Source organism: Leptosomus discolor, chromosome 2, assembly GCF_034619465.1.
Source record: "Leptosomus discolor isolate bLepDis1 chromosome 2, bLepDis1.hap2, whole genome shotgun sequence".
Classification (NCBI taxonomy): domain Eukaryota; kingdom Metazoa; phylum Chordata; class Aves; order Leptosomiformes; family Leptosomidae; genus Leptosomus; species Leptosomus discolor.
In genome coordinates this window covers 77,223,371-77,361,173 of record NC_141392.1, presented here as the reverse complement: position 1 = coordinate 77,361,173, position 137,803 = coordinate 77,223,371, and the positions used below count along the sequence as shown (strand labels likewise).

Genomic DNA, 137,803 nt, shown 5'->3' with positions numbered 1-137,803 from the left:
TTCCACATTGCCCCATCAGAGAGGAGGAAGCAGGGGAACACCTCTCCCCACCCCAACACCTGGGCGAGCACTGTAGGAAGGGTGAAGTCTTGTCCCCTCCAGGCAGCACAGGTTCTGTAGTCACTTCAGAGGATCCAGAGGAGCACCCCGTGCACAGCAGTTTGACCCTGTGGAAGGCCAGGGGTGGAGAGAAACACATGTCCTAGACCAACATCGGTGACCTGTAGGATGTTTCTAACAGCACGTGCTTTTCGCTGCACTTGCCCTGCATCGTGTGTTTGTGTACATGCTGTATGATTAGCTACACAGCTTACCTTGCTGACAACTATAGCAGATAGTGGAGGGAGCTACAATGCATTTCCTCCCAAGCTGAGTGTTTTTGATGAACTGCAAAAATCCGTTCTTAATAAAAATAAATGCCTGCAATAAATGCAGCTTTTAACCTGCGCTCCAGCAACTGCAAGGGCTGAAGGTAAAAATACCACATTAAACTTTATATCGGTAATTCCAGAGAATGATCGTTTAAACTTGGCTTACACCAGGTCTCGTGCAAACCCATGCCTGGACTGGCACAGGCATTATGCATAGGGAAGGAACAAGCTATTTACACCTTAAGCCAAAGGAAGGTGCAAAAGTGCGGTCAAGTAGAAAATGCCTGTTTCACAGCAGCTGAAGGAGAATGCTTTTCATTCCCAGTACAGTCACTGGTCCCAGCTGCAGAAGAACTCTGACCCAGGAGTCCCTGCCGGCACTTGCAGCTCTGCCTCCAACTATTGAATCCTGCAGAGCTTTGTGTCTCCCAGATCTACACACCCAATAGCCGTATGTGGAAAAGATAAATTTCCTGTAATCTTGTCTGTCTCTCCTTCAGCTGTTGTTCAGGAAAGCACACTCTGCAGGGGAATATCACTTTATTAAAGGGTGGGAGGGGATACTTTTCAGCCAGTAACAGGACTGGTTTCCTCTCCTTCTCTGTGCACAGCAGGGCAGCCCTTTGGCTGTGACCATTCGGAGGTGATGGCCTGTGGAGTGGTGAGCAAAGTGAGAAGCATTGCCTGATCTGGAAGCGAATCTTTATACCTGCATGCTCCTCTTGGGTAGTATTCAGGGACATGAGGCGTTACATATCTCTTCATGATGAATACCAAAGCAGCACCACATAGTACATGAAAGATGAGTGCCTAGTGAAGCAGATAGTAGACACTTTTGCTAATAAAAGCATTGAACCAGTATTTTCTGCATGTCTGGATGTGATTGCCTAATGACATTGCATGGAGAGCACCCATCCCACCATTGCTCAAAGAAAGGTCAGGATAATTTTCAGTCATGGCATGAAGTTCTTCTACAGCAATTTGCAAAGCTCTTCTCTTGCCTGTTGCCTTGGGGATTGAAGTGAGAAAAAGCTGCTTCTCTGAGGGACTCTCTTGCCCATTTTGACCCCAGGAAGAGAATTTCTACATAAAACTCTTGAGACTGTCCAGACAATGGGATCTGAATAGAAAGGCCCATTTTCCCAAACAAATCATTAAAGAAACAAACACCACAGATATGTGTGCTAGCTGTGGGAACCAAGACTGGGGTTGACCCCATCTAATTTCAAACCCCAGTTTATCCGTCACCTCAGTATAGGTGCCTCCACTCATTTCAGGTGTGATCTCTCTTACACCCTGTGTCACATCTGCCAAAATGTCTTGGGCACCTCAGGTCATCTCAGGTGGCAATAGATTACTATTTTTGGCAACCAGACTTAGCTACAGGGAGTAATTCAACAACAGGTTAAGACACCTAAATGCCTACATTCAGACCCTTATACAGAGGAGGTCTCTGTCTGACCTCCCATGGTATCAGTGGAGCTCTAGCCAATCTGGTTGCAGGTGTACAGTCATTCAGTTGGACAGATATAGATGTAGTTTGTGGTGGGCTCAGTGGCTCTAGGGTCCACTGACCAGGTGCAATTTGATGATCATGGGAGCTTTGTCTCTTCTTTGTAGACACCTGTATTTAGGTGTCTTAATCGGAATTAATCCCATTTCTAAAAGTTGGGTTTGACTTGTCTATTTTATACCCGAGATCTGGGTGAGTTAATCATGTCCTATGCATACATGTTCCTTCTGTTTATAAAATGAGCCCAGGAAAACAAGCTCATATCTAGATATGTAAAACGTCCAGGTGAATACCACTCTTGGTCACTCATTCCTACCTGCAATGGCCAGTTCTGACTTATCTTGTGTTCAGGATATTTCTGGTTAATAGTACATTATATTGCAGAAGAAAGTATTGCCTTTTTGGAAGTGGAAATTCAAGCTTCACAGGTAAGAAAGACTTGAGATTCCTGGACTTGTTCCAGCCTCCCTGCGAGGTCCTGAGTGAGGAACTTCCTACCCTTTCAGTGCCTCACTTCTCCCACATGTCCCATAGCATCCCCTCCAGGAGGCAGGAAGACAACCAGACACATGAAGTGACTTGCTCGGGACAAAGCCAGCTGATGGCAGGGTCCAGGCTTCTCACACTCCCATCACCCATATCCCAACCGCTGCCACATGTCCGTTCTCAAGGAAAAGTGGGCAAAATATTTCTGTACTTCTCATTTGGGCAAAATGATGTGTTTCCCCACTTTGTTCCTAGACAAGCTGAATTTTGTCAGCTATCTTGTAGTTTAAACATTCTTGTAAGCAGTTTAGAAAAGGCTGGAGAAAATACGAACACCTTTCCATCTGCTTGGAGCCACTTCCTAGGAGACTGATCCTTAGGCATTTAAAAGAAGTATTTGTGAGTTTTCCCTACATGGAGTAGTGCTACAGCAAAGCCTGTAAGCAGATACAAGGCGGAATGAATGTGGTTTCATTCTCGGCTGTAAAAACATGGCTTTCTAATGTGCTGTAATCTTCTGTTAGAACTGGTAGCCATGTATTGTTACCTCCCTGCAGCACAGCAGAGATTTAACTCTCCTTGATAGAACTGAAAGAAGTAGCAGCATCCAAAACAACATGTACCAGCATCCATCCCTGCATAGACTCTGTCTACCTTGCCTTGGAGCCATCGTGTCAGTCAGAGAGACTATGGGAGATGGCAGCATCAGGGAGGGCAAGATGAGCAAGTTTTCCTTCAGTGCCATCATTTTGTGCCTAAGACATGCGTGGCAAAAAGACGGCGCATTTTTTTAATCTACATTCCTGCAGAGTAAGAGCTCATGTATTCACAAACTTGTGCTCTCCTTCACTCCTCGTATGACTTTTGGACTTGTTGACGCATTTCAAACAGGCGCGATGGGGCACAAGAGCAAGGGGTGCAAAGGTTTGCAGACGTAGTGGAAATGTGTAAAAGACAGCAATGTGAGAACCCAATTGTGCTCCCTGAGTTTTGGCTGCCTGTCTTATGAGACAGCGAGAGCAGAAGACAGAATGTAAAAGCTCTGATGCTGGGAAAAGCTCTTATCAGACCTGACATGCTCTCAGACACCAGCATCAGGCAGTTACAGGACACAAATCTATAGAAAACCAAGCATCCTTCTCTCCTCTGCTCAGGAAACTACCTGGCGATGCTCTTCTAATTGTTCTGTGTTTGAGTTTGTCCCGTGCTTCACAGGTACTGAAGGAGCTGCAGTAGCCAGTCTGGACATGGCTGGCACACTGCTGCTTGGCTATTGGCATCTCAGGAAACAGGACATTTCTCTCTGCAGCTGATTTCAGCCCTTTTTACCTACATGCTTCCAGCGGCAAAATGTGCTGAAGGTTACACTGCAGTAGCAATTGCATGGCACTTTGTTAAGTGATTCGCTGGAGGATCCAAATCAAACTGAGTTCAAACCAGAAAACATCTTTTGACTCTGGTAAACATATGAGAGTGCAACAGAAACACAGCAATGTTTCTGCCACGGGTGCTTTGCTGGCTGCTCCAGGCTTGTATGTGGCAGAGCCCCCTCAGAAGGGGTTCCACAGCAGACTTGCTCTTCAGCTGCTGAGAGCAGGTCCTGCAGAGCCACGATCGGCATTCTCAGTTGCTGCATTGGAGTGGGAAAGGACGAGGCATCACACAAGCAGTGTCTGGTGCTGTACCCTGCCCTCTTCTCCCTGGCACCATCTGGGTGCCTTAATGAAAAGGCAGGGAGCTGGTAGGAAAAAGCACGGGATTCTTCAAAATCCAGACAAAAAGAATTGACGGTGTCTGCTCGTTTCCTCACTACTGAGAGCAAAAGAAAGGAAAAATGGTTCCTGGTGTCATCTTACAGCCTGATTTATTTTTTTTTAAGTGAAATTCAGCAGCACTGACAGTGCTGTCCTTGAGGAGGTGTTCTTTTGAAGGATAGCACCCTGGTGACAGCAGGTAGAGCAGTAGCTGCATGCCCCTTCTCACTCAGGTTTGCTTAATGAGCCAGAAGAACTTAAAAACCCTGGCGAGAATGGGACCCCCAGGAACAGCCGAGGCCAGCCTCGCCTCCTAATCTTACCTTTCTTCATTTGGCCTGATGGTTTTGTTGCAGATGAGTAGCCTGTGGCGGGGAATTGTGGAAATGAAACTTTACGGAGGGCGAGTGAGCATGGGCAGAGCACCAAAGGAAAGATGTGAAAAATGGATGTGACAGGGCCATATGAGTGGCAAGGGTTGCTCTGCTGAGGTGGCCAAGCCAAATGTGCACAAGAAAGGGAAAAAACAAAGGCAATTTCTTCCTTTTCTCTCTCTCCTGTGTGGAGCTAGTAGCACCACTTCTAATATTGTAGAGAAACAAGAAGAAAAACAGTGCGTGGACTCGGTCTCCTACCTTGTGAGATGCAGGAGAGGGTGGAGTTCCTTTTGCAGGTCTTTGCCTCAAACTGTCGTTTACCATTTGCAAGACAAGGTCCCAGCAAAACAACTTGAGTCCCTCCCTCGACTACCCCGAGGCATCGTTCCCCAGCATCTGGGCATGCAGAAGTGCCATTTTGGTTTGCTAAAAAGAGCCTCTTACAATCCCGTGTCCTGAAATCCTGAGGATGGTAAAATGTAGTGAACTGCTGGTGGAGCAGTCCAGGAGCCATGCAAAATTCCCTCTGCAAGCTCAGGGAGACAGGATGGAGAGCTGAGGCTGAGGTCTGAGTATTGTAAGTTTGGTATTTATTATACAAGTAGTTACTCCCGCAGACTCACAGTCTCTGTTTGCCAAGCCTTCCCATCAGCCTATCTCCACTTCATCTCCTCACCTTCCTCACCTCACCTGAATGTCCTCCCCTTGGCACTGACAGGTTGCAAAGTTTCTGAAGGAGGTAGGTCCTCTCCCCTGTTGCCTTACTTAGGCTGATGGGACGCTGCATCCTGCGCCAGCATCCCTCTGGATGTAGGGAGGTGTAATGGAGGGCTGCAGACTTTCCAGGCTGTAATCAGCTGAAGATACATCCCATGGGCCCTCCGCATGCTTCACCACTGTCCTGCCTCTGGCCATCTTCAGTCCAGAACCAAGTGACTTTTCCAGTGACCAGGATTGTAATGCAGAGCACATCTCTCTTTTCTCCCTAAACTACCAGACATGATTTCCAGCACCAAGATCCTCCAGCCTAAGTTTCCCCAGCTCAAACCCCAAATGCTGGAGATGCAAAGATGCCCAGGATGCCTGTTATTATTCAATTAGATGACACTGGAAAAAATATATGAATGTTTGTGGCCCATAGAACTGAGGCAGTGATTCTGAACCAGCAATTAAATTTAAATTGGGCTTTGTATATTATCAGGTCCTGTTTCACATATTCAGCCAAGCAGTTGCTAGTTGAGACAGCCTTGTTTCTGATCACACACTTTGCCAGTGTAATTTACAGGTTGCTTTCCAGAAGTCCCCTCCTGCCATTAGCTTTGTTACCAGGGAACTTGCGCGGTTAACAAGCTAACCCTCCTTGAACTACAGGCGCACAAAGAGATACCTTATTTCTCTACAACCTTCAGACCAGCAAAGAAAGCACCAACTTCTCTTCTGAATGCAGTTACTTTCTTTCTCATCTTCTGTGTCTTGTGCAGAAGCCAGATGCTTTCATCACGAATAAGCCACAGATCCTTTCTGCTCTCTGTTAAATTTTCAGGGGCAAAGATTTGGAACAAATGAATGTGAAATGAGCAACATTTATATTATGGCCGTTTCAGTTCTCCAGCTGAGTATGTAATTGGCTGATACTCATATTTTTTCCCTCTTGCTTGTCTGGCAGTACTCTGGCCTCTTCTTCTATAACTGCTTGCCTTTTCCCCCACCCCTGTTTTCTATAGTTTTTACATTTGCAGGACATCTTCAACCAGTATCTGCCATAAATGGATGAGTCTCACAAAGCTGCCAGCTCACTTCAAAGAAGAATCCAAATATCTAGATATTTGCTAGAACTGCTTCCAGTGTTTTCTTGAACCAGCCATGCATTGCCCTTCCTGCAAGAAAAAAAGAATTTTACTTTTTTACGTAGCAGGAAGAAGGAGCAGATACCCAGCTCACAGATGTATTCAAGGCAGATGGTGGGAGACGGGCAGGGAGAAGAGGCGATGTCCCCATACATCTCATTTTTCTAGATCTATGTGCCCTCTCACTACACAGAAACCCTCTTGGGTGCATTTAGCACAGGACAAGTTGAAGAGGGATTTTGCACACCTTTCTGTGGAGGTGATTGCCGAGGGGAATGAATAGCAATAGACAGCAGAGAGAAAGTCTCACCAACAAGCAAATGTGCAAGGATTCAGGATGCTTATCCTAATTTTACTGGTGCACACTGCAATGAGAGCTGGCTGGGAATTTTTGGAAAAAGCAATGTCCAAAAATTCTTCTTTTTCAGGAGAACATTTTGCAGTAAAAAGCAAGGTGCAATAAAACTTTTGATGGAAACCAGCAAAAGAGGCTGTGTCAGAGTGGAAGAACTGGGAAGCAGCAAAAGAGGCAGACTCACCCTAGCCCAGCTCACCACCTGCCTGGGAACTCCCCAGATGGCCCCTCAATGGAAGACTCTTACCCAACGTGAGGTCCTAACCTCTCATCATCTGCTTTCACAACTATCCCATGTTGTGTGTGTTCATCACAAGGCAACTCCATCCCAACCTCATGTGCTGGATATGAGGGCACTGGCTTGATGACTTTCTCCCACGCACATTGAAATGTCTGTGATTTAAATCCAGTGCAGGATGAAAAAGAGCTTTCCACTCCCGAAACACTGGCAGGGAAGCAATCTGCTTCCTCCCGGACCCAGCCTTTCCCCAACACCTGCTGACTCAGGCTGATACCTGAAACCATTTGGAATCAGCAGAGAGTCACTAACACAGAAACCGGGGTCAAGCTGAAAAACTCCCTGTCTTCTCCAGATCCAGTGGACCTCCAATTTAATAAGAAATATGAGCAAACTTTATATTAGAAAAGAGAAAATTGTCATGATGAGCAGCTTGAGGTGGTCTGGATGGTTTTTGCTGGAATTTATTGCCTCCTGTGCTACTCTAGGCGTTTCATTACAGCTTACATAGTATCATACTCAATTACTTTGCCAAGTAAATACATTTTAAACACAGAAACAGCCCTTGTCCTGGGTACATCCCTACCTTTCTTGAGCCCACAATATAGAATAAAACTTCTGTTTCTTTCCTTGCCAAATTGTGTCTAGTGCATAAAATCACCAGGGCTAATGTGCACATTTTGGAAAAAGAGGTGGGAAACCTCCCCTTCCCCTTTGAAATGTGCTGTTCAGGCAGACGAAGCACTGAAGAAGCAGTCCGCTACTTCTCTTATCCCATACAAATGATATTCCCACAGCGTGCTGGGGAACCCAGGGGGGCAGGGCAGCCATGTCTGGTCCCCCTGCTCGCATGTCACCCCGTGCTCTGCATCCCTTTCTGTCACGGGTAATAGCCAGCCACTGACTCTGGCATGATTTCTGTCCAACACCAACACATTTGACTGGATCGTGCATACCAGCTGATACACCTACCACCAATATCTGTCCCAGGAAATAAATTAACCCCCTAAATCTGAAGAAGTTGTATTACAAAAGTCAGTAGGGAAATATCTTTTCTTAGACAGAGGGCAGGAATTTCACACACTTCTCACAAAGTTATTCTTATTCCTTAGGGACCTGCTGCACTTTTATATTACATTTTGAGAAATAATACTTATAAAAGATTCATCGTTTTCTGGCATAAACTGGAGCAGCTCTTACGTTTCTGCCTTTAGAGATTTGAGGGACCACAGCTTCTGAAGATGCTCAAACCTTCCACTTCCACACACAGGAAATATGTTTATATTCAAACCACATTTTAACATTGTAATTGGACAGCATAAACTAAAAGATATTAATTTAATCATTAAGTTCAGGAAAAAGGAAAGCATGTGCATCACTTGTTAGATTCTGCTGTGTTACCCAGGACTGCTTGGGAACTAGACAGTCACCCCACTGCTACCGCTTCCCACTCCAGAAGGAAAACTCTGGTGCCTAAGTGACCACTAGGCAGGCTGGCAGAGGTTGTTGGTGACGTTTCAGACCACCAGGTGTGATTTCACCCTGGCACACCCTTCTTTGGGAAGGTGAGCTCTTGCCACTCGCAGGCTTGCTGTTTGCCTGCGTGCTGGATTTGTCTTTGAGGGAGGCTGCAGGTGGCTCTCAAAACGCTGAGCAGACACATCTGGAACAAAAACACGCTGAGAAACTGCAAAATATCCAAGGCCTATGGCTGGACCATGGGAACATCATGTGGCAAGTTAGCAAGGTGTGACTCATTGTGACTGGGGAGCAAAGCTGTGCTAACTGGGGCTGATTATTAAAGCGTGCAGCACCAAAGAATAAGATTTACCCCGTTTGACTGTATCTGTAATTCATTTTCTAAATAAACATATAACCTTCACTTTTCAGAGCTGTTTTGATCCATTTCCCCTTCCAATGAACTACCATTTCCTGTTTTCTAGATGATTTTTACATTGTGTTTGGCAACAACCGTGTTTTCATCACCTAGAAACTCAATACTCAGAACAAAACTGCTCCAGCTGGTTTGTGTCTCATCGTCTGCATACCTTGGGCAATAGGTTTTGCAAAACTGTACTGATTAAATATCTGCTTTTGCTGTTCTTTAAAAAAACACATCGCAGATGAAATGTCCCATTAAATGAACTTTCAGTTGCTTTGTGCTTGCAAGTGCCTGTCAGCAGAAGGCACACTTCCAAACCAGCTCCAAGGGCAGTTAATGGAAAGCTTTCAGGCGTGTTATGGAAACTAATCACAGTTTCGCCCCCACGTAATCCCGACACTAATTGGTGAGAGCAACACAGTGCATCAGCAGAAGGCATATATGCTCTTGCAGTCCAGCTTAAGCGTCCAAAACAGTGCTCTGTGGGACCAGAGAAGAGCTTGTATTGGGTACTCACCCGGTGCACACGGTGATTGTTTTTCCCTACAAGACATTGAATTGTTTACTGATTCTCAAGATGTCATTATTTTTGTATTTCCTATGTCTGTATCACAAAATTGGCAAGAGATTTCTAGCAAAGAATGGCAATGTCTCCACTCCTGGCTACATTTCTTCTAACTAATTAGGACAACAATTTGAGTAGCAAAGACAACTCATCACAACTCCGTGGAATTACCTGGGGCTGCCAAGGAAGAAATGTCTCCATGCACAGACTGAGACACACAGCAGCCTGAGCCTGACAACAGCCACTCACTGCCTCACCATTCGGTGTCTGAGGACTGTCCTAGTACGTGCATCACTAGAGGAGCAATGCACAGTCATGGCCAATGGTACCTGCTTTCCCCCAGGAAGGGAGACCTCCATCACCTGCCAAGTGCAGCAGACACTCAGTGAGAAGCACTCAGGGTGCCTGTGCAAGCCCTGGTCAGGAAGGTGGTCTGCTCTGCTCTCCCATCCCACAGATTTCCCCCAGAAACCTTCACAAGCATCTCCAGGTCCCAGGCACATCTCTCCCCTGCAGAATCATTTTTAAATTGTTCATTGTTTAATGCCTTTCTTCTGCCAGTGAGAAAGCACAAGTGATTATGAGACAGACAAAATATCTGCAGGTCACGGTTCACTCCATCTGCCCCTGCACCGGGGATGGGGATATTGGATGGAGGTAAGTCATCCCTTTTTTGGTTTGTGTCTGTGACCGCATTACTCTTGGGGCAATACTTGCTGCTTGTATCCCTCTAGGAAACCCAAGGCAGTCTCTAAATGCCCATGGATCAGGTGTGTTTCAGATACCCAGAGTAGAACAGATAAAGTGCTCCCTACAAACTCCTCCCTCTGCACCTTAAAGCCCAAAGTCAGATTTACTCCCTTGTTTTGTAATTCATATGGGACCCAGCACCATCAATGTCATAATTATGTCTCAAATTCTTTGTCTGAAGCCATTTTCTCCACTCAGAGTTTATCCTATTTTTCCCCCAAGCTTTCTTATATCTCCATTACCATCTCTGAGAAGAGGTGATTTTAACATACTTCATTCAGGGAGATCTTCCATGCTTGCAAGGAGCCTCTGAGGGGCTGTGGCATGGTGCCATTCACAGCACATGATGAATGGAGCCTCTTGAATACCTAGAGGGATTTCAGACTTCATTTATTTCATTTTCCTTCTGCTTTCCTCTAATTTTGCATTCCCTTATGAAGCACGCTCTCCTGGCCTTCCCAGCACATCATTTCTCTCCTGATGCTTTAACACCCATACATTGACCAGCCTGAGCTGCCCTGTCTAGCAATCACCAGGCAGCAGGACCATAGTGTGAATCTTTTCACTGCCCCAAAATTAGCATAAGAAACTGGCACATTTGTTGTGACTGTAGGGAAATGTGACCTTTTCAGAGGCTGACTTTGTTTATTTATTCTGTTGCCATTTATTTCTTTGTTGAAAAAAAAAAATCATAAAAAACTAGTACAGTAAGTCTCCCAGACTTACTAACAATAATCATTAAAATATCTCTATCAACACTTCTTAATCGAACAGTAATTAAGGCTGCATTTGCCACCTGGGACACGGGCTGAGCCCACAGCAAGACCATCGTTTCCAGTTCCAGTTCCTCTGCACTTTCACTTAGCTGTTAAAGTGCCCCACAGTTATACAAGTACCCACGTACTGGTGATGGTAGAAATAACCCAGGGGCAAGCGCAGCCTTTAGACCCGTGTATCACCTGTTTCTATATTCTCACATGATGTTTGGGAAAACCAGCTCGTGTGATGTCCCAAAGCACACTGGTGGGCATGCATGGCAATTTTGGCCTGCCCCAGCAGCTCTCCTCCTCTTTGGCCTCCCACAGGGCTCACTGTCAGCTTCACTTGCTGAGCCATGTCCCAAGTCCCCATGGCCACTCAGGAAGGGCTGGAGCTTCACGTCTTTCCCCTCCTGGTTCCCTGCTTGCTCTGAAGCTTTCACCCAGGCAGGACGATGTGCTCCTATGTGCTCATCACTCCTCCCATATTTTCCTATGCATGAGACCTTTTTATCTGCAGAGCTAAATATTAATGAGTTTGGGAGAACTCCCCAGCTTCCAAATTAATTAGAATAAATCACCCACCAGGAGCCTCAATCAGTCCTGCTCTCCCTGTTTCACAGAGGAGAATGTTCCTGCGTGCCTCCCTCCAGACCGCACACCCAGACCACCCTTCGTTTTCTGCTCAGCATGGGGCAGCCTCCTGCCTACCCAGGTAAATAAACAACTGCATCAGCCCTCCCCTGGACAAACCTTCTTGCTGCACATGATCTAAACTGATGGAGAGACAAAATCCCTGCCACAAGGTTAATGGTAGCTCACCTGAGCAGATCTTTCCTTTTGGCAATGACAAGTAATTGACTTTGCCAGCTCAGCATTGGTCCCTGTTGTCAACAGAGACTGCCACTGCTAATTGTGTAAAAAGAATGGGTAAGGATAAAAGATCAATCATAATTTTTGCAATATTGTCTCCCAATTTAATAACCTCATTTAATTAGAAATCATAGGTAGCAATCATTGGCAGGTAAATTTAATATAAATTGTGAAACACCTGAGATTGCAGGAATTTTACCATCCTTAATATTCTTATTAATAAAAATGTCTCTGAAGTTGGAGGTTTCTCCCAGGAGTCTCCCCCCATACCACACAGCTCAAAACCAGCCATCCCAGAGGACCCAGCATGGCCTTCGTGCCTGCTGCAGGGTGCCCTGACACGCACAAGCTCCTGAGTGCTCCTGTAGCAAACACACAAACTTGTGGCTACGCAGGGACGGGGCGAGGCATGACTGCCCACTCAGCTGAGCTGCACGGAGCAAATGCCCTGGCACCTCAGCGCCTTGCGGTAGCAAACCTGCATTTTTGCTGGTGTAGGTTTTCTCAGCTGGCTCTGGGATGAGGGACAATTTTGCTGCCTGGCCCTGAATCCAGGGTGAGGGGTGCTACGTACCCCACCAGGCTGGCGAGGACATGAGACTGCCTAATGTTATGCCAGGTAATGAGCCCATCTCCAGCATCAGACAGGGATTTGGAGACATAGCTGTGGCTGTGTGGGAAGCAGGCTGAAATAGTAACATCGTGATCGGTCCCATTAGCCTAATCACTTGATTTTTTGTTTCAGAGCAAATTTACCTTCATCTAGTCAGCACTAAAGACCAGAAGAGCTATGTTTTTTGGTTTTTCTTTAGCATCATCCAAAAAGCCCATGCTCTGAGAGGGAAGGATATTTACAGAGGCTTAACTTCAGTAGAACTACAGCAATCCCATGAGGAACAAAACACATTAATATGTGTCCAATAAACACAATCAAGGAAAAAGCAACATAGTGATAAACAACCCTGGACTATTGTAGCTGCAAGGTGCCTCCTGAGCAGCGGGACAGTAGTGACACATACACCCATGTGAGGGTCAAGATGCCCCTGGAGCTTGTCCTCTTACCGTGACGTTTTTGTGGTTCACCTGCCTGGCTACTCTCCTCCAGCTGACAGAAAAAAGATGTTCAGCACTGCACGAGGCTTTGTGGCTGAGTGGGGAGGGCTGGCAGGAAGGACTGCATGGCCAGACAATCAGGAACATCTTCTTCACCCCACTGCTCTCCTGCAGCCAAGACAGCCAAGGGGACAGCAACCACAGCCAAGGTTCGGATGCCCAGTCCCAGCAAGCCAAGAGCAGGGCTTCCCATCCTGGCCCCAGGGCAACACATGAATCAGTGCAAATAGAACAGAGGTCCTGGGGAGATGGGCTGAACCCAGGGAGCTGTAGAAATGGTGAGTTTGGATTAAAACATGCTTCTGAGAAACAGCGCAGCTCCACCTCATTGTGACTTGCAGATTTTCAGTGGGCTCCCTCTAACATTGTGAAACTTGATCACTTCACCTTGGTGTTGCTTGGGAAGCCATAGAGAAGGCCCAGTGCCCAGCCCAAAAATCAGGCACAAAAGTGCAAATAAATAAAGCAAACAGCTGCTCTGCTCAGCTCAGCCACCCTGGGGAACGGGCAGGGCTGAGTTGCAGGCCGGTAACAAAAAGGCTATCGCCCCAAGGCAGGCTGAGGGCATTCATCTTCAGCCTTCATCACAGACCCTACCTGCCCTGGTTGTGCGAAGCGTTTTGAGCTGAACTGGCTGCCGGTGCAGCAGGACTTGCACCCACCACTCCCTTTCTCCTAGATGGGAAAGGCAAAAAGTAGGCACACAGAGGGAGAGCAAAGCTAATTTCTGCCCAGAGCACAACTTGTCCATGTCTGCAGCCTCAGTAGTGAGGCAGGGCCAGTCTAGCAGCCCCTGGGGGCTCCAAGAACCTGGCAGCAAAATTCCTAGTGTTGCAAGGGGGATGTCCTATTTTTTTCAAGGTAGAACCCAACCACGCTGCTCACTGACCTGCACGAAGGTGGACTCTCAGGCAAGAGAGTAAATGACAGGGGAGCCAAGGCCAGTGAAACCAGAAAGGTTGCTGCAACCCCTCCTGAAAAGTAGCAGCACTGGGGCATGCAGAAGGGCCTTCAGGTGGGAAACAGGGAATGCCTTACCCAGCTGCACCAGGAGCCTATGAGGGACAGAGAAACCCTTCTTATCCCAGCTCTTGCATCCCACCCAGCAGAGCTGCCCCCATTCCCACACGGAATGCTGGTTCAGCAAGGACTCATCCCGGCAAAACTTTTCTCCCTTGTGGCCACTGAAGCCGAAGGGACTGCAGCCAGTTCCAAGTGTGTGCCAGCTCAAACATGACACAACACCCGACATGAGCAGCACCTTCCCTTCCCGCATTTTAAGGAAAACTGATTGAGTGTCAGCACCAGAGCAGTGGTTTAGATTGCTAGGCATCCTTTTGAATGACTAAACAGCAGTGAGTAATACGTATTTACATACATTATGGTCTATTCCCCCATTGGAAGGCGATTTGTGAAGATAACTTCCATTAATGTTAAAGGGAGTCATTCACATAAATCCTCAGCACATTAATGGCCAACTAGCCTCCTCTGTGTAGTATTTCGTGTTGCTGCATTTAGCGACTGCAATATGAATGTGGCCGACTTAGTATGCAAATAAATTCAAGTATTTACTGAGCCATAAGAGACAGTTACTAGGCACATCTCTCATTCATCGTTTGCAGGGAAATAGATGGAGACTGCCAGATGAAATCGGGAGATAAATGTTATAAACATTTTTTTAAGGCAACAGGGAAAAGGGTACTGAGTCTCTACATATACATAAATAATGATCATAAACAGTTTTGTCAAGACATCGTCTCTCCCATTTATTTTTACTCAGTGTGGATCCGCACTGAAGCTCTATTTGTTGCATTGTTGTTCCCTGCTGGTGCCACTGGAGTCCCTCCCATTCCCTGGGGACAGAGCAGGGCCCTGCACCTTCCCCGCTCAACTGCTCACTGCCTTCTTGGCAGCTGCCCAGCTGCAGGAAGGGAACATGCTCCCCTTGAAAAATGGACCACCCACTGCAACACTCTTTTCCTGGCATCTGGTGCAGGAAAGGGGAGGGAGACCTTTTTCCATTTCTTCTCATGGATGTTCTCTCAAGAAACTTCACTTGACATTTGCAAGACAAGAGCCCTTACCAGGTCTGCGCTTTTCCGAGGCAGAGGAAAGACATCTTCCACAGTAAACATATCTTAAGAATGCATCAGATATGCTGTTACTGAAGCCCTCCTTCAGTTCCCTGTATAAGATTTTTAAGATTCCAAATGGATGTGTTCCTCTACAAGACATTTCTTCGTAGTGTTAACAAATTAAGTAACACTGATTCACTTGTTTACTCTTTCAGACAGAAAACAAGGAAAAATTCTCTATCTCTATTACAGCATTCAATAGGATGGTTCTTGTGCACATACACGCTCATGAATATATGCAGATACATATATTGAAAGATCTTATCTACCATTAAACTCCACAGGTCTCTGCTGGGCTGTATCCCTATTGAATGCTGCCAGGCTTTTCCGCAGGACTCACCAACAAACCCCTGAGGTCTTTTCAGCATCCCCATGTTTGGTCTGGGCTGATGTGTTTGTCCAAGTTTGAGGGTACAGCAGTGAGGGTATGCAAGCACCTCCCCGCAGATCCAGGTGCAGCCAGCACTACCACCGTGCTTGCCTTGCTCCCTGTCAGGACAGCCCGGGATGGCCAGGCACAGCGGCAGCTCAGCCCCAAACAAAAATGATAGCAGAGGAAAAAAATACCAGGCAATCTTTGTCCTTAACAGGAAATCTGCTCTTGTAATGTTGCCCTTTGTGTTTGTCCTTAGCCAAGACCCCAGAGCTCCCCTTTGCCTGTCCAATGACCACCTCTCCTTCCAAAATCTCTTCTGTCTGAGTACTGTCTCTGGCAAGGTTTGAAGGTTCCTCTGGAATCTTTGCTCTCTCCCCATGTTTCTCTCCCCTGAGTGCCCACAGGTGCAGATGGCTGCAAACCTCCAACGTATACTTTGGAAATCAGATCATTTTACACACCCAACTCTATAAAATGAAGCCCCGACCCAAACCTGTTTGTGCCCCTCCACTGCCTCCCTGGGAGAGCCTCCACTGCCCCTTGCAGTGTGCAGCGCCAGCCTCATGGCTCTGCTGCGCCCAGTCTGCCCCAAATCCAGGCTGGGCTGTGGGGCCAGGTAGCAGTGGGAGGTACTCAGGGAGTAGGAGGCTGTCTGGGAGACTGATTTCGTGGCAAGGGGACAGGATGTGGCAACAGGACACCCAGCAAATGGGATCAGTGGTGGTCCCTTGCTCCCACCTTGCCTCTCTCCTGCCTTGATAGGCTTGCAGTGTTCAAGTGACACATTCCCTCCAACCGTGAGTTTATAAAGTGCCTAAACATTTGCTGGAGCCTCTCAGGATGACAACAACCATAATTCTCAGTAAATCTGCCCGTGTCATAAAGGTCTTGGGTTAAAAATTTACCTGTCTGTTGTGTCCTCCCTGGCAGGCAGGCAGGAAGAAATCACTGAGGGACAAAGCTTAGAGGCTTTCAGGTCACAGACTCACAGAATCACAGGATGGTAGGGGTTGGAAGGGACCTGTGGAGATCATCTAGTCCAACCCCCCTGCTAAAGCAGGTTCACCTAGAGCAGGTTGCACAGGATTGCATCCAGGCAGGTTTTGAGTATCTCCAGAGGAGACTCCACAACCTCTCTAGGTAGCCTGTCGCTAGGTCACCAAGGACTTCTCCAGCATTATGGGGAGGTGGCAGCTTCTTCCTGCTAGTGGGAGGGGTCTAATGCACACCCCCACTGAGAGCACCTTGCACAGACAGCTGCCTGCAAGCCAGCCTGCTCAGCTCGGAGACATCTCGGTGGCATCTTCCTCCTGGGAGCTGCTTTGGGAGGACTTTCCTTGTAGCCCTGTTGGCTGTGGGGAAACTGGCTCTCAGGAGTTTGCCCTGCAAAGCTTGGGGGGTGGGGACAGCACGCCATCACCTGCCATTAGATCTAAGCCAGTTTTGAAAGAAAAAGCACTCACAATTAGCTTCTGTATTGAAACCTCAGGTGCATGACACCTGCAGGAAGATGGGGTGAAAGACAAAAGCATCTCGTACCTTCCTTGCACCTCCCACCAAGTAAAAAATGCCACATTTTGTGGTACCTCCTTCACACTGTTGACACACAAGTGGAGAGATGGAGGCAAGCATCAGGAAAAGGTATTTACACAACAGAGAGGTAGGGCAGCTCTTGGAGTCCAATTCTTCAGCAAAAGGCACGTGCACACATGCTGCTCGTGTCCAAGGAGCACGTGAAAGAGAAATATAGCTTATTTTTTACAAATTACTTGTGCTGCTCGAGATCACAGAGGATGTTGTGAGGAATCGCCTTTCGCTGTACCTGCTGTGGGATTAACCCTTTGCAGCTCTCTCTGGGAAAGCAAGGCTTGCCAGCAGAGGTCCAGCAGCTGAACTGCTCCTGCTTTTTGGCACCCTGTGCCAAGGTGGGAGCTGGGTACAGTGCTGGGCACCATTTCTGGTGCAGTGCCAGTTCCAGATGTGGAGAAAAACACGCCTTTACTGGCATGTGTTTGGGGTAGAGCTGCAGGTGGCCCTTAGCCAGCTGCCTGTCTCCCAAGCTGGGACCCAGGAGCTGCAGCGTGGTGGTAGGAAGGTGGGTGGTACCCACATGCCAGGGCAGGGTTAATGGAGGAATGAGACCTTGGGCTTTCCCCTGCCCTTCGCCAAGTGCAGCCCCCTTCCACCCTGCCCCCAGCTGAAGCAGAGCTGCAGGGACACCCGGGGTCCCTCTGCTCCACAATGCAGGCGAGAGCAGACCTTCTGCAAGGAGTATGGTAACAAAAGCACCAAGAGCAGTTTAGGGCACAACCCCGAATGCTCAATCTCATTCACACCTGTCATAAATCAAGAAAATGCCAGGGAATACTCATAGGGGTCCCACATGTATCAATATTTGAAGCAACAAGAGCAACAGCTGGCCCCTGCAAAAGCTTTTGTCGGTCTGACATTTCCGATGCCGAGCACACCGGCATCCATGCGCATGCCAGGTAAGAGGAGCTGGAAACCAGAGGTATATTCCTGGCCCCGCTGACAACCAAGGATGGAAAGAAAACCCCGTCCTTTGCATCCCGCACTCAAGCAGGCAGAGAGCAAAAGGCTGGCATTTATAGCACCATTTCTCCTGTATGATGAGGGTCACCTTTAAAGATGGGGTCAGGATAAACTGCAGGGCAACAGCAAACTGTTCGGTTCAAGAGGAATTATTCATCCTTCAGCAGAACATAATTACACATCCAGACTGTCTCTGGGCAATTCTTTATTCGGGCCAAATTTACACTAGTTCCTAAAGGGAGCAGTCAATCTTACTGAATGACTTACAGTTTCATCACCTTCATAAGGCTTTATTAAAAAAAAAAGAATATCAGAAGTTTAGATCTTTAATTAGTGAATTTTAACCCTACCTTCACTGCACATCACCTTTTCTTTGTCAGTTCCTCCATTCTCATCAATAGGAAAACTTGGTGCAAAGATGCTAGCTTGGATTATAAATTATTTTCAGTTTTATTAGTCAATAGCAAATTTAGCCAGTACCTTAACGCACCCGTATATCATGATTCTGTTCAGCAGAGCAGCATGTAATCCCCTGACACATGATTTTGAATGAGGTTTCTTTTAATATACAGCAAAATAAAGAGAAAATTTTGCTTCCTTTTGACAGGAAAGCAATTCCTTATGAGGCAAGTTGTTACAACAGAATTAATACACATAATTCATTTTTCCCTTTAAGGCGAGCCTGGAATGTTCTTCTTTGCATAAGTAAAACAATTATTGTTCATTCTCACTGCAGTGAGCCCGGTGGTGACTGTCACCTGTTAAGTACTGTAGCTGCTCTTAATGGTCAGCTGGACAACTCAGCTGGGAGTGTTTTATGTAAATAAAGCTGACTCCTCCTTTGCACCATTTTAAAGATGTAAGGAGAGAAGCAGAGCAGGATTTTAGGGAATTGGGGTATTTTTTCTCATCACTATGTTTTTCTCTTAAAAAACACCATGATGCCATTAAGTATACTTCATGAAAGTGAACTAAAGTCCCTTGAAGATAGCAGGGTTTTGCTGACCTCAGTGTTACCAAATACAAATATTTTGCTTCATTTGATTTTTAACAGAAGTCATTGCTGTCTTACTCTCACCAACTCTTTCCTGAAAGTCTTCCTTACCTGAACCCTGCTTTTGTGCCTTATATTTATTTGTCAGGCTTGTGTGGGTTCCTAGCCACTTGCAGGAGAAGAGTGTGCCTTGGTCTCTAATTTAAAGTGCCCTGGATATTTTCAAACTAATGCTAGGCATATTGGCTAGCCTTAGTGATGTGAGTTCTGTCCGCAGCAGGAAAGGAGACCCTGGGTAACTCTAGTCAGAGCCCAGCGAGAAGTGGTGATGCTGGGGAACAGGTTAAATCATTCCCTTTTCTACTGCAGGGTTCGGATCTGCTCCCACCAGCTCTGGGCACTGGGCGAGCCTGTGAGGGTGCCAACAAACAGGTCCCAGCATGGCCAGGGATGAGGAGGATGGATGCATCCCCACCAAGGGCGGACCATGTCCCAGCAGCAAGCCAGTGGGGCTGCCTGAGGGAGCAGGCAGGAGCCCAGCTGGCAGGGCTTGCCTGTCTCCTGTTCCCAGGCTGTGAACGGCCAACCGTCCCACAGCCCGCTTCCTCGCTTCTCCCTACAATCTGTGCCCGCTCTCGGTTTTTTCCTTTTTTTTTATGTTACCTTAAATTCAAGGGAGGGAAGGCATCAGGATTAGGAAGACATCGGTGTAAGGTCACACCTCACTCTCCAGAAGCTTGGAGTGTCACCCACATACCATGATGGGGTGCTCTATGGTGTTTCCCTCTCACACCTTTTTTTTTTTTTTTTTTTTTAATATGCATCAAAAAAACCAAATGTTGTGTGAAGCAGAGAGCTAAGGGAGTGGCCGAGGGAAAAGCATCCTACTGCAATTTCTTCTTTCTAGGTGCTGTAGCCACCATCAAGCACCTGTACAGTTGTGTGTTCCCAGCAGGTGAGAAACCTCAGGGCAAGGCACTGATTGCCCAAGAAAGAAAATTGCCTCTTTCTACCCACTCTGTTCCACAAAACATAGGAAAGCACTCATTAAACATTTTCAATAAACAAAATAACAGAAATATCAGAGTTACTATGCTACATCAACAAAGCATTTATCAAGGTATACCCTCTGCAGACTTTCTGATCTAATTCAGCACAGGTACTTTTCCTGTTGGTAGATTTTTTCCTGTCCCTCTTCCACACACCATCATTAAAAAGTTTGTGCCACTGCCAACCTTTCTAATCTGAAGAACACGTGCATTGGCTAAATAACTTTTATGATGAGGCAGAGGGGCTCTGCCTTACTGGGAAAATGACTGTGACATCTGAATTAGAATAAAAAGTCACCTGCACCCGCGGGGGACTGAGAGGCACCTCTTCTAAATAAGATCAGAAAATCTGAACTTGCAAATCCCCAAGCCATATCCTCGGCTGCTGTCAGATGAGGCTGGAGCCAAGGAAGTTGTGCTGAATTACACCACCAGCTGATTGAGCCCACTATACTTATCTGGACCAAAGACTGGCAGCACAGTGTGGGTGAGGATGCTGTAAGTACTCCTGTAGCACAAAGACACTTTTTAGACTCCAGCCCTGCTCCCACAAATAACAACATTCTTGCACTTTCCAAGTATTTGCTACTTAACTCCCCCTTTATGTGTTTTACATTTCCCATTGTGCCTTTATTCAGTTTGAAAAGCCCTTGGTCTATCCTTGAGCAAAGTGTCCTCAGAAGCCTCTTGAAATAAATCCAGGACTGAACAGCAATCCCCCTCCAAGCAGAGAATTCAAACAACTTTCCTTCTGCAGTTCACCAGATTCACTTTATACTCCTGTCATAAGCCTCACATGCACCACAACCAAAAGCAATCTCTTTCTGTCAGACCACTGCCGTTAGATGAACCCAAGGCAAATAAACCAATGCTCACAGACGTTCGCCAGCTATGGAAAGGGAAACAGTGCTCAGATCTCAAAGGCTGAGTTACTCACTGAACCACGCTGGGGCTTCACCCTCTGGCAGCGAGTGGTGGGCTGCGGGCTGGGGCGGCGACGGAGGCTTGGGGAGCTAGGGAAGGACCGGCAGGGCTAGCCGGGTGTGCGCACACATGTCATCCCCGTCCTCTGTCCTCTCTCAGAGTTACCTTTAAAACACCTGAAAAGACAAGCATAAACAACTCTGCTAAAGTATGCTCCTCAGCATCTCTCATAAGCTAGATGCCTGTTTGTCTCAAAGGAAAAACCCAGCATATAAACAACTTAGCACCTGGTTTGAAGATACGAGGAGATTATAATTTAACTCATTGCTCTATGAACTATACTAAACCCCCAAATCTGTGATATAAATACTGCCTGCTACATATATTGCAAAATAATTTGCTTTTCAAATGGAAGAGGCATTTACCTGGCAGCACAAAAAAACCCGCTTAGATTCAGGTTTGGAAAAGCCCGAAGCCGCTCTGCAAGCAGAGTGCTCTGTAGTCAGAAGTCCTCATCAACTAGTGCACACACACATACATACCCCCCGCACACACACTCCCGCCGCTGTGCAGCACGAGCCGGCGGCACACACTGATCTGCTGCCCCTCTCCTCACACGAACTGCTCCCAGGGCTCGGTAAGGGTGTGCTTTGGGGAAGAGAGTCTCCAACTGAGGAGCCGTAAAGTTACCACACAGACAAGCAGAATGAGAACTGCTCCAACAAGGCTCAATGACAAACATCAGGCAGAGAAGAAGAAGCATGCTTTCCCCTTACCTATTGCTTAGGTTAAAACAGTGTCTTTAGAGAGCCTGGGCATTGGGACCCAAAGGGCAGAGGACTTTCAGCATAGTCACACAGACCTCGGCAAAAGCCATCTTCTCCCTGTCTCTTAGCACAGTGTAAGTCTCCAGCAGCTCAGCTCTCCAGCTGCAAACATCTCATTAGACTAATGCATTCAGCACAGGCAGAAAACTCGATTTACCATAGCTACAGCAATGAATTTCCATTACGATGACAGCTTCAACCACATCATGTCCGGAAAAGCAGCCAACCACTGCCTTTTAAAGAACACACACATTTTACACGCAGAAAACGAGGCCTGCGCGTCGCGTCTCCTTTCTCTTCGCAGCTACACCAAGAAAAAAAGATTGCCGTTTCTTTTTGTTTCAGAAACTCCGTGAGCTGAAAGGTAAAGGCATTTGGACTCTTCTGGGATTTTTTTTTTCCCCAAACAGCAATATCTTTTGCAATGCCGTGCCTGGGGCTGCGATGAGCAGAAGGGGTGTTTGCAACATTTCTGGTTTCCCTACCCCTCCTCCGTTGTCATGGAAACCGGACTGTAGCATCAGCCCTTTGTCCCACTCCTGCAGCAGCCTGGCCCAATGCTGAGCTTACGTGATGCCACGGATGGGAAGGACCAGTCACTTTGTTTTGGAACATTTATGTGGAAATTGGGGGAATAGTGCTTGGGATCTTATTGCCGGCAATCCTAGGTGTGCGTGTACAGCGTTGCTCACACACACATAGACACACCTTCCCTGTACACAGAGTCGGCTGTGTGGATGGTTTTACAGGTATGGCCAAGGAATGATACCCATAATATGTAGAAATATCAATCACTGCAGCCATGCCATGGCATTTGGGCAGGATGCTGGAGTAGCTTCTCACTGCATTTCCAGTCAGAAGGCACCAGGTCTTCCCTTATTTAGAACAGCACCAGCAGCTCATACTACCCCCCCCCCAATTATCTGTAATACATGTAATAAATAATGATCATAATAATCCTGCCATGCTCCATTGACTGTGCTAGATCAAATTATCCCAGCAGAGGGGTTTGTCACAGTTGTTTGCAAGTGTCGCACAGCTCCCCGCTGCCCACTTCGCGTACTCACATATATTGTTACTCGGTATTTATCACAAGCCAAAATGTGCTTCTCACCTCTCTTTCTTTCCAGTCCTGTGAATGCCTCATCAGACAAGCTTGCAGCTGCAGTCACTGGTTCTGCTAGTTTCGTGGTCCCTGCACACTGGTTTTGTGCTAGCCTGGCTTTACAGGTTTTAGGGGACTTACTTTCAACTCATCACCGCAGAAGATGAGATAAGCATTAAGCCTGTTATATTTACCAAGGAAGAGGAGGAAAAGCAAGGAACTCCAGATCCTGGACCGTTTGTACCAATAAGAGCTGGGGCTTTGCTGGTGCCCTTCCCTGGCAGCAGGGAGGAGGGCAAGTACCTGCCCACTAGTGACTGCCAGCAAGGTGAGGTGCTCAAGCTCACACCACCAGTCCCTTGCAAGCACAATAAGGTCAGGAGGATGATTGGGGTGCTTATTTCTTTCTCACAATCATGGCTAGAGGAAAACTTCGTACATTTAAAGAAAAAAAAATTGAAGTTTGGTAGATCCAGGAGAAACAATGTGGCTTTTTTTTACTTTTTTTTTTTCTTAAATTGCTATAAACTCAACAGACATTGTAGGTGTAAAAAAAAAAACGTATTAATAGCACAGAACTGGAACAACTGTTTTCTGTCTTCTGCTACTGGTGCGTGAAACCCATGGTACTCACAAACATGCTGGATAAGCCCAGCCTTCATCCTGGCAAAGACCTGTAATCCCTCTTTTTCCCTCTTCTCTTTTTTTTTTTTTTTTTTTTTTGAAAGAAATCAGGGTCAGTGGGCCAGCACTCACGGATTCTCATACCAGAGTCAAACGGAGGGAACTGGAACACCACGCAAATTCCTGTTTATGTTCCCAAACAGGATAAACAGGGAAAGTATTAGTGGTTGAGAGAAATCATGACGGAATCTTTTAAAAAGCCTGTCTTCACTTTTAAGCTCTTTAAAATTTTGAGCATGAGCCTTAGCCATCCTTGTCGTTTCACATTGCCTCAGCAGATGCATTGCTGCTGTGGCTTGTCACACCCAGTGCTGTTGGTTGTGTCACACCACGTTACCAACATCATCTAGCACAGGCGGGCCGGCACAACAGCACAGCATGGAGACATCAGCTGCGTCCTCTCTCAAAAAATATGATATTAATACAGTGCAACACAAGAGCGAAATGTTGGGGAGGGGATTGGAAATTTTTCTTTTTCATTGCCATTTTTAATGTCGTGCATAATTTTGCAGGCCCCATCCAGCCAAATCCCCACTGCTTTCAGGGCAAGTTTTGCTCAGTTAAGGGTTTCAGAGCTCTTTGGACTGTGCTCTTTGCAGGGCTTATTTGACAGCCTTGGTTTTAAAGTTTAATTTAAAGAGTCTTGAATTTTGGTTTAAAACATACAGCTGGTCTGAAGGGCAGCTTAACTTACAGCCAAAAGCAAGGGAGGATGAGATAGTGTCAGGGGAATTGTTCGAAGCGTTTACACCTGCTATGAAGTCGAACGCAAGGCTCATTTCCAGATCTTGGTGTCCACAAGAGAGGGGCAAGGGGCAAAGGGAGATGAGCCAGAGGTGGTGCTGGGGGAAAGGTTTTGTCCAGGACGGTTCAGGGGAAGGGTCTGTTTGTGTGCTTGAGGCACGCTTGCACAAGCCTCGGGCCCCACGTGAGCAGCCGCAGTCACCCGTTGGTGCCTTCAACCCAAGTCTGGCCCTTCAAGCCCGAGGCTTGCCCACACCACTCTCTGACTGCGGGGCAGGGGGTAGATGGAGGAGGTGTGGAAGCTTTAAATCGCTGCCTGAGTAAATCTTCCCACCAAACAATAGAAATATGGTTGAACTATGTAATCATTCGTTTCGTTCCCAAATAAAAATGAAAAAGGTGATAAAGTGGAAGGGGGAAGAAGAAAAGGTCTTGTTTACCTGACGCCCTGGGTGTCAGCTAGCCTCAAAAACACTCAAATACTTTCCCCTGTAGGCATAGGGTTTGCAAATGAAGATGATACTGCAGATAAATATTAAGTATCTCTGCACGGAGAGGCGGGTGATAGCAGAGCAAGGAGCACAACTGAAGTCTCCTGCCTCCTGTCGCTGCTTTGATGACCATTTGAACAACAGGCCACCGTCAATCTGCAATTTTTTTTTTTTAAATACAAATCTTTTTCATTGTGTCCACCATCCTCCTCTGTGCTCTTTTCATTAGTGTCCTGATATTTGTCTTTCACCTATTTTGTATCGATTATTTTTCAATCTCTCCTTCTGCTGCTTGTCCTCACAGCCTCCTCCAAGCAGGAACCAACCCCAGTTACAGGAGTGAAGACTTTGGGGCAGGCAGTGGCACGGCAAGGGGTGTGGGGCCATGGCTTCAATTACTAGCTGGGAGGCAGCCCGATACCTAGGGTTTGCACAAGGGTTTTTTGATGCTGGATTAGCCCCTAGCTTGCTTCCTGGGTACAAGGGCTTTGCCTGCCTGCCTGCAGACTAGCTGGGTGATCTTCTGTTCCATGTACATAAATTTTACCCTTGGCCACGTGAAGTCACATCTGAAATACCAGCAGCCACACCAAAGCCCGGCCTCGCTGTCTGCTGTGAGCTCCTCTTTTGCTAGCAACATTGGTCGGGTTGCAGATGCCCATCGCCATCCATGTGGCAATGAGGAACAGGTAGAGGAACAGCCCTGACCCCCGGAGTAATCTCTGTCAGCCCACACAGATGCCCTGAAAACACCCTCAAAGAGGGACTGACCCACCAGCTCTTGCTGAACTGCCCAGGCCGTTTCCGATGGAGGACAAACCCGGCCATGGCCTGGGCTCTCCCACAGAGGGACAAGCATCCCGGAGCATTGCCACCCACGCAGGGGCATGCTGGATCCTGACTTCCTGGCACACCCAGACCTGCAGCCCCACGCTGGGCAGGATGGCACTCTCCATCCACAACCAACATTAATAAACTCCCACAGATTGTCATTTTATTTCAAGCATTACCCTATAATTTAAACAATTTGATTCTTTAAACAATTACTTTCAATTACTTTCAGATTTCCATGAAATCAGAAAGCATTCAGGGTAAGTGAGAAAGCAAATCAAATATCCCAAAACAACCTAAGTGTGTGCAGCCCTATCTGCTATGCAGGCAGAAGATGAGCAGGGTCGGGGGGGTCTGGAGCACTTCTTTCTGCCACCAGTGAACGCCTGGCTGTGGGGGTGACATTCACCCCACCAGTCACGGCTGCACAAAAGGCAGCAGCAGGTCTTCCAGGGCAGCTGCCTGCCCGGGTTATGCCCTGTATGTGATTTTTCCCTGCGTCTTTATTAGGCATTTCAGTTTAACAAGACTTTTACCTATAAATCTTTCTGGATGCTGAATCAATCTCGTGACACCCATCCCGACCCTCCTCACCCCCCCCCCCCCCCCCCCTTGCTTGTGTAGATACAGTTGGTTAAGTTATGATGGGGTCCAGTTTAAGGGAATGAATTTAAACAATTACCTTAATTACAAGAACGGTATCATCTTTCAAGCAAGCAGGTCTCCAGGGAGGACAGCTCCTGAGAAGTCATTTAGATGTGTGAACCTTTGAAAACAGCGGTGAGAGGGGCTGTGACTCCAGCCCTGGCTGCCACCGCTCCCCGCTCACACCCGGGCTCCTTCCCACTTGCCCAGCAGAGGAGGCAAGGTAGGATGGCTGCACTTGGGCAAGCAAGAAATCCCCAGGCTGTCAGGGCCCCACACCACCCACCAGCCATCCGCTGCCCAGCCCTTCCCTGGAGGTCACCTTTCGTTTAGGCATGTTGCTGAATTTGAGTAAAGCCGCGGAGATGTACTGGTGCATGCCAGCAATTTGCTCAGGAGGCTGAACTGAAAATTAAGCCCATGCCCCAGGCGAAGGGAAACTCCCAAATAAAAGCCTCGCAGCAACCTGAATGGGCAAGAGGTGGCAAGGCAGGGTTCCCACTCTGCTCAGACCCCCACCTAGCCCAGCCTGCACCCTCTGGCCACCCCACAGTCCCCTTTGTCCCTGGGACAGGCTCCGGACAGGCTCTCCCTCCTTCATCCCCTGGCACAGCAGCCCCTGCAAGGTCACCGAGCCACCTCCCCACTCCAACTCACTGCTCGCTTGAGGACATGATTATTTCCCAAATCACTAAACATCAGGAGCGGCTTTGTAATTTGCTTGGTTCTTTATTACATTTATTGATTTTAAAATATTTTAACGGCTCATTTATTGCTGTGTTAAAGAGCTCAGAAAGGCAATAAAGTCACGCAGCATCCTTAGTAATAAAAGAAATAATCCTTTGAGCTGAAGAAATTGTACCTTCTCCCTTCCCTTCCTAGCTCCTTTCAAGCAAAAACACAGGAGCAACTGCACCCAAAAGGCTGAGTGCATTGGCAAATGTCACTGTACGGCTGGCAGAGCTCCTGCTGGCTCCTGCATCGGCAGCTCTGGGGGCTTTTCCCAGGAGAATGGATGCACCGCCCTGGCATGGCATGGCCCAGTGTCTTCGGTCAGCACTAACTCAGCAGATGCTGAGCAGAGGGGCTTGCTCCAGGAACACTGAGGTGGATGGCAATTACCCCACGGAAAGATGAAAGAAGAACCAGGATTAGTTTTTGCATGACTCTCTGCTGCCAATTACATGAGAAGTCCCTGACAAGGGCAAGGCATTGAAAGGGTGAATTAGGAACCCTTTGCTGAGTATGCACCAGAACTGTTATTTGTGAAGCAACCCACTGAAACGTTAGCTTTTTCTTGTGAGAAGCACAATAACACACAAACAGAGGGTTTTCATGCAGCCAGTATATTTCCCCACACACACACAGTTACTGCAACTGCCACCAGGCATAACCAGCACCGCCCTCCCCTCAGGCCAGCCAGGGCAGACCCGGGGTGACTTTGCAGTGGACACAGCCCGTTTCTCTCCCATGGTCAGAGCACAGGCAATGGCACAACAGGTACTTGTCCTCACAGTGACGCTCGCAGGACAGAGCAGGGAGCTTGGGTGCAGTTCGGGTGCATGCTCTACAGCAGCTCATACCTTGCAGAGTCCCAGAGGCTTGCACACTGCTTTTACAGGGGAAATGCAATCATCCTTTTACCATCGTGGAAAACAAAATGGTTTAAACAGAGTTTAGGGTACCTTTCCTAAAAGAGCATCTTTCCTAAATGAGGATTTTCCTTATTCTAGGAAATTTCCAGGATTCACCAGCATCTTAGCTCTAAGTTTTGGCTTTTGTATAGTGAGGGATCGTGAGCTGTGAAGTGCTATCATCTGACAAATAAAAAGGATCTATTTTAACAAACATAATATCATAGTACAATAATAAATTCAATTAATAGCTCAATGAAATGATAACAGAAGCAGTGATCTAAACATTTCCTATTTTGAGCATCTTTCTCGTACAACTTGGCTTAAATAGCACAATTTTCTGCAGTAGAGATAACTGGCTCTGGGCAGTAATTAAAAAAAAAACCCTCCAGGTGAGTGTTTTTGTTCCCTGGATTACTCTGCCGGTTTTACAATCATTCCACCCCAGGGCCTCCCCAGGCACTTACCCAGTTAAACACCTACAGCCCAACAGCAGCCGGCAACTCCCCACTCTGCAGCGGGAGACCCCGGCCAGCAAACCTCGTTCCTGCACGAGGTACCACCAGATTTCGTTAATCATCCCCTATTCAGTGTGCAGGCAGAGCAGGTGCCCAGGCTCTGCTTCCCCAGCCTGTCTGTCCCGGCCTTACGGATGCAAAGCCTGAGCTGCTGGGCTTGCTGCATGGGTGCAAATGAAAGAGAAGCAATGGCGAGCTGTTGTTTGGCAGAGGCGGGTACCAAACAGGGCTCTTCTTCCTCCCCAGCAGCAACCACCGTGCATGCTGTGCCCTTGTGTGGGTTCTTTCCCCTTGGACCAGGGCAGGATTGCACCCTCTCTGGCTTCCCTCTCTCCACCCTCAGGCTTGGAAAACTGCTCTGTAAAGCAGTTGTTATTCCCACCTTGGGAAAACATGGTGCTCCTGAGAGTGTGTTAGCGCAGAAATCCTGGAGGGAATAGCGCTGAAGATGCTAGGCAGGGTGGTGACAACGGCCGATGCATGTCACACCTGATGGGGATGAAGGTCAAGAAAGCCATTCCCAGCCAGGGATTCAGTCCCGAAAATTTGGTCTCCAAACATCAATGACTACAGCAAGGAGGAAACTATGCTTCCACCACAGGTCCTCCCCAGCAGCCACTGCACGGCCGTCTCACACAGAAAGCCTCTCTTCCCCAGACTGAACACTTGCTCGCACACCAGAAAGAGAGGGAAGACGAGGTGCGATGGTGCCATCTCCTGACTCCTGTGAGAGGAGCGCTGCATCTCACTAGCTGGGGCGGGCCCTCAAGCGAAACTCATCAGAGAGAAAGCCATTAATACCAATTTCATATAATAACATTTTATATAAGTGTCCAAGTTCAGTAGATTTGATTTTTCTCAATAGCAAAAAGAGCAGTAAAGATACATATCTCTATATAAGATGTTTGCATACTCCTTTTCCTTAATTCAATAGAAAAAATAAAATCATTCACTATCCAAATTCACTATAATTATCTTTTTTCTCTTGGCAAGTGCTCTTTTTAGTCAATATGCATGCATAGTCATACTATAGCATAGCTGTTTTTTAAATTACATATGCCAGCGTAGTTTATAGATTTTAATTAGCCGGGGATTTGGATAGCCATCAGCAGTCAGGAGCTGTATGTTGTTTGCATACAAACTCAGTTGAGATACTTCCCCACACAGCATCTGCTTGTATGGCTGAGGAGGGGCAGACCCTCTCCAGCAGCCAAACCCTGGTACAGTTTAGAGCCTGTTGAAACAGTAATTGTGATCCAAGGGCTCAAACGCCACAGCTCTTCACTTGGGAAAAGGGTGCCTGGGTGGAAGAGGGTGCTTCAGTGATGAGCATGGATTTAGGAAGCTAAATGCAGCGCTCCACTTCCTGAAAACTTGATGGATGGGTAGCTGGGGCTGGTGTCCTTCTGTCAGTATGTCAAAATGCCACATCCAACACTGGTTGTAAAGGCCAGTTTCTGCCCAGGGCATCCCAAGCCGGAGCCAGTACAGAGACCCCTCTCCATAAACACGTCGGAGGTCAGTGATGGCCATGAGAGGCACAAGGAGCCCCAGCATGCTGCTGACGGGTGCAGTGAGTAGAGCCAGGGAGCAAGGCTGCTGCCAGAGAGAAATGCAGCTGTGCACCTACCCTGGGTGGCTGTGGCACCTATGCACATGTTTGCCTCACTAACAAACAGACACCAGCTACATCTCTTGACCATATACCATTTTTCTTTAAAAGCCAAAAAAAAAATGCTAGCAGAGATGAAAAATATATGAAAGTTTCATCATTTGTTCAGCTTCTGAGGATGATCTGTATCTGGATTTTATTTTACTGATGGCGTGGGAAGTACTTTAATATAGTTTAGCCCCAAACCACCCCAAAGTTGTGTGAAATCCAGAATTCCAGAATGGGCTCTGTTCTTTCATCCGCATGTAACTCTGCAGAGACTTCTTGGATCCTGTCACAGGCGAGCAATTAGTTGACTTAGCCAAGAAGGTTTAAACTTTGCAAGTGGCCCCTGCTCTATGCCAGAGATGCGACATATTTTCTTTCCAGCTGTGGAATAGCTGCCAATAGAAAAAAGGAAAAAAAAAAAAAGAAGAGAACTAAAATATACTTCCCAGTTGTTATCTGAGCTAGCTGATTAATTGCTGACATGTTAAACTTCTGAAATCATATTGTGGTTATAATAAAACAAATCTAATTTTAGTGGTGATATTTTTTAAAGAAAAGGATTGATTTTAGGGTTTTCCTTACATTTTCCCTCCTCTGCTATTTCAACACTTCCATCATTTTTGGGGCTGGCATGATGTGCATACCAAAAAGCCTTGCCTAACAAGCTAAATTATTTTATTATTGCCTAGCCTACAACCTCGCATCTACGGAGACCTGGATCGCAAAGGCTGGTGTCAGCCTCCGCATTGTTGCCATTGTAAAATTTAACACTGAGCACTTACATAAAGATTCAAAGCAGCGTGGTGATTAATTGCTGTCATTCCTGCAAGTATCCCAGGCTCACATTTGACCAAGAGGGCCATGCTTCCCTTTTAAGAGACGCTGGGGTTTGAACAATATTGCTCTATTTTTTGTTTTAATTGGCTTTTAGCAGCGAGCGCGGAAGACGCGGCGCTGGGCAGGGCTGGCCGGGCAGCGTGCAGGCAGCTCACGCTGACCTGCAGCTGCTGGCTGACACTGACGCCCCGGTGACATCTCACGGGCACCACTTCAGGCATCTCCATCAACAGCCTTTTGGAAGAAACAGAGACACTCCAGGCAGGGCTGGCTTTGGCATTGACACTGCAAGAAGGGAAGGGACTGGACAAACTAAGTTGCTTTCATCCCGATTATTTCTCTTTTAAGCCCCCTGCTTCAGTTCAGCTGATAATGAAGTTTGTCTCCCTGCCCTTGCCACTCATCCCTCTCTCGCTTTGAATGCTTGGCTTGTCTCATTCCCTCCAAAGTGCTCGATGCAGCACCCTGCCTGTGGCTGTCCACCTGAAATGCCGGGCAGAGCCAGCTCTGGTGTCACCGCAGGGGGACAACGTCATCATGCGAGGAGCAGCAGCACCCAGCCATCCCTTGCCAGCACCCTCTTTCCGAAACCAACAGCCCTTCAGGTGGTGGGGGCCCTTTGTTCCTGACTTCCGCGGCTGCGAGGCAAAAACGCCGACAGGAGAAGACGTTCTTCACTCAAGTCAGCCCAGCCCCCTGCTCTGGGACCCAGGGGCAGAGGGGCTCTGGCAGGGATAGGGCAGGGGACAAGCAGGTGACATGGGCCACTCACATCCCACTGTGAGGTCCGGCCCCAGCTGCCCTGCCTGAGTGCCTCCGAGTCTCATAAGCTTGCTGAGAGATTGGCCTGAGGGTTTGAAGGCAGCTTTTGACAAGAAATGAAGAGTCGGCATATAGAAATCTCCATATTTTAAATCACCAGTAACTTTTAGAGTACATACTATATATTACATGTGAATTTGAATGTAAAATATAATGGGGCAGCTTTTCATCATCTGAATGAACTATTCAGCCCTGATTGCGATGAAGGAGGAAAAAAAAAGAGGGGATCAAACACACCTAACAAATTGACATCAGGAGGGAATCATAAAAAGATACAGCCAAGATAAAACCTTATGTGAGGAAGTTAACTGCAAAGAGTAAATCCTCATAACTTTAGGAAGAAGTACCTGTACGCAGCAGTCCCTTCTGCCACATGATCTTGAAGAGAAGCTAATGACGTACATGAGGTTGCTCAAATTGCCTGGTGGTGGGAGGGTGCCACCCATGCCTTGTACATGGGACCAAGACAGCAACAGGCTTTCCTGCATCTGAATTGATTTAGAGGGATCTGCATATCTGGGAAATGTGGGCAGACCAACAGCTGGGTGCAAAGAAGCAAGAACTATCACATTTCATCTGTTTATTTCAAGCGACTGAAGTGATGGTCACCTGGGCCTCCAAATCTTGCCACCCTGTCATGGACAATGTCTGTTTTACAGTCATTATAACCTAATCTCAGCTCATGTGATTTACAGATAGTAATTAATGGAGCTTCAGCTGTAAGGAAATTGGTCATTCAATTTGAGTTTAATTTACTGCGCACGCATACATTAGAAAGCACAAATTCCATAGCTGTGATCTGGGCACAGAGAAAGGGTTGTGTGCCAGGAAGGAAAAAAATAAAACACTCAATAAACAATACGCCACTGGCCTTCCACACCTCCCACTCGTGAAGCGTCTCCTCAATGGGAGGATGGCACACAAATAAATCTGGGCATCTCAGTATAGATGCTCAGAGTAACAAAGGCAAAGTCCCCACTATCAATGCTATCCCATTTCCCAGCTGCGGGAAATATCAGGCTGGTGTGTTAGTGAGCATGGCCTCATTTTGATCACTGCGTACGTTTGGGGTGTGTATCCATCAGAGAGAGCAGGGTGGGTTCATGGGGTATAATCACAGAATCATACAGCAGTTTCAGTTGGAAGAGACCTTCAAGATCATCGAGTCCAACCTCTGTCCTAGCTCTATCGGCACCACTAAACCATGTCCCCAATACAACATCTACCCGTCTCTTTAACACCTCCAGGGATGGTGACTCCACCACCTCCCTGGGAAAGCTGTTCCAATGCCTGGCAACCCTTTCAGTAAAGAAATTCTTCGTAATATCCAGCCTGAACCTCCCCTGGTGCAGCTTAAGGCCATTTCCCCTTGTTCTATCACTTGTTACTAGGGAGAACAGACCGATCCCCGCCTCGCTACAACTTCATTTCAGGCAGTTGTAGAGAGCAATAAGGTCTCCCCTCAGCCTCCTCTTCTCCAGGCTAAACGGCCCCAGATCCCTCAGCCGTTCCTCGTACGAGACGTGCTCCAAATCCTTTACTAGCTTGGTAGCCCCTCTCTGTACCCTCTCCAGCACCTCAGTGTCCTTGCAGAGAGGGGCCCAAAACTGGACACAGTACTCGAGGTGCAGCCTCACCAAAGTCGAGTACAGGGGAATGAGCACCTCCCTGCTCCTGCTGACAACACTATTCCTGATACAGGCTACAACAGCTACAAAAGCTGCTGTATCTTTGGCATACACGTGAACAACTCAGCGATCAAAAGCTATGCCTAAAAGCCAGGATATCCTTTCACAGCAAGGGCATCCTTTCACAGCAAGGACAGCATTTCATTTTCAGCCACCTTAAGTTAAAGGTGGCCTCATACCAGCCTGGCCTTTGGAGGATCTAATAACCATGCCCAAGTAAAGCCAAAAGCAACGCTTGGGTGATCCTCACTGGCCCATGTGGCACCGTGAATGCCACGGTGGCACTGGGGGGACTGCCCTGCAGGAGATACCCACAAGATGTCCGGCTTTTCTAGGGTTTCTCCCGAGAATGCCTCCAGCTTTGTACCATCAAGCAGCTAGCTATGTTGCTTGCATAAAAAGGAAAGCACTCACACCTTAAAGTGAAGGCGGACAAATTAAAAACAATTGCTCAAGGTGGTCCATGCAGTCTCCTTTGTGCCATTAAATTCCACACGTGCAATGTAACTGTAACATCTTCCCTGTTTAATTATTAGAGCATATACATGGAAGGCTTATACACAGTGAAAAGTTGAACATGCTTCCTGATTCAGCATGCATTTGAAATTAAATTCTAGGTAGAGTGTACGTAATTTGGCTTAAAACTATTATCATTAGCTTTACAATCTATTGTGCTAATTAGGTTTATTAATAGGTTTCATTGCCAGTAACAGTTCTGTTATTTAACTGAATGATAAATACATAAAATTTTGGCAGAAAATTATTTCAATGAACTAAATAGTGTCTGAACTAAACAGTGTCTGTGTGGGCTCAATCTGAATCCTAAAACAAAACATTGACATAAAAGAAATGAAGTGCAAGCCATGAACATCACCCAGATGTATGCTGTGTACAAATTTGGTATCCCATTTAGAGTTTAATACTGAACATGTCAACCAAAGTTCTCTCTTCTGTTTGTTCCCCGACTTGCTAAGGTCCCAACATAGCACAGCCAACAAAGCACCTGCTTACCTTACTGGATAGAAATGAGTTTAAGCACACGCTCAACCTCTAATCCAGCACTTGAGTGCTCTGCCAAGTCTTTGACAAACCCTAAGAAAAGACAGTGCCGTAGCCCTGCGCAGATTTTAAAGACAATACTGCCAGGGGTGTTTTTAAATGTGTCTCTGCACAGAATGTAAAACTCGGGTAAGCACGGCACGCTGCGGATGCCTGCGAGGCACCCCAGGTACCCCGTAAATTAGCTCTTCGAGGTACGGGGATCCTCACGGTAGAACCGCCTAATGTATCTGACTTTGCAGAGCTTAAAATACAGCTGAATTGGAAATACCTTCATGATACCCACCTTACTCAAGTACTTTTCTGAAAACTAATGCAAAGCAATATTTAAGGCTCAAAATTAACAGCCCAATTCCTGCTACAAAAAGAGGCTCTGCCTTTCTTTCTCTACCTGGTTTTTATCTTTAAATAATTACATAATAATAATAATTTAAATAATTCCAATACTAAAATGGGTTTCCTTCAGCAGTTTTTAAATGAAGACTCAGCAGAGTTAGGGGGGAAAACTCACGTGGATAAAGAGATATAAAAATAGGAAAAATGCACGTGTAACAGTAGAGTTTGTGTAAAAGAAAATAAATAGATAAAAGAAACATCCATCTCTGCCTTCCTCATCCAGAAAGGGGGAAAACAAAACCAAACCTACAGCTCAAAATAAGCGAGTTAGCCCCTGGAAGAATCGCAGGGTTTCCTGCAGAAATCCATGCCCCGGCCTCCCTCTGCTGGAGCGCAGCCTGGAACTGCACCCGGGCATCTGAAAAAGCACCTTTTCCTCTATAGCATAAGGGTTTTCCCACTCACAAGACATTCGGGGTTTAGAGAGGGTTTATCAGTTTTTTTGCACAAGTGTAACTTTCTAGTTACCCAGCAACAGACTAGAAAAGAAGTGAAGTTTCCTTTAATATTAATCAACCACTTTCAACATTTGGGCGGGGAGGGGGGCAGCGCAGAAAGTTGAATAATTTTACACAAATTAAAAAAAACAAACCTTTTTTATAACTTGTTCCTTTTACCTATACATATCTACTTCGAATTTATCCTGTGTTTCAGCAAGCAGTGTCTGCCCTGAATCCAGTTCCCGGTGCTTCTCTCTACTAATCGTGAGTTACAGCACCCTGTACCCATACAGAAGCTGGGCCAGAAGGAGCAGGGCCAGTTGCGCTGCATCACCCTCCTGCCTGTTCCAGCCAAGTCCAATTTTTTTCCCTTAGAAGTGGCTTCTGCAAGCCCTGAAGGTATTTGCAGCTTCTCTGCTTGGGTGGACAGTCCGGCTGTGCGCGCACCTACTGTGACCTAGAAGAACAGGCTACAAAAAGGAGCGTGACAGAAGAGGGGCAGAAACAAATCTACTCCCACTGAAACAATACTAGATGCTTCCAAATTATGCTTGGGCCACCAGCGCACACGGGGTGTAGCAGCGAAGCAGATTTGATTTCTAGGACTTTTTCACTCTCCGGTTACTAGCTCAGAGTTTCAGAGTGTTAGATGTGAAATTGGTTGAATTCATTCCTAAACCCTATCAAAAATCAAGGCATATACAACAGTGAGTGTAAAGTGCTGCTTCTTCCTATGAAGTTTTATCCATCTAGTTACTGTTATTCAAGAGAGAGTTAGTCAATCTTTGAATGACAATTCAAATTGTTATTAAAAATATGGTTATCAGTGGACACACCACACAACAGACCAACTAACAATTCAATAGCGTAGTAACACTCGGAAGAGTTGCCTGTCTGCAGCAGGTGTTTTTAATTGCATGAAGCTCTTAAATACCTCCTCGGCCCCACTTTTGCATCTGTGTCAGAAGGAGATGCACAACTATAGAGCTGATGTTTTTAGGAGAGAAAGCATCTGCATGTCTTCTTCAGATTATGAAGATTACCGATACCACAATTCTTTTCCTCACATCTGCTATTAAGGTACCTTGACTATACAGGAGATGCACATTTGAAGAAGTATTAGATTTAGCCTTTGTTAGCTTGATAGAATTATCCTTGGTTTGCAGACTTTCAGTGTAATCCCAGCTGTCAGCTTTGATCTTCAAGAAAATACTTCAGTGTTTGGATCAGGGACACGATTCTTCTATGTTTTTTTAAAAATCACTTCAATGCATTCACATCTTGCAAGTATATACCATGACTTTTAACAGTAACATTTAGTTAATAATAACAATAGTAACATTGGTGAAGGATCTGGAGAACAGGTTTTATGAGGAGCAGTTGAGGGAATAGAGGTTGTTTAGTCTGGAGGAGGCTGAGGGGAGACCTTATCGCTCTCTATAACTACCTGAAAGGAGGCTGTAGTGAGGTGGGGGTTGGTCTCTTCTCCCAAGTAACAAGCGATAGGACAAGAGGAAACGGCCTCAAGTTGTGCCTGGGGAGGTTTAGATTAGAGATTAGGAAAAATTTCTTTACTGCAAGAGTGGTCAAACATTGGAACAGGCTGCCCATGGAGGTGGTGGAGTCACCATCCCTGAAGGCGTTCAAAAAACACGTAGATGTGGCACTTCAGGACATGGTTTAGTGGGTATGGTGGTGTTAGGTCAACAGTTGGACTTGATGATCTCAGAGGTCTATTCCAACGTAATGATTCTATGATTGAGGGATCAGTAGTCAGAGCACTTCCCCCGGCCAGCCCATGCTCTTATTATCAGTTGTTTCTCCCAACTATAATAATTTTCAAACTTTTAACAACTGCAGAAGTTCACTATAAATTGTTCTGGCAGAATGATGCAATTTTAGCATTCATTTTGTCTACTTGGCAATAAGGAGGCTGGTGACTCTTCCTCAGGCATCTCTCTCATCAGTGCAGTGTTTGGCTTGAAAGCCTAGGGAATGCAACAAGTGGGGTTTTATTGTTATTTCTCTACTGTATTTTGCAAATAAAAACTGGCGTTAAAAGGCATCGAGTGTACAAGCCATTTAATTTAAACCTAGTCTTCATCCTTGAGTTTGAACACCTGACACTGCTTATGCTTTACAAGAATTCTTCCTGCACGATGTACACTTCAGAAGTACTTTGAAAGATACCATAATCTCATTTAGAACATTCTTCAAATTTTATTTGCAACTATTGCAATTACAAAGAATATAACAATGTAACTTTGCATTTGAAGTGACAACCCTTTCTAATAAACAAGGTCACAAATTAGTGTGCAACTATTCTGGCTTTGGGCAATTTTCCTAGGATGGAAATTTTCCTCCATGACCATTTCTCACGTTTTACAGCATTGCATTTTCATAGTTCGATACATAGGAACAGAAATAAATCCGCTCCTACCGGCAGAATACTCACATGTATTTCTGAAATACAGAAATACAACTTTGAATTAAGCACTTTCATTTGTTTTATTGAGAAGAAAAGGAAGACTCCACCCATGGCTTTTGTGAAGTCATACAATACACTAACAACTCTGATTCTCTCCTCCCTGAATTTATTCTCTAATTAGACTTGTTTGCTTTTTTAATACAGGAATAGGGATAGAACCACTGTCTTGTTTTCAGCCCTGCAGGAGACTGAGGTAAAAAAAAACTCAGACAAAGAGATGCACACTATTACAAATGCAAACAGCCATCAAATTGTCCAGTTTATTGATGGGAATTCAAAAGTGATACAAAACATGCCCTCTTTGCATGTTGTATTTTACCCTTAAAATGTTTCCGACAGTGTAGATTCAAAGTTAAGAATATACTTCAGCTTTCAGCATACCTTTTATAAAGGTATTACATAAAAGCCACCAACTTACATAATACGTGGTCCCAAAATTGCTTTCAGACATTCTGTTTATCAAAAGACTCAGATCTTCTGCTGATCTGATGAAATAAAGGCTTAAAAATGTTTTAAGCCATTAATAAGTATCCTATGGCAGAGTCAAGAAAGCTGATGATTTCCATTATAATCCTGGGCATAAAAAGGCAATAGTCCTAAAAAAGCAGCCCTCCAGAATATATGGAATGTGGCAATGGGTATGATGCCAATTTATAATGATTAAGTTATGTAAAACAGATTTTTAAAGCTATGAATGATGTGAGCAGTATCACAGCAAAATATTTAATGAATACCACAGAACCAATCAAGTTTCAAAGTTGAGCAGATGTTGTTTCAATCAACAGAGATCTGTAATGTCAAATATACCAAAACGTTTCCTAAAATAAATTCCTAATGCAGAAAAATTGATTTAAAGTTTGCTCCTAGCTAATAGTACCTTTTATTTAAATTGGACCCTAAACTGATCAGACAATACATAGCCCACACTTTCGGACATTTATAATAAAAAAGCTTTTATTTTGTATTGAAACAAATGCACCATCCTGCACTGGAAGGCTATAATGAGCCATAAGCATATTCCAAGATGTATCAATGGCAACAGATTTGTTTCACCTCCACTGAGAAGTTACATAATGCACTCTTAATTGGTAAAGAAAAATTAAACTCAGCCTTCTCAAAGCTTCTGTACTGTGTTTCTTGGTTATTGTACAGTTCCACAGTCAGACCAAGACTTTGCAGTGTGTGCAGACATTGTAGTCAATCAACAGTATTGTTTAGTCATCATCATCCTCCTCTTCCTCTTCCTCCTCAAAACTGTCTTCAAAGCCCTCGCTGTCTTCCTGGTCCTCATCACCTTCTATTGCTGTATCCCATTGTGGATGATTTTCTGGCACTGGTTTTGCCTCATGAACTTCCAGCTGTAATTGGATAAAGAAAAAGAAAGAAAAGACTGGAAAAGAGGGTTACACACAAAGAGGGTCACAGAACAAATGACACCCCACACGAAATTGACAGTTTAAAAAAAAAGAACACACCTCAAACAAACAAAAAAACAACACCAACCCTAAAACAAACCCAACAACTGCTTCCAGAAATAAGGCATGTCAGATCTTGCTCATTAACTGTATGTATCTAGGACTAAGGGCAGGGAAATGGCATGGCAGACCTCAAGATATAAAGCCAGAGCCAACCATACTGCAGATATTGAATAAATGTGGAAAAAATATGTATTAAAATATGCAGGCACTGGAAAGCATCATGAACATTAGTCCCATTTAATCCATCATAAAATTGCCACTACTGGCATCAGGCAGAAACTGCTTATAAGTCCCTCCTTGCCACTGTTTTAAAATTAGGACAGCTTATATGCTTAAAGATAACAGGACTTTTGAGGTTTTAATAGCCATATGAAGTAACTTTCAATATAATACAAATATATTACACAATTAAACACCACCTTCAATGGTTTAATCTGGTCCAATCCCATATATGAGTCCGATCTTAAATAAACTGTGTACTGATAGTTTCCGGGTTTGCCTGGTGCTGGGAACTTCAGCTCTACCTACAAAACAGAATTCACGCTGTAAGTTCTTACTGCTTTCAAGTGGCACATTAGAACAAGTACCTCAGTATGCTGATGAGCAATAAATGCTACTACAGAATAGTACACTTTTCTTTAAAAGTTTTAGTTTCTTACAAGCAACACTTCTGTGAAAATCTCTACATAACAAAATACCCACAGAAAAGAGACAGAATGCCCAAGCACAACACCTTCCATTAAAGCTGAATAACTAGTCACATTTTTTTTCTGTATTAGACCAAGTAACTCTACATTAAGTACACCATTTCACCCTGTTGTGTGCTTCCTAAACCTCAAAAACCCAAACAGGTTAAAATACTTCGTCTGCTGAATGTATGAGTTTAACTCTACTGTTATTTGAAATCGAACATAAAATCTAGTTCGAAAGAACAAAATACATCAAATTTCCATTTTTCAGAATGAAAAGAACACAGCCAAAGATTCGTCTCAGAAAGGTTCACATGAGCTGAGGCTAATTAATTTGTCACAGCTTCTGCTTTACAGAAAAAGAACACTCAGTATTTCTAACACATTTGAATAACTTTCTTTAAGAATGATCACTGTGTATGAATACTGGTTTTCATCAGCTTTGGCATCAGGGGGAAAAATATTCTGCAAAGAAACTTGAAAGTCATCTTAAATTATTTTTTCTTTCTCCATTATCAATTTTCAGTCAGAAAGGCTCTCCTCTACTGTAATCAGGGGAGTAATTTTTTTTTCCATCTTGAGATAAGTATGAAAAAATTAAAAGCTAAATGTATTTGCATACCATAACATGTTTCAGTACAGTTTTCTAGTACCCCAAAAGAAAATTCAAGTACTTTACCTCTTCTTTATCTTTTAGTGTACAAACATGATATGGCATACATATTAGCATCTGCTCCTTCCGATCTGCAATATATAGCCACCACCATTCTTGTTTTTCCTTTTGTAAAAGAAAAAAAGAGAAGCACCACAAGATTACTAAAGTCATAAAACAATGCCTCTACACTTTATAACATGTAACTACAATTCACTGGTCCTTATAATACAACCACAGAATGGTTCGGGTTGGAAGGAACCTTAAATATCACCTAGTTCCAAACCCCCTGCCATGGGCAGGAACACCTTCCACTAGACCAGATAATACAGATAGAAAGGAGGCTGTTTGGGTTTGGAGTGGGTTTTCTTTAAACTCTTGGATGTGTATGAATAAAATACATAGCATATACTGCACACTGAAAGCAAACAGGATATCATGAGTAATTGTTGGTACCCAAAGGCTTTATTCTGCATATTCAGCCTAAGCTACCATGTGAGACGTGGAACCGTTCTGAAGAATTGTGTCCACTGAGGATTAATAAGCAACTTCATGCAATATAATACTGCCTTCGGTCCTTCCACAGAAATTCAGCCTGGATAAAAAGAGTCAGCATATAAAGCAAGGCATGCCAAAAGACAGATTAAAGTACCCTTCCCAGTAAACAATCTTTTTCAGGTAAGTATGCTTTGCCCCACTTCTCTCCCCCTCCAAAAAAGCAGTAATCTCCCCCAACAAAAAAGCTGGAATTTGGACATACCAAGTATTTCACTTCGATGAAGTGTGAGCTGCAGGCACTATTGGTATTTGTAAATGATACCCAACAACTGCTGCCTATCACACACAGATTTCAAAATAGCTACAGGTCTCAAAGGTCGCCACTGCAGGCAGTAGAGCAGTTTCTAAACTAAATTAAATCAAATGAGTGCAGTCCTTCATAAGACAGCAACACTGTAAAAAAGTAATAGTTTATCCCTCAACTGGAGTTAGATTTGTAAGACTGTGGTGCAGTTCAGCAGCATAGACACAACCATTCTCAAACAGGAAAGAATATAGCTCTTCAATTCTTCTTCACTTAACCACTATTCCTTTTTGGTAACCTTCTGGCACACCACTTTTAGGCAAAACCCACTTTGTTCTGATAGAAGCTGAAACCTTTCTATTAGTTCAGTGCTGCAAAGAAAATTTCCATTCTTTCACCTCCTCAATTCTTTCCTTAAAAAAAAAAAAAAGTGAGAACGGGGCGGGGGGGGGGGGGAGAGCAGGGGGAAGACTTCTTCATATTTATGAAGAACTATTTTAGTAGATAGGTAATAGTCATAACAGTATAATCTTACCAATAGGTGAAAAAATGAGGAAAAACTCACACCTTTTAGACAAGACAAATGTTAAGACTGCTCAACTGTATTCCAAAACAATTTTTACCCACCCCTGATGGTCTGGTAACTGATCACATTTGTAACAGACTGGAGCTCTGAAGAGTGCATCTTAACAACAGTTACAAGTCAAACTCCACACCAGGAAGCCAATTTTTATATATCTACATCAACAATGATCAGGTAGTTGCTTCAGTACCACGTGACAGTGGTTGTTTTGTTTTTAATCAAACAGTTCTTTTAATCTAACATTAGAAGGACAGAAAGAAAGGATACAGTGGACTTTAACACCACCACTGAGCCCCTTCCAATTTCCACAGGTGGGAAGCAAATACCGTTAATATGTAGAATTTGAAGAATTTTTGTCTCTACTGAAAGAGTCAACAGTTCAGTAGTTCTGGTGTGTTGTTGGGCTTTTTTGTTTGGTTGTGTGGTTAGGTTTGTTTTGGTTTTGTTTTGTTTTTGGTTTTTTGTTTTTTTTTTAAACACTTCAGAAGCCAATGTTTGGTAATCTGAAATTTAAGCAATGCAGGTTGAAAAATTACAAAAGATAAATTGACTCCTTTTCTCTTTTGAAGTGACTAATTGTTATGCTAGTAACAATTATCACCATCTTACCGAAATATTTCACTAGCAAACTACAGATTTACAACAGCAAGACACCCACACCAACAACCAAAACACCCTGATTAGCACTGTTGAGTCCCAGAGCGGAGAAGTGTAAAATTAACCCAATATGTTAACACCCATTTTGCAGTGTATAAAAGTAACAGCAACTGCATCACTGTAAAGCACAGCATTCCTTCGCATATTTAGAACAACAGGCACCAAGAACAGGACAAAAACCTATTCATATACTATTTAAGACCAGAATTTGTAGAGTTCTTCGTCCTTTTTACAGCTATTCCAAGTGATTTTCTTTATGAAAAACCATCCCATATGATTATAAGGCATAAGTTATTTTATCTGTAAGTTTCAACAATAAATATGTCAATCTGCTTGACAGCCGTAGCAAGGAAGATTTTTAGACAGTTGAAGTGTTTACTTCCTAGACAAGAGGCCTCTAGGAAGAGAAGCATAAACAGTATAAATAGTCAGATGAACAACAACAGCTACAGACACTAGTTCCATTACAGAAATGGCTACTCGCCACTTTGGGCCTAGAAGGACTCTGACCATAAAAAGAAGGCTCTGCATTTGTATCAACACATTATTTTTGATGTTAGCAAAACACTGTGCTGACTTACTATACATTGCGCTTGTTTCCATCGCTCTCAATGGCAAGGAATTTTTTTTTTTTTTAGAACAAAGATCAAAACTGTCAACTGAATTTTCACAAAAACTGGTAAAAATAACAGCCAAGAGAGGAAAGAAATACCAGGATGAATGACATTCATTGATCTAATGCTCAAAGAAATCTATAGAGTAAACTCTTTGGAAGTAAAGCTCTTGACCCTGAAGTGCCACTGCTTTTTTATAGAAAGGACAACTGTGCAGGAGTAATTTTCCTCTTTCCTATTGGGTGGAATTTAAAGTTTATGCCTGTGAGAATCTGGCAAGCTAGCAGGCAAGCAGGCAAAATGCCCTTTAACAGATGGGTGCAAGGTTTGGCATGCCAGGGAACCAGTATGTTCATGAAATTGGAACACCAGGGCCAGTTTCTACCTAAAAATGTCAAAACTACAATCTGTGCAGTTTCTGGATCCATGGATGCAGGAGCAGAAGATAATTACTTAGGAACCTGCATAGATTAAAGATGCATCTCTGGCAGAGTAATCAACTGCCCAAAGGCTTAGGTTAAACAGTGCTAAGGCTGCCTCCTGAGAACAAGTATATTAGGCTCAGCTACACTCAAACATCTGTAAATTCTGGAAATATAGAGTTTCACACAACTACAGCTTTTCATCCTTAACTCTCCATCTCTGAACTGGCCATGACCACAATACACATAATACTCTAAATCACAGATGAAAAAGCCACCCAGAGAGTACAACGGATTTTGTTCTTCAGATGTTGCAGATCAGCTCTATCTGAACATGCTCCAACTGCAGCTACATCACTAAGTACAGCTGCATTCAACTTTCAGGAAATCAGTGAAGAGAGGTTGGAAAATTTACAATGCTATGAGATAATGTATGTGTATCTTTCAAGTTCAAGCATTCAGTTCAGCCCCAGATTTTTTTTTTTAAATAGTACTGTATTTAGGTTTTACCATAAAACCCATCAGCAGCTTGGTTACACACAGCTGAAGCTTAAGCAGCTTTGTAGAGTAAGCATAAGCAAAGTCTCTAAAGGAACCCTCAGTGCAGTAAAAAAGAAATACGAATGCCAACTATTGCTAGCACCCCTGTGGCACTGCACGTGCTCACTGTTTCAGCTTAGACTGATGACCAAAGCCAGCTGCCTTTGCAGCAAGGAGGTATTAAGACTCCGCTACATATTTGACATGTTCTAAGACAGCCAGAAGAGCAGAATACCAGTATACCTTTTTCTGCCATGTTGGTGTACTGCTGGAAGCTGTACTGAGAGATGGGAGGGCACCTAACAGTGTCAGCAAAATAGGGCATTAAGATCAGCCATTACAAAACTAGATGATGTGAGGCCACACAACTCTCAGCTAAGGCCCTCAGGAAAACAATTTCTTTGGTTTATTTGTGTATCCTGACCGGCTCCTTAGCAACAGGTCTTGCTTCCCACACTTTGCTTTCTAATGATGGCAGAACTAGGTAAAAACTAACAGGAACAGTATGATCATAAGCACGGGTACAACGGAGTGCACAAGCAACAAGCTGTACAGGGTATAGACAAAGAGCCTTGGGGACTAAAAAGAGGGAGCAAATAAACACACTGTCTTCCTTTTTTCTCATGTTTTCCTGTTCTTCCCCATCTCAGTTTTCTCCTTTAAACCACAAGGGGAAGTCTAAGCCTTGCATCCCGCCTCCCTGTTATGGGAGATAGCACGAAGAGAGAGAAGAGATCATAGATAAGTTCCCTAGTCAGACAGCAGGGAAGCAAAGGAAACCATTTGAACCACTGGCCTGGAAAGAAAGTGTGGCCAAATACTCCTTCCTCCTGGTTCAAATCTGGTCACCTCCCAAAGACCTAACTTACTCGCTCAGAACACAAACCCCATGCTCGAAAAATCCCACCTTTTTTCAAGGTTTCATTGCTGTAATGGGTTTTCAGACAACCATTGAGTAGTTAGCTGTCTGTGTAAGTAGCAACTGATGTATTAGAACAGACTTTCAACACTGAAGGCTGCTGTAGACACCTCAGCCTACCTACTACACTGAGTCACCGCTCTCAAATACAGCCCTTTCTCCGTTACCCATCCACATCTGATCTTGTATTTTTGAGCTTTGTAAGAAAGATTTTTCCACAATTGGCTTCCGTCACTTCCAGACTACACTGCGGTAGAAAGGGACAGCTTTGCCAACCCTCTCCACCTTCCACGGCTGCACACTGTGTTGCCACCATGTTGTCGCATTGAGACTTGGAAGTCAAGCAGCAAGCCAGAACAACCTGCTGATCCAAATGACCCCCAAACTCTTCCTGTCATTACTGTCAACACAGGAGGGGTCAGGACCTCCCCTGCTCACAGGTGCTTGCAGTTAAAGAACAAGTAATATTCTGCCCTCAACACCGTATTAGAGTCACTGCCATGCTTTCACATTCCACGGCACAAAAAAAAAAAAGATAAGAGGAGGACTATAAATTAAATCTCTCTATCTCTGAAAGGTTTCATTCTGACTCGATCCATATGTAGCAGATCAGCAGGGAAAAAAAAAAAACTAACTTTAGCATTATTGCCATAAAAAAAGAACCTTACATTCTATACAAGTTTGCAACTCTTTGGGAACCGGATATAAAGAATAATATATTAACTGTTTTTAGGAAAGTATCTGAAGGAGTTTAAGAGGATTTTATAAGTTAAGACCTTTTTAAATGAAGATTAGCATTTTTTTCAAGTATTAGACTGTTAAAAGCCTAGTATTTACAGTAAAAACATAAAAAGAGCAATTAATTTGTATTATATTAATTCTTATGTTTCACAACTGTAATGTTTTCTACTACTGACCTCAGGAAAAAAAAGACTGTAAACGGGATGCGTTATCTTTGACTTCGTTTCAAGAAGAGCTCGTTCCTTTCTCTGTATACTTTGCTGTAATTCTTGCCACTCCTGTCAAAGACAAGTTTAAAGTTACTGTACACTAGCCACCTTTTGCATTTAAAAAAAAGAAGAAATTTTAGTCCATGGAAATGGTAAATATGACAAGTTCTTGTGCTACACTACACATTATAAAAGGGAAAGGCACGTAGAGATTAAGTTATACAGTATGACTAAAAGCAAAAAAAAATATTAAAGAAATCAAGCAACAGTAGACCATTCCTGTAAATATATAAAAAAAACAACCCACAAACCAAACCACAGATCTGTGGGGCTTGCACACATTCTTCATAACTCACTTCTAGAGCACTGCCTGTAAACGCTCACTACCTGAGCGGTAAGAGTCCCAATTACAAGCTTGATGATTCTTTTCCCATCAAAAACTTATTCTCATCCTGTGCAGGACTTCCAGCTGTCACTCTCAAGTGTTCCACTGTAAGACCTGTGGTGCAGAAATCATCTACCACCACAAAGCCTCATTCTCAATTACAGTTTCAAAGAACTAACTTAACAATTAACAGTTACTAGAGTTTAGTAAGCACATCTACAAGTCCAACTACTGTAGACTTATAGTATGCATTATGCAGTATGCAACAGCTACTGCATGTAAAGAACAGAGTTCAAAGCAAAGACTTTATCTCACAAATATCTGCAACAGCTAGTAATCAAATTAAGCCAAAAGAAACATTACAATCTTACCCTGAAGTTAAGCTATTTTTCCTCATGTCATTTTCAAGTTTTCTGTCTATGCTGCAAAGACCCTTCACTGCTCTCACTGAAACAAAACATGCAATGACAAAGCTCTTACGCCAGAATGAGGCCTGAAAACCTCTGGAGAACTGATATTCCTCCTTCAAGCTAGTGTTGCCTAGCCAGAGGGGATGCTAGAGGATTAAAAGGCATTTTCTCTCAACCCCAGAGGCAACACTACCCTTCAACAGAAAGTAAGGCTTACAGCTTCATCATCTTTGTTTTGCTTCTCATCTTGTTCTCTGTCAGAGTCTCTGTCACTTCCATCATCTTTTTCACTTTGAGAGTCCCTGTTTGTTTCTTCTTCTTCAGATTCACTTCCTTTATCAGAGATCTCCTCCTCTTCTTCCTTCGCAACTACTTCCTAATGGGAAAGGAAAAAAACCCCACACAACAAAAACTTCTGACTTTGTTTGCATTATTGTAGTATGCATCACTCACAGCACCTGTCTTCGGATCATAGCCCTTATTTCCTATTTTGCTCTACACTCTTGCATCACAGAGTACGTCTGCAGTCACCTCATGCGCTAGGAGGTGCAGGGAAGCAACTTCCCTTCTCCATATGGCATCCGCAACACAAATAGGTATTGGATTCTGAAAACAGTATTTGATTCTGGGGCTGCATTTCAAAAATGCTAAGAAAATTAGAGAGAATATAATAAAGTACCTACAACATAGCCCATGAGGTGGAGAAATCGCCATGCAGTGGGAACACAAAGGTACTAGAGCTACTTAATTTACCAGAAGAAAGTCTCATTTCAGTTTTTTCCTTTAAAGGAAAAGTAGAAAATACAGAATAATTCACCTCCCAGAAGGCAGAATAACAGAACTAATAAGAAGGGACTATGAAGCCAGATTTCTGAAGTAGTTTGGCACAACTTTCAGCAGGCCACTGGATATATTACTGCAGTAGTTCCCAAATTATTTTACCAGTAATTTTCAAATGTAAAGAAAAAAAGGCTATTTTAGGAGATATGCTTTACAAAAGCATAGAATGAAATGTAACAGAAAGATACAAAAAACCCCCATCAGACTAGGAGTGATAAACTGAAAAACAACCCTAAAATATCAATGAATCTATGAGCTACCCCATTAGCTTGTTTTTGCTTCGGCTGTTTCGGTGGCTGCAATGAAGGTGGCACAGTTTTCTTTTTCAATGGCTTCTTTTTCTTTGATTTTGAAGCTTTCTTGGTTCCTTTATTCTTTTGCTGCCATCCTTTGCTCTTAACTTTGTTGACATCTCCTTGCTGTAGAAAAGCAGTATTTACAATATTTATTCTGTGCATTAAGTTTCAGGCATTCACTGTACTTTAAGCATTTTATGCTGAGAACCAAAGTTAGAAAGCATAGCTCAAGAGACACTTCAGTAGGCATTTCTGGAACAAAAAAAATGCTTGAGAAGCACACAATTAGCAACTCAAGATCTGAAAGAAAGTTCTCTCTAGCTAGCAAGAGGAACATTCATTCTTCACTTACCCCATCTTCTGTTGGTTGCTCTTCTGCCGCACATATAGACTGCTCCTTTTCAAACACTTCCTGGTTAGAGAAAGACGTAACAACTATTAATGCCTCTTTGTACCAAAAGAGTAAATTATTGGTTTATACTTGAACTTAAACTAAATCACCTTAATCAAGTCTGAAGGTTTTACTCACTACGGAAAATTCTTTTATCAGTGACAACCACAACAGGGGATTAACAGATCAAAATTAAACACTATTTTGAACATTTGGTCTAGGATTTTTCCATCACCAGCACTACAAAGAAATTTAGTAACAACATATCATATTATTCCAAAGAATCTACTTGTTCTATACAGCACAGAAATCCTGTATCACAAAAGCAAGCAGTAGTAAAATGTAAATTCTGCTGCAGTTGCCAGAGCATTAAAAACTTCAACTGCTGCACTGCTACTCAGGGACACAGGACAACAAATCAAACGAGAAATATGAAACGTTAAGACAAAACACAATGTCAGTATTATGCAGTCTAGAACATCTCTATGCAAATGGAATCTTTTCATGCACTTCTTTCTTCAAAACATACTATATGCCATTAAAAAAAAAAATCATTCGTAAGGAGCTGTGTTATATAAAGATGGCAACTATGAGATACCACCACAAAAAAAAGCATATAAAAGGCTAGCTCTAGTTTTTAGGTTATGTATCTCAATGCCAGACTGCCTAGTGAAGTTCATGTACAAAACACCTTAAGTGACTTTTCTATATGCTGTCAGACATTGTAATTAATTTCAAAGTACAGTTAAATATGCTCACAATTTTGAGTTTCCTTCATTTTTAAAATCCAGCATAGGGATACAGTCCTTTTACTTTCTACCTACTGCATCCTCAGTGACCACTGAGATGATGCATTCTGAAATTCCATAGCATGAACACGTGGTACCTGCACATGCGGACTGCTGAACTGGCTTCAATGGCTAGTCTGATTGTCTACTGTAATACTCACGCCTGTATGCCTTACCTTAGAGGCATTAACTCAGACTTTCTGTTTACTTTGACTTTCTGTTTACTTAGACAATTATCTGAATAGTACAAACGCAAAAATTTTTATTATTTTGATTACGCCACATTGCTACCCATTCAGCAAGCCACTTTCTTCACATGGCACTGGTACATCCCCTTTATACTGTTATGCATATTCTGCATTCTGCTGGACTGATTTTCTTTCATAATATTGTCTAAAACATCCAAGAGATTTGTAACATTATAAGCCCAGAGAGTGAAATCAAACACCACCCTAAGGACTTGAGTGAATACTTTATCCTAGTTCCAGAACTAAGTTTCTGAGTGTCTCTCTTCCTGTTATTTACAAACCTCAGGGCAGTATCACTTGCCATATTCTTTTACTGTTCCCTTGACAACTGCAACGGGTCAGAGTGAACTTTGGTTTGATTCCAGGAAAACTTTCTTATCCAGAAACAAAAACATAAGGGAGGATTAAAAGCACAAGTTCTCAATTTCAAATCTTAATTTTACAGTTATATTTACAAAATACTACACTAGCTTGCAAAAAAGAAATGCCTGATTATTAGCATATACTTGCAGTTACTCTGAAAGAACAAATATTCTTAATACTTACTGCCATGGTCTGTCTGGTTAGTGTAACCAAAACAGTGACAAGAGAACCTACTGTAATATTGTTGCTGTCTTCATCATCCAAAACTAGTGTAAAAAGAAAAGCAACACCTATTAAGTGTCTTTAAAGCTTTTTTTTTTTCCCCCATTAAGCATTATTTCTGCTAAGTCTCAAGACAAACATACAAATTGCAGAATTTTTAACAAAAAATAATTTCAAAGTATTATTAAATAAGTCTCTTACAACCTCAAATATACTATCAGGATGAGGGCTGGTAATTCAGCAAACTATAAAACACCAACATTGAGTTTGAAATTTTAATTGCATGAAAGTTAGAAAATTCAAAGTTATAGCTGCTGTGGGAACCATAACTCTGTAATACCGTGCATTATATACTAAAGCATAAAACTTCAGAAACATGAAATACCACACATGACCAAAGGGACTCTGTTATATTTGTTCTGGGAATCATAACTTTGATTTTCCTGACTTTCATATGATTAACAACTCAATTTCAGTGCCACGTTAACTATCACACATTTAATTCTTTTTTTTTTTCTTTTTTTTTAAAAAAAAAAAATAGAAGGCAAAGGAAAATAAAACAACAATAATTATCATTTTAACTAAAACATCAAATATAAAACCCACAGGAAAGCCACTGAGGAGTTTATATCTCCAGTCTACGAACTGGAGAATGTCCCAGGTTGGGGAGGAATAGAGTTATATTCCAGCATAGAAACTTTATTCCTCCCTTCCCCCCCCAGAAAGCAGTTTTACTATTCACTAGTTTTACATGTGTCTGTTATATAACGGTAATACTGAGCTAAACAGAAAAGCATACGCATTGTTTAAACCTCCGTACCATGCCTGAGTACAGTTGTGACACAAATGAAGACTATGGGCAGAAAAAGGGATGCTTGCCAAAATATGGGAAGGTACTCCAAGACTGAATTTTAAGCAGATTTACAGGATTGTGTACAATCCTGTGCTACAATAAGAGAAAGTATTTTGTTTGTTTGTTTTTAAAACACACACATAAACAACACTTAGAAATACCAAGATTATCAGACAATGGCTTCCTTAACAGGTATTTCCATTAACATTTGTTTCTCACAGAGAACTATGCATAAGCCAAATTACAAATTAGGCTACCCAAACAAAAGACATAGCATTCTGAATTTGATCATTGCAACTACAGTGACTATATAAATTAGAAATACAAATTAGAAACTAGTTTTAGAACAACCTTCAAATATCTCACATTTACTAGCACAGGAAAGGAGACCACAAAAACAAATCACTTTCGCCTGAAAGGCTGTCTAACAGGAACTGCTTAACAATATACCTGATCTTCAGAGAGGAAGAACATTATACATTCATTGAAACAGTGCACACAAAAGGTAACTAAGCCTAGCACGGACAAATTCTCCAGATATAAAAACTACACAAGGGTTATCACAAAGGAATCATGAATATTTACTGATCAGGGTCTCCAACTCAAAATCTCACAAAGGACCCTCCATGCTGGAGTAAGCTGAGCATAAATTCTGGAATAAGCACAATTTTTTAAGATAGCTAATAAAAGTGGTATTTCAACCAGAATTCCACATTGCTCATGAAATATTAAATCAACAGATGAAATATCAGATAAGCTCCTGTAGGACAATCTACTGCTGGCTTGGGAATCTGTGAAATGTTTCAATGTACTTTATATCCTCAGACTATAAATCTCACATACAAGAGCCCGCCACTCAAAAAAGTATGTCGTTTCCAGGCCACATAAATAACAGTAAGCTGTGTTTCAACATCCTCCAAAAGCTTACTGCCAATAGACTATCAACATGTCAGAAGAGCGACACATACAGAACAAAAGGACCTCCCACTCACCCTGTGGTTTTATATCCATAGTGACATAGGGAAAGCTGCCAAGGACAGCCATAACTTCATCATATTTCTTATCTTCTAGAAAGTGCAGTAAATTGCGACGATCAGAACCTTTCAAACTCACCAAATCCTGAATACTTTTGATTTTATACTAAATTTAAAAAAAAAAAAAAAGAAAAAGAAAAAAGGAAGTCACACAGTACCAGAGAATGCAGTCCACAAATATATCGATTGTGTCCCCCCATTATTAATACATACACACCATTTGATTTGTTCTTATTAAACAAAAAAACCCCATACTTTGGGAACCTAGCAAGCATTTGGGAACAAGAAAATGAAGAGGCTGCATTCAAAACTACTAGATAGCGTGGCTTTGAACACTGATGTGTTGCTTAGTACATCACCCCTTAGAAACTGGATGTATTTCTTATAAAACTATTGTTTCAGCCAGATTTTCCAGAAAGCTGAGCCAAGAAATCTTAGTAATTGGGTTCTTCATTTAGAAAGAGCGCTTTAGTGCTTTGAGACTTATATTAGCAGGAACAACTAAGTACAAGTTACTCTTTCTTTTTTCCTTCATACTTAACTGAAAACAAATCTAAATCCACTTCTTTTAAGATTTGTAGAGCTAAAAGGATAAAACAGAGATTTGTCTGAACACTTGATTAAACTCATCATTATGAACGTACCTATTTTATTAAAAAGAACTTCATGCATTCAGGTAGACCAATCATACCTCCAATCTAGGGGACTGTATTTTTGAAGACCTCAATGCATGGGAAATCCTGTACAAACAAGCCTAATAAACTGGTCTCTTCCCTCTTTCAGGGGAAGGACAGGTAGGACTACAAGGTAGCCAATTCTTTATTTTTATGCTTAGTTACAGTGTACACGTTAAAAAAAAATATATCTAAAATTGCTTCCTGTAGTTTAGGGCTGGATTAAGAAAAGTAAGTGTTTGATGGTACTTATAAGGGAATGATTCTTTTACTTCATCCAAAGGAAAAGACTACTTGACTATGTGATGAACAAGCATTTTCAAAGGAGATTAAAGAGTGCAGTAGTTAAAGAATTCCTTATCTTCACACTAACACAGAAGCATTTATACAACACCAAAGGCTGTAGTTAAAGCTAAACAAAACTTCCGTTAGATAAAAAGGTATTTTTAAGATTGATCCAAATTAACCATTGTAATAAGACCATCAGAAAAGTCAACAGCTTCTACTAGAACATAACTTGTAGAACAAATTTAGTTTGTCAGTATTCTAGAACATGCTTGCTTCTAACCAGGCATTCCTAGAAGATACACTATAGTCAAACAAACAAGCAGGTTTGAATACAGAGACAATGAGCAAAACAGAGTGAAGAAACATATGCAGGTATTCAGACAAGACTTTTTTTTGTCCTTAAATTCTACAAATACCAACACTTAACCAACTACAACTACATAGCAAGAGTGTTACAAAACATCCTTTCATATATAAAGGATCACAGAACCTGAAATATTTCCCACAGTAACTGGTAATTCTTTTCCTTTTATGAACTCCGTTTTTCCCTTCTATGCTACCTTCCAAATATATTTTCTATCAAACTAAATTGCAAATGATGTACAACCAAACAAGATCAAAAAAAAAGTCCCAGTAGGATATTCCAGCCACATTCTGGAAAAATATTAAGTAGGAGATAATAGTCTGTAATAAGAAGAAACTCTGTTTCTTCTGTTTGTCAGATCAACATAGACTGATCTTTTACACTCTTTCACACTTATCAGATCTCTGATCTTAATTCCCACCTCCTAATCGAGACATTACCAAGTATCATCTGTAGTTTTATACCTTTTTATGATTGGAGACTCGCCTAAGATTGTCCTCTTCAATGTGAGGCAGCTGCAAAAGGGGAGACTTGAACTGTTGAAGTCCCTGGACAGTCATCTGGGAAAGCTTCATGCAATTTTCCAAAGATCCCAAAGATGGAGCACGGAACTCCCTTTCTTGGGGAGAATGAAACAGACAACATAATTTTTATTTTTTTTTTTCTTACAAGTATACATTGTAAAAGTGTATTACAGACTACAGAAAATCTTATTTTCAGTCAACCAAGCAAAAGAAAGAGGCATCTTAAGATGTTCAGCATAATAAACCAGGCAGCCTTTTTACTTTCACTGCAGTCACATAGCTCAGCAGACATTTTCCCCTCTATTTAGCCTACCACAGCTGAACGCTAGGAAAGGGAAAGACTTCCACCTAACATTGCCTCAGGGAACAACAGCAAAATGAATCTATAAAATTATTAATGACAAAAAATCCACCATTTAGCTTTTTTTCTAAAAAAAAAAAAAAAAAAAAAAAAAAAATAAAGGCACCAAAACCAACTTGTTTTAAATTTGTATATTTTATATATATGAATCTGAGAAAACTCAATAACAACTCAGTGTTATTAAGCAGGTATTCTTTATTGCGGCGCCGGGCAGCACAGGGGATAGCTCCTCCATACGTGCGCGCCCAAGCGTTAGGATTGTTGCCTTATATTTATAGCTTTCATGTTTATTCATTACATTTCTAAGAAAAGGTTGGGTTATTCTAATTATTTCCAGGAATTCATTAACATAAGTTCCTCCCATAGTCCCGCCTCAGTCTGCCCAAGTTACGCTCCCATCGGGGGTCCTTGGTGGTCATTGGGGATGAAGGTCTGAGTCTTCCTCACGGTTGAGCTTTTGAACTTGTCCTGTGGCACATGCCCTGTACCATCCTGGGTCTTTTCCAATTCACAGAACCAGCTCTTGCTATCTGCCCTCCCTATCTCTCCTGCTCAGTCTTTTGTGTTCCTTGTGCCCCACAGTCTGACTGAAGGATTCCACCTGGTGTCCTTCGCTTGGCAGATTCTGCTTCATTCTTATCTTTAAAGTGTGTGTTAGTCAGCAATGGATATATGCATAAGGGTTAGTACAAATCTGCCTCCCTCTCTATCTCTAAAGGCTGGTCAGCAGTTGTTTTCTAAAAGCTAGTTTTCTAAAAGCTAGTTTTCTAAAAGCTAGTCAGCCATTCTTTATTACATATATGTGTGTGTATATAACATGTTTAGCTCCACTTTAAGCATAACATTAAACATTAATCTTTCACAACACAATACATTATTTATAAAATTTTCATCTTGAGAGGTGAACATAAAGATAGCAGCCTATTACATGCAAGAAAAACCTGAAGTATAACTGAAGCTAAGCAGAGCATATTATATTATGTTAGAAGGCAGTAAAGAATAGCTGTAAAAATATCAGGAATGGCTTCTGTAAGTAAACCTAAAGGTTAAAAGGGGTACGTGAGCAAACACCTATTCGACTTTTCTTTTAGAAATTACCTCTAATTCCTTTAATATTTTAAAGTACAAAAAGGTATAATTTTAATTATGCAGAGTGTATAAAATAGACAAGGAGAAAGTCTTAACCAGAACAAGCAAAAGGAAAAAAAAACCCAGTCATTTAATACTTTTCATCACACCTGCAAAGAAATGAAAAAGCAAAGCAGACAGGTTTCCACATACTGCTATTTAACCATGTTAGACAACCATCCATTCATTATTAGGACTTCACAAAGCCCTGTTTAGAAAACTCATTTCAGAATTCCCCTGCAGCTCAAGAGCTGTTGCAAGTCCAGAATTGGCAATGCTCAGTTCTCTCTATACACACACTCCACAGTGAAACAGAAAAGTTAGATCCTCTTCACAGAGCCAAGAGGAATTTAAGCTACTTAAATCTTTTTCTGAACTCATATGTGGCATCGAAAAGAACTGAAGGCAATTTTAAAACATGCATTACAGAAGGCACCTGTAATTTATGATGCCTGTTGTTCTATTTAAGAATCCGTGTATGCATTTTCCCACACTTTAAAACCTTTTCTGAGAAACAATCAACCTTTGATTACCTTGACTGTTACATAGTCCGCATATAAACACATAAAAATAAGTATGAAAACAAATATCTGTGCACATACAAATATACTCATACATGTACACAAATATGTGTATTTGGAATGGACATATTTGGCTGGTATTGGTATATTTGGGACACTACAACAGGGGCATAGAGGCATCTCTCAATAGATTGATCAGACAGATGGTCAGAAGGAGTATGCCCACTCTGCTAGGGCTGCATGACCAAACTTATCGCACTAGCAAGGCAATTAGAGATGTGGATAAAAGCAAGTTTACTTACACATGGGTGAGAAGGCAGACAGGCTGTAACCTGCACCTGACCAAAAGGGTACTGAAGCCAAAATTGCTGAATGTTTATTTTAAGTGCCAATGGTCATGTATTTTGACAAAAAGCAAGTTTTAAGCTAATCTTAAAACATTTTGCAGAGGAAATATAAAAAGGCAATAAATCTGAACAAAAAAACCCCGACCCAAATTTGGTCTCTTCAGTATGTTTTCTCCTTCCTCTACAGCACTGCCTTGCTGCAAATTTACAACCAGCTGCTAGGGCATGTTAAATGCACATGAAAGATCACTGCACCACCTCTGCTCCACCTGCCCTTCTTCCTTCAAAAGGCCTGTTTCTTCATTAATTACACCAAGCTATAAATATAATCCAGCTATCAAATCAAATTACGTGTGTAATGGTTTTGTGTGGCAAGGTTTCGGTAGCAGGGGGGTTACAGGGGTGGCTTCTGTGAGAAGCTGACAGAAGTTTCCTCTATGTCCGACAGAGCCAATGCCAGCTGCCCCAAAGACGGACCCGCCACTGACCAAGGCCAAGCCCATCAGTGATGGTGGTAGCGTCTCTGGGGTAACACGTTCAAGAAAGGGAAAAGTTATTGCGCAGCGGCAACTGCAGTGAGAGAGGGAAGTGAGAATACATGAGGGAAACAACTCAATTCTACAGACACCAAGGTCAGTGAAGAAGGAGAGGGAGGAGATGCTCCAGGCACCAGAGCAGCGATTCCCCTGCAGTCTGTGGTGAGGTGAAGACCATGGTGAGGCAGGCTGTCCCCCTGCAGCCCATGGAGGTTAATGGTGGAGCAGATATCTGCCTACATCCCGTGGAGGACCCCACACCTGAGTAGGTGGATGCCTGAAGGAAGCTGTGACCCCGTGGGAAGCCTGCACCGCAGCAGGCTCCTGGCAGGACCTGTGGCCCATGGAGAGAGAGAAGCCCACACTGGAGCAGGTTTGCTGCCAGAGACCCCATGAGGGGGGCTCACGCTGGAGCAGTTGGTTCCTGAAGGACTGCACCCCGTGATGGAGACCCACATTGGAGCAGTTCATGAAGAATTGTAGCTCATGGGAAGGACTAACACTGCGGAAGTCACGGAGGACTTTGTCCCGTGAGAGGGGACCCCACACTGGAGCAGGGGGAGTGTGTGAGGAGTCCTCCCCCTGAGGAGGAAGGAGCAGCAGAAACAATGTGTGGTGAACTGACCGCAACCCCCATTCCCTGTTCCCCCTGCGCCACTCGGGGGGAGAAGGGAGAGAAAATCAGGAATAAAGTTCAGCCCGGGAAAGAAGGGATGGGTGGGGGGAAGGTGTTTTAAGATTTGGTTTAATTTCTCATTACTCCTCTCCAAGTTGATTAGTAATAAATTACATTTTTTCCCCAAGTCGACTCTGGTTTGCCTGTGACAGTAAATGCTGAGTGACCTCCCTGTCCTTATCTCGACCTGCAAGCCTATTTTATTTTTCTCTCCCCTGTCCAGCTGAGGAGGGGGACAGTGACAGAGTGGCTTTGGTGGGCACCTGGCATCCAGCCAGGGTCAAACCACCGCAACGTGGCAAGCCTTTTTCTTTTTAACCTAGTGTATTAATAAATACTGTGAAGGTTATACACAATGCAAAGAGAAAAATAATACTCAACTATACTTATGATGCACTTCTACTTTGAGATTTTCCAAATCTAATGAAGTAAGTTCTACCACACATAATGACAACTACAATTTCTCATCCACTTTCACAGACTCAATTGAGGTTGGCACGGATCATGAAAAATCTCAAGAAATTGTTAGTAGTAGAGATTGTTTAGGTTTGGTTTCTTAAGAATTATCACTGTCATTCCACACACAGACAGAAAATTATTTTACACTACTGTTTTCCAAAAGAGTTTGCTTTTTTAAATTTTTATTTAAGCTAAAACCTAAATTTTCTGGAACTTCAAAGCAGCTTATTAAATACACTGCATCTGTAAATAATCATTTCACTGTCAAATTAAAAAGGTATCTCCATGTACATACAGAACTAGAGGAGACTAACACAGCTACTTGGAGGCCATTCAAATTGTAAAGTACATAACGGACTCTTTTAAGTACCTTACACCAGCTTTTACAAAAGCAGCTATAGGTGTTTTTCATTTTTCAAACACTTTAGTTCTGTTGCACTAAAAAAAAAGCTTCCAGCTGTTATTATTTTGGTTTGATTTTACTCAAGCAAGAACAAGTATTTGCTAGTTGACTAACATACACAGGCCATCTTAAAAGACATCTTCTAGAAATTTGAAGTATGTTTAGAAAAAACAACTATCCAGATTTTAAAAAAACCAACATATGTATGTTTGGTATATGCAAGGACTTATAAACAAGTAAAAACATGTCTTCGCTCAAGTGCTCTTCCTAATTAGCTATAATATGTGGACCTGGTCCTGCTAAGCTAGCAAAATCTTAACACCCAAACAAAAACCCCAACAAAACAAACAAAAAAACCACACCAAAAAACCATCCAACACTTCCGAAGCAGCTACTTAGCTTTTTATAAAATAAATTATTAAAATATTAAACTAACAAAGTTTCACAGCATTAGTTTCCTCATCTTAAATCCATACTGGAGATATCCTTGTAATTCAGGCACAGTCCTAGTCTGGAGAACATTCACAAAAACATATCCAATATCTATCGCACAGCTGAGCTCTTAATATGATACTCATTAATAAATATAACCTAATGTTAGGTGAAGAGTACTTCTACAATGAAAAATATGGCTACTGTTTCCTTCCAGGTTTCAAGTTTTCTCCCCAGCAGTCTCTCAGACTAATAAAGACAAGGTTTAAAAGAGAAATAGAAATACACTTAATTAATACTGTTTAAAATAGGACACTTAAGCCAGCATGCAACGGCCTTATTCGCTCACGTCCCCTCTCTCGTACTTTATTTGGTTATGGAGCACAATTTACCGCATGACTTGCAATAGTGCTGGGAAAGATCTTCCCCAAAACCATTCTTGTCAGCAGCTATCAATGCTTGCTAAAGGAGTTTTGGTCTCATAGAACCTGTAAGTATTATTTGATGGCAATCAAAACGGTCCCCAGTTTGGTATAAAAAAATGCCTTTGCCTACATTTGTTGCAGTAATGGAATGAGATCCAAGTCTCAGTTTCTTTACACCACAAGTGACCATCTTCAGCATAATTGCCTTTTCACAGGGAAAAAAAAAGCTTAAATATTACATTTCACTTTAATTGTAATTTCTACAGCAATTATGGCAAAACACCTGCCACTACAAGTTCGGAAAAAAGCTACACAGCAGGCTCAACAGCATAGGAACCAGAAATTGAGAAAGATGAGCAACACAAACAAACAACAGCAAATACACGAGCCAAAACACAGGTGGCACTCAGAAGAGGAAGAATTGTAAAAGCGCAAATTAAAAGACAGTTTCTTTTCTTACCTTCCCGGCTTCGAGCCATTATTATTAATTGGCAGATCACATTAATCATTTCTTGAAGGAGCGCGGGACTCTTTTTCAGGATAAACTGCTGATCTGAAAAACATTACTGTCTGCGATTATGCTGCACTTCTAATAGGAAAGAAGGAGACAGTTTACATGAACTGGATATTTAATTCTGCAGTCTTGATGTCTATTCACTTCTGTGTTATACCACTTTATTCATATTGACACATCCATCCGTAACATTCCCTAACAAAACAGGAAAGAGCAAGTGCTAACAGGCAACACCAGTCTTGACTATCAGACAGCTTCCACACGAAACGAAGATGTACTTAGTAGATCCATCTAAAAAAGCAACAGGATGGCACAGACCATTTACCAGTCTTATTAAAACAGCATTAACTCTTCAGGTAACCACAGGTTAAAAAAAAAAAAAGAATTTTTAATTTTAAGTGAAACACCAATTTTGGAAAAAAGCATTATTTGTAAAGTACTAACTACTTCTGAATACAGATCTATGAAGTTCTAAGTGCAAACAGTAACTAACTGGCAAGGAAGAGGAGCTACTTTTAGTGACTACTAAAAACGGAACGTTTTTCTTTTGAAAGAAACTGGAAAATTCAAACCAAAGTATCTTCATTGGTTGGTTGGTCGGGTTGTTTTTTATTTGCATTAAAATACAGAACGTCTCAGGTTTGCTGGTCAGCCTAAGAAACCATGAGTTTCATGGCTGAAACTGAAGAACTATATTTAGAAACATTTCAGTTTGTATATTTACAATTATGAAAAAAATCACAAAACAATTTTAGAGTTCTAATCTCGTCACCCTTGCTTTACATAGCAGGTGGAAAAACCTCCAAAAATATCCATGAATGGCGATGTTAGAGAGCTATATTATGTTTATCTTGGATTTCTTTACTCTGAAAAACAAATACACTTCACACGTTTTTACTCTATTACAAAGAAAAAAAAATAATTATCAAAGACACATTTGCAGCCAAAAAGTATTAAAACCCAGAATATTAGTATTATCAAGAGAATGAGAAAACACTAATAGAGAGCCATTAAAGTTGAAAAACTAACTACACTGCACAGAGATTATTGAGCAGAGATCCAAGCAACTCTTCAGTGGACAAAAAGTACGTTTACGAGTAGTGTAGCATGCAATGTGTTGCTCTGTTTCCAACAACATCCGATTAGGGGAGAAGCCATTACCTTCTTCAAGGACCTCAGGAACTTTCATCCTGGCAAGGTGAGTCAACAGAAGAACTCTGGCTTTCAGGCTGTAAGGGCAGGTGAGGGGAGGCTCATTCTTCTTCAAATTTATGCCACCAATTTCTCTGATTAGCTAAAATACAAGAGTTAAATACAAATAGCTACTGTGGTGCTAAAGAGAAACAATTACAGGAGGAGCACAGTTAACAAGGAAAAAAAGTTACATTCACAAAAGCAAGCCTTTAAGTAATTTTTCCCCGAAAACTTCTGTAGAGATGAACATTAGCCATTTTTATTCATACCGCAGCTCCAAAAACTTAAAAAGTATCTTTAAATGCCTTGTTTAAATGTGGAGGTGAGGGGGGGAAGCAAAAAATTTGCGCACAAGAAACTTGCCTTGAATAGCATTAAGTAAATTCGTATTGATAGATAAATATTTTTAAAATCTGATTTTGTTGCCAAATATGGTTTACTAGATTCAACCACATTTCTAAGGTATTTATATTCAACTCAACATGCAGTAGCGGTGGCATCATCTTAAGACCTTTCACCCATCTAAGACCTAGCCAGCTTCCTCAGAAACAGTCTCAAGCATCACAGGAAGGACGGTTATAAGCCTGAACTCCCTGGCAGGCTGAAAAGCAAGTGTTTTAACTTATTTATAAAAAGCACTGACTTGAAGGATGACCTATCTTGATCCCGACTAGGCCAAGATGCAGTTCAAACAGGTGTCTCTCCTGAACTTGCTGAAGACCCTGGAGGGAGATACTGCAAAGCTGAGTAACAGAAGCTCATAGTTTATAAGAATCAATATATGGCCCAGAAGCTTCACTTTTTAAGTCAAAAAGTCACCTGAGGAGAGATTGAGGATCCAAAATCTCCAGCCACAAAGGGAAGTAAGGGTATCAACAGTCAGGCTACACTAACCTTTCACCAGTCTTTCCCTACACTTGAAAAAAGATCTTCTAACACCAAGTTTCTTATAAGCACATTCTCGTGTAACACCAGACCAAGACAACTAAAACTTTGATAAGAAAACTTCTATAAAAAGTATTGATACCGGATTTAATAGAACAGTGAAATAAAAATGGGAACAATGACCATGGCCCAAAAAGCAGGACATGCTAACAAAAAAATATTGGCAATACCGTGGTGTATTGATGCTTTGGAGACTTGTACTGCCATAATACTAAAAAGAACACAGATGACAGTGATGACCGCAGCTTTAGGAAACTGAACAAAATCCAATAGTATAAAATGCAAGGTCATGCACTTGCTTACTAACAAGAATTGCAGCTCGAGGATGGAAGCTTGCAGCTGGAAAACCAGGGTATGTAAGACAAGAGAAATCTGCAAAACAGGGATCCCACACTAGTTGTCTTTAACCACCATATGAAACAGCTGCAGAAAAAAGTGTGCTGAAGTTATTCCCTGCAGAAATACAGGAATTGCAGTGCCACCAACTGAGGCACTGCTAAGACTTATATGGAATACTGCGGACAATTCTGAGCAGACAAAATAGGAAATAATTTGAAATTTAGAAATCTATCAACTGGGGACAGTACTCTATTCAGCACATAGCAGGATGAGGGAAATGAAGAGCTTTTTGGGAAAGAGGGGATTAAAAGACAGCAGCTTTTCTAGTTTAGCAAAATGAAGCAAAACAAGAACAAACAGGCTATTGCTTCCATCTATAAATGCACTAAGGATACACACAGCAAGAATCATTTAGACTCAAGAATAATGATGACAAAAAACACAGATATAAATTGGTCACAAACAAGACTCCTAACCACTAGAACAGCAAGTTCTAGAACAGCTTCTCAGTAGGATATGGTTACAGGAGGTTTGACTGCCTTTTAAATAAATAATGATTAAATGTAAAGGGCTTGCACGATGCCAATGCTTGCAACAGCAAGGAGAAGAACTGGGTAGGAGAAGAACTGATGATAAAGATGATCTTTCCCAGTCATGTGCTCCCAAGCACAATGTCTGATGAAAAACCACACCTAACCACAATTCCAGCTCCTTCTCAGAAGTCCGTAAGATGACAATTTGTGAGAGAGACAGGTACAATTAAGTAAAGAGGTACCTTAGTCTATTTGTTTTATGTTTAGGTCGTGATAGTATGTTTATGACTTGAAAATCCAATTGTGTGCACGCAAAGGTTAAATCTGTGAGACTACCTCCCCTCACTTTGCAAACTCAAAACATTTTCGTTGGAGCATTTTGTACACTGTGCTTTTAAACTTCTTCAAACCAAAGTGTTAGTTTCTGATAAATAAGACTTCCCAAAACTCTGCTAGCAATAATTATTTGCCACAGTATGCATTACAGCATCTCTGTTGGGGAGACTGAGTGGAAACAAAAATAAAAGGCAACCAGAGGGGAACTAACATTCATGGAGGAATCTTTATAGTATTGAAAGATATTACTAATTCCAACATCAGATAATAATTTTATTTCAGTATTAATATATTTAACCAGATCTGTGTTAATGATTTAAAAGAACTTTATCAAATAGCAATCACCTTCTCATACTGATACTCAAAATTTGACTGACACTCTAATTCCATATTTAGTTCACCCCTCCCCAAAAACCACCCTGCAAGTCTATATACTAAACCAATTCCATTTAAGCCAAGCATCATCATCAGTTAATGTTATCTTTTCTTTTTAAAAAAATAAATCAAGTCTAACTTCTAATTTCTACTTCTGAGGAGATTCAGGTGCATCTCAACAAAATTAATGCCTTGAGAACTCGAATTCTGTCAGCGGGTCACCTAGAAGCACCACCCCTCTCTTCCCTTGAAGGGGTCACTTATTTATAAAACACCTCTTGATATAACTAACCTGGGGTATCTGAATGTTGTCTGCTGGTCTGCTCGTAGCATCTTTATTGTACTGAGGATCAAATTCGGATGCCCCTGCCAAAACCATGATAAGCCCTGCAAAGATAATTGGAGGCAGACAGAGAAAATGTCAGCAAGATCCCATGCCACTGAGTGACTTCTTCAGAACCCTCAGCCATAAAGCTCACTCCCACTCTCCCCCTAACCACCATGAATATCCATGTTCTCTGTTTAGTGGATCAGTTGCTACTGTCACAGGGCAAAGGAGGCAAGAACCAATGCCTAGCACAAGACAAAAGAGAGTACTCCAGGCTCCATTTTGCATGACATCAAGTCCAGCACTTGACTCTAAACATCTTCACAAAAACATAGTTAGGTTCTTTAGGATTGGAAAACATCACTGCACAGCAGTTTGACTACTTCTGCGCGGTCACAGAACCAGTCCTCTCTGCAATTCATGTGCCTGCAGCGGCACCACAACGTGTGTCCTGGAGGGGGAGGTGGGAAGGATAAAATTTCAACTCAATTTTTGGTTCAGTCAGCATTGAAAATTTACAAAAACTATTTCTGTTAATTATTAGAAAAGCAGATCGATAAATACCCCTGCAAACAAATCCCGTGAAGATGATGGGCTGCTCTTTTCCTAATGTGATCAGGAAAATCCATACTATCTCAAAATTCCTGTTGTGTAATCAAGATGAAAGACACACACAATGGGGTGTTTTAGCCCCATTATGACCTTTATGCTCATGAACATACATATATGGCTGAGACTCCCTCAGCCATAGACAATAAGAGAAAGCTCACCCCATCATTTCCTCCAGTTAAAATAACTTTTTCAGCAATATTTACTCAAGCTTCATTCTTAAATTTTTAACAAGTTCTCTTCTGAGCAAGTCAAAGTTATTTTTGCCTACTCGCAGTGCTCCGTGAATTAATTCCACCTACTAACAATTAGTCAAGTTCCCTGAGCATCACTTCATTTCCATTCTCGATTATCTATTTACTTCCTGAGCAGAGCACATCAAATAGTTTCAGACCGCTATAAGTACTTCCCTATTGTCTAATGTTAACAGCTGTGGATCTCCAGGAAAGGAAGTTTAAAAAAACTCATTCATCCTTGAAGCCTAAAAATACCTGAAACAAGGCAAGTCATGCAGATTCGCCTCACCATTTCCCTAGCCCACTTTGATTACATTTGCCCAGGCATAAGCCTTCAGGTTTTGACACTGGTAACCTCACCACTGTGGAATTCACAACCAAGCAAAAGCCTTACCTGATCACTGTGTGTCTAAGCCACCTCAGCTGCACCACATTTTTCATTCAGATTGCACACAGACCTCAGTGGAAAACACTGACCTGCCTCTGACCCCAGGGCTCCCTGAAAGCGTTAAGTCCTTAAAAAAGGCCACTTCAATTTACGGTTAACTTTTTAATCAATCTGTAGGAGAGACAAGGCAAGCCTCAAAGCTATGGTTCTGTGCAGAGCTCAACATGAAATAATCTACTGTTGACAAGAAGTTTGGAGAAAGAGGAGAAGAGGTTTGCAGTGATCTCTCTAAATTTCTAAGATAGGTCTCACCTACTCTCCCACTCCTCCCTTCTCAGCTGTTTGGAGAGGGGGAAAAAGCATAAAAGTATGACAAGGTGGAAAGCATAAACTGGTCTGAATTAATCCCACACACATAAATCCATGTGTGCTGTGACTAGAAAGCAAATGTACATCCATACTCTTATCTCCTAGACCTCCTGGATTATCTGCAAAGCACTTCTGTTCAGTAGGAAAGGGATGTATCAAGAGTAGATGTTCCCAGCAATCTTCCAGCAAATCTAAACTGAACAGTGCAATTCAAAGGACTAAGAGCATATATTTATGAACCCTTTTTAGTGGCTTTTGTGGGGGGGTTTTATTCTGCTTTTCGATTGCCCTGAGCATGCAAACTAGTAAAATCCAATCCAGACTAATTAGTACCATGCTAATTCTTCAGGCCCATACCAGGCTCCAAACTGAAAGATCCAATTCTGCATCAACATCTACAGATTTCCCCAGAAAAGGGTTTTTCTATTCCTTTAAAAGTGAGCAGACAAGAAAAATAAGTATATCAAAAACTATAAACAAGTAACAAAGTAACATGAAATTGATATGAAGCAAAATTTTTAAACAGAAATTTAGCTATAACATAACAAGTAAGAATAGAGAACCAGAAGTGCTACTTCATTCTTCGTGATATAAAAATTTTATTACAGCCCCTAGAAAATTCCCAAACCCTATTCTGTTGCACTAACAGAAGAAAACACACAGGTAGAAGGCTGTGCTTCTAGTGGCCACATAGTAACCCAGGACTAGGCAGGTCAGCATGTCTCTCCCCAACACACAGTATATTTTTCTTTTTTTTTTTTTTTAACTGTATTGATAAACAGGCATAAACATAGATCTATATAACTCCCTCTCCCAAATACTGAAGTCTTCTTACAGAACACTCTGCACCTGCAACAAAACGAGGTTTTTAAAAACACTATGAAAGAACCAGAAACATTATTTTAACCTAACAAAGGCTTATAAAGCAGAAGCATTTTCACATCAGCAGACAGACATTTCCAGATGAACACATCAACACTTCAAGATGTCTTTTACTCACGTTTCATGTCCATGTTCCGTGTTTTATAGACAAAATATGTATATATTTGAGTTGTCCGAATGAGAATCTGATCTCCACTATATCGTATTGATCGGTACCACCAGGAACCCTGAGACATTTAACAGGAACAAACTGACATCAGCTATGATGAAGGATCAAAACAGCTATGCTGGATCACCTCGTGTCTGTTCTCAACCAGGTAACTCAGCCCAACTGATTTTACCTATGTTAAGGTCAACTGAATTTCAGAAGAGAGGGAAACAAAAAAATATTCACCTGAGAGAATCCTATGCTAAAAGTTTTTAGATGACCTCTAGCCTACAGAATTTCCCCCAACACATGCACGCCCACATACACATATATATTGCTTTGTTTATTTTCGGTGTCGTTTTAGTGAATCCACTAAACAGTAAATACCACATTACTACACAAAACAGAATTCAAACCAAATCCAGTTTAGGCAGACCAAGGCCAAACCAAGAAAATAAGAGATTTCTTTCACTAGAAGAAAACTCACAAAAAATAATTTAAGTCACTTAACCACAAAATGCTTTTCACAAGAGGAATCTGGAGGTGGACCAGTGCCCTTACTGCAAATTTTCAGATTTAAGCCATATACCTTCAGGTTGGCAGAAGTCTTCCAAACCTTCAGAAACACTCCAATAATTACTTCATTAGCTTTACACCAGTGACTTCAAATTACGGAACTCATTGTACAGTGATTGTACAATATATTTTAAGAAAAATGGTATACTGGGTTATAAACTGCAGTCTGTTCATTAAACACCTCCTTGTAAGCAAAGCTCACTAACACGAGAAAAAACATCGAAGATACATTTCAATCTACTGTAAAGTTTATCACAGGTAAAAAGTAACAAGCAATAAAGTAGTAAGTTTTACCAGGCAATTGCGTACATTCCCCTACTAGAGCAAGAGCAATTTAATTATTTGGGAAATGCTCCGTGACTGGCTCCCCACAAACATTTTCCTTCCTTTTTTTTTTTAAAAAAAAAAATAAATTATGTTTTATTCTCCCATGAATAGATGAATCCTGACACAAAATAGTATAAAACTTTTTTTTGACGTTTTTCTGCAGAAAAATTTCATTATAATCCCATAGCTATACAAACACTTAAGTATAGGTACTGGAAGAAAAATGTAACTATAGCCACTCCCAATCTACATGAAAGAGGCTGCCCTAACTTATTTTGCAGATACAGCTCATCTCTCTCGTCTCATGTACAGAACACTATTTAGGTCAGTGGGGGTCTAGGAAGAACTACGTATCGGTATTTTCCTTTTTAGTTGATCTGGTTTCAAAGGGTGGATCTAGTCTTACTTTATTTTAGATGCCTATCACAGACACAGGATGACTACACTGTAGTTAACTTCAGCTTCTTTATTGATTCATAAAAGAGAAACAGGCCCATTAAAGGCATGAATCATCTTGTATGTCTACTTTAGAATGAAATGATAAAATAACTTGCTCCATAAAAATGACTATTCTTCTTTACTAACTATAAAAGAAATTTACAGTGACAAGTCTGAATGCAGAAGTCTACATCCGGTACAGGGGCAAGAAGAGGCAGATTTTTTTTTTTTTCCTCTGCTCAGGACTTTCTTTGTAACAACTGAAAGGATGTTTACTTTCACTTGAGCTACAATAAACCCGGTATAAGTCACTAAAAGTACACGTATACAAAAAAGCATCAACAGACACCAACTGAAACTTTAAAAGGAAAGACAGGAAAACTATGTAGACAATGTACACTGGACTTCAGACTTCTTATTCAACAACTTGTTGAAATTGCCATGTCTAAACTTCTACAGTAAATCTCCAATTATGCAGAAAGGCTTTCAAAGAAAAGGAATAATGCCTGGCTAAGCCTCTGCACACCAAGATGCAAGCAGTTGCCAGGACCCCAGGATGCTTTCTCAAGTGAAAGTCATCTTCCCAGGAGCATGAAGGTTTCTGGGTGTCAATTTTCTGAGTCTTTCTTCATGCCATACCCCAAATGCACAGTCACTAGTTAAGGGACATTGTTCAAAAGCAATACTGTAGGGCAAACTCGAGCCCTGCAAGAGCCCTCCCCTAGCAACTGATTCCTCACACAAAGAAATCTCAAGGGCAGACATCTCATGGTGTACAGAAGATCAGTAAAAACTGAAGTTATGAAAACAAAGACAGCCAGGAGAAACCAAATCAACAACATGCAGTATTCCTTCCAGTACCACCAGCTGCAGACATCTCTGTCTTGGCTCTACATTAACACCCCTGAATATACTCAAGTTCATTGCCTCATATTAATTTTCATGTGAGGAATGACAGAAGGTAGAAGACAAATTACATAACTCAGTCTAACTCTTGTGATATCTAAGATTTTCCCTATAGCCCTCTCTCTAGCACGGCACTGCATTTTTTGGGAAACTCTACAGCAGCTACGCTTTTTCCATAATAAAAGAAAATATCCACATTAAAAAAAAAAAAAAATTTAAAAAGCTCGCTTGCTTGCTCTCTCCATGAAAGGCAAGAATGAGCAACTCTACTTATGTCTAAGCTTTGTTTACAGCTTGGTTACAGAGGGTAGAATACTACTTAGATAATACTTACCACAACAACTGGAAGAATAACCATAAATGCTAATCCGTATACAAGCAAAACCTAGAGAAAAATTAAGAAGTGTATTGCATGAGATAGTTCAGTTACTTAATACCACTTTTGTTTAATCTTTATTCTGAAACACAATCAAGTAGTATTACCACAAGCCTACTACAAATTCATGTAAGATTATTGCATAATATCTGTCATTACTTCTGAAGAACAACTTGCAAGTAATACAATCAGTTGGGTAGGGTTTAAATAAGGAGTATCTAGTGTACATAATCTTTTAAATCATCCGCGCATTGTCTCACGTGGGTTTCTTTAATAATTAAAAAGAGCTGGCAGCTAAACTGTGAGGCAATGAACAGAGATGATTACCACATCAAAAAAAAAAAAAGTCAAGCCAGTAAACCAAATACCTTGCAGCAACAAAAGCAACAGAAAGAACATTTAGATACTGTACGATTACGGCATCGCTAGCAAACCAAAAGGAAACACAGAAATCCAGCAATCAGTTCTATGTGTTTTTCCTTGCAACAGCAAACACGTACTTTGTAGCAGGGGTAACCACAGCACAACCTCATTACCACTGCAATGAGATCCTTCCAAGTATATTAACAGTTTACTCTCAAAGGTTAGATTTAAGCTACTCAACAGTTTTGACTCCTGAAATTTGCTTCAAACATGTGCATTGGACCAAACCATTATAAACTAGGTATTTTGACTAAGATGCACAGCATTAAGCACAAACATTTTAAGTAAACACTTGAAAGTTCACCTTATAATCTTGAGCCAAGTAAGTTGACTCACCAAAATTGAATTTTTCTGATCCACAATCCAAGCTGGCAAAGCTATACCGAAGCTTGTGGCTGTAGGATGAAAGAAAAGAAATTCACTGTAAAATATTAACAAATTGATTTAAAAGTCACATTAAATCTAACAAACAAACAAAACAACCCAATAAAACCACAAACGCACGAAAAAATCCTCACATTTATCACTTCAGTAAGAAAAAGTCTAACAAAATGGCAAAATCAAAACACAGATTAGAAATACACTCAAGTATGCAACCAAATAACAAGACTTAAACACAGCATCTGAAATACCACAGACTTTAGCTTAACATATTGCAGTGAAATCGATATGCAAGATTTATTAATATATTAAAAAAAGAAAGATTTCACAGATGGAAAGATTTATGAGCTTTGCCTTGCAGAGTTTTCAACCATTTAAATACATATAGTTCAGTAAATACATGAACTGCAAGAAAACTGTTCGAGCAAAATGAATTCTATGGAAAAAAGTTTTATTAGTTTGTAACTTTAGGAAGCTGTTCTAAGCTGTAAATTGTAAAATCAAAACCCTCTGTCAGTTCAAATTTCTGTCCGATCAGTAAGAAAGGAACACTTCAATTCAAAAGGAGTTATGCTGCAGAAGACATGATTCTCTAACAGTAATACCTACAGTACACAGATCTGAATACAGAATAGCATAAAATAGCTTGTCTTCAGACACTTTAGCAGTAATAAGTTGAACTTCACAAATGCTGCCTATCCCAACACTAAAAGCTCTAGGAAACCAAGGATGTGGCGGGGGGGGGGCAGTGGAGGGAAGAGGAAGACTTTACAGATTTCTAGGGCCTGCTTAAAAAAAAAAAACAACTAAAAAACCATGCTTTCTTTAGTACTATCAAGTGTCAATGAGGAGTACTGCCTCAGATACGAACAGACTAGGATCCCCTACGTACTTACGATGCTATTCTGATACTGTCTCCAACAGATTGTGACAGCCATCAGTTCAGAAAACCAGTTGTTATGCACAAGCCTAACATGACTTCTATGTAGTTACGTTGGACACTACTATTTGTTGAGACTCAAATTAAACATCTCACCAACCTGACCATACCTCAAGCCTAGGAGTTCAACAGAATAACATCCAGTTATTTTACCATATTAAGTTATAGGAAATGCCCTGCTCTGGAGAAGAGCCTGGAGACACTTCCCTACCTGTTAATGGTCACGAAGAATCTACTAAAAATGTAATGTGTCTTTTACTGGTGGCATCAATTTCAGTTTTCCACAACATTTTTGCCCTTTAGGATTGCAGCTTCAAACTGTTCCAGGAACAGAAATAGTTTGGTACAAAGCTCTTTCTCTTCTGGTCTGAGAGTCTCCTTGCCCCCATCCATGCTCGCTGAGCTGAAGCACTGGCAAATACCAAGGGGAAATAGTCCACTAAAACTGTCTTATGTTATTAGAAGTGTATCTTTTTACTCTCTAGGTCCTCTCACCTGCTTTTAAACATTCTTCAAATTATTTTGAACCTTCAGTATTTTATTTTTAGTACATGAGCAAGTCATGCCAAAGACACAAAAATTTTGTTTGCCTTCGTCTAACCTCCACAGTCCTTCAGTTGGATAGAGAGGAATGCCACTTTGTTCCTTTGTGCTGTGCACAGAGGGTGGCACGTACCTCGTCTAACCAAGTTAGGCATGTCTAACATCAGATGTGCTTCATCTCATCCCAGAACATACCTCTATATAAGGGACCGTCTCCATTCTTTGACCCCACAAAACTAAAAAAACAGAGTACATAGCTTGGATACACATTTTTACACTACAGATATATAAATGAAGAGAAGATGAATTTCACTAAATTAAAAAGCTCCTCACACTTCAATGTGGAACGAGATTACAGAACAGAGGATGGGAGAGAGAAAGTTTCAGGCTTCTTCCCACCCTTCAAATGAAGCAACAATCACAGAATGTTAGGGGTTGGAAGGGACCTCGAAAGATCACCTAGTCCAACCCCCCCTGCCAGAGCAGGACCACCTAGAGTAGATCACACAGGAACGCGTCCAGGCGGGTTTTGAGTGTCTCCAAAAAAGGAGACCCCACAACCTCTCTGGACAGCCTGTTCCAGTGCTCTGTAACCCTCACAGTGAAAAAGTTTTTCCTTATGTTGATGTGGAATCTAACCTAATGTGGAACGATGAGAGACCCAGAAGCAAAGCAGAGAATTCCAATATCCCTGTAGCCTGAGTCAGGGTTTCAGAAGAGCAGGAAGCTTCACACTCACAGTATGAGCTGCTGAATCATTTCATTTTGCCCTTCAGGAATCCAGAGTCCCTTAAGTTTGTGAATGCGATCTCTGAGCCAACTACATAAGGATCTTCATGCCTTTAAATTCTCAGCTTTTGTTTGAGTTTTCTTTTGAAGTCACAGCTTCAGGTCCGTTCAAGGACACTGACATACTGTCTAACTTGAAATCCTATGCCTTGGCAACACTAAGTTAGTAGAGCTTGTGGATGCAAAAAACAGTTTAGCATCAGGAAAGGTCCTAGGAAAGCTATTCCTGCATACACCAGACCAAAATTTACAGTACCATTTTGCTGATTTTGTGACAGACTTCTGAAGCAAGATCTTATTTGTATTTTCACAGCAAGAGGGACAGAGTCCTCCTACTTGCCTGGCTAGGAAACCAAGAGAAGCTAGGAGCTCAAAGAAATTTGCTATGCTATAAAACATAGTCATTAAAGAAACTGAACCACCACCTTAGTCCATCAGAAATGCCTTTGTCAGACTATGATTTAGTTGGCACAGTTGTTTATTTGAAGATTGTTTCCTTGAAACACTGGTTCAGGGGCTGGAGGTTTTTTCCCTTTTAAAATTAATTTCCCATGTTGGATGGGCAGAATTCAGAAGAATTTCCAGCACAGAGTTCCCTCACGTAATCCTGTAACTTCACAATTAAGTTACAAATTCCACTTATTACTTCCAAGCTGGCTTTAACTCATTCCATGTAGATGGAATGCATAGTATAACTTAGTCCTGCAAACTGCAGGGCATCAACAAGCAGAGGAGGTCTGCCCTAACAGACAGAAAGTTTCCTTTTTGCTTGTAACAAGTATTAGAAGCAGCTAGAAATACACAGTGTTCTTCCTCACAACTAGTCCACTTAAACCACCGTCACAAAGGTATTTTACAAGCAACCCATGCAACTGTAAATAGGAGGGCAAAAATGTCTATTAACTTTCAGTCTTAAATTGTTTTAGTTTGGATCATCTACTATAAAACTTTAATACGCCATCATCAGGATTAATTTCATGTAGCTACCTGCCCAGGAACAATCTACCAGCATAGGGATAATCACCAGGACTCCTCAGGATGAAGGTGGCATAGAGGTACACTCAAACAGTACTGCTTCCAGCAAATGGAAGGCAGATGTGTATCAGTATTTATTTAAATATATTCATACCCTCACACACTTCCCTTTGAAGTGTGTTTATTGCATTACGGCTAGTTCTTAATTTTTCAATATACATTTATAGCATCTGATCATAAATACTAAGAAATGTTTAAAATTGACAAGTTTCTGATGAGTATTATTCTATTTTTTTTGCTTATACCTCCTTTTAATCTTGGAAAGTCTCTCTAGATACATATCGAAGCTGACTAATTAAAAAAACACCCTTCTCTTTTTTTTTTTCCCCTAATAAGAAGTTTCAGAAATGTGAAAGCAAACTCTTTCCTGCCTTTCCTTCCCACTCCCACCCCAGAGCCAGTTTCACAAGCAAAGAATTGATTGGATGCATTGTTTCAAATCATAGGATAGACAAATACATAAAAAAATTATTCTATACATATTAAGACCTGAGTGCTTCCCAAATAATCAGATATCACACATCTCAACGTACAGAAATTACAGGACTTCTGTCATTCGTAATTGTTACCTTGTGGTCCATCTGGATTACCAAATTCTTCCCAGTTTTTTCGTGATTCTTCATCAGTTAAGCTAGTTTCAAGAAGAGATATTAAGTTAATACAGAAGTAAAGAAATTTCTGTAAATCATTAACATACAGAAACTTTAAAATGTGGCATTTATGCTGTCCTTCAGAGATGGTTTGGCAAGCTGAACAGCTTCTGCTATTGTTTGTATGAAATCTGATTCAAAACAATACTGCTGTATTCCTTCATGATACACAGCCGCATTCTTTTAGCACTCTGCCAGCAAAAGACATCAGACATAGAAGGTGCACCCTCTTACAGGCGATGGAACAATTGCATCTCCCTTTCACAAGAGGGCCTGTATACCCATTAGCAAAGAGCACTTCTCAATGCCAGACTACAGTACAGCAAACTTTGAAAGACAACAAAGGTTAAAAGCCTGTTTGTTTTGGAAGGAAGTTGGATATATGTAAGATGAGTTGAAACAGCAGATGTTTTCCATATGGGCTTTTAATTCTCTTATTCTGGACTTTTAACCTTGATGGCATGTGTCTGTGTGGTTGTTTTCTGGTTTTGGTTGGTTGGGTTTTTTGTTGTGTTTTTTTTTTTTTTTTTCCTGGAACTCCCTAGTTTTTTATTTAAAGGAGAGAGAAATAAATTAAGACACCACATCCTAAATCTTATAGTTTCTACGCCTGTTCTGTAACGACAGTTTCTTGGCAACAATATACCACCTCAAACGGAATCCCTGTTACAAGAAGGAAGAATACTGCTTTAGGACACAGAACACCAGGCATTCACTACACAGTAGATTTTGTCTCATGGAAGAAACCCAGTGAATGAGTCAGACATCTCCTGATCATTTCCAAGTCTCACATTTGTTAACAAGCAGACTCATTGAATGGGTGGCTTTTATGTTCTTTCAAGACAGCACGGCCAAGGAACTTCACAGTCATTTACTTCAAGATATGCCTCTGCCACAGCTCTTGCACTGGCATTTGAAGTATCATACTGTATCACCAAGCATTTGAGTGCTAGCCTGCAAAGCAGTGAGATGTTTCAGGAGTTCAGAAAGCAACACCAGAATATCCTATTGAAGAGACTTTCATGGCGATACAGATGCATTTAAGCAGAAAGTATGATTTCAAAACCGCCCAAGTGAGCAATGGTGTTGATTCTCCTCACCTCACCCTAAACAGGGCTCTCAAACAGTCAGTAAGGTCAACCACACAGACAACTGACCTAAAAGCAGAAATCACCACCTTGCTAGATTCTCTGATGCTGTGAGTGAACCAATAAACCCCTACAAGGGAAGTAGGCTCAGAAGGGATGGGCAAGTGTGATGTGCCATGAATCTCAGACTGACCACTGTCACCCACCACAGCTGCTGCAAAGAAGCTGGCACTGTCTCAACACAAAGGCGACAGGAGGGTGACCTTTGTTTTAGAGAAACACCTATCCAACAGTTGAGCTGATCAACTGGTGGTGTCAACATTTCTTCTCCGGTGCATTAAAAAAGTATCAATGTCTCCTCAAGTTTGCGAGACCAGCATGGGGGAAGCGCATACCTGGCTCCACCCAACATAGAGTATAAACACTAGACAACTAGCAAAACAATCTTGAAAAGAACAACAGGCTTGAGCTGACTTCAACCCACACGTGCCTTCCTGGCGCCTGGGGACACCCAGCATTGTGACAGTTGAGTGTGTTAGAGGGACCAGTAATGGGAATCACATTAGTATTGTGATTGAACTTTGTATTGAAATTCCTGTATTTCGCTGTCTAATTTACAAAACACGATAAAACCACAAATGTTTCACTCAGCTGAATCAGAAAGTGCATGTAACGCCAACTGTATTCAGACAAGCAAATTTGATATTAAACATTACATGTTTCACACGTGGAATATCTAAAAGAACCTGGTCAGAGATTATTGGACTCTGACAGATGACGATTTACAGCAGAAAAGAATACAAAGCTGTATTAATACCCCCTGTAGCATTACAAAACCCAAACCCACATGTTGATCACAGAAAAATTCAACAAAAAGGGATTTCCTTTATACTGAATTCTAATATTAGACATCATCTCTCATATTAAAAAAAAAAGCTGTAAGCAGAGGTATGGCCAAAAAATACCCTGGAGGACAATAGGATTCGAGGATTTTGCTTTTAAGAACTACATAGGTAACATGAAACAGTTACTAAGTGAGAAATCAGGACTGCAAGGCAAGCGCAAATGAAGAGGGATGCGGGGAAGCTGAGAGAAAACTGAGTCATAACCAGAATGAAACACTTTTGCTCCTAGATGGGATCAGAGTTAAAATACTGTCTCTTACTCTTTGGCTTTATCACCAGATGAAATGAACAGCATATTTATTTTCTAAGCAATGCTTCAGAATTGCTGTGACAGGGTTGGTTGGTTAAAAACCACAACACTCATTTTGTTCTTTGTCATCTTTAAGATTTGGTATGTATCATACCAGAAACACTTTTCCTCGCTGACTTGGAAGTTTAATACAAAGACCTAACACCTTACAGTATTCTGACAGTTGCTAAACAATTAAATTATCCTTCCTAACTTGTACAGAGCAAATACGCATTGAACCAAGACAAGTTTTGAGTTTTGCTACATATCCTAACACATTTTTCCTGTCTGCTTAGGTCATCCCTGCTATTACCTTAAAGGCTTCCCTCCCCATCATAACCAAGTTCTCATTTTTTAATAGGCAAAAAAGAAACTTACGCCGCATAGGCCTTAGCAATCCTCATGAACATAACTTCATCTCCTCCTTTATCTGGATGGTATTTTAGTGATAGTGCACGGTACTGTTTCTTAATTTCCGATATACTTGCTCCCTTAAAAAGGAAAGTTTTGAGGTTATTAATAAATACCTTGAATCAAATCCATTGTTCTATATCTGTATTCTAAAGCACACTGTGCAATATTCCTCTGAACCATTCACTGAACTAAAGAATCATGTTCTAATACATAATCATGAAACTACATATGTATTTCATGGAAACACAATTATATTATGTTTCTAGTAACATTTTTATAACCATTGTATTTTTAAACCAAGTTAGAAGTCACAGACTAACAAAAAGACATTCAGATGACTGAGTATTGCTTTTTTTCTTGGATTACCTTGTTCATCCATCCACAGGAAAAAAAAATGTAAGGCACTCACATCTGCTTGACAAATCTTATCTTTTCCTAAACATATTCATGAATATGAGGAACTCTCACTTGCAATATTCTTCTACTTCAGCAAAAGTTCATAGATCAAGTATGATGGTTCGCTTGCAGGCAGAAATAAATCTGTCAGTCACCAGGAACAGTGGATTGCCTTGTTGCTTAAGAACGCCTTTGGCTAGAATCATCCTACCCATAAATTATTTCAAATTTCTTGAACAAAGGGAATACATTACCTGTACCTGAGAAAGAGATCAATTTTTATTCCACTACTGTTGTTAAATTCCACCAACACAACCCCCTGTGCATTAACTTTCAGTTTGGACTGCGAACCTCACTAGTCAAAAAAACCCACAAAACTTTATAGTAAGCGCAGATAAAGTTTTTCTAGTAAGCTACCTGCTAAGTTTCACAGAACCATTACCATAGGATTTTTCAACATTTTGTGGTAGAAAGGCCTAGCACACTGACCTTAACTGCATAATAAACACACAAGATATTTAAAGATGATGGTACTGCATCGATAAATTTAAACCAGAAATTAAACTTCACTGAGGCTTCATTTGCTGTTATTTTATCTTTCTCTATACAATGCGTCTATCATTTTCCAACACTATTTTTCAACAGCATGCCTGCCTCATCTAATGCATGGGATGAATTTACTCCATAATAAATTACACTTCAAGTAAAAACAGACATTTCAAGACCAGACAAAGAATGCCAGATGAGCAGCAGAAGCTGGAAAATGGAGGGGAAAAAAAAACAACTGGTTTCTGGAAGAGATGGGTTTTCATGGCTCACACGAACGCTGCCCATAAAAAACCCTATTTTTTTTCTCTCTGTCACAGAGGGTGCATGTGATCCCCGATAACAAACTTTATACCTATCATTAATTGCTTACTCCTAATTTTCAAAAGCTAGGCTACAGAAGTTAGGCCTGACTTAATGCTTAGTAGTCTAGGACAGCTGGCGTCAGTCAGTGCTCTGCTTGGAACACAGAGCTTCCCTATATTAACTACTTACAAAAAAATTAAGGCCACAATTGTCTTAATTAAAGAATCCAAAATCACAATCAGTTTTGCGCTTTGTCTTTATGCCTCGGATCCCACCTGTAAAATGGCAGTAAGAAAACTTATTCAATAAATCATTAATAATATCTGAGTGCCTTATGTATTAGTGAACTTAAGTAATGTGCTCCAAAAATAACTATTCTATGCTCAAAACGGAGTGCTAGTATTACATATAAAGTAAGCTGCATGTAAGTTATGTGGACATTGTCCACATTGCGGTTCTCCTCTGGAGAAAGCATCTTGTTACAAGCTGATATGCTAACCTAAGATACAAAAAATAAACTTGGCCACAGTGTTAATGCAAAGGAAATTAATTATTGAGTACCAAAGCTTTCAAGTGCTTGCATCTGCAACCTTTTTTTTTTTCCCCCCAAGTTTGGATTTTTTGATTTTATTTTTTTTTTAACAGCAACAACACTTCAACAGCTGTATCACTTCAAAATGAGCAGGGCTGGCAACAACTCTAAAGGTTCCACTTGAATGGTAACAGAAGCAAGCTGTTAACTTTCATGTAGTCTGAACTAGAAGTTTTTCAAGGAGATATTATAGACATCACCTGATAGCACAGAAATACAGAAAACAAACATGCTCTGGAATCTTAGACTCTTATTTTGAGCCCTACTTCAACTGATCCATCTTCATACCCATCTCATCCCCCTTGTAACACCTCTGTCTTTAATTCAGCTTGTCCCTATGACAATATGCTCCATCCTTATATCAGTTCATGGAGCATTCCAGTATTGGTTTCTTTGTCGCATGTGTCTTGAGCGTGTGTACAAGTTTTTGTTAATGAACATTAAGTTACATTCCAACATACATACTTTTTTCCTCTTAGGGTTATTACTTGAAGAAATTTGCCCAAGACAACAAAAGAAAATCTTCTGACAATCTAATCCCTAGCCTGATTTGTTTAACCAAAGTTAATCCAGATATATCAACATTTAAACTGCACAGTTCCAACAGATACCGTTCAGCAGTAATAATTTATCTTGTTCCTGTGCGTCAGTGAGAGAACACAAGTCAGCAATCAGTCACTCACAAAGGAACTGAGCAGAGGTTGAATTTAAATAACTTGCCTCCACATTTGACAGGCAGGTCTTGTTCTACCTGTCTAGCTAGAAACAGGCTGGAGTCTACTTATCTGCTATAATGGCTTCTTAGCAGTGATGCCTATCCTTACGCTGACAAGCCACATCACTAATGGCAAGAGATGTATTTGTTAATGTTCTTGTACATATTAAGCTCTCCCACACTAACAATATGCATCACGTTTAATCAAAACAGGTACATTCAAAATTCTTCCATATTTTTGTGCTGAATATACTTGCTTAGACTGGAGAGTAAAACATACCTCAGAAGTCAGAACTGAAAAGATGACTCTACTGTTATTCAAAAGAGGAGCTCTGTATCAGGAAATAATTACCATAAGCAGAGAATTTGTTCAAGATATTGTGGTTACGATGAAGAAAAGAGTTTGACAAGACTAAGCGAGAGCTTAAGAGATGTCCAGAAGGTCTATTTGTCTCCTTGGGATACATAACTTTTCATATCCATTTTGAATCAGATCTTCAATATAAATAAAAGCACTGCATCTGTTTTCTAGATAAACACTACATTTGTTTGGGTTTTTTTTTTCAGTTTAATAAACCAACTGGCTGGTATCACCACTTAGAATTTGTTGTTTGCATTCACAGATGCAACTGAGATTCAAGGTAACCTTTACATCAAAATCTGCATCACTAATACCCTTTAGCAAAACCTCTAATTTACAAGGCGAACACTGCTGCACAACTCTAAACTAAATGAATCCACATTCTTGTGTATGCTGTTTATTCAGTAGCATCCCTAAAAATGGCTATTGAGAAGATTTTCACAAGGCATACAAAGCAGAATGACTTTTTTGTTTTCCTGTAGCAAGCGAGGAAAACAGAGTAAGATTCAAAATAGATTAAAAAAAACCCACCTCACTATACTAAGAAAGTGACTAGAATTCTGAAGGACTTGGATACAAAAGTTATAAATTTGTACAGATACAGGCAAAGAATGTCTAACGACTGACTTTACAATATGCAGCAGCAATTTTCAGATGCCAAAAAAGAACAAAACCACTAGATACATTCATTAAAGTTAACTTATTTTGGTTTTAAAAAAATCGAGTCTTAAATTTGACATCTAGACACAGAATATGCAGTTATAGTAGTACAGACTACTGAAAGATGCTATTACTTACAGGATCCAAATGTAAAACCTCATAAGGGTTGTATTCTTGATACTCTCGGTCTGTTTTGGAAACTTTGTATGCAAGAAACAAAAATAATGCCCATCCAGCAAGGAGGACTATCTTCCTGTTCGGAAGAAAGAATGTTTTAAATGTACAAATCCACTAGTTCTAGGATAATTCTACAAACAACATAAGAAGGCATTTGATTTCACTCTTCAAGAAGCAACATCAAAATAGCAAGAAACTTTAAAGCCATTTTAAAGTAGGCATGAGTATTTCAGTTATAACACCACCTTTGACACAGCTGCTCTGATTTCAAATTAATTTCTCTTTTCTTTTTTTTTTTTTTTTTTTAAACAAAGGGAAGCCACTATCAAGAAAGACTCTCCATTCTTTAACTGTCTGTTCTCAGCAAGTATATAATAGTATCTCCTATTTTTAAAGGATGACTTTACAAAGTCAATGTTAAAAAAACAAAAAGCTGAAACAGATATGTAACAAACAGCAAAATATTTTGAGGGTGGGAGTAATAAACCAAGAACTGGAGGATATAAAACCATCAACTTCAAACATACAAATTATTACTGTTGTATATAGATGTTTACATATCAAATATTTAAATCAAAAGACATTGCTAGCACTACTAATTTCAGTGAGGAAGGATTATTTTTTGGAACAAACAAATGCATTGTTTACTGATTTATTAGTGTGGAGGTTCGCTGGATTCATTTAGCAGATATTTTATAAAGGACAAACAGCATCCATCTTGATTTCAAGCCCTACTAGACAATAATGATTAACTATTAAACATTCAAATACAGCAGATGGCAAATGCCTCTTCTATGACAAAAAAGCCATTATTATATAAGTAATTTCAGATGCTTTGATTACAAAAAATGTATTTTTATAAAAAAGAAAATGTAGGAAATGCTTTAATGAAAAGTCATGCAAATGAAATATACTTACTTCACTGTCGGAATTATGTTTTGCTGTGGTTTTAACAGTCGCAAACGATACCACAAACATCTTCCATATACGTTTCTTATATTCTTTAACCGAATTTGCTCTATAAAAATAAAAAGAAAGATCGTGATTAACCAATCTGACAAAAAGCAGAATGACAAACATGTTCACTTCACCCTGGAGTAGGAAGTACAAGGTCAGCTGGAGGACTAATAAAAGGTCCAGCAATATTGGAGGAAAGAATGTTTTTTTCAACCATTTAATGACACTGCACAGCTATAAACTAAAGAAGTTGGTCAGATTACTCTCCACTACCTAAGAGGAATCCATTCTATTTTGCACAGGCCACAAAGCAACCATCACTTGTGAACCCAGCCTTTGCCTGGCTAATGTGCACCTGTCAATATTACTTCTGCCATTTTATACTCAACTCCAACAAGTCTCCCACTTCAGTATGTCAGCTACTGTGTGCAAGAAAAACAAACAAACAAACCCTAAGCCACATGCAAACAGTGTTTATATACTTGTATACAATTAAAGAGCGCAGCTAGAGCAACAGCTACTTCCTCAATTCAAAATATGATGCATTTTCCTCCTCTTTGCAACATCTGCTCTTTATAAGTTGTCTTCATTTAGGTTTTTCCTGTTGAAGGGGAAAAGGAAGGAAGAATAAGATAATAGTTATTTGTAAGCCACGCAGCTCAGCAATACGGGCCCTTGGCAAGACAGTATACACGTTAATGACAAACTGGCCAACATTCCTCCCATGCCCTTTGAGGACAGCATGGGGCTGGAAGGAAATTATATTTATACTGTCAACATCACCACGACAAGGCATGGAAGCAGCTTCTCAATAAATTTAGATCTTGCTGGTGAACACAGTGACTAAATTTGTCCATTTAAAAGAAGTTTGTGAATTATCTAAATGCAGGCATTATTAACAACTTTGATCCAAAACACACAGCAATCACATCCTAAAGTCATAAATCTCAACTTCGCACTTTTAACAAGGTGATGCCCTCATCTTAACTGAAATAGCAGTTATGATAGATGGCAACATTTTTCTTTGGCAAATTTCTAAAAGATGATCATGGAAGACAGTGCCAACCTCTGTTTAGTTATCCCACTCTGTGAGGTGGGTATGGTGATCAGTGATCTAATTGAATCTGTAAGCTAGCACACAATTCAGATGAAACATCCAGAACTTCAGTTTGTAGTCACCAAACTATCTGAGGCCAGAGAAACATGACCATAAATGCCAACAGTGTGCACCAGGTCAACCACAAGTTCAGATTTAACCTGGCTCAGATGTGAGCACAGGACGGTATTTTAAACTCTGGCAGATTTGGCAGTAGAGAGTGGGAACAGAGATTACGCCTGTCCACCCACAAACTAGTAAAGCAAACAAATGTTAAAGCTTGCAGAGGCAAGATACAGCAACCAGAAAAAAAAAAAATGTACCAGCTTATTCTAAACTACTTTATTCTATAAAGTATATTTTCCCCAAAACTAGTATGACATTAAACAGCTTCATAGGATTCCTTGAGAAGATTAGATTAGTAGTCCCATCACCCCCAAACAGAGCCAGATGGAGATAAAGGAGGATAATTCAGTCCTTTGCACCTGATCCAACTCTTGCAGGGCTTCAAAACAAGCATCCAAACTTGTCTCAGAATTTTGTGCAACAGATAAACCACACAAGTATTTTGCGGTTCTCCTGATCCACAAAGATTGTTCATGTACTTCAAACGGGTATTAAACACAAAACTTTCTAAAGAAAAAGGATATGACTAATATTTGGTTAAGCAACTGCCCACTTAGTTTCACTTGTGTAAGGCTTTAGAAAGCACTGTGAAGGAAAAATTCAGAAGACAATGAAAACAGGGTTAAAATGCAACACTGACTCTCTATGGGTAGAAGGCAAATTAATTTGGCATTTTCTCTTTGCAATTTTTTTTCTTTCAAGACAAAAATCGTGGGAGATCTCTTCACAACTAGAAGCAAGTTAATTGTTACCTAAAATTAAAGTACAATTTTAAATGCAAAATTAAGAGGCATTACCAGCACATAGAACTGGCATTTCAAAAAAACACTGATGGCATTAAAGACTAGAGAGATGATTAAGTTAAGAGGACCAAAAAGCTCTGCTACAGAAACAGGGAGGAAAATGTTCTGCAGGTTTTAAACGGTCACTGGACAACTATGAGCCACAGTGTGATGCTTTTATGAAAAAGTCACCGATCATACTTGAACAAATCAGGCATCACAAGCCTCACAGAAAACATATGTGCTTATGTTAAGCATAAATCGCTTATTTCAAATGTTGCTAATAAATTCAGCTGTGCAGTGCTGAAGCAAGATGAAGCCAACTGCTCAGTTCAACCACACTGACCCAGATCAGCTACCAGATCCAATCTGTACCACAGCCCCACAGACATTTCTGCAGCACAGAGGGCAGTGCTGTTTGGTAACTGTCTTAACTGACTACACTGCTTGCAGAAATATCTAAAATGAACAGGAAAACGGATTAGCAGTGCTTTTGGAGAAACTGGAGGTGACTAAGAGAACTTTTATTTACTTAATCCTGTAAAACTAAGCCTAGCCAGATATGACACCTCCCAGTGGTTTTGCTAGGATGTTTTTAACAAGCTGCCGTGCCTTGTCTTTAAAAATCTGTGCTGCCCTATGACACAATGCCCCAGTTATCAAACCCGCCTACTGTCCAGCCCTGCAAGTACCAGATGACCCACTCCTTTCCCCCTCTTCATCCTCCCTACAAGAACAGCCAATACTCTTCCCCTTACCATGACAAACAGCCTCCAAAGGGCCCTTAGGGAGAGGACCACGGAGAAGAGAAAAAAAAAAAAATAGTGGTGCAAGGCAAACTAAAGAGTTGGCATAAGGTCAATTAAAAACTGACCCCAGGGGAAAATGAGGCTAGAAACTAAAGGTGGTTTATAATAACCAAAGAACAGAGCTTTTGGAACAGTCTTCCAGTAACAGCTGCAGGAGTCACAGTTTGTGAACAGTCTGACAACAGCATCAAGGGAAAAAAAAAAAAAAAAACCCGAGGCAAGAGGTATGAGCAAAAATTAAGCCCTTTGGATAGGTAAACAGCACACACCTAAGTCAGAGTCCCTGACAACGAAGTCCTACAACACCTGTGCTGCACAGGGCGACCTCTTTAGACAAACACCAAATTAAGACATGATGCTAAGCAGCCATCATCTTTAAAAAAAAATAAATAAATAAATCCATGCATCTGAAAAACTCTGGATCGAATCTAATTAAGGTTGATTAAACCATGTCAAAGCAAACGCACATCATTAATTTCTTTCCGATCTTGAGATGGTAATGGTCTTACTTGATTAACACCACCAAAAGGAAACTGGGCACTAAAAAGATGAAAGATTGCTTATAGTTATCTGTCTGGAACATGAAGAGAGAATCGAATCCTTCCCAAATTGAGGTTAAATTCCAGACTATTCAAATTATTCGGCGCTATCCTGAGGCATTTCCTCTGTCACATGTCATCATTAACACGTATTAACTTGTGGAATTCAAAAACAGGCAGCTACTTGGGAGAAAGGAGGAGTACAGACAGCATCACTCATCACTTCCAGCTTCGGCAGAAAGCCGCTGGCAAAACATCACCTTCAGAAAGCAAGCTATATTCCTGGTGTATCCAGGAGAAACAGGCATCCTGTTTAACTTACAGATGACGTATGTGACTGCACCAAAAAAAAGTACTTATCTTGTTAGGAAGAAATTAGTTGCAGAAATTTAAAAAAAAAAGAAAAAATGAAAAAAAGGCTAGCAAGAGCCGGAACACCAGATAATTACCGTACTTAACAAAAGCAGCAATGTATTCCTAATCAGCAAGTCCTGGATAAATCACATCCTTTTTTGCTTTGCCTTCCTCTCCGAAGGAGCTTCCTGTCACCCAAGTGGATTTGCTGTGCCACAGAACTGGCACACTGTCCCCGCAACATCCTGCAGACCCCCAGCCCACAGGAGTACATACATTACATGCTGCTCAGGGTAATGCTTTGCAGTGAAATAGGAATTGTACCTTCTTTGGCTGTGGAATCCTTGCCCTGTCAGGGAAAGAGGTTCAGAGTTTGAAATGCAGGTAAGAGGAGTTCTCTGTTTCTTCTCGCTCCATATCATGGCTCCCTATTAAAGCACAAGAGCACTTCAGACTGTGCTTTGATATGGGATTAGAGGGAGAAGGGGGGGGGGGGGGGGGGGGCAGTATGTGTGCAGGGAATGCTTTTTCCCTAATCAAAACGACTTCTCATTTGATGGGTAAAACCCTTAACAACAGTGAAACTCTCCTATGCTTTTTTAAAATAGGTATTAAACAGCCTTGAAAAGCAAAGGCATAATGCATCCATGGGCTTCTGAATTAATCTCACTAACAATAATCCATGTATCAAGGTATTGTTAAAGCACCCCTCTCAGATGAGGATGTATACTGCCAGTTCATTTCTGTAAAAAACATGGGGAAGCATCCCATGCTTCAATCATTTCACCCAAATCATCCTGGATCCAAAGTTCCTGAGAGTCACAAGCAATTTTTCATCAATACAGCTATTACTTTCAAAGGGTTCTCATAAGTGCCTATTATAGGATCTTAATAAATGCATGTGAATATCCAGCCAAAACTACATCTTAATACACTCTTCAAGTTCTCAAGAAATAAAACAATTACTGGTACAAAAGGAATCCTGAGCGCCATCTCTTTCAGTTATTCAGAAAAAGCACTAGTCAGGTCCTCCAGTAACTACGTATTTTAATCCAACATTTTCTAAAGCTTTTGGATAATCAAGACCACAGCACACCTAGGCTATTAATAACTAAAGGGGAAACAAAGTTCATTTGTACACTGATCTGATTACTACTTTTAGATTAAAATAAAGTAATTAACAAATATTTTAGACTTCTGCTTCCTTAAAGGTAGCTGTCCATTTGGCTACATACCTCAACTACAGAATAACTAAAGATCATCGATTATAATCTGTAAATTTGAGGTACAGTCAGCTTCATGTTGAATCCAAAAAGGTATGCATCTGAATGGCAAGCTCAAAACAATTATTAAAAAAGGAGGGGGAAAAAACCCATATTTGATCTTTATTTCTTTTATTTGGTGACTAAAGGTTTTCTTCCTTTGTATTCCAGGCAACAATACAGGTATCAGTAAAGAATGCTCAAGTAAACAATTATGCATGTCTCTTGAATATCCAGGTCTTCTAGAAAGCAGTTTTAGGATGAATAAGCCAGAGGTATCTCCTTTTTCTGGGTGGGTCACCCAGATCACACCATTCTTGGGTATCACAGAACAGCTGGACATTTGAGGTTGGAAGACACCTCTGGAGATCATCCAATCCAACCCTGCTGCTCAGAGAAGGGTCAACAAAGCAGGTGGCTCAGGGCTCTGGCTGTAGGCCTTTGAATATCTTCAAGGACAGAGACCCCACAGCCTCTCAGAGCAACCTGTTCTAGTGTTTGATCACCTTCACAGGGCAAAAAGTCTCTCATGTCTATCTCAACATCTGTTCATTCACCCATCACACAACAGGTGAGGAGCACAGGGCACACAAACACGGAAGGAAGCTGATCACAGGTCGAATGTGCTGTTTCCATAGACTTCATACAACCTGTGGCCTACAACTCAGCCATGCCTGACTTCAGATTTGGTTTTGATGTTCACCCGTGCCTTCCTTATGGCACACACACTGCCTTTCTGCACTTCTCCCCTGCCTCCTCATCATAAGAATACAAAGTCTTTGGCTTCTCATACAAACGTCTTCAACGCCAAGGCCTTTATAAAACACAACAACTGCACATTGTTTTACCGTACTCTGATCGCCACCTCGGCAGTACTAACGATGACTAGCGAAGCCGGCATGCTTCTATCAGCACACAAGGAACACAAAGGATGCTGGCAACATGGGCACTGCCAGGCAGCTCAGGAACACAAGCGCTTCTGTTGCCAGAAGAATCTGTGACACACATGCTGGCACGACTTCACAAAACATGTTAAAAACAGTAACAAACCACTTCTGTACAGGGCAATGAGAGCACATAACCGGGCTATGCCAAGACATCAAAAGAAAGATCTGGGATACAAGTCATTTTGGAGTGAACACCATACAAATTCAACAGCACTGCGCAAGCTTTGTTTCACTTTTGGTAACCCATGTAGGGTAACCTAATCTAGCCATTACTTCAGAAATTACTTCTGCCCTACTCCTTTCTGTGTTCCTTTCAAAGTGAAGCAGAAGTGGTCTTCACTGTTCTACTATTGAAAGTGCTTGACAACTCTTATAGATTTGTTTCTGAAGAAACAGAAGGGTCCATTTTATCCTTAGGACTGCCTGAAAACGTTCCCTACCCAGACCTAACCTTTTTGTTTCAGGTTCTAGAGGCTCCAACAAGTGCTCCAAAAAAAACATAAGGGAGATTCTTTTTCCACTTTTTATATCCTCCTGAGGAAAGAGACAAGATTATGTATTTATTGGAAGTGGGCAGCTCTGGAAGAGAGGGAAGGGAAAGAGGTACACGTGGAATTATATAGAAAAGTTTTAATCATCAGAATTTTGCTTCAGCTGCAACAAACACAGGTCAGTTTTAGGAAAAAACACCACAAAATAGGATTATTGGCATTAGTACTTGCATCTAAAGTTTAAAGAGATCATACAGTCAATGTTTAGGACAACCAAAAACTAACAAAAAGCCTAATTTCCAAAATAAATGGAAACCACGAGGTTTCTATCGTTCTACCTCAAACAGTAGGAAAGAACATAAGTACGTTCTTGCCTCCTACACCCATTCTGCCTTCATGCTACTAAGAAAAGCAAAGGCAGCAAGTCTAAACTACAGCTCCAGTGGACTCTGTCAGAAAAAAATATGAGGAGTTGCGTATGAAACATTCTGCCCACCAGATGCAGACAATTCACCCAAAGGAGAACGCTGCTTGGTTTTGAAAGAAAAGGACTTCTTTCAGCGAGGAACACAGAGTGACAGAGTTCTGCAGCCTAGGAAATGCCACTATCAGTTTAAAGACAGACTTTCACAAAATTTATTTGCAGCACATCATCCTCTCTCTACACCTGTCTTGGAAACTTGTTCCTGTGGAATGCATCAAGAGATGCAAGTAACACAAACAGCATGCAAGTCTTGAGTAAAGGTTATGACCCAAGGGTACCACAGCTCTAAGCATTAAACCCGTTCCGTTAAAACTGAAGGTAACGGGCTGAGCGGAAACACTGCTTGAGAGTTTCCGATTTTGCCGATTCAGAGTTCCACAGTTCTAATCCTCTACACTGTGCACTAAATAGGTTCCCGTTTCCTTTTAACGGCTACATACACGTGTACAAACACACAATGTATACACATACATATGCAAAATCTGAAGTCTTGGACTTTTTCCTACTTCAACAATCACAGAAATTAAACAATGGTATGGACAGTTTATTTACTGAGGCCTTGAACCGGGGCTCTCTGAACGAATTTACATTTTATTTTTTTTTTTAAATCACTGAACCACTTCTCAGATAACAGGTGATGAACACATGTATGAAAATGCTACCCTACTGCCCCTACTAGGCCATTTTTGCTTAACTATTGACATCTTCCTTGATGATTATTGTAAAATAGACTCCACATGCATATAGTATGGTATCTGGGAATAATTTAAAAATCACAGGATTAGGAAAAAACCCTACACTTATTTTCAAAAGAAGCCAATGATAACGATGTTTTAAAGCTGTAACCCATCTTCCCCAGCAACTAAGAGGCAGGATTCAAACTCGTAGTAACTCAAAAAGCCAGCAACTCCTCTGAAGTACTAAATATTTTCAATTCTTATTATAACAGGATTGACTTGTAGTGTAAACCCCCAAATTATGAGGCAAGCTATTTAATTATTGATTTTAAAGCATTCTACAATGCAGTTGCTTAAATCCAAAAGCTTTCAAGTGACGACTAGTGTTTCAGTTAAGATTTCCCCCCCCCTTTTTTTTTTTCCAGAAAAACTGGAAAGCACATTTCAGGATTTTGAACTGACCATATCAGTGAAGAATAAAATTATCTGAATAGAAGCTTTCTAATGTTAATGTCTATTATCGTAAGAATTGTCCTCATTATCCCCAGTTTATCTATAAACAGGTCATGTCTAAGTTAGCTTTTTCACTCAAAATACCACCCCAAAATCCTCACTTTGGAATCACTGTTGATCCTGTCCCTCGTCACTTACCATGCTCCTCTCTCAAATTCCTGCTCCTCCTGCAAGAACAGTTTAGCTGCTCATGAAACTGTAACTGAACCACCACACTTTACCCTTGAATGTATCAGGTTAAATAGCACTAATTTGAATTCTCCAATATGGAGCCTGTACCTCCTGGTAGTTCAGTGTCATCTACATGACTAGTCAAGATATCCTTGCAGCAAGTAGCAAATGAACAAGGTTTATAATAAAACTTTTACAACTCTGTTTTCATAAGCTTCCATAACAAACGCTGAATTTTAGAAAAAACAGAAACAGCTATGTTTTCATGTACATGTAATGAGAGATAAAGTTCTTGTAATAGCATGATCTTTATCTTGCAGAAAAAAGCTTCTCAGAATTAAGTGTTCTGGACAGTCTTGAAGATACTCAACTAATCTCTAACACAGGATTATTAATTTTATTTTACTGCTAGGAGGCTATAATGCTTATAATAAGATTACAGTACTTCAAAAAAAAAAAATCCACTAAAAGATACGCCTTTTTTCCAAGCAACAGAGCAGTTTCAATAACTCTGTTCAAATGCTTTGTTTTGAAAAGTATTTTTAGAGATAATTGCTAGGCATTACTAATGACATCTCTTGATGTTTGCCCTTTCTTCAAATGTTTCTGCAGAAAAACTCTACTGCTTCTAAAATAGCAATATAGTAAAAAAATTAACAAAATATTAAGTATCACCATTACATTCTATTCTCCCTTTTAATAGTCACCTAATAAACTGAATTTTCCGAACTTGACATGGTTTAAATTAACCATACTATACTTAATCTCCCAATACCTCAAAAAAAAAGAAATCAATTTATATGTAATAACAGTTCTTAAATGCATAACTGAGTTTCACTGACTCTCCTTCCACTTCCCGTCACAATGCTTGAAGATTATATTAACAGGAAAGGATAGGCACACGCATACATGGGCACAAAATGCTTACACTCACAGATATCAAGTTTTCACACCCATGCTCATCCACCACATTAGCAACGAGCATGGCATCCTGTGGTTTTATCCTGTCCTTTACTGGCATCCTGTACTTTTATCCTGTACTACCAAACACCAAAACACTGTGAAATACTTTTGAGGTAAGGTTAATGAGATTTCAATGAGCTGTGAGCAAGAACAGAGGTCACAGTTAACCCACTCCAACCAATCTTATCTCACCAGAGGATTAGAAGCGGCACAGAAGAATTTCACCCAAGAGTGGAAGCAGCAGCATTAGGTAGTACTGAGATGCCCGTCCTCTCCCCCAGCTGCTGTAAGGTACAAACACTCATTACTCCACTACAGATAAGGCAGAAGAAATGCTGCCTGCATTCTCTACATTGGCTTGAGTCACATCCAAGTTGCAGACTCACTGTTTGTCCTTAAAGAGCCAAATAAACTTTATAGCCTCAGTTCCTCTACTTCCATTTTAAAGCAGAGGATTAATACAGATCTCTGAAGACATCCTCAAAATCTACAGATGAAAAAATGCACCAAAAAGCTACAAAGAAACCTTCATATTTACACTACTATGGAGATCCAGTATAGTGGGCAGATACATAGAGAAGTATGGTCCCTAGTACAGTAAACCTTTACAGAAGGACTTTCTCAGGATGAGGGGTAATGGTTTCAAACTGAAAGAGAGGAGATTTAGATTAGATATAAGGAAAAAATTCTTCACTGTGAGGGTGGTGAGGCATTGGCACTGGTTGCCCAGAGAGGCTGTGGCTGCCCCCTCCCTGGCAGTGTTCAAGGCCAGGCGGGATGGGGCTTTGAGCAACTCGGCCCAGTAGAAGGTGTCCCTGCCCATGGCAGGGGGGTTGGAACTGGATGATCTTCAAGGTCCCTTCCTACCTAAACAATGTCTACGATTCTATTCAAGGTTTTGAACGTGGGTGCCACGTACTACCTATTTACAGTAGCGTGCAAAAAACCCTACTGCTTCAAAATAGTAGCACAGTAAAAAAGTAACAAAATAGTACTAAGTATCACCATTATGGTCTATTCTCCCTTTTAACAGTCACATAATAAGATATATTTTTTTAAGAATTTCTGTCCTTTGCCCAGTCTCAACACAAAAAGGCTGGACTAGAACAGGGGTTCTCAAACTGCCTATACTATTTCCTAGAGGCACGGCATCTTCAGAGATTAGCAGGGAACAGCCTCCTTTAAACAGATTTTTTTTTAAGTTTTTCTTTATATTAGCCCAGTGTTCTCCAAGAAAACTTTAGCTACATCAGAAAGAAACATTTGAGAAGGGAAGTTAGCGAGCAACAGGACAACAGAGCTGAGAGGGGTGGGATCAAGGGAAAAAAAAAAAAAAACAAACCCACATTTTATATGGATTTCTATCACAATGAAAGCCAACTGAACAGCTTTTATCCATTTCATATCTAAATGTTTTCCTAGATACAAAAATGCAGCAGATCATATTTCTTTTTTTTTTTTTTTTTTTTTACATTCCTACAGTAGGTGTTTCTGTTCTTACACTTCAAGATCTATGTTCCAAGCAGAATAGCTCTTATAGCCTCTTTTCTCTCAGAGAAGAGACTGCAAGAGAAAACTTTCATTAACGTTATCCCTGCGCTCACAGCTATTATTCTTTGGGGTTTTTGAACTGTTTTCAACATCTCATTTTGTTCAAGTTACTGTAAAAGACTCGAGATAGAGATTTTTATTCTTTCCAGCAGCGTTGTAATGCATGAATACCCAGTACCCTAAAACAGGGTAATTTATTTAATGTAGACCTAAATCAACTCAAAAACTGGACAAAATGACAAGCTTTCACACATACATGTACTTAACTACGAAGTACATCACAATCTATAACCATCAGTTTCAGCACAGCTTTGTAATTACGTGTCTCAATTCAGCAGCACAGGTATAAGTCAAAAAGTACACAAAGTTCAGCAAACACATCAGCACTGTGCAACAACTGGCACATCATCCAACTAAATTCACTCACTTCTTGCTCTCCATTTCCTTTCTAGATGCTGATGTTTAATTCACACAAACCTGCAGCAAAACTGGTTCAAAGCAAGTCCAATACCACAAAGGTAACTTTGATGGGCACTTATCCATCCCTAAGTGCTGAGGAAAAAAACCCATCTTTTCTTCAACTCCCACAATTAACTTTTTAAAAAACAACTTAAAAATACCCATTGCAGAAAATACTTTTTAGTTAAGAAGTGAATCTGCACCAGAATAACTTTTTAGCTACCGTATTTTTTGTTCCAAACCAAGAACAGTCCTGGCTATAGTTTTCCTCACAGTAAATGTGCTAAAGTTATACCAATATTTACCCAAAACAGAGATAATCCACAAAAAGTATGAAATGTTTTCTTTGTTTGGTTTCTTTATTTTTACTAATAAAACACATATACATACTTATATGTTTTAAAGACACAAATCATGGATAAACCACACAACAGTTTCACCATCACTTGAAGCCATCATCACCACTAAAAGATTCAGTCATCTCCCCTCCCAGCTGCCAGTCATACCCTGCGTCATCCCAGACTTCCACAAAGTGAGTCCTACCGAGAAACTAACGCACATTAAAAGTAACATGCAAAAAAAAAAGTGCCAAAAACCAGTTTTAGCTCAAATGAATTTCTTCCAGTCCCTCACACTGCTCAGGTGCTCCATTTGGCACAACAGAGGGGGAGAAATACAAGACTTGCTCTGTTAGAGCTCTGCTACCTTGAAGCAGTTATGAAACTGCAGCCCAAGACACAAAGCTGAACAATTAACCTTTTACAAGAGCTTTATTAGCTCTACAATGAACACCGAGGAGATAAACTCATTGGGACAAATCCGTTTTACAAAGTCAATTACCTACTTGTTTAGTTTATCAAAGCTGAGGACAGTTCACAGAGCAACTACCACACCACAGCAAAACCCTCTCAAATATAAATATACTGATCTCTGCTGCAGGCTGCAGCAACACTTCATATGGACTCTCTCTGAATGCCTGGAGAAAGCAGGTTTATACACCCAGGAAATAAAAGCAGCTCAAATTTTACTCAGGACTTGAGATAAGAAGTTAGATCATGCTGTTCTTCAAGACAGTATTATTGAAAAGGCCTTTCAAAAGTTTATTTTAAAAAGAACCGAGAGCACAATCTTAATAGCTTGCCAAAAAACTATCCTGCTAAAAATCTGACATTAGGTAACACATTTTGAGTTTTCTCAAAGTACTAAAGCAATACAGATACATTCTTACCTTCCAATCTTCAATGGCAAAAACAAAGACTGATTTTATTTTTTTTTCCTTTAATTTATTCTATGGGCATTTACTACAAAACTACGGCACAGAAAATGTTATGGACCATCAGCAGTTCCCAGATTTTTTGGTGCTAAACCTCACTTGAAGAGCGCCTTGAACGTTTTGCACTCCCGTTCCTCTCCCCCCGCGGGCGCTCTCTGCTGTATCAAGTACCAGCAATCCATGGCACTGCACCTGTAGAAAGCAGCAGCAGGCACTCAAGGCTCAACCATCACACTACAAGCATTTCACTCTTGCTTCAGACTAGCTCTGGCCTGCTCTCACAAAACAATGTGGCTGAAGCCCATCTTCCAACCTAGTTTTTACCAAAAAAAGAAATCTGCACCGTGTTTTTCAGGTGCTCTGCTTCACATTGCAAACGGGTCTTGAAGAGAGGAGGACAGGCATGTGATTTGCTTCAGCAGTTCCCTCTGACCCAGTCTTCTCGCTCCCGGCAGGCTGAAACAGCTAGCTAGTCCATCTGGGCCTCACCAACTCTGTCCAGGGCCACAAAGGCATCTCCACGCTGGACTCTCTAGCACAGGTAGGACAAAAGACAATTCTAGAACAAAAATGTTGGTTGGTCCTACACAGAGAGAGCAGAGGTCTTGGCAGAGCTTATTCAGTTTGGCCCTGTACTGTGCCTCACTCGTTGGAAACCCTGCTCTAAATTAGTATCAAAATAAATATTTCTTATTAAAGTCTAGATATTCCTGCTCATTACAGCAATCAGAAGCTAGCAGTGCTGGAAAATTTATCTTCTGAAGACACAAATTCTTCTCTTAGCTTCCAAAATTAAACATGTGTTTTGGTTTGTCTGTTTTTAGTGAACTATTCTGAAAACAATAAGTCCTGGTATTTTGCATCATCATAAAGTTTTAATTTACTGCTGAGATCCAGTTCAAATGCTGGATCAGTCGAATACGTATGAAGTTGTATGAAGACTATTCAGAGGATTTTGCTGGAAACAAGTCACACGAGCCATACATTTAAACAACCAGAACACCACAGTGAAGCGTGGGAGCGCTCCAGTAGTCCTGAATGTGATCTGCACAACATCCCAACTCCATATTCAAAAAGGGCCTGCAGAACAGAACTCAACCAGGAGACCGCAGGCACACTGTTAAAGAATATTTTAAAAACTGGACTATACTCACATTTTAACATCCATTAAGACAATTATGAGGCAGAAATCATTCTTTCATTTCCATTCATTGCCATGCCTGGTGATTTTCACTTAGTTGACTCATTTTCGTACCAATAGCGTAATAAAATTTACCTTGTGTTTTGGAAAGTATGGTTTGATACAGCTTTGTAAGAATCTAGCACTAATTGTAGAATGATATGTAATGCTGGCTACAGGCAAAGAAGCGAGTAATGTTTAATGGCAGGCCTATTTGGAACTGGATACAATCCATACAGCCATATTCCAAAGTTACATTTTCATTTTCTGCCACTCTGTAAGGATATCTCAAGATCAAATATAAAGCTAGTAAAGTGTTTCCAAGTTCGACAGCATCTCTATGGCTTTTCCTGCTTCTGTCAGCCCCTTGAAACTGAAGTTAACAGCACCGCGTGTCACTGCTGGCCATGCCATTCTGCACAGCATCTCAATTTAAGTCACATCGCTTTTCCCAAGAAGCAGCTGCTAAGAACTACGGAGGAAGTAAAATATTATTCAAGAGAAAGAGCGATTTTTTCCCACCCTTCATCCGAAAAAAAAAAAAAAAATCTTGAGCTTTGGAGAAAGGTTACAGAAGTAAAGTTATCTTCTCTCTCTGATCCTCCACTCCTTAAAAACAACCCAAAGATTACAAAACGTCTTCAACAACAGTAACGCCTCCCTCTTGCAACAGTCAAGACTCAGAAAGACAAGTTAGAGAAACCTTTCTTTCCAACAGAAAGAACTCCTCAGCTGTACAACAAGTAGTATCTGAAGGACAGAGATCAATCCTCCAAAGAGGTTCTCTAGCCAGTGCCCTGCCAGAGGCCACAGGCACGCTTGTCAGCAACCAAGACTACAAACAGCTAAGATTTAGCACCAAAACAGCATTTGTTCTATCACTTTTTTTCTATGTACTCCTTAGTAGAAGGTATAGCAGCAAGACTTCATTGTTGAGTATTTCTTTTATATATCAAACTAAGTTAAACAGAACTACACAACCAAACGCTAAAAAACCACCAGATATTGAATGTAAAAAGGTGCAGTGAACAAAAGGGCTTTTTCTCAGATTGCAAAGCACAAGGGTTCTTCAAAGGTCAGTAGTTTCAGTGACGGGAATAAGCATCAAGCACTCCTGTTCCACTCAGCATTTAATATCCTGCCTTTAAACACAATTTCTACAGCCTTTTTTATCTTAAAATTGCAGTTAAAATGTTCCTGTACAGCCTATATACCAAAATGCCTTCTCCCTCCCAAGAACAGAGGGATGCAGGAAAGACAAAGAGGCAAATGACTATGGAAATTAAATTTAGAAGTATTCAGAGAAACTTTCTAACACTGCTTGAGGCCACAAAACAAAATCACGAACGGCGGAACAGAAAATCTAGCACCTCGGACATTTAACCATGATTTGCAGGGAAAAATTAAAGCCCCATTTTCACACTTGCTGTGACCTTACGGCATGTAAAAGCAGAGCCTGGTAACTTTTCCCCTTTGGCCTCAACCCAATAGTTTATTCTTTTCCCACGATGAAAAATTAGGTCATTCGCCCTGAAACGGCCCGGGAAGAGGAAAAAAACCGCAACAACAAAACAAAGCATTAGACCCCAGCGCAGCGATGACTCTGCAGGAGCAGAGGCGCGGGGCAGAGCGCGCTTTCGGGGAGGCGGGCTCGGACCCTCCCGCTTGCCGTCTGCCCCCGGCTACCGCTAAATGGCTGACAGCGACTAAGACGCGAGCCCGGCGCCGCCCAGAAGCGGCAGCCCCCGGGGTCGCGCTCCGCCGGGCTCCCCCCAGGGCCGGCCGGGCGCTCCAGGCGGGCCGGGGCGGAGCGGAGCGGCGCCGCTGCGGGCCCAGCCCCGCGGGAAGCACGGCCCGGCGCGGCCCCGATCGGGCGCGGGGCGCGGGCGCGGGCCGCCGCCGGCGGGGGGAGCAGGGGGAGGGGAGGCCCGTGGCGGCAGGCGGAGGCGCAGGCCGGGCCCGGGGCAGGGCCGCTCACCGGCGTGCTGGTCCCGCGGCCACAGGTAGTAGGTGGCGGGGATGACGATGAGCCCCACGAAGCTGGTGAGGAAGTAGAAGAACGTGTTGCCGCTGTCGTCGTACTGGAACTGCTGCCCCGCCATGGCCGTTCAGCGCCGCGCCGCCCCGCGCCGCCCGCCTACCCCCGCCGCTGGCGTCCCCGCCGGCGGCCCGGTCTCGCCGCCCCGGCTCGCGCGGGGCCGAGCACAGCCGCTCCGGGATCCCGCGAGAACGGGCGCTCCCCCCGCCCCCTCCCCGGGCGCCGCCGCGAAAGGAGACGTGTCACTGTGCAGCCACCATAGCCGCGGTGGCGTCACGGGCGGCGCGCGCGCGCGCGCGGCCCCCCCCCACCCCCGCCCGGCTGCTGATTGGCTCGCCGAAAGGCCCGCCCCTCGCCTTGCGCCGCGCAGCGCGAGCCGCCTGAGGGGCCCGGGGGGCGGACACGGCCCGGCCCGGCCCGGCTCGTCGCGGCCTCGGCCCCGTCCTTTCACTGTCCCCGTCGCTGTCCCCGTCCCGAGGGGCGTCGTGACCCCGGGCGGGTGGCCGAGAGCCATGGCCTGCAGGCCGCGAAGTGCTGACGCCCTCCTTGCCCTCGGGCCGCCGCCTCTTTGTCCGCAAGATGGCGCCCCTGCCCCGAAGTAGCGGCCCGCCTGCCTCCCGTTGTTCATTACCCTCATCCCCCCGCCAAAAGGGCGTCCTCGGGAGCTGCTGGGGCCTTGGGGCGGGGGGGGAGGGGGGGGGGGCGCGGCTGGCGGTTTGCAGGAGTGCTTCTAGGGGCGGTGCTGGTCTTACCCCAAGTGCGATGGAGGCTGGGCCGCGGGGGCGGCGGGGGTCGGGGCAGCGCCGCCTGCGGCGGGCACGGGAGCGGGGAAGGCTGCGGGAACAGGGCTGGGGAAGAGAGGGAGGAGGTGAGGGTAGGAGCCGGGAAGCAGCATTCGGGGGTAAATAAGGGACCAAAAGGCACGGTGTTCTTGAGATGTTGAGAACCTAGATAAGGAAAGTAGTTGAGACTTTTGAAGTCCTCAGGATTTGGAGGGTGGACCCTGAGCAGCCATGTGAGGGCAAACATTTAAAATGTGTCTAATTCATAATTTAGTTGCAGGAATTATCATATGCTGAGAAGAGGAAGTGACCCGAAAGGTGTGAAATCAAAAGGCAGATGCTGTCTTGGCGTTCATCACGCCATTGATGGCAAACTACCTCTCTGAAGTAGAAAAGGCTGCTAATCGTGCCCATTCGTGAGAACATGCCCTCTCTGCAACTTCACGGTCCAGTGCACAGCCACTCATAAATGTGATCTCATAAACATCTCACAATTTCAGTACTTATAATTTTGGTGAATGGGACAACATGACACAGAAGTTGTGATGGCATCAAACAGGAGTTAGGCATATCTTCGTGGCAAAGAAGTGCTGTCACAACATTAATGACAACTGATGTGGAAAGTGGAAAGAAAGGTGAGAGAAAGGTAATAACCAACAAGTGGCACCAAATGTCCTGGTGCTGTGATAGAGTTATCCATAGATGGAAGAAAGCTCTTTAATTTTTCTGGGAAAGCATTTTGTGTTAATTAAAAAGTTTTAGAAAAAATATTTTTTCTTTGGTACTCTTTGTAATTGTTCCCAATTAGATCCTTGTAGAGTTCATAGGCAAAGTTTAAGATGTTTCCTGCTATGTCTTTTGCTATATACACTGCCTTTGAGTATTGTACACCCTCTGCAGCTACAGCAACTCTTGCAGCAGCTGTTTTGGAAGATACCCAAATGCACGAAACTCATCTCCCTCTGTGGGTTTCTAGTCCTTAATGTTTCCCAGTGAGGCAGCAAAAAGCTTCTGTATGCTAAGAGAGATGCAAGACAGGTAAAAACCTACACGTGTACTTAGTCCAGTTTTGTAAGCAGGGGAAATGCTCTTTCTGCAACAGAGTTCGTCTGCTGAGTCTCTTTCTTCGGTCGATAGAGGGGCAGAGCTCTCAAAGATGATTAAGCTCCTACAGGTTTTGTGAAAGCAACCTGTTAGATGAGGAAGGCTTGTGGGTGCACCAGCTTGAAAGACCAGCAATGGGTGAGCTAAGATCTTACTAGACACTGTAAAATCCACACTGGAGGCAGTGTGGGTAAGTGCCCTGTGGGAAATCTCTGGACGATGCGTTCAGCTGATCACAGGAGCCAGATCAGGAGGAAAGCAGGCATCACTCGTGCTGCAGATGATGAGACTGCTTCGTAATGCCATTGTTTTGGAGCCCAGCTATGGATTTTCTGTCAGTTGGTGGCAACACCGCCCCTTTGCCCTGTTGGCGTGTGAGGGGGTTGCCTGTGGCATTAGCTGATCTGGTGAGGGAATCCTAGGGGGCTGCTCTTGGCCTCATCCTGTCCCTCCTTTCCCCCTGCCAGCCCATTCCAGCTGTTAGCCAGAAGCCACTGGAAAGGACAGCCCAAGAAAAATAATTCCTTCTGTCCAGCTCTGGTAGTGCAGGGCTCCCCAGGCAGGAGGTGGGATGCCCAGTAACTGAATAGCAATGAGCAGAGACCGTTCTAGCATAAACCTCAACGGTTTGAGTGACATTCCTTAGGTACACAACTTCCCCATAGGCAGTGATGGCGAACTCTTGCTTCCCAGGGGAAAGGGAGAAGCAATGATGCTTTTTCCGCTCACGGCCTGTCTGGAAGGTCACCCGGGCAAAAACAACCCCACCTGCTTGGATTTCAGGGGCAGCTGGGTCCGCTGCAGGTGAAAGCAGCACTATGGGAACTCATCAGTTGATAGCTATTTCTAAACGAGAGGAATTTGATCTTCCCAAAATGCTCTCAAAGTACTTCAAGCACCCAATGTGTCAACACAGAAAAGCGCTCTTTCTTGCAACACAGCACTGTCATGCTACTAGCAGTTGCAGTGGGCCATTCCACGTGGGCAGGATCTGCTCCCCTTCGCCACCCTGCACCAGGTTCAAATTGCTTGGTGTTAGGCACATGGTTGTTCCCGCAGTGGTTTCACAGTCGCCGGCATCTCTTGCACGTCCGCTGGTGATGTTTCCGATCTCGTGGGAGATTGTCAGCTGCTGACTGCCTCTAACAAGTGTGCACCTCCAGGCTTTTACCGAGGGAATGTTACAAAAATGCAGCCTACTGAGTTCATTCCTGCCTTGATTCGTAATCACAAAAGCCGGAGACCCAAATTGCTGGCAGGAGAGAGTGCTTTGACAAGATCCCATAATCTCTATGGAAGAAAAGCAACGACAAACCTGGTAATGTGCCAAAGCTGACAGCCAGACTGATTTAGCAGGTAGGAATGGTGAAATTTAGAACATTTCAGCTGTAACAGATACATAATTTCCAAACGGAATGGAAGATTTTATGATTGTGAAATGAAAATTACAGTCTAGCAGATATGCCCACAGCTGTGGGAACTTGTGTCCCAGATGTCATGACCGTCCTGATCTTCTGTGAGGTGGTGGACTGCCTTCCTGCAGCCGATGGAGCCTCGAGAGCAGGGATTTCCAGAGATAGGGACTGGCTGGCAGATGGTGTTCTGGAAATTGCACATGCCAGCCGCCATAAACAGGGTTTGACTCCACGGTTCCACTCAATCAATAAGCTGAAAAGAGATTCTTCTATAAAGCCCCTTTTATTAATAGCGCTACAGCTCGAGCTGGGTGCCTTCGAAGAGGGACCTCGAACAAAGGAAGCCCTGGGCAATCGTGCCCTTACAATCTAAGTTCCCACCCCTCACGCGACACTTCTGAGCACTAGTAATGGTAAGGTCTGGGGTCTTCTTGCTTTTTATTGGTTTGATTTGCTTGCTGTTTCGTTGCTCAGTGGTCACGTTCTTGTGCACTGTACAGGGGCTCTGTGTCCTGTCTCACATCCTCTTGGGTCAGTTTTGGCCGCTTCTGCAGTTCGCTGCTCGGCATGTTGTAATGCAGGTGTTACCCTTCCTATAGCACAATCTATCGGCTTTGTCTACTCTGGCCAGTAATGTTTAAGCTGCTGGTGCTAAGTTTTGACTAACTTTTTCTACAACAGTCCTCCCTTTCTTTTTATTAACATTCCTGTTATCATATGGGAGCAGAATATTTGTAGCCTTTAAGGTGTGAGCACAGTTGAGTACAGCAAATGTTACAACATTGAATATGAACTAACAGTATTACAAAGATCATTATAAAAAGTAATAACCCATAAAGAATTTGTTTTGCACAGGCTCCTAAACCTGGTACCCAGGAGGGGAGCCAAGACCATATTTCCTGGAATGCCCAATTTTACTTTATGCATTAATTTTACTTGTTCCCCCAACTTCCAGACATCATCTGCAATCCTTCCACTCTGGTCAGTGTACATGCAACAACTGGTATCAGTAGTTGTACATACTCCCCCTTGTGAAGCTAACGAAGTATCTAATGCCATTCTGTTTTGCAGTGTAATTTTGGAGAGTTGCAAAACCTCTTCTTGTAATGCCGTAATTGCATCAGCAGTATTATTGCCAAGAATTTCTGTTGCTGCTGAGATGTTACCTAAGGCCTTTTCTAATTCACTCACTCCCAACCAGGGAGGAAACCGTCTAGCAAAAGAGCGGAATGTGGTTGGCCTTTCTGTTAGTGCATTACTACGTTTGGTCCTATGAACAAATATTTGTAACCGTGATCCTGAATCCATAGTCAAATTTGACAACACAGAAATATTAGGAGTAACGGCTCCTAAGCTACAAGTTCCCAACCAATCTCCTGGTAATGTTTTGTGAGCTCTCTTACCACGTATCCAAAACCTCCATTTTCCCTGAGGCACAGGCCAAGGCGTACTGGAAGGGTCCCCAGATATTCCCACTATTCCTGTATTCATTGTTTGGTTACAATCATTAAAGTTGCCCACAAGGGTAGTACCATTGGACAGGAGCTTGGCTGACTGGGGAGGGCCTGATGTTTTACACATGTTGGCTATTCGCTCTTTGCTCCTGGGGTTGCTACCTCCCATTGTTGTGAATCAGCGTGGTCTCAATGGAAAGTAGTTATTTGGTATAGGGATCCCTAACAGGGGAATGCTTGAAGCTGAGTGACTTGGGAGGTGAGTACATGTCCAACAGTTAGTTCTCTTAGTAGTTTGGACTATGGTTTGTGACAAGGTAAAATAGAGGTTTTCTCTCCGCTCGTAATGGGGCCGTACAGACTTAGATATTCCCTTCACTTGTGTAATAAGCACAGCAAATGCTAGTAACTTTACCCATAAGCTCTCCTGTAAGGGTGGTATAGCTACCAAGAGGGGTAGAACCCCTTATTAACAGTCTCAGATGGTCCACTTAGCCCGGCATTTGGGGAGTCCTGTGTCCAAGTAGCTCTGGAAAAGAAACAAAATGACACGAATTCACAACTCCTTTGTCCTTCAGAAATTCAGTCTCCGAAGTAGCAATTGTGATAGATTTCCTCCGTTGCTGGTCGTTGTTCATCTACTAAATGATCCTCAGGTAGCCATGAATGCGTGAGTGGTGGATCCAGGCTTCCTTCCCTGTAGCATTCACAGCAAAGCAAGAACTTAGTCAGACAGTATACAGCCCCTCCCACCTGGGTTCCAGTTTAGGTTTATGGGAAAACACTTCTGTTAAAACTTTATCCCCAGGCTGCAGATCATGTACCTGTACCTCTGGAGTTGTGGGTTGGTACCATTGAGCATGCTTCTGTTTAATTTTGAAACTTTCTTGCAAATTAAAAACATGGTATGTTAAAAAGGTGTGCTCATCTCCATTCAAGAGACTGGTTTTGGCTATAAGTTCCCAGCATAGCTAAATGTCTCCCAAAAAGAACTTTGGCGGGCAATTCTCCTAAGGGTTGCCTTGGGGCATTCTGAATGTCCCATAAGGCTAAATTTAGTGCTTCTGGCCATTTTAACCCTGTATGTGTGTAAATTTTAGCTCTTTTCCCCTTAATAGTTCGATTCATTCCTTCTACTTGCCCAGATGCTTGTGATAAGGAGCGTGCAATCTTTCTTCTGTCCCTGAACTGTTATAAAGTTGGTCGATTATTTCTGCAGTGAAATGCAACCCTCTGCGTGATTCAATAGGTTCTGATACTCCATTCCTAGGAATAATTTCTTTAAGGAGAGCTTTTGTTACTCCTCCAGTGTCTGCATTTCTTGTTGGGAAAGCCTCTACCCATCCTGATAATTAGTCTACTATCACTAGCAAATCTTTATATCCACACACTGCAGGCATATCAGCATAATCTATTTGCAATCTTTGGAATGGGAAAAACATGCAGGTTTTATATTTGAGAATTTTTGACAGGTAGGACAGGTATTAATAATTCTTTTAGTGGCTGCATAGGCACCTGGGTCTGCCCGTACTTGCTGTACTGGATTAGCCACTGCTTCCATTCCTCCATGTGCTTTACCTTGGAACCATCTAGTTATAGTTATCAGGTGGCAAGACAGGTTCCCCGCCCCCCCCGTGTCCCCCCCCCGATTGTCCATATTCATCTTCACCTTCCGCTTTTTCCACTGTTCCTTTTCTTCACCTGTCACATGTGATTGGTATAATTCTTTTGGATGGTCAGCATCGGGCCATGAGCTCTTACCCAAAGCAACTGCCATAACCGTCACTGCAGGTTGACAAGCCATGGCTTTCGCTGCTGCGTCAGCTAAGGCATTCCCTTTGGTGGTTACGGTAGTGTCCCTTGTATGGGCTGGACAGCGAACCGCAGCAATTTCTTTGGGAAGTTGAGTTGCACCCAACGAGTCCTGAATTTCTGTTCCGTTAGTCACAGCTTTTACACCAAGGAGGTGAGAAAGCCCTGTTCTTTCCACAGTATGCCTATTGCATGGCATACACCAAAAGCGTACCTTGAATCTGTACAGATGGTTATTCGCTTTCTGCTCCCCAGGTGAGCTGCTCGGGCTAACACAGTCGACTCTGCCCCTTGAGCACAAACTGTTGCTGGAAGGGGTCTGGCGTCTACCAGTGGTCCGCAATTGCGCAGGCAGTCTTTCATGGCCCGTGTAAATAGTAGGATGGTTCATCTGTGAATAAAACAAGATCTGGGGTTTATAAGGGGAGGTCTGTGAGATCTGCGTGTGATTTACTGATAGTCTGGATTACGGTGTCACATCAGTGATACTCTTCCCCTTCTTCAGGTATGGGTAGTAGTGTTGCCGGGTTTGGTGTATTACACCTCTGTAGAGTCACATTATCCGCATTTAAAAAGAGTTAGTTTGTATCTTTGTGCACACTGGGGAGAAAAAGCTTGTGTCATGTATTGCTCGAGAAGTAATTCAACTTCACGTGGCTCATACATCATAATTGGGTGACCTAATACTAAAGATTGACTTTTTTCCACTATTGAGGCTGCCGCCGCCACTGATCTGAATCGTGTTGGAGATCCAGCTGCCACCAGATCCAATTGAACAGAATAATATGCCACAGGTCTTTGATGAGATCCTTATTTCTGTATTAACACCCCACTAGCCGGCCCTTTTTGTTCATGTATATACAGATCAAAAGGGTTTGTGTAGTCTGGAAGTCCTAAAGCTGGAGCCAAAGCCAAGGCCGCTTCTATAGCTCTAAAGGCTTTTTCCTGTTCTGGCCCCCATGTAATGGGTTCTATTTCTTCATTTTTTATTGCTTCTGTCAGAGGTTTGCTTACTTCTCCTAATCCTGGTATCCACAGTCAGCAAAACCCAACTGCACCTAAAACCCCTCATAGCTGTTTTTTCATAACTGGATGAGGATTTTCAATTATAGCTTTTACTCTTTCCGGATCTATTACCCACTGTCCTTCCTTTAAAATGAATCCCAGATATTTTACTTCCTTTTGACACAGCTGGAGCTTGGACGGAGGTGTGTGATGTCCCTGGGTTGCTAAGGCAGTACATAAATGTATAGTATCTTTTAAACAGTCATTGTAATTTCTACTAGCTATTAGTAAATCATCTACATATTGCACTAAAACTGATCCACCAGCTAACTCAGTATCCTTTAAATCTTCTTTTAATATCTAACAAAATATGATGAGAGACACAGTAAACCCCTGTGGAAAGCGAGTCCACGCCGACTATTGTCCTTTCCAAGTGAAAGCAGACAAGGGTTGGCTTTCTTCATCTATGGGAATACTGAAGAATGCTGAGGTCAAATCAATCACAGGGAAACCCTTAGCCCAATGCGGTATTTGCAAGAGTACGGCAGAGGGATCTGGCACTATGGGGTGTGGGACAATAACGTACAGGTTAATCTTGAACAAATCGAAATTCAGGATCCCCATCTTTATCCAATCTGTTTTTTCTTACTGGTAACATCGGGGTATTATATGGGGATTCACACACTTTCAAGATTCCTTGGGCAAAGTACTGATCTGTTTGGGTTTGAATGCTTTCCTCCGCCTCCCGGGGACAGGACGCTGCTTTACAGCAGGTGGCGTGCCTCCCTTTGTTTTCACGGGTGTCGGTTGTGCCGATTCCAGCAGTCCCGCGGCAGCTCCCGATTTACTCCACAGCTCACTGGGCACCGCTTTCAGGGTTTTCCTATCTCTAGGTCGGGATCCTGGGCTTCAGATGTTACGCATACCCCCGCGATTGTCAAATCAGTACCCCGAGGTGATAGATGTAATTGTAATTGTAAAGCTAGGGTTTGGAGGAGATCTCTTCCTAATAAACAAGCTGGGGATTCTTGTGCTGTTACAAATCTTCCCCACACCCCTTTATTTCCTATTGTTAATAGTAATGGTTTACTTAAAACGTGTCTCCTCTTCCCGTTAACCCTTGAATTAATACTTTGTCCTGTGATATGGATCTGTTCGGTACAAAATTTAAAAGTGAAAGTGTTGCTCCTGTGTCGACTAAAAATTCAACTTCCTTTCCTTGTGTTTTCCCGATTAGATGTCCCATATGATTCATCTGACTTTTCCATATCCCATAGACCCCAATTTCCACAGAATCTTCTGAGGGCCCTGCCTCCAGTCATTGCAGATTAGTTCTTGATTCCTGTTTTACACCTTCCATGTCCAGTTCCCTTCAAGACCCGCTTGGATGAAGCGGGCATTCTCTTTGCCAGTGACCCAGCTTCCCACAGTAATGACACTTTTCCTCTCAGTTATTTTTAAGTCTTCAAATTCCTCTTTCAAATCTCTGATCTGACCTACCTCTTCCCCTGTTTTCTTCTCTTCAAGAGGGAATCCCGTACCTCACCCTCTTAACTGTAAACTGTGCCAGTGCTGCCACTGAAAAACTAGCTTCCTGTTGCTTTTCCCGTTCCTTTTCAAGTTCAAGTCTATGTTTTTCCTCCTGTCCATCGAACATAAACACTATCACACTTAGGATCTTTTGTAACGTCTCCCATTGCCACCCAGGCTTATGTTCTTTGAAATATTTCCGTGCATCTGGGCCACCTTGATAAACAAATACACTTGCCACTGGCTCATTGTTAAAGTTCTGCATGGTCATTCCTCCGTATTTTAATAAAGTTCTCCATAACCATCCCCGATGGTCACTAGAGTGTTCATCTAGCCTCCTCCTACATTCCTGTAGTTTCATCCAGTTCACTTCCAATTCTCCACAAGCTCTAATACCTTTCACTAAATTCCAAATCGCTGTCTGACAGTTGGCTTTCTCTCCTGCATCATTATAATCCCAATTTGAATCATTTGTGAACCAAGGATTCTTATTTCCCCCAGCCTGTCGCATCAATTCTGCCTCCTTTTCAATTATTTTATCCCTTTCATCAGGTCAAAATAACTCCAATAATATTTGAGTATCCCTCCATGGTGGATTATATCCAGTACAAATGTTTGAAAATAATTTGGCACACTGATCCACATCTTCCCTCAATCTAGGCATTTTACTCCCACACACAGCTAAATCTCCTGGATTCCAGGGCTGATTAATAAATACATGCGATACTGGAGGAGGACCGTTAGCTCCCCCCACTACAGACTCCATTGCACCTGGATTTGGAAGAACATTAGCAGAAGCAGTAACTGGATTAGAAGAAAGTTGAGAGGGGGGGTGCATAGGATGTAGCAGATTCCGCAAGCGTATCTGTTGGATCACTTACGACTAGATCTAGTTACAGCTAGAGCCCTAACCCAGGTTCTCTGTGAACTTTTCAGACCACCTTCTATGTGGCAGTCGTATGCCCGCTTGTCCCATACGTACTAAAAATCCATTTGATAAGGTTTTTCATCTTCCAGAATATGTCGTAGTAAGGTTAATTTCTTTTTGTCAAAGGATCCTTCACGAGGCCACCACACGCACTGGTCAGCGCCTCCCATCCCCAGAGTTCCCAGGTGAACTCACTCGATGCCAGCAGCTGGATATTAGGAGATGAAAGGGTCCAGTGTCCAACAGTGGTTGCCTAGAGTGCATCTGGGATGCCAAACTGTCCTGGAAATTGCACATGCCAGCCGCCATAAACAGGGTTTGACTCCACGGTTCCACTCAATCAATAAGCTGAAAAGAGATTCTTCTATAAAGCCTCTTTTATTAATAGCGCTACAGCTCAAGCTGGGTGCCTTCGAAGAGGGACCTCGAACAAAGGAAGCCCTGGGCAATCGTGCCCTTACAATCTAAGTTCCCACCCCTCACGCGACACTTCTGAGCACTAGTAATGGTAAGGTCTGGGGTCTTCTTGCTTTTTATTGGTTTGATTTACTTGCTGTTTCGTTACTGAGTGGTTGCTCAGTGGTCACCTTCTTGTGCACTGTACAGGGGCTCTGTGTCCTGTCTCACATCCTCTTGAGTCGGTTTCGGCCGGTTCTGCAGTTTGCTGCTCGGCATGTTGTAATGCAGGTGTTACCCTTCCTATAGCACAATCTATCGGCTTTGTCTACTCTAGCCGGTAATGTTTAAGCTGCTGGTGCTAAGTTTTGACTAACTTTTTCTACAACAATGGCAATCCAACACAGCACTGGGAAGTTCTCCAGGTCAAGCCATTGCCAAACAAGTCTGATAAGAAGGTGATGGATTTTCAATGCTTTGCCAGTTTTATAGGTGTATTCATTTCCAGCAAAATGCAAGGTGACTTTGTATAATCTAGCATATCTGGGTCATTAAACCTGCAAAGGAAGAAAGCTCTTAGTGTGTGTAGGTGAGAAAGAGGGAAAACAGGTTTGCATGGCATATTTCATTGAAATGGGCTTTGCTAACAAAAAAGCTCTTTGTAAGAACTTCATAAAAACCTGTTGCCGTGGAACAGCTACAGGAACGAGAAAGGCAGAAGGACCTGCACTGCGTGTGTAGCTACGACCCACCTCAGGCTGCCCAGCAGTGTTGGGTGGCCAGGCAGGTCCCTGCCTTTGTTCTGCTCCCGGTCCACTCCGCAGGCAGCGTCACACAGGAGCCTTTGTGTTTGACCCGGCTGTTTTAGAAATGTTCTTGCTCTGTGTGCGTCTTGTGACACAAGGCGGTCCATTCAATTAGTTCTGGTCAGCAAAAGTTGAGTGTGACCAACCTGAAGAGCCATGAACCAAAAAAAGACTCTCATGAAGAGAAATACGCTATGGGAGGGAAGGTGCCTGCAGCTAGTTCCACTAGAGTGGGTGAGTGCACCCACTTCCCTGCAAACACCATTGCCCTTCTTGCTGGCACTTTTTATTGTTGCTGGTTTATTTATTTCTGGCAGACAAGCCAGATTCAAATTTGTGGCCCACCCTGGGACCACAGTGGACCTGTCTTCTTCAGATTTGCATGTTGGTTTTGATGAGTGTAGAACTAGCAGTTGCCCAGAACCCTAAAAGACTTGAGCTGTACAGCACATCTAACATGACCATACAAGGAAGAAAGGTTCCATGTTTTAAACTCTTCTTGGGGTGACCACAATTTTGTAACTCCCTCTGGCTGGGATTACCACATTCTTCAGTGCCCCAATGTCCAGTTTGCTTCCAAAAGAGGGTGGGAGAAGATGTGTATCATATTCTCTTTGGCATGCTTCCTAATTCCTGGTGCAATTTCCACAAAAACTTCCACAGATCCACTCCTGACTAGGCACGAGGATTGGGCCAGACCAATAGCAATGGGATAGGGGAGGCGAGGGAGAAGCACTGAAGGGCAGTGATGTGGAAATCTGTAGGATGGGGAAACGGAGCTTTCCTGGGCAGCGTGGTGAGTACTGCAGAACTTCATGCGGTGGGTAATTACAGATGACAGGAAACTGGGGGCAGGGGGTCTGCTGAGAGGCGACAAGTTCAGGAAAAAGGTACTCGAGCCAGTTGCTGGCAGCTTGTGTCTCAGTTGTACAGAGGTTAATGGCAGCCCAAACCCCCACAGTGCTCCTGAGCAATGTGTGGTGCCAGAAGGGCCAGGAGAGTGGGAAGATGGGCTTATGCACCTCGTAAATTCATCTGTGACCTTTGGGCTGTGATTCCCTGGAGTCTCGCCCTTAGCAGAAAATCCAGTGACTGAGTTACTTCAGGAATCAGTTTGGTTGGCATTTTGGCCTACTGACTTCTTTCCTGTTGGGTGCGAGGGAGTAATGGTGGGGATGCAGTACTGAAGCTGAGCAGTGCTCTAGGGCTTGAGGGTTTCCACTGACCTAGGTCCAAAATGTTTACCTTTCTCCTCTTCCTTCTTTCTCTTTTCTCATCTTTCTCTCTTCCTCTTTTTCTTTCTCTCTTCTTTCTCTCTCTCCTTTTCTCTGACTTTCACCCAGTCTCACACAGGGAGCAGCCATGAGGGTTTTGCCCTTGAGGAAGTGCAGGGCTTTGCAGGCATCAGAACAGGGCACTAATGTTGGGAATACTAACAACTGGAGTGCTCCTGCTGCTTCTCTGGAAATTAGTAAGTGTTGTGGTTAAATCCAGCAACTAGAACTCCGGGGTATTATGAGGATAGGCACAACAAAGATGCAGTAAGTGGATTATCTGAAAAGTCCTCCTCCCCCTTTTTTCCTCTGAGTTTCCTATTTTTGTTTAAATTAACTATTTTATGCCATATTTTTAAACATGGACTAAAAATGATGCAATAGCACTGCCTTTAGAAATGGAAAATAATTTGTAAATTGTGCTTACTACTTGACATTCAGAGCTCTTCAAACAATGTCTGTTTTGATAGTTGACCTTGCAAACTGGGGAAGACAGAAATAAGTCACAAAGATTCCTGCGGTTTAAACTATTTTCCAAGCTGATTATGAAGCTTAGAGCTCAAATGGTCTTTGCACAGAAACTCACAAAATACCTTTTTTTTTTAAAGGGTTATCACCACCTAATTAATTTTACCTCTGATTTCGCATTAGAAGTATTGTTTACTCCTCTGCTGCTCAGAAAATGCTCAGGAAGTGTGATATTATAGTCCACACCACAAGCCTGCTCCAAGGTACAGCGGCTTAGCACAGCATAACGCTGCCGTCTGTTCACTGTGGCTGGACTTTGTTAACAAATATTGTTTGGATGTTTAAGAAGGGCTTTCCCTGACATTTTGTTCAGTCCTCAATAATCTCAATCATGCTGCCAGCAATGGGGCAAAATTCGCATTGACACCGTTGCCTGGCCACTACCAATGCAAGATTTGCCCGAGAAATAGTTGCAAAACTGTCACTGCAATGTTAGACACAGGGGTTTGTGCTGGCTTCCAGAGTCTTTCTATCAGCTTTCATTAACAGTTGATAATTAACTACAGTTCCCCAGTTTACTTTGTCCTCTGCTTATTTTTCAGGGGCGAGAGCATCTGGGTTTAGATTAAAGTATCAGAAGGCAAAGGATAAAAATCGATTTTCATTAAGATTAAAAAGCAAGTATCAAAGAGAAGTCATGGCAAAAATAAAAGGGACTTTCCAGTACCTACTGGCTGAACTGATCTACACCTCACACTTGTGGCTAAAGCAGATGCTTGTTGATATATACCCTTGACAGAGAGAGCGGAGCTCGCGGAGGCACAGCGAAGGGCAACTGAAGTGATCAAGGAGATCATCTTACAGGGAGCAAGAAGGCAGGCTGGGACTCTGCAGAGGAGGGGGCCGAGAAGGGACTTGTTGGAGGTTTACAAAGCTCTGACAACGACAAAGCTTCCAAGCGAAGAGCTGCTCACAGGCATTGCAATATCGGCATGGTCAAAAATAGAGGGAACTAGTAGGAGAGTGGTTTAAAACATACTTTAAACAGACAGTCATGAACTTTTGTTGCTGGCAGGTACACAAGGCCGGGGGAGTCAGATGGTATCAGCAAATTGATAAAGGGGTTAGATGGGCAATAGATCCATGGATGGATACTAAAAGGACTAGGCCAGGACATACCCCTGAACATCCCCAGCACAGCAGCGCTAGATACAGCAGAGAAAGGGGGAAATGGGCTACAGGAGGTGACTAGGGTCATGTGTGCTCTCCTGTTAGCCTCTCCGATTGCCTCTGCCCAGTGAAAGCAGCAATGTGTGCTTATATTCATGCGTGCCCACCGACTTCAGCCCCCTTCTTCTGGTAGAGAGTTTTCTTTGCTTCAAAAAACTACTTTTTTTGATGAACAACCTTCTCATCTGCAGCGTAATCAACAATCTCCTGAAGGAAGACACTTTGACTTTTCTTCTGTGTCAGAAATGTCCAGCCCAAATTCACCTTCCTCAGCCAAGGTGATTTCCACTTTTTCCCAGCCATCCCAGACAAGATCCTTCATGCAACAGGAACTGGCTGCAGGATCAGTCTGGCCACACAGCTCTGTGACGTGTACTTCACAGTGCTGCCCATGGTAAGAGACGGGAAGTCTGCCATAAGTGAAGATGGAGATGAAGCCTCTTTTGTAAGCGGTGGAGCCAGAGAGTGCTCTGAAACTGTCCTGGTACATCACAGCAGCAGCAGTCCAGCCTGTGACACTCCCAGTATGGGGCAGCTGCAGCAGTGAGATTTACTGGTGAGGAGCTGGGACAGCTCATGACAGAACAAAACATCAGCAACTTATAGCTGCACACCTCTGGGCACGCCGAGTGCCTGCCTGAGTTTTGTACCCAGGGTGTCAGGCCTTTGGTGCCAGGCTCTGATCTTCTGCTCGGTGAGCTAAAATAATGATCATGGGAGATTCAGGCACAGAAAGCAGGGAGTGCAGGTAAATGTTTGAATGTGAGGGATTTAGCCTAACCTATGGGGGACAGGGACATGCACATCTTTGCTATGGATAGGGCCAGGCCACCATTCCAGGAGGTCCTGACCACCTAGTGATTCATGCCAGGCCAGCAAATGCACAATAGCTTCAGCTCAGCTAAACACAACTCTCACAGCTGCAGTGGGGACGGCATGCCCAGACAATGGGCAGCTTTGCTGCTCAGTGCAGGTGTATTTTAAAGCTTATTTTTTTTTCTACCTTGATGTCTGCCGGTTTGTGTGAAGTAAAGATCTGTAAGAACATCATTACGTGTTTTCATATTTATTTTTCCTTCACTGATTTCCAGTTTGCCTTTTTTTTTTCCTCTTAACTATCAGGCTGACAAACACAAAGCTGTATTGTATTCTCCATCTTATATGTCAGGCACCAGGTGATAAAGATCTGCAAACCGAATGCAGAGGCTGTGCAAGCATAATGAAGGAAATAATGTAATTCTGTAGAGCACTGTACTTCGTGACATAAATCTATGACCACAACCTTTTCAAACGTGGGCTACTATAGAGAGTCACTACTTAGGTGAGGATGTAAGATCGATTTGTACGATGTTATCATACCCTGATGACACTGTTTCATTACCAGTATTTATTTTCTAAGCCTTTCCATATACAGGTCATTTACCTTTTTAAACTACCATAGCAAATGGAAGGGCTGCATTCAGTGCCACATCCGCAGCTGTACTTGGGCTCCCCCTTCTCCCCAGCATAGCATACACCCCCTGCCCAAACTCCACCGAGCGTTTCACGTTATTCTTTCAGATGTGTAATGCTCTGCATTTAGCTACAATGAGACCATTTTCTGAATTAGTAAGGGAAAAGGAAAATGTACCAACATACGTTTTTGTGTGCTCCCAAAACCTACTTAAAATTGATTGAGCAGATTTTTAAAGACCAATGCAAGGACCTTTAGCGCTCTTCTCGAACTCTGTCAAAGGATTAACAGAGACCGCCACTAGGCTGAGACTTTGTATGATGTTTCTTGGATTTTTTTCGCAGCTGAGCTATATATTTCCAAACACCAGGATTTCTAATGCAAATGCTACAGCCTTTCACTGTGGCAACTTAGAGGAGCAATGCTATGATTTTAATAAAGCTGTCAGATTAAGTGACTGCATGGTTACACCATGATATTAATACACGTTCTTAACTGTCAATTAGTTAACTGGCTAATAAAAAGAGCCTAGCTTATAGGATTTTACTAATGAATATAATGCTTTGTTTCTGGGCAAAACATATGCTTTGGATATATAATTAGAAAAAGCCCCCCTCTCTCTCCCCCATCGAGAGAGCATGTGCAGCTGAATAAAGGAGCTCATTATACCTGCGAGGGGTCAAAGTCTGTGGATCTGTAGCTTATGGTATTATGACAGATTACAAAATCACTCTATTATGTTAGTCAATCTGTTTCCAAGCACAAACTAGCAGGGAGCAGGGCACTAGAACCTCCCAAACAGGCGCCCGTTGGCTTTCCCCGGAGGTCTTATGATGGGTCAGCTGGCGGTGACACCTCCTCTGACAGCTCACACGTTAAACCTTCCCTGCCTGACTTCTGCCTTTGTTACCACAGAGCCTCTTCACTGACAATCAATCCCTCCTTCAGGTTGCAAAGAGCTCCCAGTAAGAGCTGAAACAAATTTGAAATCCGTGGGTAGCCATCACTTGTGCTAATGAAAGGGAAAAGCAGAGCACTTATGCTCCAGCTGACCTCTCTCAGGCTCTTGCCTTAAAAAAAATTAAGAAGTTTTTAAGTAGAGAGGGGAACAGCTAAACAGCAACAGCTGGGAGGGGAAGCGTTGGGTTCAGCTTTAGTGCTTGTGTCAGTTTAAAAGTAAAAAAAGTAATTCATATGCAGGATAAAGAGATTTCAGACATGATAGAGATCCTAAGAAATATTTGACTTTCCTAATCTTTCAGGGAAATTATTCTGCTGGGAAGCCTTATTCAGTCAACTCAGCATAAAACTCCTTGGTACTAAGGGGAAAGAAAATCCTCCTGTATTTGAGAAACACAACGGTAGTCAGCACTGTGGGCACATACATTTCTGACAGACCGCACCTTTCCAAGATCCTACTGAAGACGGGTGGTTCCACCACTGCCTTGGGCTGGTTATTTTACCCTCACACCAGTCTGGCAGCTGCACCAGAGCCAGGAGCGCCCCAGCACTACCAGCATGGCACAGAAGGATGGTGAGGGTAAACCAGAACCAGCAGGCTGGCTTAGGTAGCCCCTGAGGACTGGAACTAACAAAGCCATGTTTGTGCCCCATGGTCAATTGATTGTGATGCCCAGGAAGATGTAAAGTCTGACCGAAGCTTTCCCTGCAGCCACGACTTGTACAGGCTCCGTCATGTGGGGTTTTGTCATGTCTAACCAACGGTGAGGTCAGGCTGCAGCATTTCTGAGGGGTAATTTCTAGGTAATTTGTTTCCTCTTCTCAGCTGCCCTTATCATGAAACCCATAGGAACTCATTTCTGTCTGCATCTTCTCCACCAAATCCAGTTTGATTAAGATTTGCCAAGAGATTTAACAGCTAGGAGGGCATAACCTGCATTCATACCCCATAAGCACACAGGCTTGCTTTCCCCAGGAAAGCAGACGCAGCCCCTGGAGGATGTAGGGTTGACAAGAGGAGATTTTTGTAGGATGTTGGACACCATCCTGCCCCAGCAAGGAGCTGGGCACAGGGTTCTGACACCCAACAGTCCCTTCTCAGCACCTTCCTGGAGCCACTGGGTTCAGTTTCAGAGGTGCCCTTGCAAAAGCAGGTAACTGAAAAGTTCCATGTGGACTCACCTTGGGGAAACTGTCTCTAGATGGCCCTGTCTGAGTAGGGGGCTTGGACCAGATGACCTCCAGAGGTCTCTTCCATCCTCAGCCATTCTGCGGTTCTGTGATACTGTGAGGAGGAGCAACATGTATTTGACGTATATAACAAGAGTGAGATGCGGATTCATTTCATAGCTTGCATGAAGGAAGGGCCATGATTTTGGAATCTAACAACTCTTGGAGTGATGATGGACGGATCTTCAAAGCCACCCTGCGGGCTCACATAGCAGCAGCTGGTGGAGGGCTGCTTGCGGACATGGCTGAAACGCTGCAAAGAAGCACTTGAGGGAAGAACCAAGAACTTGTGTGAAACACAGGCTGAAGGAGCTGCTTACAGGACATAGTGAGAAGTTTCTTCCACCCTGTGGACTCCAGGAGCTGTGTCAGCTGTGCTGCCCAGGGCACGCATCTGTGAAGAGGTGGACCACTGATGGGACACCCAACCCTGATCAACACATACAGCACTTTGAGCTCCTGCTTCCCCTCCACGTCCCTGCCTGTTTCAGCAGCAATTTCCTCAGCATTGCAGCTCCCTGGACTCCCTGGTGGTTCCTGGTCATTGAGTCATGGGCTGGCAGCACATGGCCACGGTAAGTGGCTCCTGTTGTTCTGGGACCAGTAAAACCACCAACATTAACTTCTCCCACCAGCTCCTCCTGGCTGCACCTCAGAGCTTCCTTGGCTGGCCTGGTGTTCACCAAACGTTCCTGCTGCCCTGCTCCTGGTGATAAACTTCACTGCAGCTGCAAAGCACCCTCAATAATTTTAACTTTGCCATTTTCAGTACCCCTCCAAATTAGCTGGAAAAGCTCTGAAGTAAAATACAAGGTGAAAAATTGAAGTGGGAAACCTCTTCCTTTCTCTTTGAACCATCGGCTCAGGTGACAAGAGGGAGAATTTCCCATAATCAAGCTTTGCTGTTATTATAAAAAGACTTGAAGGGAACTTCTCCTTTATGGGAGAGCAGCTTTCCCTGGCAAACACCAGTAAGTCAAAATTGGAGTATTTGGATCAAAGTGAGGTTTTGAATAAAATTTCCCAGGTTTTTAGAAAAGATAGGGGGGGGGGGGTGTCCTATTAATCACTGAAAAATAAGATAGTCTGTCACTTTCTTTCTCTTGGAGATAATATTTGTTGTATTTCAGGAGCTATCTTTTCTTCTCAAATACATTTACAGGTTTTCAAACACTTTTATCCCATTTCTTTGCAGAACATACAGCATTACTGGTCGTACAAACATCTTGTTAATCCCCAAAGGCTGAATCCAGGCATGGCGAAAGTCAGTTCATGTCCCTGGAGATCAGCAGAGTGACATTAGCTTACGCTGGGCAGCACTGGCCCATATACTCTGATGTCTTTGGCTAGCAGCCGAGGAGTTCATGACTTTTATATGTTTCAACAAAAGGCGTTGAAAAGAGCTTTTGATATGGTTATTTGGCGAAAGAGATCAAACATTTCCCCTTTGCATTAATCCTTTTCATGTTTTCAGTATATAAACTAATTTTTAAAAAAACCTCATCCTGCAGGTGTTCAGGCACATGGTTCGAGAAATAGTTCTTTGGGGTGTACGTGCTACTGGGGCAACTGCAGCAGAGAAATGGCAAAGGTTTAGGAAATCAAGGAGAAAGTGAACCAAAAATTATGAGTCCTGCCCATCGTGCCAAAACTGGCAGGCGCAGTGGAGACGGGCTTCTGGACTAGAGACGACCCGCTACAGCAGCACTTATGTTCTTCAGTCGGCATTGCTCTTACGCAGTTGTCACCCCAAAGCTCATCCCTGTGAAGCTACAGATGCCCAGGGCACAAGAAACGTATCAAAGCAGCCCCATGTCACTAATGCATGAGCGGTGCCGGGCTGCTCTGCCAGCTGGGACTCTGCCCGCCTGCTCCTGGGCTCAGGCAGGCATGGGTTTGCTAGTGCGTGCAGGGAGTCGGGGGCTTTCCTCCTCCTGGAGCATCCCTTCTGGGGTGGGGCGGGGGCAGAAAGGCTCCTGCTTCCACGGGGGCAAATCTTGGGTGGGTCCCTCTGAAACTGGTGAGCACAGGAGGGTTTGTTCGTGGTTGGGAGAGGCTGAATTAATTTACCCACCGCTCAGCACTTGTTTTCCGACCTCTGCAGGCCCTTTTTGTATGAGCGTGGCTATTGTACATGTGCAGGGCTTTACTGCTATTCTGAAAAGCTGCCCCCAAAATGAGATTTATTTCTAAGAAATAACAAAACCCAGGCAGAGTCGTACTGTCTTCATCTTTCCTGTTTTTTTTAATTTCTTTTTAAATGACCTCTAAAATATTTTTCCATTAAAGCAAGGTCTATATTTAAGCTACCAATGTCATTTAATTAGTCATTTTTTACAAGAGGCACATCTGAACGGAATTTCTGCTCTTTTTATCTCCTTTTAGCAGCATATACCTTTTTTTCTGCCAGTGAGTAAGACGGGGTCTCTTAGTCTTAGATCTAACGCTCACTACAGTTTTTTCCCTTTTCCCTCATCTTCCCCCTCAGATGCTGGAAGCAAGTACATTAGACAGTCTGTGCACCCCCATTTCACAGATTGTCTGACTCACAGTATAGGAGCTAAGTAATGCAGGCTGAAATCAAGAAGATGCACTTGAGAGAAAAAGAAATACATATATCACAGAATCACAGAATGGTTTGGGTCAGAAGGGACCTTTAAAGGCCACTTAGTCCAACTCCCCTGCCATGGGCAAGGACACCTTCCACTAGACCAGGTTGCTCAAAGCCCCATCCAACCTGGCCTTGAACACTTCCAGGGAGGGGGCATCCACAGCTTCTCTGGGCAACCTGTGCCAGTGCCTCACCACCCTCACAGTGAAGAATTTCTTCCTTACATCTAATCTAAATCTCCCCTCTTTCAGTTTGAAACTGTTACCCCTCATCCTATCACTACCTTCCCTGATCAAGAGTCCCTCCCCACCTTTCCTGCAGGCCCCCTTTAAGCACTGGAAGGCTGCTATAAGGTCTCCCCAGAGCCTTCTCTTCTCCAGGCTGAACAACCCCAACTCTCTCAGCCTGTCCTCATAGGGGAGGTGCTCCAGCCCCCTGGTCATCTTTGTGGCCTCCTCTGGACCCATTCGAGCAGGTCCGTGTCTTTCTTATGCCGGGGACCCCACAGCTGGATGCAGTACTGCAGGTGGGGTCTCACCAGAGCAGAGTAGAGGGGGAGAATCACCTCCCTCGACCTGCTGGCCACACTTCTCTTGATGCAGCCCAGGACACAATTGGCTTTCTGGGCTGCAAGTGCACATTGCTGGCTCATATTCAGCTTTTCATCCACCAGCACCCCCAAGTCCTTCTCCCCAGGGCTGCTCTCAATCCACTCATCGCCCAGCCTGTATCTGTGCTGGGGATTGCTCCAGCCCAGATGCAGGACCTTGCACTTGGCCTTGTTGAACTTCATGAGGTTTCCATAGGCCCACCTCTCCAGCCTGTCCAAGTCCCTCTGGATGGCCTCCCTTCCCTCCAGCGTATTGACCACACCCCACAGCTTGGTGTCATCAGCAAACTTGCTGAGGGTCCACTCAATCCCACTGCCCATGTTGCTGACAAAGATGTTAAACAGCACCAGTCCCAATACCAATCCCTGAGGAACCCCACTTGTCACTGGTCTTCCCTCAGGCATGGAGCCACTGACTGCAACTCTCTGAGTGCGACCATCCAGCCAATTCCTATTTTAAAATTCACTTGTCACTTATATAACTGTTCATGCTGTCTTCTGCTTATTGTCCCTTGAATTGAGTTTCCAGTGTAAAAAAAATTGAAAGTTTTGTAGTGTCAGAGCATTAAGACAACATATAGCTTAATTTCTGCCCTGATCATATAAAGGATGGTACTGTTCCTTTACTCAGCACTCATAGCTGGGTCAATATACATTTGGGGGAAAAAATGAGCAGATCTTGAATTGAAATATTCATAAACACAAGCCATAGCAGAGAAGAAAACATGATTTTGCCCAGCTTAAGTACCTTCAAGATCTTATAGCTGATTCAGAATAGTTAGTTCAAATGCAGAGCATGTGGGTCACATCCTGGCATCCTCATGCAGAACAGCTGTGTGTCCATATCCCCATGATGTGGCCATTTTGCTTACAGACTTCTAGACATGGCAGCAACAAAAATCTTGAGAAGGTGAGAGATCAGGCAGAGGTGGAGCACATCTGTATATGCTTCGCTTTTTTTCTTGAGGTTACCTACCTATAGGCAAGACCGCTGGCTGCTGTGCAGCAAGCTGTGTGCTGCAGGGTGGTCACCCTGCCTGGGGATAAACCCTGAGTCTGAGAGAGAAGCCTGTTCCCTGTCCCAGAGCTACAGTCCCTCTACACCACCGGCAGAAGGTGAAGAACATGGGGTTTTACTTCTTACCTGGTGTTATGGGCGTGCTTTCACTTGAGCTGAAGTAGATGCCTGCATAAGCAGCAGAACGCTGCCCCTGTTACCAGTCACTGCGGGTCAGCTTTTGTACACAATCTACCAAGGAAAGCAAGGGAGAAGCTGTTTCAAAGGAACCGGGCATGGGAAGCCACTTCACCGGCTCCATTTTTGGAACGGTTCCTCACTATCCAGCCCTTGTGCGAGACTGCCGCGCGCTCCCCAGCAAGGCTGGCACACATGGGGTGCTGGGTCAAAGCAGCCTCCACTACACGGCAAATTGGGGGTGCAGATACTGTGCACGCTGATGGCATGCTTCTCGGGGCTCTCTAAGCCTCTACTCAGCAAAGTAAAGCCAACCATTACTGTTATCATCAGTGCCCTGGACATCTACTTACATACCAGAACCTCATTATGCTACGTGCTGCACAACCCACGATGAATGCCTGGTGCCTGGGACCCTCCTTTATGGATGGGCAGCGGGAGCGTCACTAGCAGCCCCAACAACAGCGAGGCTGTGGGTCCCTGACAGCAGCCATACAGGGAAAGGACCCTATGGCTGAGTGAACTGCAAAGGGAGACCATGTCCTTCTGCAGAGAAAATGAAACCTGTCAGTACTGCTTCAACCTCTAAACCAACGCCAGGCAGGAGAGAAGAGCCTCCTTGCTCTCTGCTTGGGAAGAGCTGTGTTGAAGTTTGCTTACTGGCTTTGTGGGCAGCTTTTCTTTCAGCCCTGTGCCCCATGAGCGTGCAGGAACAGCCTCTGCTTGCTAAGGGCTCTGTGAAGCTCGAGGATGAATGTGTTACTGGGAAGAAAATCTCAGTGTTCAGGTGTAAAGCTCTTTTTGAAGCATTTGAGCATCAGTGAGGGATTAGAAACGCTTCATAATAAAAAGCCACAAGCTGCTTGTGCTGCAAAATATCAAGTGTTAAAGTGATTCTGCTGCAAGATCGTCTTTGTTCAGCACTTTGGGAGACAGTCTACGTAAACTTGCTTTCATCTCCAATAGTCTTTCTTGTCCTTTAAAGCTATGGACTTCTCTTTGCTTTCTGACCCTACTGATCATGAATTTCTGCTGTCGCTCGAAGTCAGCTGAATAACACTTCCTCAGGGAAAGCTGCCATAGTCATCTGCATTATTGTGAGAACCCAGCTCCTGTCTGGTGAAACTGCAGGAAACTGCACCCACCCTGCTTGAATCAAGACTGCAATTATTGAAGACAGAGCAGCAACCACAGGGTACAGAAACCACTTCTGAGATGGTAAACGTTACTCTATCATGCTGCAGTAGTATGGAGCCAGAAGAACTAGCAAACATCATGGACTTCAGACCTGGGAGACATGACACTAAGGCTCAGGAGAACAGGAGAACACCTGAAAGGTGTTGACTGTAGATTTTAAAGACAGAAGAAAGTCTGAGAAGCTGAGGATGGCCTGGTGCAGAGCACCAGTCAGGGATGTCAGGATGCTTACCCTTGCATTGACCCTAAAGGTCTGTGGTTGAGTTGGAGCTGTGGTTTTCAGCCTTAGGGGTGCCACACGTAGCACTGAAGGGCTCTACAAGAGGTGACTGGGAAGATCCAGTTCAAATACCCTGTACATCAACTGAGCAAGTTCAAAGCCCCACTACTAAAAAAAACCAGGAGACTATCAATTTAAATAAGGTTGACAAACATGAACTAAAGACCATTTGAATGCTGAACTTGACCAAGTATTATCAAAAATACCTTACAGCTGAAAATGAAGGAATATTATTTAGAAACAATAAGTCTCATAGGAGCTCAAGTCCTGCTTTCAAAGTAGCTTGGTTTTTGGGATGCTACACTGTACTCTGGGTCACTGGGTTTGACCACACTTCTGAAGTCTGGATTTGGACTCCCAGGTCACTAATGGGGTATATGATTATCATTTTTCACCTAAGAAATCCTACCTGTTCCCTTGTCAATACCATAGATGTGAGGACAGCTGTCACAGGGAAAGATGCTTTAAAGCTGCAAGTACAAAACCAGGCTGCTGGGCTTTGGCATGGCCCGTCAGCAAGTCAGACTGCAGCAACTGCCTGGTGCACAAAGATACAGCGGCGCTACTGACAGCAGACTGAGGCCAGAGGCTCGAGTCCCTCATGTCACCATGAATAAAAATCCAAAAGGCAGAAGGCCCTGACCCCCTTGTAGAAACTGAGCCCTGGCAGGTCGTGTATCCTTTTAAGCAGTGAGAGACCCAATTTACTTAGGGAGCTTACAGTTGCTTTGCTAAACTGAAGGCTGTTGTTACATTTACCACATTTTTCTTTCCTTCCCCAACACTGCTGTTACCGGCAGAGAACAGACACCGTTTCTGGTGGGGGTTGAACCTCCTGCCAGTGGCCTTCCCTGGTAAGATGCTGCTGTGGGACTCCATGGTGGAAGCTTGGTGCACGCCTCTCACAGAGTGCAGCTCGCTAAATATCGTAGAAATAAACAGGCGAGGTTGCCTTGGACATGCCAGCCAACGGGCAAGCTAAAAGCCAAGGAAATTGTTCCAGAAAAAAAGAAAGAAAAGAAAAGCTTAATCTTAGTAAAAATATAGTCCCTGAGCACTGGCAGGGTCAGGGTCAGATTGGGTTACGTGTTGTATAAGCCCCCGTTATACAAGCCAAGGCAGGGCAGAGGCTTTCCCAAGACCATTCAATCCTGCTTTCTCTTGCTCAGTTTCGCTGTTGCTCCCTCATTCCTTCCTTCTCACTGTCCCTTCTCCTGATACTTGCTTGGACATCAGACAGTCAGTCCAAGTGCTTCCATCGCCATGATTTAGGAAATCACACATATCACTCGGTCTTTAAATAAAATACGAGTGTGGGAGCTTATGAGTGGACCTAAAGTAACTCACATGAGTGGCTGCAATAAAGGCAGCTCCTTATACGCTGCTTATCTGTGTAACAGACAAAAAAAGGCGTATTATGCACTAGGGACCCAGCCTGCTGTAATGCGGAGCAACCAGACCCCAGTGCCCAGAAGCCGTCATCGCTTAGACCTGTGCAGCCTGAACCACAACAGCAAACGGTGCTGAGGGGACTCCTGATAGTTGAGAAAAAAGGCACCGCATGCACGTTTCATAGAAATGACATTACTGTTACTATTCATCCCCTGACCAACTTTAAACCATCTGTGGAGGACATTATTTTCCCCTTCAGTCATGCATACTCCCCTCAGGGCACTCCATCACAGAGATTCTGTTTTTCCATGAAAAAAATGCCCTAACAGCGGCAAACTAATATCTTTGCCAACGCTCACCAGCCCTCTCTTTGCACCCCAGCATACACTCTTCAGACAGATGTTCTGAAAGCATCTTCGGGCTATTTTTTTTTCCAACAGAGCAATGTAAAGTAAGGATGCTCCTCCTAACAGGCTCCCAGAGTGCATTTCCTCCTCCAGAAACAGCTGCCTTCAATCCCTTGACTCTCGCTTTGCCAGATTACTTTCAATTCTCTGTTCTGATCACCTAGAGAAAGGCAGCATTCACCAGAAGAAACATGCACCCTCAAGAGTCAGAACCACAACCCCCATTTGAAAACCTACTCCAGCACAGTACAGACGCACTACTTTTGACATTTTTTCTCATTTCTACATGTTTGAGTAATTGCTCTCAACTCAGCATGCTTCTGCAATACTTTGAAGCTCATTTCTCTGGTTTTAATATTCTAAGTTTGACTCCAAGACCCTAAAGAGCTGCTGAAATATATACCAGCAACTCATCGTAGTTTTCCAAAGCAAAAGAAATATAAAACGTTGTAATGCAAACAGCAAATTCATTGCAGTTTTCAGAATTATGAAGAATATACAGGTGCCCTAACAAACACAATTTGCATCTTGACAAGAAGGGAAGGTAAATATCTAAAGCAGTCTTTTCGTGACGGAGGGAAAGAACAAAACAGCAACCAAAACCCACTGACTTTAGAGAATCCCAGTTGAGGCTTGCCCCTGTAGTAGGAAGAGAAGAACACACAGTTTTACTCGGAAACTGGAGAGCTTAAACTTTTCAGACCTGGCCAGTATCATACAATAGAACAGACTTTCTGTTATACGTTATACAATACTGGACAGGTATCAAATACCTGTATCACTCATATTTCCCTGCCCCCTTCTATAGACTCCTTTGAAAATTTTCAGTCTTTACCACATCTGTCTGAGGACTCTTCCTTGCAAAGCCAAGCTGCCTGCTCCTTGCAGTCTGTTTTTCCTGCAGCACAGTAAATTGCTACTGTTTCAAACGCTTGGGAAAAAAAATTGAATTAAGTCCAAAGGAATATTCTGATTGCCAGTGGCTGTTCTCTCTGTCTTAACCTAGATCAGTTTGACATAAGCCATTTATTTCATGGTTAACCCTGGAAAAATCCTGCAAGGAATATAAATTAATGCATTAATCCTGCTCACCAGTTTGGTTCCACTTAGGTTTGGATGAAGGAGGTACCGCGTTGCAACCCCGGCTCAAATTTACTGCTTCGAATGCTTTAACAAAACACACTCCGGAGCCCTTTGTGCGATCCTCACACAAACTCTTTATTGCAGAGGAGAGAAAGAGACACCACTGTAAGTGCTGAGCATTACAATGAAACATAAAGCAGCATTAAAGTTGCCCCGTGCTTAATGCTGCGGTTTAAGCAGCTAATCTTGTTTCCGTTGAATGGCATGTTCATTACAGCAAATAAATCAGTAATGTGTAGGATTATTGAAGAGGAAAGACATATCAAACCAGTTTAGGGCATCATATTGATTTTTTTATTTATTTTTTTTAGTGTCCAATTTAGCTTGGCGTTTTTCAACAGTCAGTTCTAATAAACGCTTGTATAGCACAGATTAAGCAGGTGGGAATGCTGCCCAGAAAGAGTATTATGAATAACTTAAGGCACTGATTTAATTGCAGCAATCCATGATACTTACTGTGCTGGCACCAGAGGGGAATTTTCAGCATTAAAAGTTAAAACTTCAACCAAGCTACTAGCGAGTATCTCTCTCTTTTATTAAGTATTTGAAAGACCTTTCCGATACTGTCACCTCAGATGGGAGTAGGGGAAGATTTCAGGGTTCATTTAACTATTGAACTTATTTCCACCACTCATTATTTTTAAAAATTAATTAGCAGTTTATTCAACACAACTTTCTGTCTCTGACACTGCAAAATATTGCAACAGCATCCCTGCTGTCCTGCCACCTGCTCGGCCATATTCTGCCCAGTCCCACTTGCAAGGAAGATGCACAGAAGCAAAAAAGCCCAAACCCAGCTCACCCTTCAAGCAGCAGGCTCTTGTCAAAGCTATACTAGCGTATTCCCATATTCCTTCCCCACAGCGCCAGTTCCCTGGCACTATCCTTGCCACAGCTCAGAGAAATGAGCAGGAGCAACTTGATCCAACTTTGAAACGACCCTGTTTTGAGCAGGGACTTGGCCTAGGTGACCTCCAGAGGTCTCAAAGCAGGACTGGCAGGAGAAGCAGCACAGTTAAGACTGAGGTGAAAGAGCAAAGTGCTCCCCAATGCCAAATGGCCTCCCCTTAGCCTCAGCAAGTATCTATGTCCATGTAGAGTGGAGATCCCCTGTAAAACATCAGTGACATTTGCAGTAAAACCAAGCTCCCGTCCCACACACCAACACATCCAACCAAGGATTTGGCAGGAAAGTTTTATCCGGGGGGAAAAATGCAGCTTTTTGTTCTCTGTATAAGGATGAAAGTAACAAAATTTCCCTGCAAAATGAAAACCTCCCTCTTCCCTCGCCTCTAATTTGTGCAAGGTAGGAAGGTCCACACCAGCTCCAGAGAAGCACACGTGCTCGTGGGTGGTCCCACGCTCTGGCGTCAGCCAGCACAGATCAAGAAGTGCCCCAGGTAGCTCCTCTGGCCCTGAAGCAAATGCTGAGGGAAACCAGTTTGGACCAGCATCACCTTTCAAGCAGAGCAGAAGCAAAGTGTTGAAGCCGTGCGCCCTAGCAGCAGACACAGGTCTGACAGCTCCCTAAGCCCACAGCCAGTCCTGGGTACAGACCACGCCAGAAGCCCTCCCGATGGCCAGCAGACATGCGGGTATCTCTGTATTAAACACTTGCGCTTGGAAAAGGTTATCACACAACTGACTCTCATCATGAATCACATCACCTCCTGTTGTATTCCTTTACGTGTTATTTTTGCCTTAGACGAGACCACTTTTCCAAGATAGCAACCACATTCCAACTCCCAGCACAACACAAGGGTACTAGTTGTGCGTATGTCACCCTGGCTGACTCCAGCAAGTAGCCGCAGACACGGATCACAATGCTGGGAGAAGTAACGCTTCAGAGAAGTTGCAGAATTTATTGGCTCTGCTCTTCCAATGCGTAACTTTTTACACTGGCAAAAATACAGAAGGTGCATCCTGCACAAACTTAATGAAGATCAGGCTAAAATTGCTTATAACAGTCCCAGAAGGAAAATTCACAATAAAGTAGGAACAAAAATTGTTAAGTTACCCATATGTTCTGATTAGGAGCGCAGTGACTTTGCTAATCACACAGCTTATAATTCCAGAGAAACTTTATATTCAGGGCATGAAAACTGATGTATAAATTAGCAGAAACGCAAGAAGATTTGATAGTACTTGATTAACTGGACAATAAGCACCAGAAACAACACATTAGGAAACTGGTGCCATTTTGTGATTGTAACAGACACGTAATAAAGATTAAAAAAAAGCAGCCATTACACAAAATCCAACTATTTTTGGTTTGTTTTAAAGAAAAAGTCCCCTGTTCAGTGCTAAATGGGAGTCCTCACTGAGCCTGAAACAGAACAGGAGCTTTGTAAAGAGCCTTTGAACCAGGATTACTTCAACATAGACAGTGGGATTGAGTGCACCCTCAGCAAGTTTGCAGACAACACCAAACTAAGTGGTGTGGTTAACACACCTGAGGAAAGGGAGGCCATCCAGAGGGACCTGGACAAGCTTGAGAAGTGGACCTGTGCAAACCTCATGAGGCTCCACAAGGCCAAGTGCAGGGACCTGCACCTGCGTCAGGGCAATCCCCACTGTCAATACAGGCTGCGGGATGAAGGGATTGAGAGCAGCCCTGCAGAGAAGGGCCTGGGAGTACTGGTGGACAAAAAGCAGGACATGACCCAGCAATGTGTGCTCACAGTCCAGAAGACCAACTGTATCCTGGGCTGCATCAAAAGAAGCATGGCCAGCACGTCGAGGGAGGTGATTCTCCCCTTCTACTCTGCTCTGGTGAGACCTCACCTGCAGTGCTGCCTCCAGCTGTGGGGCCTCCAGCATAAGAAAGACATGGAGCTGTTGGAGTGAGTCCAGAGGAGGGCTATGAAGATGCTCAGGGGGCTGAAGCACCTCCCCTATGAGGACAGGCTGAGAGAGTTGGGGCTGTTCAGCCTGGAGAAGAGAAGGCTCTGGGGAGACCTTATTACAGCCTTCCAGTGCTTAAAGGGGGCCTGCAGGAAAGGTGGGGGCAATCTTTTTAGCAGGGCGTGTTGTGAATGGACAAAGGGTAATGGTTTTAAACTAAAGGAGGGTAGCTTTAGACTAGATATAAGGAAGCAATTTTTTACAGTGAGGGGTAGTGGAACACTATAACAGGGTGCCCAGAGAAGTGGTGGATGCCCCATCCCTGGAAATGTTCAAGGTCAGGTTGGACGGGGCTCTGAGCAACCTGATCCAGCTAAAGATGTCCCTGCTCACTGCAGGGGGGTTGGGCTAGGTGACCTTTAAAGCTCCCTTCCAGCCCAAACAATTCTATGATTCTGCAATACCATCCTCAGTATCACATAATTCAGGTACCCTTCCAGAAGAAAGCAGTTGCTTTTAACAGCTGCTTTTAAGCAACTCGGAAGCAAGTCCCTGTTGCCATCCCACTGCTTGCTCCCATTCCCGACCTGCACAGGCAGCCCACCTGTGTGTCCCATCACAAACCAGGGGGGTACCTGCGCACAGCCGCTCTGTCTCCCTGCTCCCAGTCCCCAACCTCACCTCCACCAAGGAGCCAGAGCCTCCCCTTTCCAGCTCAGCTGCAATCAAGGCCCCATTTGTACTCTCTTTTCTCAGGGTCCTTCAACTACCTGTGAACTTCAGCAGCCTTTCCCTCTAAAACACTTTGTTCCAAGTGTGCTTGCAAACCCCCATTTCCACCCTCAATTACTCTCTGAGCCTCTGCTCCACTCATTGGGCAAATCCCCTGCTCTTCCCACATGCCCTTCTCCTGCGCTTACTCCCTTTCAAGTCCCCCTTCCAAGCATCCAGGCAGCCGGCACTGGCATTACAACTTTCCCAGCCTTCCTGGAAGCCCCTTGCAAGTGACACACTGAGATTTAAACTTGTCTTTGAGATATCCACATCCTACACCGCTAGTGCGCACGGCTACCACCATCAGGTGAGACACCCGGCTCTCTCCATGGTGAGGCACTGCACTGCCATTTTTGAAGAAATCTTCCAGCTCAACAGCAATCCAACACCGTGCTCGCTGAGGCTGAAAGAGTGGCCAGTGCAGGCCTCCCCACAAAGACAGCAAATCACCCTCATTAGCTTTACTCACGCACACCCATCCAAGAAACTCCGCTGCAACTAACAGGAGCCTTTCCATACACTTCAGTAGGCTCTGAGTGAGCTGAAACTCCACCCTTTCTGAGCAGTTGCTCAGTTCATTTGCTCCGTAATTCAGCACAGCACTGCTTTGAAAACATCTTTCTGATGCAGTTTTCCTGCAAATGGCATAATAAGAAATAATAAGCAGGTGCTTCTGAACACAAACCCAGAACAGCGGAAGCATAAAACAACTATAAATGAAACAATTAAGTAACCACACTGTTGACTGTTTATTGACAATCTTTATTAGAGCGACTTTCCATGTTTAGAGGTTTCCTAGAAAGTATAAATAGGAATGAAAGTGGTACCTCTCAGTAAGAAACCTTTATTTGCACAAAAAGACACAAACAACTAGTATTTCAAAGTTCATCCTATTTAGTACATATAATACCAAAAAGGCAAAAAATAAACCAAGATGAAAGACTAGCAGCTAAAAAGAATTCGAGTTCTCCTTCAACACAGCCTGTGTGCTTCCATATTTCTCTACGAAATAGAGTATAAAGAGAATTCAATCCATTTATATATTAAATATCCTACCAAAAATATAACACTGTGTAAAGAAAGTTAGTAGTACAAAGTTCGGGGGGAATAAAAAAAAAAAGAAAAAGGAGAAAATAGTAGCTGTAATATTAAAAATTTCAAGTGTAAACTTTACTGCTGCTTTAAAATAAAACACAACAAAAGTCACATGAGTATTTCCGTTTGGCTTAGCAGCCAGGAAAATAAGAAAAGCTGATTTTATTTTTTTTTTTTTAAAGTGCTTAACCACCATATCCAAAAGTAATGACTTTCAGACCTACTTAACATGAATGTGCTCAAAAAGCCACTGCTTACAGTATAAAAGCTGTCATTCTGAAATGCTGCACATACAAACTGCCTTTATCTGCACGAATGAAAGATTGCTTTGAACAGCTCTCAATCATATGATGTCCCAAATCAATGTAATGCTATTAGAGCAGGCAGCTGAGTAAGTCCCAGAAAGTTGAAGTTTAAGAATAACAGATACAAAAAATAATCTTTTTTTTTTTTTTTAAAAGGCAGCATGCCTCTCCCAGCCGCGAGAAGGTAACTTTATGTAATAAGCAAGAGAAACACAGTTTTATGTTACTGTTGTAAACTACCTAGAACAAACTGGCTGTTGCCCTAGTAATTCACATGTTTAACAGAGGGAGATAAATACTTCTTACCAATAAAATGCAAAAAGGCAATCGTGGGTGAGAGCAATCGCTAACACAGCATTTCACTTAATATTAAACATACTGTCAACCTGACTTTAAAAGGGACAGTATGTCCTAACTAAAAAAAAAAACACTACACAGAAAATAACAAGAAAAACAAGAAAACCAAGGACTTGAAGAGCTTTAGGACTGTTTCGTTACATTGTTATATATTTATTTGAGCCTTAGTGCAAAGGAAAAATTTAACATTCCAGGCTCCAAAGCAAGTCAAATACATGAGACTATTTCATAGGGGTTTTTGACAGACATCAGACACACAGATTCCAAGAGAAATTTAATTTTTTAGCTGTAATGGCCATTCATTTTTATCTCAAGGTTAGAAAACACATTTAAAAAATGGGAGCAAAGACTCTGGGATTCATTAACCTCAAGTACAGCTATAAATCGTTTCAACCCCACCACTCTCCCAAATCAGGACTTTCCCAACAAAACTGAACCATCAGAATTGCTGCAGCCATTGAATTGTGCCCACAGGCCCCAGTCTGTCAGTAGCACTAATCCTCCCCCACAGTTACTGTAACAATTTCTCTATCAGCTTTGGAATCCTGCGAGCCTGAATTTGTTTACATTCTCCTACTTCAGAGGCCTGATTTTTTTTTTTAACTATTTCTTGAAAGTCATCAGTTCCCAACACAGTATCTTCATTGTCCTTCAGGACAGTTTTTAAGTTAGAGAACCTTCCGGTTCGTTTACCACTAAAATACATATTATCTAGAAAAGGTAGCTTTTCCCCTGCAAAGTTCCTCCATATTAAGTCATAGCAAGCTCTAGACCAGGAAATTCAGCATCTCCAGTGATTTGACTTTACCTCACTTCTCCTCTACAAAAACAACAACAAACCCTTTATAATGAAAAAGGAAAGGAAATAAACAGTGAAGCATCCAGTTACTTGTGCAGATACCTAAAATAAGCCTCTGAAAATGTAACATTTGAAAAGCAATGATTTTAGTGGTTAAAGTGTGCAAATGACTAAATACCTGTTTCAGAGATAACTGAATACTGCAGTCATCAACGATTACTATTCAAGTCTAGCACTGGCAGTTCTGTTGCTTTTGTTGCTGGCTTTGGACATTATATATTTCCACTTTCTCAGCATATTTCATGCCTTTTTTTTTTTTTTTCTTTTTTAACAGGTACCAGCAGCATGACTTCAGAGCAGTATAGGAAGGATGGAAACTTTTTCTTTTTTAAAGGTTTCCTCTCCATCCCGAGCCTAGCAAGACTGAGTATTTTGTGGAATTAAACAAAATGTTTCAAGAAGGAACATCAAATACTATTTTAAGTTTTGTCTGTCTACAAAAAACACCACAAAAAGATTCAGAATCTCAGGTTTCTGTCAAACAAATAGGAAAAATATGGGAAAATATCATGCAAGGAAAGTGTAGCTATTCTATTGATGAGAAGTACAAAAGCTCAGGAACAGAAAAACACCAGCTTCAGGCCGAGACTGAAAAAAAACACGGATTTTTCAAAACCAGAGTCCATACAGTGTCACATAGCCCTGCCTTGTCGTGTTTGTTAATATCCTTGCTTAGAAGTCAGACAGCATTTTGTTTAACTTGTGTTGCTCTGTATCATTACACTAAACCATAATTAACTCCTCTTTTGTGCCGGCCTCATTCCAACACAATTGTACCCACTGTATACCAGCAGCAGTTCTCAGGTTTTGTTTTGCAGCTCAGCTGTATTTTTCTTGGATGTTCACAAGACTGGCATTTGACTGGATGCGCTTGGCTAGAAAGGAAAAAATTACATGAAAATTAAACACAAAGAATCCCACAAAACTAGTCTCTCCACTCCCTCTATTTATCTGACACAGACTTGCAAACAGCTTTCTGTTCACGTCCCGAAACTTTAATGAAAAGATATGGCTGAAGCTCTTTACTACCCTTCTTCAGGGGACAGCAGCAGACTAATAGTCGCTATTAGCGCCGTCAGCACAGCTGCAGGCAGAGCTGGCTGGGCCCCCTCTCCCACAAGAGCCAAGTGAGTCCCTGGCACCACCCAACTCCAACAGTGAAACGCCAGCACCATCACTTACGCAAAATGAGTATCCGTTTCTTCTGCTTTGAGTGAAGGAAGCTACTAAGATAAAAAACAATAGGTAGGAAGAGAATAAAGGATGAAACTGCAATCACTGGGACTGTATCACTGCAGGGAACAGAACAGTTGAAAGTCCTGCTCCAAAGCTTCCGAGTGATGTTCATCTAAAAGAAAAACATAAGCCATGAAAGCAAGCACACCCATTTCTGCTGCGCAGCACGGCAAACGCTCAGGCCTCAAGACATGCAAGTCTCAAATACGACCTCAGAAAACAACACTAACAGATCTCCCCCCAAAAGCAAGAAAATCCCTGGAAATGTAGAAACGGACAATTTAAACGGAGCCCAGATCTCACATCAAAACTTTTCCAAGCTTCAAAACCAGACTACGCTCAGATACACCGCAGACATTGCCATATGCCTGTTTTCCTAGAGAACTCACTGACAGCCTGCGGGGACAGGGCTAATCCCATACTTTTGACAGCACTCCTTTTGCCCAACCGCTTAAAACCCCACAGTATAACAAAGCTTTTTCCAAACATGTGTCACCAATGCTGAGGACCCCTAGAAACAGCTGCTGTAATAACGAATCCATTATTACACTGGCTAGAACAACAGCAGCAAAGCTTCACATTAAAAGCCAGAAGATTAAGAGATTATTTTTTATTTAAATCCAGCCCTTTCCCCATAACAAGAAGTTAAAGTGCAGCTCCTCAAACTGGAATGGGCCCGGGTAATCAGGAGCTTCAGTCATGCTCCTGCTGCACTGACTGAGGAGAGGACCTAGCAAGAAGACAGCCCCACCAAGCTAACTTTCCCCCACAGGACATCAGCCTGCCAAAGGCACTGCTGCCCGTACTGTCCCACACCAAAAGAAAAGCACAAATAGCTCAGATTCGTAAAGACCTCCGCGACAAACTCTCCCTGTTGAGTATTAATAAATACTTACTGCATCTTCCACGTCGATACACAAGTGTGTGGAGTGCCCAGACTCACCACCTTGCCTGTTCATCCTTTGCAAGTTGTTATACAGGTCATTCAACATCTTGTAGGTTTCGTTGCAGTTTTTACATACTTCTGTGTAGTTATTTGGTGACAGATAGATGGTTTGTCCCTAGGGTTATAAAACAGCATTCACATCGAGTTTTAAGGCATCATAAAAACAACTTAAAAATGAGAGTCAAGTTTGAACCAAAATCCAGATTTCTAGCATCTTAGATTGAGTAGAGGCCCAGACAGACAACTCGCATGAGAATGCAGGAGGAGAACGGACCAACTCTAATTCACTAGGGACAGGATCCCATTTCCTGCAGGTTGTAAATCTCAAACTGCTCCTCGAACTAGCTGGGGGGGGGGGGGGGGGGTGTTTCCTTTTTTTAGAACACATATTTTTAAAGTACCAGTTCCCAGATGGACCAAAAAAAAAAAAAAAAAACAACAAACAACAAAACTGGTAATTAAATGTCATTTCAGAGCCAGAGATCAGGTTCCTCAATACTGTGTTTTGTTTTTAGTTTGCCCACACCTAACAAGTAACTGTTGTTACTGCTGAGCTGTACTGATAAGGAGAGACTTTGCCACAGCAAGCAATTCTTTCCATTTGTGGCCTCTACTACCCCTGCACACAGTATGACACACCTGAAAACAAGACCACAATCGCTAGAGATACTCCAACCCAGTAGTGGCTGTATCAGCTACCCACCGACCACCGGGTTAAGTTCTAGTTCAGACACTTGGCCAGTCCACACTGCTCCTGGCCAAGGCCTATAAAGGCTAGAAGTCATTAATAATTAAAAAACCAGACAAATTTCCTCAGAGATTGTCTCAACTATCCTTTCCCATTTTTACCATTGAATGATCCCAGAACTTGCCCAGTTTCCGACTGAAATGGAACACACGCAGTTTCTTAGGCTACTTAGGGCATTTTCTTTGAGGACAATTACTACATTTATTTCAGTAAGTGAATTATATTGCCTTTGTGATACGGACAAACTTTGTCTACCCGGAATTTTACTAGTCAAAAGAACTGTTACAGTGATTTAAGGTACTGGTCTTTCTGAACTAGTGTGTATTATCACAACGCTATTTAGAGATTGAATTAAGTCAGAAGCCAACAGTTCTCCAAAGAGGCAGAAAAAGAGATTGCAGCATGCAGACACGATGTTTCTTACTATATAATTATCAACTATTGTGAATTCAGAAATTCTGATGTGAAGTAGCATTGCAATTACATACAAAATGAAGTCAAGGTGAATATCAATTAGGATTAATTTTAGGCTCTTGATCTGTAAACATCTGCATTTTACAGATCATTATTTTATCTGCCTAAAATTCACAAACTCACCAGCCATTTATTTGCCTAGTACATATCTGCAGTTTATTCAGCATAAGATTTTGCTAGCAATTAGAGGATTTAGTGCTTCTCTTAAATACACAGCATAAATACCTGAAGGTTATGTTCAAAACATGTCAGAGATTTATTGAATAAATCCAGGAATTCTACAGTAGAATTCGATAATCCCTCACTGCTGTTCTTTAAACAATCTGTCAAAGAGAAAGAAAAACATCAGGATATTCTAATTTCTAACATTTCCATACCCGACAAGCCCCAGACACTCCACTCCTGCAGAAAGAGCTCTCGACTATAAAAGACAGGTCTAGTCAACACTGCAGTTTCCTGCCATTGATGTCCCAGACCCGCTGACCTAACTCTTCATCGAGAGCATATTTCAGAATTAATTGGCCTTGATTAAGTGAAAGATGAAGACTATCATCAAGAGCTTTCTGAAGAGGAGGTCTGAATTATCTTTGGACTTTTAAGATAAAACAAGGCATTACTTTTATTTTCTACCCTGAAAGTCGGGCTTTGCCCAGCAACAGTTAACAGCCATTACGTGAACACAGAAGCACCAGCGGTGGAGAAGAAACGGAGAACATCCAGGAAACAGCTAGACCACGAACACAACAGCAAAATCAAGAGCATAGCTTATTACTGTTTAAGAAAAGAGCTGACCATTTCACCAGCTTTGAGGGGAACTCTGGGGCTTTCCTCCCAGTCACAGGCTCAACCCTACCATGCTACTGCTTCCATCCATCCCACCCCACTTCAGGTGCTCTAATCAGACAGACCCTTGAAAACAACAGCGGGCTGAGAATTTAGATGTTCAGCAACAGCACCGTAACAGCAAGCCAACATCGTAGAAAAACCTCCTGAAAGAAGGAAATGCCACCAGTGCTGAGGGCAAGCGTTCAGCTGGACACTGAGCAGGCAGCGCACAGGTCACAGGCCAAGCACGGCAGGAGAGCACAGACCAGAGCTCCTCCTGTACTGCCTTTCCAGCCCTCACACAGCACAGACTCACAAATTAAAAGAAACTCTTCCGGGCTCTCAAGGGACTCTGCAGCAAACCCGGCATCTCCGTAGCGCTATTCCCTCTGTTTTCTAGTGCACCTCCTAGCGCAGGATCCCACTTCCCACACCAGGGAATGGCAAAAAGCCACAGCTCAGCTGTAAACATGGCACAGCACCATCAGCACAGGGACACAGAGATACCGGGATGGACTTGGACACCCTCCACCCATAAAACGAAATCAAAAGCATGGCTGTGAAGCAGATACTGTTCAACGTGTAAACACCCCAGAGCTACTGACTTTATTAACAAACAAGGAATAGTTTCTTATGTAAGTTTTTTTTTTTAAAATGGGAAGACAGAGAAAACCAGAAGAAACTGCAATGAAGCAAAGGAAAGTCTCCATCAATGTCTGCAGGTCACAAAGAAAACTAGCAAGCCTACCTGTTGAAAGCCTAGCCTAAAAGAAATATTTATATGACAACTAAGTTTTCCAACAGGCTAGCACCCTCAGATCTTGGCAGTACCCCTTACAGAGTAAAAAGCTCTTGTACCCTTTGCTGGAGTGGCTCTAGTTTAGAATTTTTGTGTTATCTACTGCCTGTATCTAAACATACATTCTGATTAGTGCAAATGTTAGGGACTAAGTCGTAACAGTAGCAGGAAAGCTACACAACAGTCACGTACTTGCACAGTTGGCTGCCTCCCAGGTTTCGTTAAAGAACTCCGAAAGGGTCACAACTATTTGCAGCCTATCTGAGGTCAAGATGCTTTTGGCACAATTGTGGCTCTCAGAAGAATTCTAGAATAAAAAGGAAACAACAAAAAAAGCAATCAGATGTTAAAAATACACAGGGAAAATTTTGAAACATATTTTAGGTGAGCACAGCTAAACAATCACGACATCATGTTGATATTTCTAGAATAGGCCGAGCAGAATTGACGGAACAGTAAAAATCTTTCGATCCTCCAATTCATACTATAAGCGACACTGCTCACTGCACATGGTCTCTGAACACCCACTAGGACTGCATGCAAGTCAGTCAAAAATACCTGACCGCAAAAAAAAAAAAAAAAAAAAAAAAAAAAAAAAAAGCAAGCAGAGACACAGGGCCTCCTCTGGCAGGTAGCTCCTATTCACCCGTTTCTGGGGCACTGCCCCAGGAGCCAACTCAAGGCACGTGCAGACAGAGGGGAGGACAGAGTCATTCTTGTTAGGCTGAAGGAGTATTTGAAGGAGCTGAATCAACAGACTGGCCTCAAAACGAACCAACCCCAAACAACCTCCAAAACCACTGTACTAACGTACCGGATCAGCAGCAAACTTCCCTCTGATGCAGCTATACCAGCACCCACAGCCACTCTCCCAAGCCTGTGACCAGGCCAGGCTCTCGTCCTCCCCAGACATAGGTACCAAGCTCACCTGTCTTAGCAAGCCACCAAACACACCCCATCCTCAAAGCAGGCACTGGCACAACTTACAGCAACTTATTTTCTAGACCAAGCTCATAAAAAAACACAGAGCAACTATAAAAGTATAGAATGATAGAATCATTAGGTTGAATAAATCTCCGAGATCATCAAGTCCAACCATTGACCTAATACCACCATGCCCACTAAACCATGTCTACAAGTGCCACATCAACAGTTTTTTTGAACACCTCCAGGGACGGTGACTCCACCACTTCCCTGGGCAGCCTGTTCCAATGTTTAACCACTCTTTCAGTAAAGAAATTTTTCCTGAAGTCCAAAAGTAGTTACAGAATAAACAGGAACTATCCCTATCAGAATTCAGAATATGTTTTTCTCCTTCAAAGCTTTATTTTCTCCCTCAAACCACTGATATGAAACCATGACCTCCAGTCAGCTGACTCCTGTGCTCTAGCTCCCGGTTTCTGGCTGCTAAATTGACTTAAGCACTTCTCAAAATTGCCAGAGCTGCCAAAAGTCTCTTTGATAAGTGACACGGGACATATGAGAAAATAATCTCTTCAACGAGAAACATGTTCCTTGTAGAGCTTTATGAGAGATTCAGTTTCCACTGAATCAGTTTCCACCTCTCTCTGTTCAAACAGGTTTATTTTTTAAAGCAGTTTCCCTTGGAGACTCAACTGCAGAAGCTGAATATTGCCACATCTGGTAACTCCTACATTCACCCGCTTTCATTTCTACTGAATTACAAACAGATATGCAAGAAAGTCGTTTACGCAGGAAACTCTCTGGTTGCTTCATGAAGGCCTTTAACCGTGGCACTTCCTCACCAGCTGGACTCGCGAGTGGGAGAAAGCACTTTAAAGCCAAAACCGAACCAAGCAGACCTATATCATTCCTTAAATCTGTTTGCCTAATTTATTCTTTAATTAGCCTAGTGAGGAGGATTTCAGAGATGTCCAAAACGTCACTTTGCTGCTTCTTTTGCGTTGCACTGCAACTACTGTAGGATAGCAAAAATAAAAACATCAGCTATCTAATTACTTGTGATCATGGATTGAGGTTGTAAGAGTTCACTTCCTTCATTTATTTGCTTAGTTAAGCCACACACAAAAGGAAAGCCAAGCGCTCGCTAATACAGATATGTCTTCCATACCACACAGTGGACCAGTCCTCCCAGGCTGCCAGTACTCAAGCAGAGCAGCTGCAACGAGTTCATACATATTCTAAGTACTGGGATGTTTGGCAATCTAACCCATGCCAAAACATCACACTGAAAGCACCCAAGATAATTTCACACTCAATTTCTCCTTTTTGCATTACCTGGTCACTGGTACGAAACAGCTTCCGTATGAGACACAAGCAAAACAGACTACAGGTTTGCAGACTAGAACAAGAGACTACTGGTGAGATATTTGCCCTGTGGAGGACAATTATCAAGTGAATGTCCATGTGCTTTTCCAATACAAGTGCTGGGGTGGTGAGGGGAAACGCTGACAACACAACCAGGAAGTGACACTTCTTCACACGACAGCTAACTAAGCTGCGAAATGGCTTGCAGCAGGACACTGTGGCACCAGAAGTTTAGTCTGGGTTTAAAGAACAACGGCTATCTCTTGTCAATGGCAATTTTACATACAGATTCAGAAATCCCAAGACTGGAAACACAATCCAGGACACCACTATAAATTTGCTCTCTGCTTCTACTCTTACCAGGGCACCCACTTCTACCTGTTGTCAGAGAACGGACAAGGGTCCTTTGGTCTGATCCACTATTGCCACCCTCGCACCATCCCAGGGACTACCTTTTACAGATGGATAAACTGGACGAGAACACGCAAAACTAGTCATGAACCACCTCCAACACTAAGAAGGGGGGGGGGGGGATCAAGAGTCTGGAGGACATAAACAGAAGACTCAGCTTCAGTCAAGGTTTATCACTGGTGCGGCCCATAGATTCCAGTCAGCGCTCAGGACTTCTAGTTGGTGCCACACACTCCCATCACCTTTGGAGCCAAGAACACTGTGACACAGCTCCCCACAGATGATGTGCATCACTCACCACAGCTTCGGAGACCATCATTTTTCCAAGAAGTGCTGGACAAATAAGCAGGGTTCCTCATTCGTGCTACACAACGACCCGTGAGCCAGAGCACCACTTTAGCC

General features: G+C 42.8%; 2 protein-coding genes across 3 annotated transcripts in view; both read right to left on the bottom strand.

Moving 5' to 3' along the window:
• Nucleotides 1-37,623: 37,623 nt before the first annotated feature.
• SEC63 (SEC63 protein translocation regulator) lies at nucleotides 37,624-96,831 on the bottom strand. Of its 2 annotated transcripts, XM_086482443.1 has the most exons (22): nucleotides 96,698-96,831; nucleotides 81,004-81,103; nucleotides 80,047-80,161; nucleotides 76,297-76,409; nucleotides 73,556-73,617; nucleotides 69,635-69,693; nucleotides 68,834-68,884; nucleotides 66,223-66,331; nucleotides 63,585-63,679; nucleotides 60,732-60,864; nucleotides 59,517-59,609; nucleotides 53,709-53,863; nucleotides 51,877-52,024; nucleotides 49,993-50,075; nucleotides 48,372-48,431; nucleotides 47,981-48,142; nucleotides 47,337-47,345; nucleotides 47,101-47,259; nucleotides 46,056-46,157; nucleotides 40,629-40,727; nucleotides 39,680-39,784; nucleotides 37,624-39,140 (listed from the first exon to the last, which is right to left on the bottom strand). In XM_086482443.1, the coding sequence occupies exons 1-22, from the start codon at nucleotides 96,819-96,821 to the stop codon at nucleotides 38,997-38,999; spliced, it is 2,280 nt and encodes a 759-aa protein (XP_086338569.1). In that variant the 5' UTR covers nucleotides 96,822-96,831; the 3' UTR covers nucleotides 37,624-38,996. The 2 variants fall into 2 exon arrangements, with proteins under 2 accessions (XP_086338569.1, XP_086338568.1); XM_086482442.1 differs by lacking the exon at nucleotides 47,337-47,345 and having other exon boundaries at nucleotides 47,984-48,142.
• Nucleotides 96,832-127,798: 30,967 nt separating this feature from the next.
• The window catches only part of OSTM1 (osteoclastogenesis associated transmembrane protein 1), a 10,979-nt gene continuing 974 nt past the window's right edge, over nucleotides 127,799-137,803 (bottom strand). Inside the window, exons 2-6 of the mRNA XM_086461317.1 lie at nucleotides 134,894-135,008; nucleotides 133,303-133,400; nucleotides 131,806-131,970; nucleotides 130,856-131,021; nucleotides 127,799-130,548 (exon numbers count right to left, since the gene is read on the bottom strand). Of these exons, the coding sequence (XP_086317443.1) occupies nucleotides 130,493-130,548; nucleotides 130,856-131,021; nucleotides 131,806-131,970; nucleotides 133,303-133,400; nucleotides 134,894-135,008 (600 nt within the window). The 3' untranslated portion in view covers nucleotides 127,799-130,492. The remainder of the gene's footprint in view (nucleotides 130,549-130,855; nucleotides 131,022-131,805; nucleotides 131,971-133,302; nucleotides 133,401-134,893; nucleotides 135,009-137,803) is intronic.

Coding starts and splice junctions, on each gene's coding strand:
- SEC63 (XM_086482443.1), bottom strand. CDS start 96,821: ATGGCGGGGCAGCAGTTCCAGTACGACGACAGCGGCAACACGTTCTTC. Junction 48,432..49,992: donor TAACCAGACAGACCATGGCA/GTAAGTATTAAG, acceptor TTCTCTAACCAG/GAAGTGTTTGAAAAGGAGCA. Junction 39,785..40,628: donor CACTAAAAGATAAAGAAGAG/GTAAAGTACTTG, acceptor TCTGTTTTGTAG/GTAGAGCTGAAGTTCCCAGC.